This window comes from Gopherus evgoodei, unplaced genomic scaffold, assembly GCF_007399415.2.
Source record: "Gopherus evgoodei ecotype Sinaloan lineage unplaced genomic scaffold, rGopEvg1_v1.p scaffold_39_arrow_ctg1, whole genome shotgun sequence".
Classification (NCBI taxonomy): domain Eukaryota; kingdom Metazoa; phylum Chordata; order Testudines; family Testudinidae; genus Gopherus; species Gopherus evgoodei.
This window is the reverse complement of record NW_022060060.1, coordinates 3,384,838-3,517,482: the sequence shown is the minus strand read 5'-3', so window position 1 is coordinate 3,517,482 and position 132,645 is coordinate 3,384,838. Positions and strand designations below refer to the sequence as shown.

The following is a 132,645-nucleotide window of genomic DNA, read 5'->3' as shown; positions in this document are numbered from 1 at the left end:
CTAACCCTAACCCTAACCCTAACCCTAACCCTAACCCTAACCCTAACCCTAACCCTAACCCTAACCCTAACCCTAACCCTAACCCTAACCCTAACCCTAACCCTAACCCTAACCCTAACCCTAACCCTAACCCTAACCCTAACCCTAACCCTAACCCTAACCCTAACCCTAACCCTAACCCTAACCCTAACCCTAACCCTAACCCTAACCCTAACCCTAACCCTAACCCTAACCCTAACCCTAACCCTAACCCTAACCCTAACCCTAACCCTAACCCTAACCCTAACCCTAACCCTAACCCTAACCCTAACCCTAACCCTAACCCTAACCCTAACCCTAACCCTAACCCTAACCCTAACCCTAACCCTAACCCTAACCCTAACCCTAACCCTAACCCTAACCCTAACCCTAACCCTAACCCTAACCCTAACCCTAACCCTAACCCTAACCCTAACCCTAACCCTAACCCTAACCCTAACCCTAACCCTAACCCTAACCCTAACCCTAACCCTAACCCTAACCCTAACCCTAACCCTAACCCTAACCCTAACCCTAACCCTAACCCTAACCCTAACCCTAACCCTAACCCTAACCCTAACCCTAACCCTAACCCTAACCCTAACCCTAACCCTAACCCTAACCCTAACCCTAACCCTAACCCTAACCCTAACCCTAACCCTAACCCTAACCCTAACCCTAACCCTAACCCTAACCCTAACCCTAACCCTAACCCTAACCCTAACCCTAACCCTAACCCTAACCCTAACCCTAACCCTAACCCTAACCCTAACCCTAACCCTAACCCTAACCCTAACCCTAACCCTAACCCTAACCCTAACCCTAACCCTAACCCTAACCCTAACCCTAACCCTAACCCTAACCCTAACCCTAACCCTAACCCTAACCCTAACCCTAACCCTAACCCTAACCCTAACCCTAACCCTAACCCTAACCCTAACCCTAACCCTAACCCTAACCCTAACCCTAACCCTAACCCTAACCCTAACCCTAACCCTAACCCTAACCCTAACCCTAACCCTAACCCTAACCCTAACCCTAACCCTAACCCTAACCCTAACCCTAACCCTAACCCTAACCCTAACCCTAACCCTAACCCTAACCCTAACCCTAACCCTAACCCTAACCCTAACCCTAACCCTAACCCTAACCCTAACCCTAACCCTAACCCTAACCCTAACCCTAACCCTAACCCTAACCCTAACCCTAACCCTAACCCTAACCCTAACCCTAACCCTAACCCTAACCCTAACCCTAACCCTAACCCTAACCCTAACCCTAACCCTAACCCTAACCCTAACCCTAACCCTAACCCTAACCCTAACCCTAACCCTAACCCTAACCCTAACCCTAACCCTAACCCTAACCCTAACCCTAACCCTAACCCTAACCCTAACCCTAACCCTAACCCTAACCCTAACCCTAACCCTAACCCTAACCCTAACCCTAACCCTAACCCTAACCCTAACCCTAACCCTAACCCTAACCCTAACCCTAACCCTAACCCTAACCCTAACCCTAACCCTAACCCTAACCCTAACCCTAACCCTAACCCTAACCCTAACCCTAACCCTAACCCTAACCCTAACCCTAACCCTAACCCTAACCCTAACCCTAACCCTAACCCTAACCCTAACCCTAACCCTAACCCTAACCCTAACCCTAACCCTAACCCTAACCCTAACCCTAACCCTAACCCTAACCCTAACCCTAACCCTAACCCTAACCCTAACCCTAACCCTAACCCTAACCCTAACCCTAACCCTAACCCTAACCCTAACCCTAACCCTAACCCTAACCCTAACCCTAACCCTAACCCTAACCCTAACCCTAACCCTAACCCTAACCCTAACCCTAACCCTAACCCTAACCCTAACCCTAACCCTAACCCTAACCCTAACCCTAACCCTAACCCTAACCCTAACCCTAACCCTAACCCTAACCCTAACCCTAACCCTAACCCTAACCCTAACCCTAACCCTAACCCTAACCCTAACCCTAACCCTAACCCTAACCCTAACCCTAACCCTAACCCTAACCCTAACCCTAACCCTAACCCTAACCCTAACCCTAACCCTAACCCTAACCCTAACCCTAACCCTAACCCTAACCCTAACCCTAACCCTAACCCTAACCCTAACCCTAACCCTAACCCTAACCCTAACCCTAACCCTAACCCTAACCCTAACCCTAACCCTAACCCTAACCCTAACCCTAACCCTAACCCTAACCCTAACCCTAACCCTAACCCTAACCCTAACCCTAACCCTAACCCTAACCCTAACCCTAACCCTAACCCTAACCCTAACCCTAACCCTAACCCTAACCCTAACCCTAACCCTAACCCTAACCCTAACCCTAACCCTAACCCTAACCCTAACCCTAACCCTAACCCTAACCCTAACCCTAACCCTAACCCTAACCCTAACCCTAACCCTAACCCTAACCCTAACCCTAACCCTAACCCTAACCCTAACCCTAACCCTAACCCTAACCCTAACCCTAACCCTAACCCTAACCCTAACCCTAACCCTAACCCTAACCCTAACCCTAACCCTAACCCTAACCCTAACCCTAACCCTAACCCTAACCCTAACCCTAACCCTAACCCTAACCCTAACCCTAACCCTAACCCTAACCCTAACCCTAACTTCTAACACCTACCCTCACCCTCACACTATCCCCTAACCCTCACCCTAATGCCTAACCCCTATGCTCACCCTAATCCTACCTGACCCCGACCATAACCCCCTAAACCCAAACCGAAGCCTAACCCTTCCCTAACCTTAATCCTAACCTGACCCTGACCCTAGTCCTAAACCCAAACCCTAACCCCGACCCTCCCCATAACCTCTAAACCCTGACCCTCACCTTGACCCCTAACCTTCATCCAGGGCCGGCTCCAGGCACCAGCATTCCAAACTGGTGCTTGGGAAGGCATTCTTTAAAAAGAAGCAGTCCCTGTTGTTTTGTCCCCATCAGCGTGCCGAATTGCCGCCGAGGACGGCGGGGGCAGTCCGTGTGCCCTTACGGCGGCAAGCGCATTTCCCTGGTGGCAGCAATTTGGCAGCAGCTTCTATGTTTAGCTGTCCGCGGGCTTCAGCTAAACATAGAAACTGCTGCCAAATTGCCACCACCGCGCAAACGCGCCTGCCACCCGAAGGGTGCAGGGACTGCCCCCATCACCCGCAGTGGCAATTCGGTGCGCTGTTTGGGGCATCGAAAACTGTAGAGCTGGCCCTGCCCTCACCTGACCCTAAACCCAGACCCTAAACCCAACCCAACCCTACCCTCACCCGGATCCTAATCCTCTAACACTAACCCGACCCTAACCCTTAAACCTGACCCTATCCCGACCCTAACCTGTGAGACACTGGGCCGTGTCAGTCCGGGGACTGCAAGTCCCGTGATGCACCGGGCGTGGCATGGGGGTTGCGAATCTCGCGATGCACGTGTCGCCACATGTTCCTCTGTTCCACTCATACCCCCTCAAGCCGCGCCTAGGCAACGGCCGCTTCCTGCCTTGCAGGGCCCTCGAGAAGGGTAAAGTCCCGAGCCCCGCAATGGGTGAAGGGAGATAGAGGCCGGGTGATACTATATTTTCCCGCAGTGGCCAATGGGAGAGGGCGGCTGCGGGTAAATACTACATTTCCCATGGTGCCGCGCGGTTCACAATGGCTGATGGGAGATACAGGCCCACGGAACACTACCCCTCCCATAATGCATTGCTTCACTCCGCTTCCTCCTAGCTCGGCACCACCTGGCGCGTCTCTGTCTCTGCGATGCGGAGCGTGACCCTCTTCCCAGTGTCTGCAGCGAGGGAGCGCCAGAGACGGGGGCGGAGCGAATGAGGCTGCTCCGTCTACGGGGAAGAAGGGATTTGAGCGGACTCCTTCGTTTGCCACGCCAGAGCCATGGACCCGTTCAGCCCCCTAGTGCTAGCGGCCCCGCTGCACGCACGCACCCCCGGCGGGCATAGCTGTTGCAGGAGCATCTGCCCCGTAGGAGCCGGGCTGCGGTAGAGGCTGGTCCCAGCAGCCAGGCCAGGGTCAGCCTAAGGGTACCTAGGAGGGAGCAGAGCATGCGGCCTGCTCACAGGAGAGAAACGTGCCCAATCCCCTCACTGGCTTGGGGGAGGGGCCACCAGTGAAACTCAGTTCTGGGTTATGGATCCTGCTCACTTCACTTGGTTCTTGATTTTGGAAGTACCAGAAAGGGTGTTGGCTTTTTCAGTCTCTGCTGCTTAGGGGGTTCCCAGGCTGGGGGCCTACTGTGGGTGATTTATTCCCCTCATCTCCCTCTGGCAGTAACATCCCCACTCAGCTGCTCTCTACTGGCATTTTCTATCCAGATATCTTAACCATTCCCATCAGCATAGTGCAGCCCTCCCCTCCCATGGCTTTTCAGCTGTAAAACGTTTTTGGTTCCTCTCCTAGTTGTACAATCCTGGTGCATGTTCATCCCACTAATTCTTTGCTGTCTGGAATCAGAGTGGTTCTGGGAGAAGTGGAACTGACAAGCCCATTCCATGTAGTCCAGTTGGGACAGAAGGAATTTAGCCACACCCTTCCCAGCCCACCAATGAGCTGTTTATCGGGGCAGAGGTCCCTCTATATATTCCTTGCTCTGAGCCTCTCTCTTACTGCAGATTCTGGCTTTCATCTACCAGGTGAAGAGCCACACAGATGGAGTAGACACACCAGAAAGCCCACATCCTGGCTCCCACAGAGTCATGTGTGAGGGCTTGTCTACATCAGAAAGTTGCAGCGCTGGTGAGGGAGTTACAGCGCTGCAACTTTGAAGGTGTACACATCTGCAGGGCATCACCAGCGCTGCAACTCCCTGTTTGCAGCGCTGGCCGTACTCCCGTTTTGTCTCGGGTGTAGAGGATCCAGCGCTGGTGATCCAGCGCTGGTAATCCAATGTAAACACTTACCAGCGCTTTTCTTGACCTCCGTGGAAGGAGGAAGCCTCTGGTAATCAAGCTGATCTCCTTTCCCGGTTTGCTCTCTCGTTCCCGGAACCCCGAGCAAGCAGGTAAGGAGAACCGCTTGCTCGGCGGTTCGGGGAACGAGAGAGCAAACCGGGAAAGGAGACCAGCTTTGCCGCGGTTTGCTCTCGCGTTCCCGGAGGCACCCTGCAAACCGCAGGGAAGGAGACCTGCTTGCTCGGGGTTCCGGGAACGAGAGAGCAAACCGCGGCGAAGCGGGTCTCCTTTCCCGGTTTGCTCTCTAGTTCCCGGAGCCCCGAGCAAGCAGGTCTCCTTCCCTGCGGTTTGCTGGGTGGCTCCGGGAACGCGAGAGCAAACCGGGAAAGGAGACCAGCTTCGCCGCGGTTTGCTCTCCCGTTCCCCGAGCAAGCAGGTCTCCTTCCCTGCGGTTTGCAGGGGGTTCGGGAATGCGAGAGCAAACCGCGGCGAAGCGGGTCTCCTTTCCCGGTTTGCTCTCTCGTTCCCCGAACCCTGAGCAAGCTGGTCTCCTTCCCTGCGGTTTGCAGGGGGGTTCGGGGAACGCGAGAGCAAACCGCGGCGAAGCTGGTCTCCTTTCCCGGTTTGCTCTCCCGTTCCCCGAACCCCCCCTTGAAGCCGCCCAACAGCGCTGCAGTGTGGCCACATCTAACACCACTTGCAGCGCTGGTTGCTGTAAGTGTGGCCACTCTGCAGCGCTGGCCCTATACAGCTGTACTAATACAGCTGTAACTACCAGCGCTGCAAAATTTTAGATGTAGACACGGCCTGAGAGAGAACCTGGGAATCAGAGCAGGTGCTGTGTGGAGGTTGGCAGCTTTCGTTTGTCTGTCCAGCTGCAGGACAAGAGTGAGTTTGGTTGTACAGTACTAGGATGGGCATGAGGCACATGGCATTTACATTGAGTCCATCCTTTCAGAAGCTGCACCTATCTCACTCTTTGTGCTCCTTGCTGGCTGGCCTCATGCTCATTGTACTGTGCCTGTGTGGAGGTGTATGGGTACCTGATTCCAGAGCATTCACTGAAATCTTCTGTCTCTCAGATCTAGATTGATCTTGCTTAGAAGCTGGTGGATAAGCTGGAAGGAACTATGACAGCAGATTTCTCTCAGGTAACAGAGGCATCAGCAATCAGCGTCAAGATCCTCCTGGGGCTGCAGTGCCCAAGCACCAGTTCACCCTTCCTGTTTGTATGTGGGAACTTAAGCACACACTCACCCAAGATCATGCAGCAGGTCTGGGTCAGACCTGGGAGTAGAACCCAGCTGTTCTGACTTCCACACTGGTACCCCCCCCAAGCAGATTATGCTGCCATCATTAGCAGCTTTCTTTGCTGGTTAGCTGTGTAATAGTGAAGGGATTGAAGCAAGGCCAGATAGCAGCTCATGAGCACTGTGTTTCCTGGGAGATCCCTGGCTCTGTAACCACCACTTTCTCATTCTCAATCAGCAGATTCCTCCAGCATCTGTGAAATTCATCTCCTACCATGCCCATTTGCCATGTCCCAGCAGCTGCCTCCACCTGCCCCTTCAAAGGCGTTCCTCAGCATCTTTCTGCAGAGGTCTGGGGGTTGCCTGGTTGGCCCCTGAGGCTGAGTGGCTGCGTATGCTCAGGAGCTCTCTTGTGCTGAAATGGTGGGTGCAAGGAGTTCTGGCCCACCTCTCTTCCTCCATTCTCATGCTGCTGTGTTGCTTGATAAGTGCTAGTTCCCTTAGAACAGGGCTGGCCAACCTATGGCTCCAAAGCCCCAAGCGACTCCTCATAAGTTAATATGCAGCTCCTTGTATAGGCACCAACTCCAGGATGGGAGCTACAGGAACCAACTTTTTAATGTGCTGGAGGGGGAGGGGAGTGCTCACTGCTCTGCCACAGGCCCCTCCCCGTCCCCATAGCCTGCCCTGCCCCTTGCCCCCAGAGCCTCCTGCATGCCACAAAAAGCTGATCAGGAGGGTGGGAGACGCTGGGAGCAGGTGGAGGCGGCTGGCGTGTTACTGTGCCTCTTTAGCAATGTACATTGGTAAATTCTGGCTTAGGTTGGCCACGCCTGCCTTAGCAACAGCAAGACACTGCTCAGATGGCCCTGAGGTGCGCAAGGCAGCAGCAAACAATTCCAGGCCTCCCACTCACAGAGCATTGGTTCCTCCAGATCCAGCAGCTGAAAATACACCCCTTTCCATAGTGTTTCAGTGGCAAGATTGGTTGGAGCATTGTAGCCATTTCCTGCTTAGTCAAGTTCCCCCAAACCAGACCATTTGGGGATTTCTGTGGCACCAGGTTGGGTGGCCAGCCAGTCAATGGAGAATCTACCACAACCTTTGGTAAATTGTTTCCAAGGGTTAATTTAACACTTTAATGCTAGTCTGAATTTGTTTAGCTTCAACTTCCAGCCATTAAATTGTGTTCTACCTTTCTCTGCCAGCTTGGAGAGGCCATTATTAAATACTCTAACTACATGGGAAACAAATAATTGTTACCTCTTAACCTTCTCTTATTAATATATTCTGATTATGTGAACACAACTATATTAGGGTAGGAAATGATGTCACACACCCTTTTGAAGGTAACTTGTCTTGGTGCACTTAAAAGCATCAAATACTAATTGAAAATATTTTACTGTAAAACTGGTTTATGCTGCTTATTTCATATTCAAGTTTCAAAAAACTCTAATTTATGTCATTAACTCCAGAGTTACACAATTCTGGGTTTGGCCCTGGTCCTGCAAACTCATGCACGAGTAAAAATATATGAACATGTGGTCCTTGCAGGTGTTTAGAGGCCCTGCACCTTCCCCAGGATCTGGGCAATGTGCAAAGAATGAGCTTAAAGTCAGAATTGACAAAGGGACCATTACCTGCCAGGGATTGGAAGATGTGGGGGTACGGTGACATACTGGAGAACTGTCTTTGTGCTGCCAGATGCACTCTTTGCAAATTCACGAACAACCTTAAAGTACAAAACAAAACCACCACTATTGGTTGGGCTGCACCCAGGGGGGCTCAGCAGGCTGGAGATATAGGGCAAGAGAACAACTTCCCTGATGCACTGAGGCCTGGCTGGGAATGAATGTGATAAATATTGGACTTCCCATGATGCACTGCAGCAGGAAAGCACTGGCAGCGTTTGTCTGTCCAGCTGCAGGGCAAGAGTGACTACATTTCCCATACATGCCAACCAAGGAAGATCAGAGACAACCGAGTCCATCCAGGAAGTCCCTGGGGCATTTCACTGCTCTCCTCCCTATTTGGTGCACATATTGGATGGCAGAGGGTGGAGATGGAAGCTGACCCATGGCTGCCTCCTGCCCTGCATCCTCCAGCAAGCCTCCCTCTGAAAACCAGAATTGCCCAGTATCCTGCCAATAGTATCCCCTCCCAGGAACCAAAAGTGCCAGTCTGGCCAATACTGTCACATCCCCCTAAAACAGGTCAGTAGTGGTCTCTGCCTCCCACCCGGAACCAGGAAGTGCCTCAGTCCTGGCAGTGTCATTCTCCCCCACATATCCAAGAAGTGCCCATTTCCTGTCATTAGTGTACCCCCAACACATCATCCTGCCCATGCTGTGAATGAAAGGCTCTTGCTCTATGCAATTCCATGGCTGGGTCAGGGGTCATCTCCTCAATGTTCCTCCTTGTAATTTTACCCACAGCTGGAGCCAATGTCTGATTTTCTACTGTGACCATGACTGCAGCAGCTAAGCACTTCCCAGGTATGTCAGGACTGCACAGTAAGGGTGCCAGGGAGACCCATGGAGTCTACTCACCTTGCTCGCACAGGAATCAGCATTTGTCTCTTACCGCATCCATGAAACTTGGTGCAAACTTTTAGATGCCCTCCTCCTATTGAAGCCCCTTTAGTTCTGCTCAAACATCCTCATGAACCCATGAGACGGAGCAGTATTATCCCCACTGGAGCAACGAGGCACAGAGATTCTGCAAGATGCCCTGTGTCATACAGCAAGTCTTAAGACAAGACAGGCTTGGACCTAGATCTCCTTAAGGACACCCTTCCTTACATTTTTCCCAGAGCTTTGCTGTGTACAGGTAAAGAAATGTATTTATATGAAATGGCTGAGAGAGAACTAATGAATGAACACATTCTTCCCAACCACAAGACAGTTTTTCAACTTGACACAGAAAACCTGAAGTGAGAAGAACTGATGAAAAATTCTCATTTTTTCTGCAGCTCAAATGTAACAGAACTGCTGGTGGCAATGTTGTCGCTGTCTTATTCCCAGGCTATTAGACACACAAGGTGGGTGAGATTTTTTTTTTTTTTTAAATTGGACTGACTTCTGTGGTGAAAAACAAGCTTGCAAGCTGCACAGAACTCTTCTTCAGGTGACCAGTCTGTGAAAGCGGCTCTCTAACCAACAAAAGTTGGTCCAAAAGAGATTACTACACCCAACTTGTGTCCCTAAAAAGAGGACTAGGTCAGGCAGTAGGTGACTGTCCTGCAGTGGGCCATATGATTGTATCAAAAGGTCAGGAAATGCAACCTAGGCTAATCCTCTGTGACAGCTTCCCCAGAATTATGCACTTTGGGCTCCCTTAGTTCTACAATGAAATGCTATGCTTTAAGGGGATATTTTCATTGTTTGTGCTGGAAAGATCCTTGGGGCAGAGTGTGTCCAATTATACAGCAGAAGTCAAGAATTAACACCTGCTGATACAGGCCTGGTGCAGTAACCAAACACTTATATGCACTCCAGGGCAGACTGAATGTTTTTCTTAAGATATTGATGCCCAAAGCCATATGCAGAGGTCTGTCCAATAATGGCTACAGAACACATAAACCCTCAGCACTAGCAGACAGAGTTCAGCTGTAAGTCGTTGCCTCAGCTACTCCCAAAGGTCACATCATCCTAGGCTTGTGTGTTAGAAAAGTACACAGCATTGCAGCATTAGTGACTCACACAGAAAGTCTGCTTTGTCCTCAAATAAACCCAATCTTTACTCAAGAGGGACAAGTTAATCAGGGAGCGGCATCCCAGAGTCCAGGGCCCATTCCACAGAAAACAGGACCAGCCCTAAACTGGAGGGAAGCTTTTGTCTGGGGAACTTTCCAGAAGGCAAGTCCTTACGGATGAGTTTGGAACCCACCTGTCATGTCTCAGCCCTCATCCACAGACAAGTTCTCAACATTTTAGTCTTAAAAGGGGGTGAACAGTCAGATTTATGCTCCTTCCACCCCACAGGTACAGAGGCCCGTGTTTAACCTCAGAAAGGGTAAACTTGGTTGGAAGAGTCAAGATGTGTGCATCTCAAATCTGAACTGGAAGCAGCATCCACCTCTCCTTGCTTTTCTGGTGCACATTTATTACCTATCGGGGCTCAAGCATTAGTGCCCCTTAATAAGGTTTTGTCCTTTGAACATTTCATCCAGCCCATGACTGGGACTCAGAGAAGACCTGGGCCTTTCCTCACCCCAGCAAACAAGGCAGCTGCCTGAATCATAGAATATCAAGGTTGGAGGGGACCTCAGGAGGTCACCTACTCCAACCCTCTGTTCAAAGCAGGACCAATCCCCAGATACCACAACCCTGGGTTTAGCAGGCCAATGCTCAAACCACTGAGCTATCCCTCCCGCCCCAGAACTGGAAGGTACCCTGAAAGGTCATTGAGTCCAGCCCCCTGCCTTCACTAGCAGGACCAAGTACTGATTTTGACCCAGATGCCTAAGTAGCTCCCTTGAGGATTGAACTCACAACCTTGGGTTTAGCAGGCTAATGCGCCTCCCACCGAGCTCAGCTGATAATACATTTGGAGAAACAATACTCTCAGTTCCAGGAGTAGGATATCTGCTAGTGCACAAACCCCTGGCCTGCACTATGAGACATGCATCCCGCACCAAAAACTCCTTGTGGTACATCGTGCTCCTACTTGTCCCCTTCACCAACTGTTCTGTCATTATCTCCCTCCATTGTGACAGATGCCACTGCATATGCTGGGCCAGAGGGTACTCCCAGGTGGACAGATGCAAGTAGATGCACCAGGTAAAAACCATACTTTTTTTTTTAATTGTTAAATCATAGAGGTATCAAAATTAAAAGAGGAAAATTACAAGGGATTTAACAGAACTATGGGGCGAGCTAGGGGTGCGGCAGGAGACAACACCATGAACACGTGGGTGGGCAGTGAGAAGGAGGCTGGGGAGGGGCTGGTGACAGGCTCAATCTCAGGTGGGCGCCTTGCTGGGGGGATTGCACCAGTGGTTTAGGAGTCATCTTCACCATTGGCACTGTCTCTGTCGTCCTCTCCTTCCTCTGCCTCCTTCTCGTCACCCTTGATGGATTCCAGCTGGGAGAGAGGGGACAGGAAGGGGTTAGCCACAGTGACACCCACTCTGCCTTGGCTCTCTCTGGTTTCAGGGTTCATACCTGGTCATCCCCTCGATCCTCATTATCATCATCATCCAGCAGGTCCCCCTCCTCGGCAGAGTCATCTGCCCCAGCCTCAGACTCCATCTTCACGTTGCTCTCCTCCTTCTTCATGGAGCTGCTGCTCTGCTCCTCCTCAGATTTCTCGTTCTTCATCTCTGCAGGGGATGAGGATGGGTATCAGGGAAAATGCCGCCCCAGGGCCTCGTGCTCACCCACCATCCAGGGAGCTGAGGCTGCTCCGAGCAAAGCACACCCCTTGGAGGGAGACAGATTATCCCAACCCTGCCACAACTCCACACCAAGGACAAACCAACGTGGGTCCCCCGAGGGAGCCCCACACCCTTCTCCACCCCCCCTCTCACCCGTCTGTTTACTTTGATCCTTCTCGATCTTTTCCAGGCTCTCCAACAGTGAATCCACTTTCTGTTTGATCTGGGTCAGCTCCTTCTTAATGGTCTGGATGTCATCACCTTTCACTGAAACCCAAGAAAAGCAGGGGACTGATTGCCACTAGGACCCATCCCAACAGGGTACAGGCTGCAACCCTAACTCTGGAATGCAGGGCCGTAAGACCCCACACAGGTAAGGGATAGTATCAGTACACACTATTCAGCGTGGGTCTGGCACCTGCAGCCCACCTGACCCTGCCCCAGACCCCCGAAGTCAGCACTGCACGCTCAGACACGTACATTTACCAGACTTGGAGGACGATCCTCGCTGACCACTCTTGGAATTAAAGCCACTCTTGCCTCGGCGGGAGGTGTTGCCAGAGACACGCTGGCGTTTGGAGGGCACCACAGCCCGAGCGATGGGGGGAGGTGGGGGCACGCGTGCTGGGTAGCTGTACATCCTAGGAGGAAAACAGTGACCCCTGAGCAGCAGGACCTCCATGCACCCACCTGCACACTGAGCTGCAGAGTGTTACGCCCCTTGAGAGACTGTGTGTGCAGTGCTAAAGCTTATCATCATCCTCCTAGGACACTCAACGTACCTGTCATAGTAATCCCGCTGGAAATCGTAGTCCAGGTCAAAGGAGGACCTGGAAGAGAAAGCCCATGAGACAGGGTCAGGATGGGCAGACAGCCGGAGGGGTGGGGGGGAGAAGTGTGGAAGAGGAGGAGAAGGAGGAAGTGATGGTGGGGAGGGACCCTGCTGAGCAAGTGTGGAAAGAGGTGGTGCTGCTGCACCAAACCTGCTCCTCATGGAGACAGGACCCAGCAGCCCAGCCTGAGAGACTCACTGGCTTCTCAGTGCAGGTTATACACACACACAGAGCCACACTACAGGAGGAAGGGGTAGCTTTGCAGAGCAAACTCACCAGCACCTGTCTCTCCAGTTGGCCTACTACCCAGCTGCTACAAGCTGGGATGGGCCTGGGCAGAACCTCCCACACCCAGGGAGCCCCAGCAATTCAGACACTTGGGGCAGGGGCCTAGGCAGCCCAAGACACCCAATGGAGGCATCTCATATGCAGCCACTTCCCAACATCCCTCCCCACCTCTGGGAGACAGAGAGAGAGAGAGAGAGAGAGAGAGAGAAAAGCTGCCCACGCAGGGCATTAACGCGATATAAAAAACATAAGGGTCCCGACCTGACTAGAGGGGACGGAGAAGGTGGTGCAGCTACTGACCCGTACATCTCCGCTGCCGACCGCTTCACGCCTGCCTTGCCTCGATTCACCTTCGGCTCAGCCGCAAGGTTGATATCTGGGAGAGAAGCAAACATGCTGAGCAGACAGCCCTACTCCTCATGGATGCGAGGAACTAACACCACTTCGACTTACTGGAGCCAGGCCCATAGGGGACAGCTCCTCGACCAGAGCTACTCTCCCTCACTGGAGTGCTAGCTCTGACCAGTGCAGCTCACCGGCATAAAGTGATAGTATGATCCATGTCCCTCTCCAGCACGACTCGATACCTGGCCCCACCAAATGGGCCATGGGGAATAGCTGGCAGTGGGAAGGCAGACACACAAGCGCTCATCTACCACAGAGGCCAGGCAATGGGAAGGCTCCCCACATAGGCAAGGCTTTCCCAGAGAAAATTCCCAACTGCAGACTGTGACCACAATGTATCCAGCTTGCAACAGGACCTGTGTGTGTCAGTGACCCAGCCACACACTGGCAACAGGGAAAGGGGCAGATTGCACAATGGGTGCCTCAGTCTCCATACAACCCCACAGACATCTTCCGATTCACACCTCTGTGCTCAAGACTTCTTGAGCATCATACTCATCTCCCTTGACAGGTCACCACTAGGTGTCTGTTGGCTGCTGGCCAGCGCCCATAACAGCTTCTGAGATAAACGTGAGCCCTGGGTGAAGAGGCAGTGGCATCTCTTGTATCAGAGATCTGCAGAGGGTCAGAAGCCTGCCACTCTGGAACCCCCCATCCCAGCTCCCCACCCACCCCCATCTATTCCATGTTCACATTTCTCCTGCTCCCTCCTAGGTCCTGTGACCAGGCGCTGCAGGGGGGCACCTCAATAGCCCAATCACTAGCCAGGATGGGCATGTTGGATGAAGCTCATAAAAAACCTGGCTGGTGATGAGCTTACCTTCTGCAGTGTGCATGGATGGGGTGGGAGGCACAGCTAGAGGATGACCACCAAGGGTCTGGCCAGCAATCTCCCTGATATGGTGTCGCAGGGTTAGGGCAGACAGGAGGTGCTCACCTGGGACCAGGCCAATGCTATCCCTGACATCTCCAGAGTATGTGAGAGTGGGGTACTCTCTGGTCTGGCTTAGGGATGCAGTCAGGAGGTGCTCACCTAGGACCTTGCCCATGCTAACGCCACGATACTCCTCAGTGTGCAGGAAGGGGTATCTAATCTGAGTTAGGGATGCAGCCAGGAGGCACTCACCTAGAACCTGGCCTGCGATCATCCGGCCATCCTCCCCAGCCACAGCAGCGCGGGCATTCCGCTCGTTGACGTACTGCACAAAGGCAAAGCCCTTGTGCACAGAGCAGCCCACAATTTTGCCGTACTTGGAGAAGATCGCCTCCACGTCAGACTTCTTCACCACCAGCGTGTTGAGATTCCCAATGAATACACGCGAGTTCATGGAGCGTGGGTCTGTCTTGTTGGTAACGTTGCTGGCCATGACTCACGCGCAGCACGGACCTGCTGGGGTCGGGAGAGCTGGTCAGAGGGACAGTCACAGAAATAAACACATCCCATCTCCCTGCATCTCGGAGCCAGGTCCCATCTCCACTGCCTTCCATCCGGGCATCCAAGTGCTTTAGGACAAGGGACCGCGATCTCAGAACCTCCAGTCACACCACAAGGCAGGACTCTCACAGTTAAGACTTGGGCGAGAAGAGGGAAGGCCTGTCCATGGCTAGACAGTGATCCAGGGTCAGGGACAGCCAGATCCACCCCCTTTTAGAACTACCATTGTACAAGGCACTGGTGAGGGCTCATCTGGAATATGTCATGCAATTCCAGTCTCCCATGTTCTAGAAAGATGCAGTCAAACTGGAACAGGTGCAGAGAAAGCCTGCTAGGATGATCAGATGACTGGAAAACCTACCTTATGAGGGGAGACTTAAGGAGCTTGCCTCATTTAGCCTAACAAAGTGAAGGCTGAGGGGAGATGTGACTGATCTCTGTAAATACATCAGTGGGATAAACACCAGGGAGGAAGGAGTTATTTTAGTTAAGGACCAATGTTGGCACAACAAATGGTTTTAAACTGTCCATCAACAAGTTTAGGCCTGAAATGAGACAAAGGTTTGTAACCATCATAGGTCTGAAGTTCTGGAAGACCATAAGAACGGCCATACCAGGTCAGACCAAAAGGTCCATCTAGCCCAGTATCCTCTCTTCCGACAATGGCCAATGCCAGGTACCCCAGAGGGAATGAACAGAACAGGTAATCAGCAAGTGATCCATCCCGTCACCCATTCCCAGCTTCTCGCAAACAGAGGCTAGGGACGCCATCCCTGCCCATCCTGACTAATAGCCATTGATAGACCTATCCTCCATGCATTTATCTAGTTTTTTTTTTTAACCCTGTTATAGTCTTGGCCTTCACAACATCCTCTGGCAAGGAGTTCCACAGGTTGACTATGCACTTGTGAAAAAATACTTCTTTTGTTTGTTTTAAACCTGCTGCCTATTAATTTCATTTGTTGGCCCCTAGTTCATGTGTTATGAGGATGAGTAAATAACATTTCCTTATTTGCTTTCTCCATACCAGTAAAGATTTTAGAGACCTCTCTCACATCCCCCCCTTAGTCATCTCTTTTCCAAGCTGAAGTCCCAGTCTTATTAATCTCTCCTCATACAGCAGCCATTCCAAACCTCTAATTATTTTCCAAGTCCAATATATCTTTTTTGAGATGGGGCAACCACATCTGCACATAGTATTCAAGATGTGGGCATACCATGGATTTATATAGAGACAATATAATATCTTCTGTCTTACTATCTATCCTTTTCTTAATGATTCTCAACATTCTGTTTGCTTTTTTGACTGCCGCTCCACAGAGTGGATGTTTTCAGGGAACTATCCACAATGACTCCAAGATCCCATGCCAAGGGGAGCAGTGGAGGAAAAAAAACCCTAATTTGTTTCAAGAGATTTATAAGCTTTATAAGTTTATGGAAGGGATGATATAAGGCAGCCTACATTGGCAAAAGGCCCATCTGTGATGTCTATTAGCAAATATCCCCAACAGTCAGAAATGAAACACTAGATGGGGAGGGTTGAGTTACTACAGAGAATTCTTTCCCAGGTGTCTGCCTGGTGGGTCTTTCCCACATGCTCAGAGTCTAAACACCATATTTGGCGTCAGGAAGTAATTTTCCCCCAGAACAGATTGGCAGAGACTGGGGTGGAGGGAGGTGGGGGGTTGCACCTTCCTCTGCAATGTGGAACACGGGCCATTCGATAGTTTGAACTAAAGTAAATGGTGGATTCTTTGTAACTTGAAGTCTAAGTCAAGATTTGAGGACTTCAGCAGATCAGCCAGAGGTTACCGGCCTATTACAGGAGCATATAGATGAGATTCTATAGCCTGATGCGCATGAGGTCAAGCGAAATCATCATGATTGTTTCTTCTGTCCTTCAAGTCTATGAGTAATACTTTGTATTAAAGTTGCTGCAGAAGACACTAATACTTACGGAGAGGAGAGCCACAACGCCTAGCCCTAGGCACTTGCCTAGCTCTCCAACTTTTCCTGACCCTGGAATACAGCCAGTGTCAGATCCAGTCACATAGGGCTCTGTCTGGCCCGGAATCACCTGGCAGCAGCCACTACCTCAGAGGAAGGGCTAAGAAACCCTGCACCAGGCAGTTTCCCCCCCAACTCCCTCAGTTAGGGGTCAATCCAGACTCTGGAGGAAAGCTTAGATCCCTTCCACCTTTGGGTTTTAGGATGGGATTTCCAAAAGGAGCCTAGGAGTTTGGGACATGGGCAATAGTCCCCCTCAGTACTTTTGGCTATCCCAGTCTTAAACCTGGCTAATGGAACTCTAGATGCACATGCCCAATCTGCCTGCACCCTATCAACCTCTTGGCCTCCTCAACAACACCATGTGATGGAGAGTTCCACTGGCTACGTGTTCATGGCATGAAACTATTTCCTTTCTAGCAGCATCACACTAGCTGCTTTTCCATTTCATTAACTCTGCCCTTGGTTCTGTAATGCGACTGCTGATCTACCAGCCATTGTTGTGTAACCCTCCATTCCCTCCTCTCCATGAGGAGCTGTCCCAATGGGAACAAGCCGCCCTATCTTGGCTCATGTGGGCCCCCGGATCCTTTCTCCCAGCAGGCCATTTCCATACTGGAGTGGGGGCTGGACAGTATTCGTGCAGATCCTGCCTTGTGCTCCACACCAGCCAACTCAGACCAAGGAGGCAGAGTGACCTTCCTTGGGTCACTCAGCAACATAGGGGCTCACCTCAGGCCCAAGCACTTCACTAAGTGCTCACCCTCCCCGACATTCTGTGCTTGCCTTCCCAGCTGCCCTACAGACAAGAAGCCTTTCATGAAAAAGCGATGACTCGCCCCTTCTAATGGAGACTGGCACAGGATATGATGGGCATAGGGCAGTATACAGGCACTGTGCCATCAGTGGTATGAGGTAGGAATCAGCATGGGGGCCATGCTGCATGACATGAAGATGGAGCACAGCCTTATTTCCACTTGCCTCTGATTAAGGGGATGTTCTCTCATGGAGCTGCAGGGGGCTAGGAGGGGAAGGGAACAGAGGTCTGGGAGACTTCTTGAGAACTGTCCCCCATCTCTCAGGATGGGATTCACCCTTTACACTCAACTCCACTGAACAGAAGATTGTTGCTCCCACACACACACACAGACAGCCCCTCTCCCCAAAAGGTCAAAGTGTTAGGGGCTAGAGAGATTAACACACCTGCATTTCGACAAGCCAGAGCATCTGCCAGGAGCTCAAGCACCATACAATGAACATGGCGCCAGTGGCAGTTCTTGCTGCAGGAGCCCTTGGACTAAAATAACAGGGGCAGCTGCAAGTCAGGATTGAGGGGCCTCAGCAGAGCTTGGTGAGGACTCCAGAAATTGAGAGCATGTCACTGAGTGGAGAGGTCAGCATGCTCCATCCTCACACGTGGTCAACCTCCTGTTGCTTTTGCACATACCAACCACAGACAAGAAAAGAGAGAACCTACATACAATTCTAGCAAGATGCCATCTGGGACCTGGTGCTCAGGACCAAGACCCTCAAACCCAGAGGCTTCCGGTCCCACAGCAGGGAGCGGAAAGTCCCTCTATAGACAGATTCAGACCATCCCACCTGGGATCCTGTGCTCAGCTTTGGGGTCCTCACTGGGAGGGACATCCGAGGACAGCAGCACAATGGTTCGTGGATGCTGGAAAGTTGCACGTCTTGGGCAGCTGAGCCTGACTAATTGTGTGTTGAGAACAAGATTTCCATGGCTTCCTTTCCTCTGTCTCTCTCCAACCCAGAGCTTCTTGTGACGCAGCTTTTTGAGGTGGAAATGTGACCACACGTATACAGCCCGCTTGGCTATCATGGCTGATCTTTCCCCTCCCACCACCAGAGCCACATGACCATGGCCCTTACCATGAGAGCACTCCCCCACCCCGCAGGTCTGCTAATGCACATCTCTGCAGCAAGCTAACCTTAGTCCATGCCTGAGATACAACACTGGCACCCACAACAATGCCTCCTCCATGCCAGGGCCTTTAGTTCTGGCTGCTGAACCTTGCAGTAAAACATATTGGCCCTCACACCTCTTACCATGGCCCAAGATGGGTTTGTATCTGCGCCGCACGTGAGACCACCAGCTGCCGCTGCTGCTTCAGGCTGAGTGTCCATGTCATGGTGGGTTGTTTGTGAGGGAAGGACGGCGTAGAGGAAGAGCAGGAGGAGGGTTTGGGGGTCAAAGGAGGAGAGGGGCTGTTTGGGGAAGGGCCATCGCTATCAGGAGCGATCAGCACCACAGACATCATATTGCAGCAACAGTTTAAAAATTGTACAAATGAAAGATTAAAAATAAAAAATAAAAATATAAAAAAAATACAGACTTCCAGAGATGTTCTAAAACAATTCAGGAGAAACCAGGTCCCGCTCTCAGCAGCCAAGCAGTCAGGGGGGAAAAAAAAGAGTTAGCGTGATCAATCCACTTTAAAAATTTAAAAACCTTCCACAGTCAGGAACACTCAGAAAAACTCGATTTCATCCGGTTAAAAATCAGCAGTGTCATTATCATCACCATCAGCAATATATCAGCATAGTCAAGTCATCAGCATTATAGTAGTATAATAGTAATAGTAACTAGTAACAACAATAAAAAGGAAATCAGTGGAAAGGCAGGAAAAATGGAAAAAAAAATTGGAATAACTTACTGTAGCTGAAGATCAAAAAAATCTCACTGTAAAAAAACAAAAATAAAAATAGCCCAGATTAGAAAAACGGGAGGTGCCAAAAGGTCAAGTCAGCAACGATCATTTCTGTTCTCTCCCTCTCTCTTTCTGTTCCAGCCACGGTTACCACAGAACCGCCTGGGGAGAGCTCTCTGTAGGAGACAATCACAGCCCTTTGCACATCATCATTTCACTCTAAAAATACCCGAGGAGAGGTCAGCTCATGAGGGGCGAAAAGGCTCCTCATCTACCCCAGCTGCTGCAGAAAAAAATAGAGATAGAGACTTTAAAAATTACATCTTAAATCCAGCTCCAGTTTGGTGCAGGGAGCACTAGGCCAACAGGGACACCGTTAAAATGGCTCTATAAAATTGGGAGGTGTGCGTGTGTGGGGAGGGGGGTTAAAACGAAGCTGAGCTCCAGTGAGAAGGGATGGGGTTTCGCCTTGCTGCCCTGTGAAAGGAGAAGGGACAGATTGAGTCAGGGTTCCTCAGAAACACTGCACGCATCTCCCACTCGCGCGCCAAGAGACCTGCCTACCTCCCAGGGGGCCCTAAGCTCACAGATGCCCTGGCTCAATTAGGGCTCTGGGTGTGATGAAACTGGATCCATCTTAATCTCTCTGCTTCTCCCTGTCGCCAAAGCAGCAGCTCAGATGACTTGTGAGCACAGACACCTGTGAGCTTGTGGCAGGAGGCAGCTTCAAGTGGGGGTGCATCATGTTCACACACCATGAGGCAATGAGGACGAAGGGAAGGAGCACATACATATGCTGAAGCCAATCCTGACAGAGGATTGGGAGAGGAACCTACAAGTCAGTTAACTGGAACTCCAGGACTGTGGGGGGTTTGAGGCACCACAGCCTCCTGGTGTTGGAAGAAAATATCCCCTTCCCCTCCCTGTCAGGCATTACAGAAGCAGCTTGCTATTGGAAAAGGGGATGAGGCTGTCTTCTTTCTCTCTGAAGAGACCAGCATTAGCTGGAGATGGGATACCAGGCTAGGTGGGCCCACTGCCCTGTGGGGCCATGGCTATGATGTAAACTGGTATTTCTTTCACATGGGCCCATCTATCTGATCCAGCATAAAAGAGAATGGGGAGAATCCTAGGGTAGATGGGCCCATTACCACACTGGTTCAGAACACAGACAGAGAAAGTAGATTAGATGTGCAGATGTGTAGTGGGGAAGACATTAGGAAAGGAAGTGCCCTGTACCTTTAGTATACACTGCCACCACATGATCCCCGTCATGGTTCAGGGACAGCCTGAACTGCAGGATCCATGTTACCCCAGCATAAGTCACATTGTAAGTAACTCTCTCCTTCAAATCATCTCTGATCACTAGGAATAAGGCAGAGTCCCAGCCTACACCATAGGGGGACAGGATTCTCTCACTCTCACCTGTTGCTATGTTTATTAAACAACAAGAATGTCTACATGAGGCTATGCCTCTAGAATTTGAGCTCCACAAGGGTTTCCCCAGCCCACTGTCACTTAAGAGAGGAGATGTGATAGTGGGGAAGCTGACACTGTCCAGTTTGGAGTCACAATAGCCACCAAATGCCTGCTGTTTCAAGCAAGGTTTGGGTTAGATGGTACATCCCCATGTAGAGAGAGAGACAGCCCAGATTCGCATCAACTGCCCAAATCCCTACAGTGATGTTTGTGCCCAGGGACCATTTACAGACACTTCTTGAACCAGAGATGATAAGGGGGCTAGCCACCCCTCCTGGCAGGGGTCTGAATGTGTGGCCCCTCCCTGCCATGTGAGTAGAATGGCAAGTGGCCCCAACAAAGTGTGTTTTGTGGGAGGGTATATGTGCCAGCCGATCCTGATCATAGAGACAGTCTGTGCACCCTCATGCAGCCCCCACCACCACAGGCACATCTGGGCTAACTGCAACTGACATCCTGGGGGGAGGAGAAGGCACTCCCGCCCAGACACCTCTCCCGCCAACTTCCAGGTCTTAGCCATCTCAACCACGGGGGTCAGCACAAAGGGGGATGCGTGTGAGGGCAGCCCTCCTCCCCCTGCAAGGAGGCACTGGTTTCTCCTGGGGCTGGAGGGACCACATCGCAAATTCCGGCACTCACCCACAATCCTACTCTCTAGGATGTACCATTCACCACCACCCCGGGGGGGGTGTCAACAGGGTCAGGATATTTACTGTACCAGTTATCCCGAACTCCCCCGCCCCGCCTACCCTGATCTCCGAGTTTCGGGGAAGAAAGCGAGATTTTCTGTTTCGGCAGCGCCATTCCCCCTCCCCAGAAAAGGACACCCCCCTCCCGCCGGAACAGACCATTATCTCACCCCCATTTCCATCACTGGCCTTCCCAAAGAAAAGGGTAGATTTCCCTCCCCTGGACCGCACCATGGGGGGGGGACGCAAGATGTCCCCTCACCCGCTATTACCGGAGAGGAACATGTATCCTCCGCCCGAGGACCAGGACGCCCACCATTATCGGGGGAGGAGATGGTGCGTGTCGTCCTCCCCCGCTCCAGGGCCGCACCGTTCGCGGGACGAGGGCAATACGTGTGTCGAGCCCCTCCCAGGCACTGGGGAGGGTGATGCCTCCCGGGCCAGGACCGCACCGTTAACCCTCAGGAAAGGCTCGCGAACGACTCACTCACCGCTAGACCCCAATAAGGCTCCGCGTCACACTCACTATCTCTCCACTGCCCCCTCACTCCGAGCTCCTCACAAAATGGCGCCTACACCGCCCTCTGCGCCGCGCAGCCCGGACTAATCTGTGCCCGCCCCCTTCACGCCTCCATTGGAGGGCGGGAAAGCCCTTCTCAACAGCAATTGGCTACTGTGGAAGTCGAGCACAATACTGGCCAATGAGAGCAAAGAAAGTGAGGGGGAGGCCAGGAGTGGCTCTGTCCCTCTCTCCCGCATGGGACGGAGAAAAAGATAACGATTGGCTGAGAAACGTGTCACTCTCCGACTTTGCTCCAATTTTCCATTCTGATTGGCCTGTCATTCTCCCCCGTTTCCTTTATATTATAATTCATCAGACCCCGCTCTAGCCTATAGACCTCTGTGATTGGTTAAATGTATTTTTTAGCCCACCACCGCTTTTGTCCTCATTGGTTGGCTACCATGTCTGTCACTCTAAATAGTTCAACTATTATAAGCCACTAACGAGGAAGAGGAGGGATTAACTGTGTGACTGAAAGGGCTTTATGGCGGCGGAATTACGTCCGCGGTCTGCGCACTGACGCCTTCCCATTGGTCACAGAGGGGATGATGACTATTCTGTTTCCTCGCGTTATCTTTGGTGAGCGAAGGTTCCCCTATTTCCGCTGTGGGATCGGCTAGCGGCGAACGCGCGGGAACGGGTAGCTCTTGCTTCCGCCAATCAGTGCCGGGCCGCTCCCTTCCCGCGATTGGCCGCTTTGAAACCGACCCTATCAAATCAACCGCGGACAGAGGCCGTTTCTCGGGTGGGGAGGGGCTACATAGGCCTTGCGCGAAAGTGGAGGAGCAAGAGGCTGCGGGATAGGGGCTGAGACAGAGTGGGGGGGGGCAGTTAACGGAGGCGGGAAGGGGCTGAAGTGGGAAGAGCCGGCCGTGCCCTCCCCAGGGGCCTGACTCTCAGTGGGCTGGTTTCAGGGTGCAGCCCCCCCTCCCCACATCGACTCATAGACCTGGAAGGGACAGTGAGAGGTCGCTGAGTGCAGTCCCCTGTGCTCCTGGCAGGACTCGGTACCTAGCCCATCCCTGGCAGGTGTTTGTCCATCTTTCTCTTAACAGTCTCCAGTGCTGGTTCTTTCACAACCTCCCTGCACAGTTTGTTCCAGTGCTTAACCACCCTGACAGGAAGTTTTTCCTAATGTCCCTCAGCCTCTCTTGCTGCAATTTAAGCCCATTGCTTGTCCCATCCTCAGAGGTTAAGAAGATCAATTCTTCTCTGTCCTCTTTGTAACAACCTTTTTTGTACTTGAAATTGTCCCCTCTCACTCTTCTCTTTTCCAGACTAAACAAACTCAGCCTTCCCTTATAGGGCATATTTTCTCGACCTTTAATGATTTTTGTTGCTCTTCTCTAGACTTTTTCCAATATTTGTCCACATCTGGCACTCAAAACTGGACACAATACTCCAGTTGAGGCCTAATCAGTGCAGAGTAGAACGAAAGAATTACTTCTTGTGTCTTACTTACCACACTCCTGCTAATACATCCTAGAATGAGGTCTGCTTTTTTTGCAACAGTGTTACACTGTTGACTTGTATTTAGCTTGTGATCCACTCTAACCGGCAGATCCCTTTCTGCAGAATTCCTACCTAGGCAGTCATTACCCATTTTGTATGTGTGCAACTGATTGTTCCTTCCTAAGTGGAGTACTTTGCATTTGTCCTTACTGAACTTCATCCTATTTTCTTCAGACCATTTCTCCAGTTTGTCTTGATCGTTTTGAATTTTAATCCTATCCTCCAAAGCACTTACAACCCCTCTCAGCTTGGTATTGTCTGCCAGTCTCTATGCCATTATCTAAATCCTTGATGAAGATATTGAGCAGACCCAGAACTGATCCCGGTGGGACCCCACTTGTTATGCCCTTCCAGTATGACTGTGAATTACTGATTACTCTCTAGGAGCAATTTTCCAACCAGTTATGCACCTACTTTATAGTAGCTCCATCTAGGTTGTATTTCCCTAATTTGTTTATGAGAAGGTTAAGCAAGACAGTATCAAAACTCTAACTAAAGTCAAGATATACCATGGCTACCACATGCCCCCATATACAAGGCTTGTTACCCTGTCAAAGAAAGCTATCAGGTTGGTTTGACATGATTCATTCTTGACAAATCCATGCTGACTGTTATTTATCACCTTATTATCTCTCAGTGTTTGCAAATTGATTGCTTAATTATTTGTGTGATGGGTTCGGCCACAGAGACCCCCTTGGGACTGTCACCTGATAGCGCTGAGACTACCTCTGACCCCATTTTCTCTGCCAGTTTTGGCCTCCAGGACCCTGCCGTGTTGAGCCAGACATGCCAGTCTGTTCCAACACAGACCCAGGGTCTGAACCACATGCCCCAAAGTTGCAGACTTAACTGAAAATGGCTTAAGAAGTGCTCCTGTCGCAAGCACCCAGATACCCAGCTCTCAATGGGATCCAAACCCCAAATGAATCTGTTTACTCTGTATAAAGCTTATGCAGGGTAAACTCAAATTGTCCTCCCTCTATAACACTGATGGAGAGAGATGCACAGGTGTTTGCTCCCCCAGGTATTACTTACTTATTCTGGGGTAATTAAAAAGCAACAGTGATTTTATTAAGTATAAAAAGTAGGATTTAAGTGGTTCCAAGTAATAACAGACAGAACAAAGTAAGTTACCAAGCAAAATCAAACAAAACATGTAAGTCTAAGCCTAATTACAGATAAAATCTCACCCTCACAGATGTTCCAATAAGTTTCTTTCACAGACTGGACTCCTTCCTAATCTGGGCCCAGTCCTTCCCCTGGTACAGTTCTTGTTTGCTCCAGCTCGGGGGATTTCTCATGACTAGAACCTCCTTTGTTCAGTTCCACCCCCTTATATAGCTTTGGCACAAGGCAGGAATCTTTTGTCCCCTGGGTCCCCACTGCTCCTTCTAAATGGAAAAGCACCAGGTTTAAGATGGATTCCAGTGTCAGGTGACATGTCACATGTCCTGTGAGACCCCAAGCCTTCATTCTTCCTGGCCTGACTCACAGGAAGGCTTGCAAGTAAACAACTACAACGAATTGTCCTAGTTGATCAGAGCCATCTAGATTCCAAACCGCCATTAATGGCCCACACTGTGCATAATTACAATAGGACCTCAGAGTTATATTTCATATTTCTAATTTCAGATACAAGAATGATACATTTATACAAATAGGATGATCACACTCCATAGATTATAAACTTTGTAATGATACCTTACAAGAGGCCTTTTGCATGAAGCATATTCCAGTTACATTATATTCACACTTATTAGCATATTTTCATAAACATATGGAGTGCAACATCACAATTTGCTCTATCTTTCTGGGTACAGAAGTTAAGCTGACTGGTCTGTAATTCCTCAGGTTGTCCTTATTTCCCTTTTTTGTAGATATTCCAGAAGACTAGAAAAGGGCAAATATAGTGCACATCTCCCATCTTCCATGACTTTTCAAAGATAATTGCTAATGGCTCATATCTCCTCAGTCAGCTCCTTGGGTATTCTAAGATGCATTTCATCAGACCCTGGTGATTTGATGACATCTAACTTATCTAAGTAATTTGACTTCTTGTTTCCCTATTTTAGACTCTGATCCTACCTCATTTTCACTGTCATTCACTATGTTAGGCATCCAATCGTCACCAACCTCCTTGGTGAAAACCTTGTTTCCCTTTATGTCCCTAGCTAGTTTGATCTCGTTTTGTGCCTTGGCTTTTCTAATTTTGTCCCTACATACTTGTGGTGTTTGTTTATATTCATCCTTTGTAATTTGACTGAGTTTCCACTTTTTGTAGGACCCTTTATTTTTTTCAGTTTTAGATCATTGAAGATCTCCTAGTTAAGCCCGTGTGGTTTCTTGCCATACTTTCTATCTTTTCTACACAGTGGGATAGTTTGCTTTTGTCAGTTTTTCAAAGACACATTATTAAGGGCACAACTGTCTTCAATTATTTTCCCCCTTCGACTTACTTCCCATGGGATTTTACTTACCAAATCCGTGAGTTTGCTAAAGACTGTCTTCTTGAAATCCATTGTCTTTATTTTGCTGTTCTCCCTCTTACCATTCCTTAGAATCATGAACTCTACCATTTCATGATCACTTTCACCCAAGTTGCCTTCCACTTTCAAATTCTCAACCAGTTCTTCCCTATTTGTCAAAATTAAATCTAGAACAGCTTCCCCCCCAGTAGCTTTGTCCAACTTCTGAAATAAAAAATTGTCTCCATTACATTCCAAGAACTTGCTGGAAAATCTGTGCCCTGATATGATGTTTTCCTAACTGATGTCTGGATAGTTGAAGTCTCCTATCACCACCAAGTCCTGTGATTTGGATTTCTTTTTTTGTTGTTTTTTAAAAGCCTCATCCATCTCTTCTTCTTGGTTTGGTGGTCTGTAATAGATTCCTACCATGACATCACCCTGTTTTTTTTACCCCTTTTAGTCTTACCCAGAGACTTTCAACAAGTCTGTCTCTTATTTCTATCTCAACCTCATCCAGGTATATACATTTTTAATATATAAGGCAACACCTCCTCCCTCTTTTCCCTGCCTGTCCTTCTTGAGCAAGCTGTATCCTTTTATACCAGGGATCAGCAATCTTTGGCACACGGCTCGCCAAGGTAAGCATTCTGTCAGGCCAGGCCAGTTTGTTTACTTGCCCCTCGGCAGTTTCGGCCGATCGCGGCTCCCACTGGCTGCTGGTCGCTGCTCCAGGCCAATGGAGGCTGCGGGAAGCCAGGGTGCTTACCCTGGTGAGCCACGTGCCAAAGGTGGCCAATCCCTGTTTTATACCAATATTCCAGTCGTGTATTGTCCCACCAAGTCTCTGTGATGCCAACTATCTCATAGCTGTGTTTATTTACTAGCATTTTGAGTTCTTCATGCTTATTCCCCATACTTCTCATATTAGTATGCAGACAATTAAGATACTGATTTGATTCCCTCCCCCACTCCTCCATTCTGTCTTCTCTCCCTTATTTCTGCTATAACAGCCCATGCTCCCCTAGATTCTAACCCTTCTCCCAGGTCTCTGTTTTTTACTAATCTGTGGGCTTTGGTCACCTGCCCTCGTTGAACCTAATTTAAAGCCCTCCTCACGAGATTAGCCAGTCTGTGGCCAAATATGCTCTTTCTCTTCCTCGACAGGTGGACCCCATCCCTGTTTAGCAGTTCTTCTTCCTGAAACAGCATCCTGTGGTCAAGGAAGCTGAAGCTTTCCTGGTAACATCATCCTCGCAGCCAGGCATTCACTTCCAGGATACATCTATCTCTGCCTGGACCCCACTAGGGTGACCAGACAGCAAGTGTGAAAAATCAGGACGGAGGTGGGGGATAATAGAAGCCTATATAAGAAAAAGACCCAAAAATCGGGACTGTCCCTGTAAAATCAGGACATCTGGTCACCCTAGCCCCTACCCTTGACTGGAAAGACTGAAGAGAACACCACCTGTGCTCCCAGCTCCTTCACCCTTACTCCCAGAGCCCTGTAGTCACTTCTGATCTGCTGAGGGTCATACCTCGCAGTATCATTAGTGCCCACGTGGATGAGCAGCATGGAGTAGTAGTCAGAGGGCCGGATGATCCTCAACACTCCCTCTGTAACATCTCAGAATGGGCCCCTGGCAGACAGCATACCTCCCGGGATGCCATGTCAGGGCAACAGATGGGTGCCTCCATCCCCCTCAGAAGAGTCTCCAACCACCTCTACCCTACGTTTCCTCCTGGGAGTGGTGGCTGTGATCCTCCCCGCCTTGGTGGGGTACATGGCTTCTCTTCTCTTCTCTTCTTCAACGTTTGGGGATGATTCCTCATCATTCATTGTGAGGGCAGCATAACAGTTCTCCACCATAGTGGGTGGGTTGGGAGTAGGGGTGGAGCACTGCCTGCTGCCAGGAGTAACCAGGAGCTAGTGTCCTCCCTGTATCACAGTGTTATCCTCCTCCCCTGGGGGCGTGACAGCAATCCTGTCTAGCTGGATAGCGTCCTCAGCCTAGGAAGTCTTCATATGAATACTCTCAATGGATTCCTCTTGTGCACAGATGCTCCTCAGTCTAGCCACCTCCTCCTGTAGCTCTCCCATCTGCTTCCGGAGAGATTCCACCAGCAGGCACCTTTCACACTGGATGGTCCTCCCCAGCCTGATTTTCTGTGAGTGAGAAATGCAGGCCACAGTTTCTGCAAATCCACACCAGGATCTGGATAGAGGCATTCGTGGTTAGGTTCTGTCTGGATACAGCAGGGCCGGTGCAACCATTTAGGCAAACTAGGCGGCCGCCTAGGGCGCCTAACGGTTGGGGGCGCCTAAAAGCCCCCTCAGGTGAGGAGATGGAGGTGAGCTGGGTGGGGGGGGATGTGCAGAAAGGGTTGCCCGCAATAATGGGGGGGGGGGGCGCACAGGGGAACCGCTCCCTGCCCCAGCTCACCTCTGCTCTGCCTCCTCCACTGAGCACACAGCCCAGCTCTAAGTCTCCTCCAATCAGCACCGCAAGCCTGGGTGGGGAGGAGAATTAGAGCAGCGCCAACGTGCTCAGTGGAGGAGGCAGATTCGAGGTGAGCTGGGGCGGGCTACTCAGGCAGGCTTAGTTTCCACAGGAGGTCTCCCCAGGCAGGGTTGTCATAAACAGATAGCTAAGGGTTAATGTCTCTTTCACCTGAAACACCTGACCAGAGAACCAATCAGGAAACCGGATTTTTTCAACTTTGGGTGGAGGGCATTGTGTGTCTGAGTCTTTTGTCTGTCTGCCTGCTGTCTCTGAGCTTTGGAGAAGTAGTTCTATTTTCTAATCTTCTGTTTCTAAGTGTAAGCACAAAGAGATCAGATAGTACGTTATATGGTTTCTTTTCTTTGGTATTTGCATGAATATAAGTGCTGGAGTGCTTTGATTTGTATTCGTGTTGAATAAGGCTGTTTATTCAATATTCTTTTAAGAAATTGCCCTGTATTGTGTCATCTGTATACAGAGAGACTATTTGTATTTTTTCTTTCTTTTTATATAAAGCTTTCTTTTAAGACCTGTTGGAGTTTTTCTTTACTTCAGGAAAATTGAGTCTGTACTCACCAGGGAATTGGTGGGAGGAAGAAATCAAGGGAGATCTGTGTGTTGGATTGCTAGCCTGACTTGGCATTCCCTCTGGGGAAATAGGAAAGTACTTTTTGTTTCCAGGATTGGAAACGGAGAGGGCAAGTTACTCTGTTTGGATTCACAGAGCTTGTGTCTGTGTATCTCTCCAGGAGCATCTGGAAGGGGGGAAGGGAAAAAGGATTATTTCCCTTTGTTGTGAGACCCAAGGGATTTGGATCTTGGGGTCCCCAGGAAAGGTTTTTCGGGGGGACCAGAGTGCCCCAAAACACTCTAATTTTTTGGGTGGTGGCAGCAAGTACCAGGTCCAAGCTGGTAACTAAGCTTGGAGGTTTTCATGCTAACCCCCATATTTTGGACGCTAAGGTCCAAATCTGGGACTAAGGTTATAACATGAGTGGCAGCTGGTGGGAGATAGACAGAATCCAGAAGCCAGTACGAATATTATATTTTTCTTTTCTCTGCTAAGGGCTTTTTAGCAGAGAGAAACAGTTTGGTTTTAAAAGGGAACCAGAGAGAATTTTTTTTTTTCTGCTCTCTCTAGCAGTTTGTGGTTTGCATGTTAAGCGAGAAGCCATTAAGAGACTGTTGAGGGTCTTTTGTCATGCAATAGCCCTCCCATTAGGAGGCAAGTACCAGCACTTATATGCATGCAAATAAAGTGGTTTTTCTGGTTTCCCTTCATTGAACATTAGCTAGAGAGAGAAAGGGAAAAAAGCACTGTTGCTAGGCAGACTCCAGGAGGGAACAGAGCCTGCAGTTCAGAAGATAAACACCGAAGGGCACCCCAACACAAGAAAACAGGAACCATGTCTACCAGGACAAAAATGGAGGCCGAAGACCAATTCAAAGAAGCTGAACACAGGCGAGAGATGGAAAAATACAAACAGGAACTGGAAATAAAACAAAAAGAGATGGAGATAAAAGAAAAGGAAGAAAACATGAAACTGGCAGCCTTCCAAAGAGAACAGGCAGCCCAAGAGGCAGCACACAAAAGAAAACTAGAAGAAGAAGAGGTGGCCTACCGAAGGAAACAAGCAGAAGATGAGGCGGCCCACCGCCGAGACATGGAAAAACACCAAAAAGAAATGGAAAAACAACAAAAAGAGAATGAAGAAAAGGAAAAACAGAGAAAACATGAACTGGACTTGGCAAAAGCTGGGCTGCATGTGCCAGCCAACCCTAACAACCCGGCGCCAATTATTGCTCCACAGCACAGGAAATTTCCCACCTACAAGGCAGGTGATGACACCGAGGCCTTCTTGGAAAATTTTGAAAGAGCCTGTCTTGGGTACAGCATCCCCGAAGACCAGTACATGGTAGAATTAAGGCCACACCTCTGTGGACCTTTAGCAGAGGTGGCAGCTGAAATGCCTAAGTGGCAAATGAATGACTATAAACTTTTTCAAACCAAGGCCAGATACAGGATGGGGATAACCCCAGATCATGCCCGTCGGCGTTTCAGAACCCAAAAGTGGAAACCAGAGGTGTCATTTCCCAAACACGCCTGCTACATTGCAAAAAACTATGAGGCCTGGATAACAGGAAACAACGTTCAAACCTTGGAAGAACTGCACCTCCTCGTACAAATGGAGCAGTTCTTGGATGGTGTTCCTGAAGACATCACACGGTACATACAAGATAGAAATCCCAAAGATATCGCTGAGGCGGGGGAGATTGGAGCCAAATGGATGGAACTGGCAGAAAGCAAGAAAGCTACTGTCAAGGGGAACGATTACCCCAGGGGGCACACAGACCATAAACCCTACAACCGAGGACAGCCAAAGACCCCAGGGGCACCTAAAAGCCCCCTCAGGTGAGGAGATGGAGGTGAGCTGGGGGGGGGGGGATGTGCAGAAAGGGTTGCCCGCAATAATGGGGGGGGGCGCACAGGGGAACCGCTCCCTGCCCCAGCTCACCTCTGCTCTGCCTCCTCCACTGAGCACACAGCCCAGCTCTAAGTCTCCTCCAATCAGCGCCGCAAGCCTGGGTGGGGAGGAGAATTAGAGCAGCGCCAACGTGCTCAGTGGAGGAGGCAGATTCGAGGTGAGCTGGGGCGGGCTACTCAGGCAGGCTTAGTTTCCATAGGAGGTCTCCCCAGGCAGGGTTAACTGCCGGAGAGAGGAGTTAGCTGTCGCAGTGTGGAGGGGTAGCTGCCGCTGGGGGGGGCAGGTTTAGCTGGGGGATGGGTGCAAGGTGGAAGTTTCACCTAGGGCTCGAAACTTCCTTGCACCGGCCCTGGGATACAGGCATAGGTGGAGGAGATGGGAGTACTATTGGCACTGGCGATGTGGTCCTTCCAAACCATAGCAATATTGTCTTGTCTCCCTCTCTCAAACTCCCCTGTTTGTTCAAGGTCCCCTGTTAACTAGTTCCCCTTGTTCACTTAGCCTCTGGCTTTTAAGGCCTTCCCTCCTAGATCAGCCCTACCCCCTTGTTACTCACACAGGGGTGGGGTGATCACAAGGCTGGTTGAGGCTGATCAAGGATGATCAAGGGAACAAAGGCTCAAACTGTCCCCAAACACACAATCCCAATTAACCCTGTAATTGAAATAACCCAGAGTTTCTCAAACAGGGGTCGCCACTTGTGTAGGGAAAGACCCTGGTGGGGCAGGCCAATGTGTTTACCTGCCCCGTCCACAGGTCTGGCCGATCGCGGCTCCCACTGGCCACGAATCGCTGCTCTGGGCCAATGGGGGCTGCTGGAAGCGACGTGGGCCAAGGGACTTACTAGCTGTTGCCTCCTGCCGCCCCCAATGGCCCGGAGCAGCGATCTGCCGGATCTGCGGATGGGGCAGGTAAACACACCGGCCCGGCCCACCAGGGGCTTTCCCTACACAAGCAGCAACCCCTGTTTGAGAAACCCTGAAATAAACAACAAAGAAAAACACAAATAGCCAAACAAACTCACTCACTCCAAGGTTAGTACTCGCATCTTGTTCCTTCAGCAGGGGGCTGTCCTTTGCCCTCTCTCAAACTCCCCTGTTTGCAGTCCCCTGTTCACTAGGTTGAACACAGAAACTGGGTGGCCAACTCTCTGTTGGGCAGAGGCTGCATGACACCCCATAGCCTGCCACAGAGTTACTGCCAGGTCGGCTTGTGCTGCCCAACAGGGGAGAGACCCTCCAGGGGGAAGGAAAAGAATCCTCCCTGTCGGGGTTATCTTTATCCCAGACTTTTCAGGTTCGTTGTCTGACTGCAAGAGAGACAGGCAACCCAGCAAAGTCCAAAACCAAGTTCTTTATTGATGCATGCACACAAGCAACAAAGAACAAGCCCGTTCTCCACAGAGAACCAGAATCAGTCCCCCCCCCCCAGCCTTTCTTCAATACAGCACAAATTTATATAAGCAAGTTTACATAACAGTTAAAGCATTTAATAGCCTGCGGTTAATTAATGGCACCTGGTGAAGCATTTGATTACAAAATTCATGGCCTTGAGCAGTTCCTGGCACACAAGCATCTTCCTTATCAGTACTGAGCATTTTTTTATCGGCACTTCCCAAGCTTGAGTGCAAGGTGGGGTTTATCCACCCAGCTCCTGCTTGCTGACTTCATTCATCCACCTTCTGAGCCCCCCTTGTTCATGCATCAAGCATGTGACCTGCTCAGCCTATCTTGTGGGCCTTTGGGCCCACTTTAAAGCATCCTATCTATCATCCCTATCCCATCCCAAAATCGTGGGGAGACCAGAGGCCAATAAAACTTCCTCCCTGCCCCTTTCCCTGGGGGGGAAGCCATGGCCCTTTGCAAAGGAGAAGGGGGCTGCATGGAGCTGTATGAGACAGCAGTCTTAAGCAGGAAGCCAGCAGTGCTCCCCACTGCCAGATGGATGAGGAGGTGTCTGCTCACTGGGCAACACTAGTAGTAGCTACATGTAGGGTCTAGTGCAGCTTTGAGCCATTTCAGATACTGTGTCCTCGGCAGCATCATTTGACCTTCACTTCACAACAGTGCTATCTAGGTCCTGACACATGACCACATCCCATACCAACAGCATGCCCTAGATCTCCGCCCCCATCACCACACAGTGCAGCTCATTCCAGGAAGACAGAGAGAAGTATTCTCGCACGTCTTGTCAAACTGTCTGTAATGGGCTATCTTGATTATGACTACAAAAGTTTTTTTTTCTCTTAATTAATTAGCCTCTTAGAGTTGATAGGACAACTCCCACCTTTTCATGTTCTCTGTATGTGTATATCTCCTCACTAGATGTTCCATTTTCTGCATCCAATGAAGTGGACTGTAGCCCACAAAAGCTTATGCTCAAATAACTTTGTTAGTCTCTAAGGTGCCATGTAGAGGGGTGGTCACCTGCTCCTGCCTTGAGGGGCTTAGGAAAGTCCCAGGCTGTGGCCTAGCAGAATGCCAATGAGTACTGGGGGTTGCAGAGGGCAGCCCACGGGTAGGCAGAGGCAGCAGGTCCAAACCCTCCTTGCCAGTGTTGAGTGGCTTATACTGCAGTCTGCCCCAGGGAACGGGGGCTAGTATGTGACTGGCAGTAGCCCATGACTGAGGCAAGGTGGGGATAGAGGGTTGGGGGTTCACTGGGGAGGGGAGACCCTGAGAGTGAGGGGTTACTGCTAGGGGGCAGCACCCCAGATAATGGGGCACCAGGTCTGGGAATGATATGAGGGCCAAGTGGCAGCGGGACACCGGCCTGCAGAGGGTGCTTTGGAGGCTGGACAAGAGACAACCAGAGACAACCAGCAGGAGGCGCTGCAGTGGTGAGTCCTGCACATGTTTACCTCACAAGTACTCCTGTTCTTTTTGTGGATACAGACTAACATGGCTGCTACTCTGAAACCTGTCAGAAGCAAAGGAGAACACGTTTAGTAAGCAGATGAGGGAGGCTGCTCCAGCCAGTGTAGAAGGAAGCCCTCACCCGCCCACTCTCAGTTAGGAGGTGGCCAGTGCCAGTAAGCAGAGGTTAGTGACCTGGATTTTATTCAGACTGGTACATTTAATTGTATTTCCCTGACAGAGGGCTGCTGTAACAGGAGATGACAGTAGATCTGGACCCACCTTAGTTCCATCTTTGCCATCCCCCTTTGTGGGACACATTTTACCCTCCCCCTAGTAGGAAGGGTGAAAGGTCTGGCTTGGAGGATTTCAGCCTGGCTGCTTCAGGCTCTAGCCACACCAGTGGGAAGATTTGTTCCCAGAACTTCCAGCCCCCATTTGCCATGGGGGTGATGGTTGGTTTAAAAATCCAAAATTTGACAAGACAATGTGTGTGGGGGACTGGTGGTGCCACTTTACAGCACTTGGGGTGAGAGAGACAGAGATGGGCAAAGGGGAGGTACTGCCAGAGGATAGACAATTTCTCCTATCACCTGTCTCTGTGGCTACTCAGTGCCTGAGCTGGGGATGTGGCATGGATGTGCACATAAGTGCCAACTTCTCCTAGTGCCAGTGGGTGCTTGACCTCTGCCCTGCCACCATTCCAACCCCTTCCCCAAAGTCTCTGCCCCCTCCCTGCCCCTATTGGACTCCTTCCCCAAATCCCCACCTCTTCCCCGCCTCCACCCCTGAGTGTGCCGAGTTCCTGTTCCTCCCCCCTCCCTCCCACAGCTTGTTATGCTGTGAAACAGCTGTTTTGCAGTGGCAAGCGCTGGGAGGAGAAGTAGGGATGTGGTGCGCTCAGGGGAGGAGGCAGAGGTGAGGTGAACTGGGGTGGGGAGCTTGGCTACTGGTGGGTGCAGAGCACTCACCAATTTTTCCTTGTGGGTGCTCCAGGCCTGGAGCACCCATGGAGTTGGGGCCTATGGACGTGGGTGCCTTTTTCTTTGTCCCATCATGGTTAAATTGACAGCTCCTTGCCTGCTGTGAGTCTCTTTCTCCCCAGTGGGCAGCATTTTGTTGCCTTTCTGCTTTTGCTGAGGGTGGGTCTTTTTTTTTTCATTGGTGGGGATCTGGGTCTCTCTGTCTCACACATTCACTCACATGTAAGTTTGGATTAATATCTTCTCAACTGTAGGTTGCTCCTATCCATCCATATCCACTCCTAGATCCTAATCTAGTCTAGTGGTCTATGTTTTTTGTACCTATCTGTTCGGTATTGCCACCTCTCAGTTTTATCATGAGTCAATATTAAATGTTAAAGCCCCAGCTCTTGAAATTATATGATGCTGTTCATTTAAAAGAGCACGATAGCCTCCCACTTGCAGTGAAAAGCTGGAGATCCAACCTTAAAGGCAAAAAGACCTAAAATTTATTATTCATAAGCCAATCTAATGATTTTTTGTGGTTTGACTCAGCCTGTCTCTTTGGTATCGAATTGCTTCTCCAAGAAGTTCTGAGTCACTGGAAGTCCCTGGGGGATCATATTTCCATGTTTGGCTGCAGGGGGCAGAGTTGCTTCTCAAAGGGAAGCAGAGAGCAAGGCCAAGCCCTGGCATTCAGACCGGGATCAAATGGAGGGACCTTGAAGTCCAAATGGGTTTCTGCCACCTCACTGGGTATCTTATGCAGTGGTCTGGGCCAGTGTCCGCCCAGTGTGTCCATTTCTGTCTAATGTACTTGTGACCCTGACCCAAGACCTTGCATTTTAAGTGATTTCCAAGTTCTGTATGCATGTCTTTGAGGAGCAGGATGTACAGCAAAGGATCCAGGACATTGCCCAGAGTGGTGAGGCACAGTGCTACCTGGCTGTAAATGAAGAGGTTTGTCTCCAAGAGGCAGAGACCTTCATTGTTCTGAACCATCTCCCTTTGGTATTTGTAGAAGGAGGTCACCTGGTAAGGAGCACAAAGCAGGAAGAAGGAAATGATGATGAGGGAGATGAAGCTGTAGATTTGCCTCTTTGTCTCCCGCTCCAGTGATAGCACCTGCCTGAGCTTGTGCAGGACCCGGAGGTAGAAGAAGCCCATGAAGAAGCAGGGTAGGAAGAAGGACAAAGCCATGGTGGCTATCTTAAAACATGCATAGTACGTGCCCAGTGAGCAACCCTCATAGCAATACCCTGCTTCTGGCTCCTTCCGCAGTAGCCCAGTCCCCACGGAGCAGATACTGAGCACCAGCACCCATGCTGTAGCGCTGACCTTGGTGGCACCACGTACTGTCTGTAGCCCACGGAACCACAGGGGATAGACAACACCTATGCAGTGCTCCATGGCAATGAGGCACAGGAAGCTGTTCTTGGCATAGAAGTTAGTGATGAAGCCCAGGCTGACTGCCACGCAGGCCCCAGCCCCCAAATCCCAGTTGTGATCCTAGTAGCTGTAGTAGATCCAGAAGAGCAGCATCAGGGTCTGCCGCAGGTCAGCTACTACCAGGTTCAGCATGTAGACAGAGAGGACGATAGACTTGTTTATCTGGGACACCAGGGTCCAAAGTGCCAGGCAGTTTAGCGGCAAGCCAGCCCCCAATACCACAGAGTAGACGGGGATGAGGAAGTATTTGGTGGTGTTAAAGGCCATTGGACAGGGCAAGGCCATGATATTCACCTTACCCAGCAGAGTCAGTGATTGTTACCAAGGGCTTTGGTTGCCATCCTGCATGGAAAGGGATACAGGCCCCTGTCTTCAGGGTCACTGTTCTACAGTGGAGGCTACATCCAGTTCTCCAGGGTGACTGTCTCACAAGGGGAACACAGTTACTCCACTCAGTGCCAAGCTGCACTCCTCAAAGAGTCTGTAAGAGACAGAAAAACCAAGTGCTATAGGGAAAAAGCAAGGCAGCCCAAGCACCTAACTGTCCTTGATGACTTACTCCCTTTATCAGACAGCTAGGGTTGGGATTTCACTGCCTAGTGACCTTTGTGTTGGGATCTGAGCTGGAGAACAAGCCTGAAACTAAGACTTTTAACTCCTCCTTGTTAGCGCAAACACCACAGCAAAGCTAGGCTGTCTGGTCAGGAAGCAGTCACAACTTCCTGTCCCCCTGGCAGGCCAGTTATGCTCTTAAGCAATGAAAGTCCACCCCAAACTCCCAACAAACTAAACACAAACAAAAGCCCTGAGCATTGGCTCTTCATGCAAGGCTTCTGTTTTGACAAAGCTTTTCCACTATAATCTTATGACCTTTACAACAACTGCTCCCTGCAACCTCAAGGAGAGCTTCCCACAACTGTGGAAATGAGAGAAGCTGAAGACTCAGTGAAATCCCCTAGGCACCTTACTTTGCCAAATAATGAACATGAGAGGCACTTGAACACTGTGGTGAGGTGGTGCCAGCATCAGAAAGAAAAGGGTCATCAGAGTCACAGGCCAGGACTAAAGACAAGGACAGCTAGGCGTTGGCTCTGAAAATTGCACCATGCATGGGTCAAATACATCTCAGAACCTCCCCCCTGGCTTAGTCCCTTTTCCAACCCTCTTCAGCAAAGGGGCTTTGGACTCCATACACCACTGTGTTGCCCCTTGGGTCATTATTTACAGTAGTACAAAATGCCACCTTTTGGATTAATGCCAGCCTGCTCCGCCCTGCCTCTGCCCACCCCGATCCACCCTGCACCCACTCACACCCTCTCCACCCCTTTCCCCCAAACCCCAGCCCCACCTCTTCCCACTGCTGCTCTGCCCATGCCCTTCCCCCAATCCCCTGCCCTGCCTTTTTCCGGCTTCCGCCTCCTTCCCCGAATGATGCCGGGAGCCAGAGGGGTGGATCGGGGCAGATTGGGGTTGGGTTGCTAACTGCTGCTGGTGCTAGCCCCCCATAACACCCCCAGGCCACCCTGGACCCCATGTCCCCTGAAGTGCAGGGCCCCCCCAAAGCATGGGGCCCAGGGTGGTTACCCCAGTCCGTCCTACGGATAGGACAGCTCTGCTTGGACCCGTTCTGGGCACCACCAAAAATTATACAAACTTGCCGCCCATGTAACTCGCCTAGGGCTAGTCTACACACAGAATTGCACTGAAATAACTAAAACAGATTTAATTCACCACTGTTGTTTTTTTAGTGCAAGTCTGTGTATGGATACTCCTTTTGGTTCAAGAGTGCCCTACAGCAATTTAACACAATTTTTTATTCTAAAATAAAAGTCTCTACCCACAGACTTGAACTGAAATAGCAGAAGGGGTGAATTACAATTGATTTAATCATTTTGAAGAAGGTTTGTGTGAAGAACCAGCCGAAGCGTCCTTTGAAAATCCCAGCCTAACGTGACAGGTGCTGTACAGGTACTCTGAGTGTCTGTGATCTGTTTATTTGTACTGTGGCAACACCTAGCATTCCCAGATGAGATCAGGGCCCTACTATGCTAGGCATCATACAAACACATAGTAACAAACTCGAAGAGCATACAGTGTAAATAGATCAAGAGTGGGAGAAAGTGGGTGATGATATCCTTGTAGCAGGGCAGTAACCCCGCTCCTTCCCTGAAGGGCTTAAAACAGCCCTGTGAGAGAGCTGTGGTGGGGAACTAGTAAGCCTGGGCTGATTGGGGAAGCAGCTGCAGTTGGCCCTATAAAGGGGCTTCTAGGCTGGAGCTAAGGAAGTCTCTCTCTAGCTGTGGAGAGGGATGGGGCTGGCTGCTGGGGGCTGAGCAGGATGCTTAAAGTGGAGCAGGGCTGGGGAAAGGCCAAAGGAGCTGGGGAGCTCTGCCCTGGAAAACCCCCAGGCTGCAGGCCTTATTTAAAGGCCAAGAAGGGTACTGGGGTTGCAGAGGGGCAGCCCAAGTGTAGGCAAAGGCAGCAGGTCCAAACCCTCCTTGCCAATGATGAGTGGCAATTATACTGCAGTCCGCACCAGTGAGCGAGGACTAGATAGTGACTGGCAGTAGCCCAAGACTGAGGTGGGGATAAGGGGTTGAGGGTTTCCCAGGGAGTGGAGACCCAGTGAGACTTTGGGGTACTTCAGGGGGCAGAACCCCAAGAGAAGAGGCACCAGGGTCTGGGAGGGGCACCGAGGCTAGCAGCAAGCAAGACACTGGCCTGCAGAGGGTACTCCTGAGTGGACAGAGCTAATTCCCAGGATGAGCAGCAGGGGGCGCCGCCGGGTGAGTCGTCATCCCATCACAATCCCCATGTTTCACGCCGGGAACTGAGGCACTGCCAAATAAATGGTCATATTTTCAAAAGAACTCAGTGCTCAGCTTGTGAAACTCTGGCCACTTCATTTAGGGACTGGAGAGGGAGCTGAGCTACTTTGAAAATGTGAGAGCAGAATCATGTCCTGAGTTTAGATCAACAGGCAGCATTTTTACTGAAAGCCAGCTCAGGTTGTCTTATAGACTCATTGTCCAAGATGAGCTATAAAATGTAAGCACAGCACCAAGATATCATTTAGTACACCATCCTCAGACCCAAATGATTAGGAATACAGCTTGTGGGGAAAATGCCATTTCACTTTAGAGTAGAATTGGAAATACTTACCCTTTAGCTCAGCCCTGCGCTACCTATTATACCTCTTTAAAAAAACAAGAGTACTTGTGGCATCTTAGAGGCTAACAAATTTATTTGAGCATAAGCTTTTGTCTTAGCTCAGTCATGCAGTAGCAGTAACTTGCTCCATTTTTTTTATTTTATTGAATTACACTCTGAGGTCAGGATTATGTTCCTTGATTAGAAGGAGTCAAGGACTTTACAGCACCACAGTGGATAGTGATAGCATCCAGCATATCTTGAATAAGCCTGGCTTGGTAAAGGGGACCCCAATCCTGTGACAGGCACATTTGACTCTGTGTACCTCATGAAGAAAAGTGACAGTAAACTGCAACTTAAAAACATCTCACTGAAAAATTAAATGGGAGGCAGGGGGATTGAGGAATGGGCTATTGGAGCTTTTGGAGCTATGGACATGAACATATATGGCTAAGAGGGAGTTTCAGAAATGATAGTGTTGAGTGTGGGAGGGAGGGAGCCAGAGAAAGCTCACATGCTTGGAAAGCTTTCTCGTTTTGTTAAAACAAATCAGCAACAGTTCAAAACATTTGTACCAAATGGTCATCTCCATAAACTTTGCTTGTGTGTTCTCCTAAGCAAGGATCCTGGCTCTCCAACACCATGGCTCTTCCATGTCTATATGTGCTCTAATCTGCATTTGTTGGTTGTGAAACTACTTCCTCTGGAGAGTTTATTAAGTGTGAATGTCCCAGTGTTTCTTTGCTATACCCAAAACCAGTGTTAGCAGCACACCACACTGCCCTTGGTCAATCTTTTTTTTTTTTTTTTAACCAGAAGGGTCATTATTTATGCCATATTTCCAGTCTGAACTTGGCTAGTTTCAACTTCCAGCAGTTGGGTTTGGTTATACTTTTCTCTGCTAGATGAAGAGCCCATTATGAAATATTTGTTCACCATGTAGGTATTTACAGACTGTAATCAAGTCACCCCTTAACCTTTCCTTTTGTTAATCTCAAAATCAATCTATACAGTTTATTACTATAAATGTATTTTCTAATCCTTCTCATGGCTGCTCTCTGAACCCTCTCCAATTTATCATTGAGAGGTCATCTAGTCTAGTCCCCTGCACTCATGGCAGGACTAAGTATTATCTAGACTATTCCTGACAGGTGTTTGTCTAACCTGCTCTTAAAAAATCTCCAATGATGGAGATTCCACAACCTCCCTAGGCAATTTATTCCAGTGCTTAACCACCCTGACAGTTAGGAAGTTTTCCCTAATGTTCAACCTAAACCACCCTTGCTGCAATTTAAGCCCATTGCTTCTTGTCCCATCCTCAGAGGTTAAGAAGAACAATTCTTCTCCATCCTCCTTGTAACAACCTTTTTTGTACTTGAAACTGTTATGTCCCCTCTCACTCTTCTCTTTTCCAGACTAAACAAACTCAATCTTCCCTCATAGGTCATGTTTTCTAGACCTTTAATAATTTTTGTTGCTCTTCTCTGGACTTTTTCCAATATTTGTCCACATCTTTCCTGAAATGTGGCACTCAGAACTGGACACAAGACTCTAGCTGAGGCCTAATCAGCATGGAGTAAAGCGGAAGAATTACTTCTCGTGTCTTGCTTACAACCCTCCTCCTAATATATCCCAGAATGATGTTTGTGCCTTTTTTTTTTTTTTTTTTTTTTGGAGAGGCAGGGGGCGGTGCAACAGTGTTACACTGACTCATATTTACCTTGTGGTCCACTATGACCCCCAGATCCCTTTCTGTAGTACTCCTTCCTAGGCACTCATTTTCCATTTTGTATGTGTGCAACTGATTGTTCCTTATTAAGTGGAGTACTTTGCATTTGTCCTTATTGAATTTCATCCTATTTACTTCAGACCATTTCTGCAGTTTGTCCAGATCACTTTGAATTTTAATCCTATCCTCCAAAGCACTTGCAACCCTCCCAGTTTGGTATCATCTGTAAGCTGTATAAAAGTGTTCTCTGTATGCTATTATTTAAATCATTGATGAAGATATTGAACAGAACCGGACCCAGAACTGATCCCTGTGGGACCCCACTCATTATGCCCTTCCAGCATGACTGTGAACCACTGATAAACTACTCTCTGAGAATGGTTTTCCAACCAGTTATCCACCCACCTTATAGTTGCTCCGTGTGGGTTGCATTTCCCTAGTTTATGAGAAGTTCATGTGAGACAGTATCTAAAGCTTTACTGAAGTCAAGATATCAACCACTTCCCCCTAACTACAAGACTTGCTACCCTGTGAAAGAAAGCTATCAGGTTGGTTTGACAGGATTTGTTCTTGACAAATCGATCCTGACCATTACTTATCACCTTATTATCTTCTAGATCGGGGTGAGTAAATGACAGGCTGGAGGCCACATCTGGCCCTTCAGACATTTTAATCCATCCCTCGAGCTCCCACTGGAGAGCGGGTTCGTGGCTTGTACTATGGCTCCGCACGGCTCCTGGAAGGAGCAGCATGACCCCCCTCCAGCTCCTACACATAGGGGCAGCCAAGGGGCTCAACATGTTGTGCCTGCCCCAAGTGCCACCCCCACAGCTCCCATTGTCCGGGAACCATGGCCAATAGGAGCTGCAGAGGCAGTGCCTGCGGATGAGGCAGCATGCAGAGCTGCCTGTCTGCGCCTCCGTGTACGAGTCGGAGGGGGGACATGCCGCTGCTTCTGGGAGCTGCTTGAGGTAAGCGCCATCCAGAGCCTGCATCCCTGACCCCCTCTCATGCCCCAACCATCTGCCCCAGCCCATATCTCCCTCCTGCCCTCTGAACCCCTTGATCCCAACCCAGAGCACCCTCCTGCATCCCAAACCCTCATCCCCAGCCTAGAGCCCCCTCCCGCACACTGAACTCCTCATTTCTGGACCCACTACAGAGCCCGACAGAGCCCCTCCCCCCCAGCTGGAGCCTTCACCCCCTCCTGCACACCAGCCCCCAAATTTGTGAGCATTCATGGACCACCATACAATTTCCATAACCAGATGTGGCCCTCGGGCCAAAAAGTTTGTCCACCCGTCTTCTAAATGTTTGCAAATTGATTGCTTAATTTTTTTCCTATATAATCTTTCCAGGTCTACTTGAGAGTCACTTGTTTATGCAGCCAAGGATTGCATTAGCCCTTTTGGCCATAGCATCACTCATATTCAGCTGGTCTACCATGACCCCTAAATCTTTTTCAGTCTCACTGCTTCCCAGGAAAGACTCTCCCGTTCTGTAAGTATTGCCTCCATTCTTTGTTTCTAGATGTATTTATTTACACTGAATCATATTAAAATGTGTAGTGTTTGCTTGTGCCCAGGTTCCAGATACAGATTGCTCTGTATCAGTGACCAGCCTGCACTGGACCATAGCACAGCTGTCTGAAATGGAATGGAGCCTTCACTTAAAGAGCTTCACATCCCAAAAAACAGCACTTTATAAATGAATGAAAGACCATCTTACTGCCACTCTGTCAAAGCTGTGCAGCCAGGCACCTGGGTAGGAGCTGTGTCCATGATACCAGTACCTGTAACCCTGCTCTCCAATTCCACCCCCTTTGTTTGCTGCTCTCACCTGTTGGTCCTTGCCTTGGGTTTAGGCTGGCAGCTCTTTGGAGCAGATAGTGCTTGCTGCCACAGCCCCCACCTCCACCTTGGAGGTGGATAGATAAGTAATAAATGCAGTAATAGATAGCAAGAGGACAGGTGCCTTTAAACCCCAGAGAGTGAATAAGGAAAACAGAGTTTGTCAGTTAAAGGCATCTTAGATAAGTAAAATCAATCAATAAAGCACTCACCAAAGGGTTGTGCTGCCATATTAGGGCTCACTGACACCCTATCTCCTCTGTCTCCAAGGCAGCGTGTCTCAGGGGAGTCAGATACTCGGCAGCTGTGGTTTAGTTACGTGACATTTACTCTCTGCAGATAGAAGTGTCTGAGTGAGGCAGGCAGTAACCACAAAGTCTGCTTGAATACGTGACAGTGAAGGGCACAAGCTATGCATAGGCTGGGAATTTCAGCTGACACTGGATACTGCCATAGCTTACATTAATGGAGGAGCCAAATTCAACCTGGTGAGTGACTGATACAGAGGGAAAAAGGGGGATCTTCAGGGGTCACGCTTCAGCAAAAATCACTTGCAGAAAGGCCAAGCAGAACCATGACCCTCAAATTCTGAGATGAGCAGTGTCTCAGGGGGTCAGGGACTGAGATAGAGGGCGCTGGTTCCAGTCCTGTCCCAGGGACCCGGTTAATGGAATATGGAGACTTTCCCCTCTAGGGATGTCATCTCTGATCCAGCCCAAGTAAGGGGGAGAGGTTGGCTTAGGGGGATGGGAAATGGAATACTTGGCCTTCTCCCTCTAGGGGGTGCCAGTACCAATGAATCCCCAGGTCAGCCAAGTCCTTCTAAGTGGAAACTCTTTAGTTGCCTGTCTGTTAGTAGGTCTCAGCCCAGTTTCCCAGGACTTGGTACCTACATAACAAACAACCGTCATTGGTCACCTTAGGAGAGAGGCTAAGAAATGACTGGGCTATGGGGACTGCTCTGCCTCCCTCTGCACACTTCCCCCCTCCTCCAAGGGCAGTACCTGTTCTATGGGTTGGGAAGGAACCCAAGCTTGGACTCTGAGAGAGAGGGAGCTATGAGGCATGGTGAAAGCAGAGCTGGAATTTCACCATCCACCATAGTCCCTTCCTTTCCTGTGCGCTCCACTTCCCCAGGCTACTTCTCCACAGAGCCTTGGCTGTGGTTCCAGCAGTGACCATGCTGCTACTGAAGAGGAGGAAGCAAAGTTGCAGCCAGAGGAGAACTGCTTCCCCACCCCGTACTTAGAGAAGGGAATAGGCTAGCTGTGAATTCCTTCTCCACCCAGCTGGGGAGCAGACAGGTGCTCTGCAGTCTGGGGATTGATCATCTTGATCACTGAGATGAAGTTGGTGGCTATAGGGAGGCTTGGATCCCTCTGCTTGTGGCAGGCACAAGTGACTAGATTCAATTTCTGAATAGGACTCAGGAACAGCGACCCTGCATGCTCCTGTGTTGCTGCACAAGTGAGATGCTCACCGACCTCAGTGGGACACATTCAGAAATGCTGCATTGGAAACATTGCTGGTTCTTGCATTCTTTGTGTTCCTCAATTTCAGCCCAAAATCACAGCTTCCATTTGACATGTGTGCATACCCGTGCCCCTCACCACTCCCACATATATAAACACAGACCTTTCACAAGCCCACTGCACACACACCCCTAATAACCTCATTCACAAATGGAGGCACCCACCCTTCAGAACCCCTTATACACACACCCATCCATATGCAGACACACCTCCTCACAACCGCCCCCCACTCTCAGAATCCTGCCACACACCCTGCACCGCCTCACAAATGAAGACAGGCATCCCTCATAACCCCACACAGATCCACCTCCCTCAAAACCTCACACACACACATCCCTCACAACCACCCCCTTGACAGACACCTCCAAAAACACATACACTCCCATAGCCTGACTGCATAGACACCCACCCCTGGAGACACTCCTCCATTCCCCCCTCACAGTCCCCTCCCACACATACAAATGCCTCTGTGATGGGTTCCCCAGGGTGCAGCCTGGGACCATGAGACCGCTGTGCCCCTCTGAACTCTCTCCAGCCTGGGCTGTCTCTCAGTGCCTGGCTAGTGACCAGCAGCAAACCCCTCCAGGCGCTGTGATCACTCAGCACAACAGCATGTGGAGCCCCCCTCCCCCCCCAGCTATATTGCATGAGTGCTCCCAGAGCTTCTCATGAATCACACAGAGAAAGGTGCCAGCCCAATCCCCCCAGCTCCCAGCACTGTACCTCAGGAATATACCATCTTGCACTGCTCAAGATGAGCAGTGCAGATTTATTAATTGGTTCACCACTTCATCAGTGGAAAGTGGATATACACCAGCCTTTGCAAACTTAAGCACATTTGCCACACACTTCAGGTATCTCACAGGTAAAGCTAAATGGGGGGGATAGCTCTATGCTTTGAGCATTGGCCTGCTAAACCCAGGGTTTGTGAGTTCATTCCTTGAGGGGGGGCATTTAGGGATGTGGGGCAAAAAAAAATCCATCAGGGACAGTGATCCCACTGTGGAGGCAGGGGACTGGACTCAATGACCTTTCAAGGTCTCTGCCAGTTCTGTGAGATAGGTATATCTCCATATTTAAAAAAAAAAAAAAAGTTACTTATTGACTATAAAAGATAGATTTGTAAGTGATAGGCAAAAAGTCAGAGTTCATTACCAATAGAAATAAAATATAAGCACATAGTCTAAACTCTCAACCCCATTAGACTGGGCACCAACTAGACTATGCAGTTTTCTCACCCTGCTGAGGGGACTGGGAGGCCAGTCCCCTCAGTTGAAGTCTTCAGTCTTTGCAAGTTTCTGCGCAGTAAAGCACCTTTGGAGCACTGTAACCCCCTGAGGTGTACACACTGCCAGGCCACTTAGTGCACAGAAACTGCACAGTAACAGCACTGTTAAAAAAAAACCAAGAGGTATACGGCTTTCTGCACCAGGGCTGGGTGTCTGGCTAGTGAGTCTTACCCACATGCTCAGGGTTTAGCTGATCGCCATATTTGGAGTCGGGAAGGAATTTTCCCCCAGGGAAGATTGGCAGAGGCCCTGGGGGTTTTTCACCTTCCTCTGCAGTGTGGGGCATGGGTCACTTGCTGGAGGATTCTCTGCATCTTGAAGTCGTTATACCTATGATTTGAGGATTTCAATAGCTCAGACATAGGTTAGGGGTTTATTACAGGAGTGCATGGGTAGATTCTGTGGCCTGTGTTGTGCAGGAGGTCAGACTAGACAATCATAATGGTCCCTTCTGACCTTAAAAATCTGAGTCTATGATTTTGGGAATTGCTGAAGCAAGTTGTCAGGGGCAGGAGGGTTGCAGAAAGCAGGCTTGTCTCCCACCGCATGCCTAGTCTGAGTGGCGGAACAGGCTGTTGATTGACTCCTTCACTTCATGGGAATTTCCCTCAGGTCTCCAGGAAACTCTCACAGAGATACTGGGCAATCCATTGCTGCAGGTTTTTCGGCAGAGCTGCTTTTTTTTTTTCTCCTTGCCCCATTAACGGTAACTTTCCTGTGCCACTGAGGTGCGGGAACCATTGCTGCACACAGCCGAGTCATGTAGGGGCTAGGGCAGAAGCCGCAGGCTTGAACGAGACCCTCCCTTGATTCCCTGCTCACCCTCAGCAGTGAGATCTTCCATAATGATCACCTCCTGTGGAAAGTGTGGGGACAGGAATGATTATCAGCCCCCGCCCACCTCTCTTTACAGTGCTGGCTCTCCCCAAGAGCCACATGGCCAGTGTACAACAGGGCTTGGGAAGACTGATTTACCCTGCCCCTACTCACAGTCTGGGGGAGGGTCTTGTGGCTCATGTGTGCTTGCCTGGGGTCAGCCAGTCAGTGACAAGTGTGAGTACTGGCAGTGTTTTAAAGCACTGAGTCACTGTTGCATGTGTTGCAAACGGCCGATGCTACCATTAAGGCGAACTGGGCGGTTGCCTAGGGTGCCAAGATTTGGGGGCACCAAAAAGCGGTGCCCTCAATTTTTTTTTTTTTTTTTTACAGCGGTTCCTCCCCGAGCGCGCAGTTGCTGCTCCACTTCTTCCGCCTCCCAGACTTGCAGCGCCAATCAGCTGTTTGGTGCTGCAAGCCTGGGAGGAGAATTAGAGTGGGGGCGGTATGCTCGGGAAGGACGCGGAGCAGAGGTGAGCTGGGGTGGGGAGGTACTGCACGGCTCCCCGGGAGGGGGAGCTGCCACGGGAGGAGGTGCCTCAGGGTTGGGGTGGGGGGCGCAAGGTGAAAGTTTCGCCTAGGGCGTGAAACTTCCTTGCACCGGCCCTGGTTGCAAACAATACTGCTTCTGTAAAATGTTGCATTTAAACTTCAGAGATGACCTTGGGAGCCCAGCCTTCGTCTTTATCAGCGGCAGAACGGCTGCGGAGAATTAGAAGGCAGCCAAGAAGAATTAAGGAGGGCTTTCTGATTGAGGTTATGATGCACTCCACTGCCGAGAAACAGGAATTGAAGGAGTGACAGGACAGCGAGAAGAGGGACTGAAAGGAGAATGCGGCATGCCAGAAAGAAGCCACAGAGTGGCTCTTAAACTTTATGGAGTGCCAAGTGGACACACTCCAGGCAATACTAACTCTTCAAACCAAGCAGCTCCGCACCCGCCTTCCCCTGCTGCTGCTGTCACAAAACTCTGTCCCATGTGCCCCCCAGACACTGCTAACCCACTCTTACCAACCTCCTGGCTCCAGTCTCTACCTGCAGCATTCCACTCCTCCCTCCTCACAGTCCAGCACTGTGGACTCCCCCTACCTGCTGCACTCAACACCCATCCCTCTACAGTTTGGCCCTACTGAAGTACAGTACCTGCTGCATTGTACTTCAGTGGAGAAGGCTGGATATGATCCCTGGACATACCTAAATCTTTATCCATCCTGGGACCCTTCCTCCTCCTGAGACCTTCCCTTCCCCCATTCCCCTCAGTGCTGATGTATTTTTTCATTTGACTCTGTCCTCTGGTTGTTGTCTTTTAATAAAAGAATTGTTGGTTTGAAAGCAATCTTTTTTTCTATTAATTGAAAGCAAAAAGAGCACTTCAAAGCAACATACAATTATGTTAAACTCCTTTATTGCATCTTGTGCACCAGCCACCTCCTAGCATTACAAGCACTTCAGTCCCGAGCATAGCAATAAATATTAGTGGCTTTCAGCTTCAAATTGCTGCCTCAAGGCATCCCTGATCCTTATGGCCCCACGCTGTGCCCCTTAATAGCCCTGGTCTCTGGCTATTCAAACAGCGTCCAGGCACTGAGCCTCTGCAGTCCAACCCTGAGGGTATGGCTACACTTGAAATTTCAAAGTGCTACCGCAGCAGCGCTTAGAAGTGTGAGTGTGGTCGGAGCGCTGCACGTAAACCACATCCCTTACGGGTGTAGCTCCCAGCGCTGCGGCACATATTACACTGAGGCTTTACAGTAAAGTGCCAGTGTAGCCAAGCCCTCAGTGAAGCTTTCACCCTTCCCTTCACAAATATTATGGCATGTACAGCACACAGCTATAAGCATAGGAATATTGTCATCGGCCAGGTCCAGCTTCCCATACAGGCATCACCAGCGGGCTTTTAAATGGCCAAAAGCGCATGCAGTCATTCTGGACTTGCTCAGCCTGTTGTTTAACCGCTCCTTGCTGCTATCAGGTTGCCCCATGTATGGCTTCATAAGCCACGGCAATAAGGGGTAGGTGGGGTCTCACAGGATCACAGTGAGCATTTCAGCTTCCCCTATGGTGATTTTCTGGCCTGGGAAGAAAGCCCCTGCGTGCAGCTTCTTGAACAGGCTAGTGTTCCAAAAGATGTGGGTGTCATGCATCTTTCCGGACCAGCCTGTGTTAATGTCTGTGAAAAGATCACCGGATCCACAAGTGCCTGAAGATCCATTGAGAAATACCCCTTGTGATTAATGTGCTAGGAGGTCTGGTGCCAGAATTGGAATGTGTATGCCATCTATTGCCCCTCCGCAGTTAGGGAAGTCCATTTGTGCAAAGCCTTCCACAATGTCACGCATGTTACCCAGAGTCACGGTCTTTTGGAGCAGGATGTGATTAATGGCCCTGCGCACTTCCGTCAACATGAGTCCAATGGTTGACTTTCCCACTCTGAACTGGTTAGCGACCAATTGGTAGCAGTCTGGAGTAACCAGGTTCCACAGTGCAATCACTACATGTTTCTCCAAAGACAGGGCAGCTCTCATTCTCATGTCCTTGTGCCACAGGGCTGGGGCAAGCTCATCACACAGTCCCATAAATGTGGCATTCCTCATCCGAAAGTTCTGCAGCCACTGCTTGTCATCCCAGATGTGCATAACAGTGTGATCCCACCATTCAATGCTTGTTTCCCAAGTCCAGCAGCGGCGTTCCACTGTGGTCAGCACCTTCATGAATGCCACAAGCAATCTCATGTCATAGCTAGTACATGTGACGAGATCAATGTCACACTCCTCTTGCCTTTGTAGTTTAGGGAATAAGTCCACTGCCACTTGTGTTGGTCAGAGCAAGCAGCATACTAGTCAGCAGTTCGGGATCCATTCCTGCAGCCCGAAGAAGCAGGGAGCGCAGTACACCAACCATTGAAAGATGGTGCCAAATGTGGACAAAAGCACAGGGATTTCTGGGATGCAAAGCAATGCATCATGGGGCATTGGGACAGGACCCAGGATGCTGTATGACCCCATCCACCTTCCCACGAGTTTTAGCAGCAGAAAGAGGTGCTCTGTGGGATAACTGTCCAGAGTGCACCACTCCGAATACTGCTGCAAGTGCCACAAGTGTAATTTTCACTCCATTTATCTGAAGAAGTGGGTTTTTTACCCACACAAGCTTATGCCCAAATAAATGTTAGTCTTTAAGGTGCCACTGGACTCTGTTAGCATGTTTTAGTGACAACCACACAACACAATCCTCATAACTTCGCATGTATTAAATATATGCATATATGGATAGAGAAATGACCTTCAGCAGATCATAATGTTTCCCCTGATACCTTACAAGGCATGCTTTCTATGTAATATCACAATTATATACAGATGAGGAACCTAGGGTGGGGGGTTACAGGATGCTTTCCCAACATACAGAATGTCACAGTCTCCACATCCCCTCACAACTCCTCCCCCCACATGGACACCCCCCCATCCACACCTACACCCACAAGCCACCCACACAAGCCACACACACACATCCCTCTCACACATACATATACAAACCCACAACTCCCCGCAGACAGACTCCCCCACACGCCTGCCACACCTCCTTCACAATGCCCTCATATACAGACACACAAATACCCCTCACAACCTCTCCCATGTACACAGAAACACTCACCCTTCACAGATCCAGATACCCTTCAGATTCCCTATATGTAGACCCCCCCACCCAATTCCATCCCACACGTGTAGAGGCACACGCAATCCCCACGCCCCATACACACCCTTCAGTTCCCCAGCCATGTGCAGCTGCATGGATAGCCCCCACATCCTGCCACCCACATACACACCTGTCATTCATTCCTCTCATGCAGGTACACACACAGGCCCCTTGCAGTCCCCCTTCCACAGGCTCACACACCTCTTGCATGTCCCTCTGGGTTGTGCACATCCATCACACATTTCCACAACATGCTCATGCTTCCCCAAGACACGTCCCTAGAGAGGCACAAACCATCCTCATATTTCTCCCCATACACACCTTTAACACATTCCCCCCCCATATGCACAGACATGCCCCTCACGCTCCCCCTGCCCCACGAAGATGGGTGCACATACATGCAGATATATGCACATCACTCACCAGCACACCAAACATTCCCACATGCCTCAGCAACTGCTTAGTAACCTCCTGAACTTCATCCCAAACCACAGAGAGCCAGTGTGACATGGGCAGTTGGTGCCAGGGAGCCATCAGAGATACAGTTCCTTCGGGCACTTCAGTTGTCTGCCTCTGACTCACCAGAGGAAGAGGAAGGATGTGGGAGCGGGGCAAGTGAAGGAGGCTGAGTGTATGGGGAGTGAGGGGTTGAGCAAGACTGTCTGCGGGATGGGAGGGTACAGGCAGCCACTGGGGAGTCCTTGGGGGAAAAGAGGCTGTAGAAAGAGGTGGTGGAGAGTAGTGGTGGTGGTGGCGGTGGGGGGGGAGGACACTGTCAGTACCGGGAGCTGAGGTTGTGTGAGGATCCTTGACAGTACTGTGGGCTGAGGCTGGAAGTGTGTCTGCACTATGAGGCTGTGATGAAGTGGGAGGGTTTCTTGGTTTTTCTGTGTTTTCCAGTGGGTTGCATGCAGAGGGAGTGGGACTCAGTGTCCCCATGTGTTAATGGTTTAACGAGCAGAGGGGAGAGGGAGTTTGTTGTTACAGAGGACCGGAGAGGGAACTTGGGATCCCAGCCAATGGCCTGGAGGATGGAGACCCCCGTGGCTGGTGACCTGCCGCCCAGAGGCCCAGCTCAGGAGTCACAGCCGGTTCTGGACAGTGGGAGAACAGTGGGCTGCAAAGAGAGGACAGTGACCTGACCAGCTGGTTCCAGCCAGAGGGGGCCAGAAGAGGGCTGAGAGGAGAGGAGACCCAGGCCTTCCTGTTTACACCCTGTTTACCTGTAGAGAAGACAATGAACAGAGGTGGGGCTTGGGGCCGGGGATATCGGAGGCCCAGCTGGGAAGCAGGGGGAGCTTTGGGCCAGGGCTGCCCAGAGAGGGGGGCAAGAGGGGCAATTTGCCCCAGGCCCCGGGCCCTGCGGGGGCCCCCATGAGAGTTTTTTGGGGCCCCTGGAGTGGGGAGCTTCTTCCACTCCGGGTCGTCATTGGCAATTCGGCGGCGGGGGATCCTTCCACCCCGGGACCCGCCGCCGAAGTACCCCGAAGACCCGCAGCGGGGGGGGTCCTTCTGGCACTTCGGCGGTGGGTCTTCGGCAGCAATTTGGTGGGGGGGCCTTCCACCCCAGGACCCACCCACTGCTGAAGTCCACCAAAGTGCCGGGTCTTTGGCAGCGGGCCCCCCCGCCGAAGACCCCTGGCCCCCTGAATCCTCTAGGTGGCCCTGCTCTGGGCTGGAGAGGGGGAGCAGACAGAGCCCACCTGGATGCAGGGAGACTGGGATATGCTGTGCTAAGGGAGGCCAGGCCTGAGGCCCTGAGAGTTTCCTGTGCTGTGTTCAACTCTCAATAAACCCTCCTGTTTTATGCTGGCTGAGAGTCACTCCGGTCTAGAGAACAGGGTTGCATCAACCCCTTCGTGGGTGGAGGCTCAGGGGGTCCAGATCGAGGGGACTCCCTGAGGGGCCCCATGGCAGAGACAGACGTGCTAAGGCTCAGAGAGGTGCAGCGTCAGGAGGTGGAGGGGCCTGACCCCAAGAGAGAGTGGACCCCTGAGAAAGGGAGACCCCCCATGGACCACGTGGGGCCATGAGTGGGCATGATCTGTGAGTCTGTGACAGAGGCATCAGCACAGTAAGGACTCCGCAGAGCACTGCTGTCTAGTGCATCAGGGAACATCAGCAAAGCCCTTCTTCAAGCACCAAGGCCCCAGCACAGACACATGGGGTCCCTGCAACAGACCTCTAGACCAGACATAGTCTCCCCCTCTTCCCTGCCCAGGGTCATCTACCACCCCCAGTTCCTGGTGTCCCCTGGTGACCTCAGCCCTTGTACTTTCTTCTTCTCTCTAGACTCACAGGCTCCCTCTGGCAATGTCCCAGACACAGATGGGTACTGAGCTGGAGAGCCCATCCCTGGGGCTGTTCTCCGCCCTTACCCCCAGCTAGTGCCTCCTGTGATCCCAGTTGCATGTGTAAGCAGTCAGGATGAGCTCTACCCTGACATCTGGTGGTGAATTATGGGGAGTGTGGAAAGAATTTCAGGGAGTGTGGAAAGGAATTTCAGGTATTTGCACTGGCACACCCACCTCACCTAGCATAGCCCACAGCAGCCTGGGATGGTTATTTTGACAGCTCTGGGATCCCCAATGTCTTTGTTATTGGGGCAGGAAGAATAAAGTGTTGTCACCCTGATTATGTGAATGAGGAACTATGAGACGGCTTTATAACAGAAATGACTCAACCTCAGTAAAGTAGTACTTGCTAGACAAGGGACATGGGTTCCAAACCCAGTGAATTGACAGAAGTTGGGGGCTGGTGTGTGTAGGCTAGCTGGCTGGGGGAGCATCAATTGTATATCCTTCTCTCTCCACTGTTAAAGAGTAGAGCTAATTTTGATTCCATTAGGAGTCCATCTAAAGGCTGCTGAGCTGAATTCATGTTGGGCCAATGGTGTACCAGCACCAGGGCTCCCCTACTACAAGCTGAAATTGCTAAGAACTGAAATTGCTAAATGAGCTGAGGTCACTGAGTGCTGTGTTAACTAGTGGGGGAGCCTGAAGACCTATTATTAAGCAGCTGGCAGAGCGGAGCAGTTTGCAGCATGTTGGAGCAGCCCATGGAATAGTGAGTGGAGTGGTTTGCGGGGACAGCTGGAGTGGCTTGCGGGCTGGCTGGAGGAGTGGCACAGCTGGTGTAGTGGAGCTGGTCGTGGTGAAGGCTGCAGCAGACCTCCACAGAGAGGCGGAGCAGTTGGCCTTGGACCATGTAAGGTGCCTCTTACCACCCTGTGTGGCCCCCCCCCCCATTTCCACCCAGGCTGAGGCGGGTAAAACTCTGCAGATAAACTTTTGTACTCTGGGGTGGCACTGACCAGAGACTTTTGGGTTGTTGGACTTTGGGGTGATTGGACTTAAGACTCTAAGGGGGAAAGGACATTGCCAAACATACTTGGAGGTGGGTTTTTTGCTTATGGTTTGTGTTATAATCCTGTTTGTGGTGTTTCTCCAATGTGATGCCGCATTGTTTCCCTCCTTTATTAAAAGGATTTTGCTACACTCAGACTCCGTGCTTGCGAGAGGGGAAGTATTGCCTCCTAGAGGCACCCGGGGGGGATGTTATGTAAGTGTCCCAGGTCACTGGGTGGGGGCTCGAGCCGGTTATGCATTGTATTATTGAAACGGAACCCCTGGATACTGAACCCAGTCCTTGTTGCTGCCAACTCAGAGGGACAGAAGGGTTACACATGAAAGGAATGCCCCAGGCATGAGGAGAATTTGCCCCTCTGCTTAACCTCATGCTGCACAAGGTGTCAAGACCGCCCCCTCCTCCTGGCCTAATGAGCTTACACAGCAGAGGATTACAAGAGATTTACACTCTCCTTCCAGACTCACACTGGCATTGGGCAGAACACCAGGACAGGAGACAGTGACGGGCAAGGTGAGATGGAGTAGAGTAAAAATGCAGGGCTGAGACAGCAGGGAAGCTGTAGGTTGGGACAGAGAGGCACTGGCAGAGCTATGGGGAAGCCCAGGGCTGGGATAGGAGGACAACTGTGGGTCGGTAGTGAGGGACATTGATAGAGCAGGGGTCAGACTGTGCAGCCTGGGGTGGGGGGAGTATGGGGACTACAAGTCATGAGCAAGGGGCACTGGCAGAACTTGAGGGAACTCTGGTCTGTGTTAGCAGGGGGCTGCAGGTCAGAAGTGGGGTACTGACTGAGCTGTGCTCAGGCTATGGAGCCCTTGGCTGAGAGAGAGCAGCGAATCTCTAGGTGTGGCATGACGGACCTTAGCACAGTTAGAGGAGCCCTGGGCTGGAATAGCACGGGGTCTGTGGGTTGGGAGCGAGGGGCATTGGTAGAGCTGTGGGGCATGGAGAGTCCAGGGCTGGGAGAGCAGGGGCCTTCTGGTCTGGACTGAGAGGTTTCAGCAGAACTGGGGTGGAGGGAGCTCAGTGGTGTCTGGAGGAAGTTTGCACAGAAGCTGGCTGTTCAGTCTGATTCACGTCAGTGCTGTTTCTTGTGCCACATCTCTGCCATTATATCCCCATGCCCTCACATGGGCATGACTGGGCTGTGGATCTTCAGGGGGCTTGCACTACTTTCTGGCAGATGGTAGCAGATTACCTGGGAAGGAAATCCTCCTCCACAGCTGCCAAGACAGCTCTTTCCAGGGACAGAGCAGTCAGCAGGCTGGGAGGGGATTGTGAGTGAGGGGGACAAGCACCCACCAGCTGGGGTGGGGGAGGCCAGACAAATGGAGTAGATAGTGCAGATGTGGGGCCTGGAGTGGAGGTCCAACCTCAGAGCTGAGCTGCTCCCCTATCCCACCCCCAGGAGCACAGCAGAGGGAGCAGGCCACCTTGGTAGCCCATATATCCATGGATATGTGAATGATTTGCCCCAGGGTAATGAGGCAGCTGCAGAGCCAAGCCCTGGTGGTCTTTCCCCACAAGTGTCCAAGCTGCAGCTCTGTCCCCTCCAGGCTGGTCTCACCAGGACCGGCACCAGGGTTTCTCGTGCCCTAGGCGCACGGCCATTTCGCCACCCCCCGCGCTGATCCTGCGGCTCTGGTGGACCTGCCTCAGGCATTCCTGCGGAGGGTCCGTTGGTCTGCGGCTCTGGTGGAGCTGCCTCAGGCACCACTGCGGCAGCTCCACTGGAGCTGCAGACCAACGGACCCTCCACAGGCACCACTGCGGCAGCTCCACGGGAGCTGCAGACCAACGGACCCTCGACAGACACCACTGCGGCAGCTCCACCGGAGCTGCAGACCAACGGACCCTCCACAGGCACCACTGAGGCAGGTCCACCGGAGCTGCCTGCTGCCCCCTTGGCAAAATGCCGCCCCCTCAATAATCCTGGCGGCCTAGGCGATTGCCTAGGCTGCCTAAATGGTAGCGCCGGCCCTGGGTCTCACCCACTGTGGGACATGACTCGGGGCTGGACCCCCGAGGACAACCTGTAACTGCTTCTCTCCCTGCTTTCCAGCCTGTGCTTGGCCTGCTGCTATGTCACTGCTCCTGCTGGATGAGACAGCTGGAGACCTGCCTGTCAGAGACAGCTGCCTGAAGCCCTCAGTGATCACAGCTATTCAAGGTCAGGGCCACATCACAACAACAATGCAGGAATCCCAAGGAAGGGGTGAGGGCACAGGGACCCCCAGATTCCTTCTTTGACCTCCAAGGCCTCCTCCTAGCCTCCCTCACCCATTTAACCCCACCATCCACTCTTCATCTCCTCACCTATTCAACCTTCCCTGATCCCCCTTCCTCTTCTCCTGTCCCCCTCATCTACCCCCCTCCTCCTCACTTTCACTGCTGTCCCTGGGCTCATCCCAGTGCCCCCGCTGCCCGTGACAGCGTGATGCTCTAACTGCTTTCGTGGTGACTTCCTAGATGTGTCAGCCATTGCTCGTCCCACGAAGGCCCAGGGGCTGAAGTCCCGGATGAGAGGTGAGCAAAGGGGCCCACCCCACACAAACAGTGAGGGGATTCAGGGTTGACACAGGCTGAGGTAGATAGCACGGCACACTAGAGAGGATAAGCCTCTACTCACACCAGCACCCTATGTCACCACCCCATTCAGAGGGGGCAGTGGGGCGCAGACAGGGTACTTTCCCCAAGCACAGCTCTCTGCAGGAGACAGGTATCCCCCAGTCCAGAGAGGCAGTCTTTCCCAGGCATACAGTCCATTTCCCTGAAGTCTGAGTTCTTACTGGGGAAGTGCCTTTTAATGTGCCCATCCTCCTACAATGAAAACATATGGACCCACCTCCATGCCAGCTCCTGCCTGCTTCTGCAGCAGGCCAAACACCAGCCAGAACTTCACCAGTTGGGGGTGAGGACTAGCGCGGCCTCCTTGTCTCGAGGAGCACAGCCTGCTCAGACAGACAAATACCGAGCTGGGGATCCACACCACAGAATGGACTCAAACACTCAGTTTCACATCCCCTTTTGTACAACCTCCATCACAGCCATAACAGATCCCACTTCAGTTCATCTTCTACCCCCACTTCTCCCTGAATGACAATCTTTAGTCTAGAGTCAAAGCTGCCCTTCCCTCAGCTGTTAGGCCTAACATTGTGCTGTCTGCTAGCTTCCCAATGCTTCCTCCTGTGACTGCAGCCATGTGGGCCCCACACTTCTGGTGTGTAATGGGCAGACTCTCAGCGCAGGCCCTCTTTCTCCCCAAGGAACCCAGTGCTTAGTTCTTTCTTTAAAACTGCAACTTCAGTCTCCATACCCTCCAGCTTCTCGTCCTTCTCTCTAATGGGCTGGCTCTGCAGGAAGATTTAGCTATAGCTCTTCCTCCTGCAGCAGCCACTGCTGCTTCCCATTCTCTTCCTTTACCCTCGGCAGGCCAGGACTTGCTCTCGCTGACCGGTATCCAAGCCCTGTTCCTTGAGGCGCTCCTGCAAGCACGCCACTATCGGACTCTATAGATATTAAGTTCTATGTGGGTTTCAGCCCTGACCTGTCAGCCATGGGAACCGCCTTCAGATCTTTCCACTCCTAAACTGGGACGGGGGGGCTGATTGCTTTCTTTTCCTCACAGAGGTCCAGCTGGTCCTGTTCTCCTCTGCACTGATCCCAACTTCACAACTGCATGTTTCTGAGCTCACAGACCCACTAGACCCCACTCTCCTCCCAGAACTCTGGAGAGAGCCCACCAGTCCTTGGTCCCAGACACTAGCCCTAGTCCCTGTAGAGTAGAATTGGTGCAAGCCCTTTGCCTCTCATTCCCTGAGGTTGGGCTTTCAGAGTTGGTGGCGTGGACACGGCAGCATGTGAGCCAGATGAACAGGGCAGAGCTGGAGGATGGGTTACTGCATCTACAAGACGAGAACTTGGTGCTCAAGGAGTTTGCCTGCAAGCAGGAGGACAGGATCAAGAGGTACCAGAAGGGCCCCATGAAACCCATCACCCTCACCGCTAGGATCCTAGGCTCCTGGAGACATGGTGGGGCAGAGGAGGGTATGCAGGGCTTGCAGAGGGGAGCATGTGTAGATGTCTGTGGTGATGCAGGAAGGGGGCCTGGGGATTAGAAGATTCACAGGGAGTGAGGGGCTGTGCTCCCCACTCCCCAGGGGGATGTGTGTGTGAGGTTATCCCACAAGCAGGCACAGGCTGAGGGATGTACAGGGGGTGGGTAAGTTAGGGGCTGTGCTAGTATGTGTGCAGGGATGGATTAGATGGAGGTTCATTACCTGTGCTTCCTCCCCAGGCTGGGCACTAAGCTGCTGAAACTTACCCATGAGCGGGCACAGGTTGAGAGACATCTGGGCACCAAGGCCAGGTGGTCAGGCCGGGACCTGGAGGAGTCCTTGGAGGAACTGCAGGAGCGAGTGTGGGACCTGGAGCGGCGCAATGAAGGGCTGCGGAGTCATCTGCTATCCTACAAGCAGCAGCTGCAGCTCTACGGTAGCAGGCACCACTGGCCCTATGGCTACGTCCAACCTCGGGTGGACACTGGACTCCGGCAGGTCCACAGCGCCGGCAGGAGAGTGACTGAGAGACATCCCAGAGGTGAGGGGGATGGATCAGGACAGGGCGTGGGGGAAAGTACCATTCCTAGGGGCTGAAGGGCCTGGATCCTGGGGCAGTGTGTCCCCAAGAAAAGGGGTGGGAGCCCAGGGTCTGTGATAGATGGTCTGCAGCAGCGGAAGCTCTGGTGAAGAGCCCAGGGGATGACCCATCCTAGCCTCTGGGCAGGCCCTTTCCCAGCTCTGCTTCTGTGTATTGGAGTCTGCTCACAAGTGAAGTGAGTCTGCTGGCCTCAGCCCAGTCCCCTCAGAATCCTTTGCCTCTACAAGTTTAGCATCAGAAAGACATAAGGTCTCATCCCACCTATTTCTCCTGTGCAGGGACGCGGGTGCATGGTCCAGAGGCCAGACCTACCCACACAGCTCCCCCAAGATACACAGACCACATCACAGAGGGAGTACGGGCCGATATGGAGAGACTATGTGTTCTTCCCCGAACCAGCACCACGGAAGGGGTAGCAGCCCCTGAATCCCAACTGTGAGTGCCTCCACCACTCCACTATTGTCCACAGCCCCATGTCCTCTCCCTCAGATACCCTTCCCACCCTGCAATAGGACATGGGTGCCACATCCCCACCATTACAGACTGCTCTGAGACTTTCTTACTTGAGCACACCAGCATATATTTGCGATACAGTTCCTCACTCCCTCCACCACTAGATCTGGATCTTCACACTGTTGTCCAGCTTTCTGGTCCCTTGTCCCAGGGGGTGCATTGCAGGTGGGAGGAGAATTGTGGGGTGTTAGAGAGCAATCTCTTGCCAGGCTCTCCCAGGTTAGCAACATCTACTCCAGAATCCAGCAGGTCTTTCCTGTGCTCTTTTCAAACTACTTGCCCATTGGCTAGTGAGCTTATTACTTTCCCAACCCCACTGGCCCAGTGTCATGGAGTGTGGGAGAGTCAGGGCCCCGCACCCCACACTTCCTGCAATGCACTGTGACTCTCAGCCAGCCAGTAAAACAGAAGGTTTATTAGACGACAGGAACACAGTCCCAAGCAGGGCTTGTAGATACAACCAGGACCACCACCACCCCAGCCAGGTCCCTCGGGGGGACAAGGATCTTAGACCCCATACTTGGGGTTCCCTGCCTCTTCCCAGCCAGCCCAAAACTGAAACCAAAATCCTCTCCAGCCAGCTCTCTCCCCTCCTTCTCTTCCCTTCGCCCTTTGTCCAGTCACGGGCAGTTCCAGGCCCCAGCACGCCAAGCGCGTGCTTGGGGCGGCATGCCGCGGGGGGCGCTCTGCCAGTCGCCGGGAGGGCAGCAGGCAGGCTGCCTTTGGCGGCATGCCTGCGGGAGGTCCACCGGAGCCGTGGGACCGGAGAGCGGCCCCTGCGGCGTGATGCCATGCTTGGGGCGGCAAAATGTCTAGAGCCGGCCCTGTGGGGCAAAGGTGTCACCTTGCCCCACCCCCTTCCTGGCTCAGGTTACAGGCTCAGGTAGGTCCCTCACCCAACGTCACCCCCTGCTCTCCCATCCCCCATGCAGACAGCCCCAGTAAAACTAAACGACATTCCCAGGTCAAGGCACCCCGCTCCCTACTGCATCACACCCAGTAATCAGGCACAGCCCTGACCAGTTAGGCCTTGAGGGGGGGACCTAATTGGTGCTAATAGTGACCAGCATGGTGATGCAAGTGCCCTCTCTGTGCTCTGTCAAACTCCCTAATCCTGCTGTCTGCTTGCCTTCCAGCCCCATGCTCCCTTTGGAGTCAATGTGGCATCACCCTAGCACCTGTGTCCTCTGATCCTGCCCCTACACTTCCTTAGAAGTCAGTGCGTCACCCCAGGTCCCTGCTCCCCACAGATCCCACAGCCTGGTGTTGGCAGAGCTGGAGCCTGAGACACAATGCCTGGCATGGGGGAGTGAGATGGACCGTGACGGGGCCTCGACCCAGCAGTACCACCGTCAGGCCCTGGAGCATCGGTATGGCACCCTGCGGGCGCCCCCTGGGCAAGGGGGTGGCTCTGCTGGGCCTGGGCGAGAGTCGAGGGGGGAGTCTATGCCTGTATAGCCCTGGCGGGAAGAGGAAGTGACTCCGATTAGCTTTGGGGCTGGACAGGGGAAAGTAAGGAAGAGGTGGGAGGGGGGCTGTGCCAGGCCCAGACGGTTGGGGGCATAGGATAGATGGAATGTGGATCCCCGGCAGGAATTGCTGCTCTAGCTCAGGCCATCCACTGCTCCCCTTGCAGAGCCGCCATCCGGGGGAACGTGGAGCTGATCCGGCTGCAGCGGCTCCTGAGAGAGCGAAGCTGCCAGCTGGCCGTGACCAGGGGCCGATTCACTGACCTGCAGGAGGTTAATTAGCCCCAGTCCTGTGCCACCCGGGGGGGGGGGAGAGGAGAGAAAGACCTCCCAGCTGTCAGTTCCCCTGCCTGTGCCACCCGGGGGGTGGGGAGAGGAAAGAAAGACCCCCCCAGCTGTCAGTTCCCCTGCCTGTGCCACCCGGGGGGTGGGGAGAGGAGAGAAAGACCCCCCAGCTGTCAGTTCCCCTGCCTGTGCCACCCGGGGGGTGGGGAGAGGAGAGAAAGACCCCCCAGCTGTCAGTTCCCCTGCCTGTGCCACCCGGGGGGTGGGGAGAGGAGAGAAAGACCCCCCAGCTGTCAGTTCCCCTGCCTGTGCCACCCAGGGGGGGAGAGGAGAGAAAGACCCCCCAGCTGTCAGTTCCCCTGCCTGTGCCACCCGGGGGGAAGAGGAGAGAGAGACCCCCCAGCTGTCAGTTCCCCTGCCTGTGCCACCCGGGGGGGGAAGAGGAGAGAGAGACCCCCCAGCTGTCAGTTCCCCTGCCTGTGCCACCTGGGGAGGAGAAGAGAGAAAGACCCCCCAGCTGTCAGTTCCCCTGCCTGTGCCACACGGGGTGGGGAGAGGAGAGAAAGACCCCCCAGCTGTCAGTTCCCCTGCCTGTGCCACCCGGGGGGTGGGGAGAGGAGAGAAAGACCCCCCAGCTGTCAGTTCCCCTGCCTGTGCCACCCGGGGGGTGGGGAGAGGAGAGAAAGACCCCCCAGCTGTCAGTTCCCCTGCCTGTGCCACCCAGGGGGGGAGAGGAGAGAAAGACCCCCCAGCTGTCAGTTCCCCTGCCTGTGCCACACGGGGGGTGGGGAGAGGAGAGAAAGAGCCCCCCAGCTGTCAGTTCCCCTGCCTGTGCCACCCAGGGGCGGGAGGAGAGAAAGACCCCCCAGCTGTCAGTTCCCCTGCCTGTGCCACCTGGGGAGGAGAAGAGAGAAAGACCCCCCAGCTGTCAGTTCCCCTGCCTGTGCCACCCGGGGGGAAGAGGAGAGAGAGACCCCCCAGCTGTCAGTTCCCCTGCCTGTGCCACCCGGGGGGGGAAGAGGAGAGAGAGACCCCCCAGCTGTCAGTTCCCCTGCCTGTGCCACCTGGGGAAGAGAGGAGAGAAAGAGCCCCCAGCTGTCAGTTCCCCTCCCTGTGCCACCCGGGGGGGGGGGAGAGGAGAGAAAGACCCCCCCAACTGTCAGTTCCCCTCCCTGTGCCACCTGGGGAGGAGAAGAGAGAAAGACCCCCCAGCTGTCAGTTCCCCTGCCTGTGCCACCCGGGGGGGGAGAGGAGAGAAAGACCCCCCAGCTGTCAGTTCCCCTCCCTGTGCCACCTGGGGGGGGAGGAGAGAAAGAGCCCCCCAGCTGTCAGTTCCCCTGCCTGTGCCACCTGGGGGGGGAGGAGAGAAAGAGCCCCCCAGCTGTCAGTTCCCCTGCCTGTGCCACACGGGGGGGGGAGGAGAGAAAGACCCCCCAGCTGTCAGTTCCCCTGCCTGTGCCACCTGGGGGGGGGAGAGGAGAGAAAGACCCCCCAGCTGTCAGTTCCCCTGCCTGTGCCACCCGGGGGGGGGGGAGAGGAGAGAAAGACCCCCCAGCTGTCAGTTCCCCTGCCTGTGCCACCGTGGGGGGGGAGAGGAGAGAAAGACCCCCAGCTGTCAGTTCCCCTGCCTGTGCCACCCGGGGGGGGGGAGAGGAGAGAGAGACCCCCCAGCTGTCAGTTCCCCTGCCTGTGCCACCTGGGGGGGGAGGAGAGAAAGACCCCCCAGCTGTCAGTTCCCCTGCCTGTGCCACCCGGGGGGGGGGAGAGGAGAGAAAGACCCCCCAGCTGTCAGTTCCCCTGCCTGTGCCACCCGGGGGGGGGAGAGGAGAGAAAGACCCCCCAGCTGTCAGTTCCCCTGCCTGTGCCACCTGGGGGAGAGGAGAGAGAGACCCCCCAGCTGTCAGTTCCCCTGCCTGTGCCACCCGGGGGGGGGAGGAGAGAGAGACCCCCCAGCTGTCAGTTCCCCTGCCTGTGCCACCTGGGGGGGGAGGAGAGAAAGACCCCCAGCTGTCAGTTCCCCTGCCTGTGCCACCCGGGGGGGGAGGAGAGAGAGACCCCCCAGCTGTCAGTTCCCCGCCTGTGCCACCTGGGGGGGGAGGAGAGAAAGAGCCCCCCAGCTGTCAGTTCCCCTGCCTGTGCCACCTGGGGGGGAGGAGAGAAAGACCCCCCGGCTGTCAGTTCCCCTGCCTGTGCCACCCGGGGGAGAGGAGAGAAAGACCCCCCAGCTGTCAGTTCCCCTGCCTGTGCCACCCGGGGGGGGGAGAGGAGAGAGAGACCCCCCAGCTGTCAGTTCCCCTGCCTGTGCCACCGGGGGGGGAGGAGAGAAAGACCCCCCAGCTGTCAGTTCCCCTCCCTGTGCCACCTGGGGGGGGGAGGAGAGAGAGACCCCCCAGCTGTCAGTTCCCCTGCCTGTGCCACCGGGGGGGGAGGAGAGAAAGACCCCCCAGCTGTCAGTTCCCCTCCCTGTGCCACCCGGGGGGGGAGAGGAGAGAAAGACCCCCCAGCTGTCAGTTCCCCTGCCTGTGCCACGCGGTGGGTGGGGAGAGGAGAGAGAGACCCCCCAGCTGTCAGTTCCCCTGCCTGTGCCACCGGGGGGGGGAGGAGAGAAAGACCCCCCAGCTGTCAGTTCCCCTCCCTGTGCCACCCGGGGGGGGAGAGGAGAGAAAGACCCCCCAGCTGTCAGTTCCCCTGCCTGTGCCACCCGAGGGAGAGGAGAAGAGACACTCCCAACACCTAGGCCTCTGCCTGTACCACCGGGGAGAGATACCTGAGCACCCAGTGTGACCTCCACCGACCCACCCACCTGTGGGGAGGAGTAGGGGCTTAGAGGGGAAGTTCTCCCTTCAGCCAGCGTCATGGGGAGCTCCTGCCTTCACCCCCTCACGTCTGTGTTTGTTCCTCCAAGTGGGATCAGGGTACCTGCTTCCCTGGGTTGGGGGTGCGCACGGGGCAGGCTTGGGGGAAACAGCTCTGAGGGCCATTGGGAGAGGCCCTGCCCAAAGCCCTCCCAAGTCAGCGCTCAGCAAATAATAGGCTCCACATAGCAGCCCTGATGGCAGCTCGGTGATTTCTCTTCCCAGGCATATGAGAGCCAGCTCCAGCAGGTAAGTACTGACGTACAGGAGCTCCACTCCCCCCAGTACCCTACTGGGACCCACTCCCCAGCAGGCAGGAGCTCCCCTGCCCAGACAACTCGGATGGGCCCTGCCCCCCACCTCCCAGGAAGGGAGCACCCCTTTTTACTGATGGGACAAGAGCGCCCCTCCCCCGCTGGGAAATGCACGCCAGATATGGGGGAGGCTGGGGCAAAGAGAGTCTCTCTATATCCAGCCCTAAGGAGCCAGCCTCCACTCCCCGTCCCTGGCTTCTCACACTTGGTTCCAGGTCCCTCCATCCTGGTGGCCTTGCAGCAGGGAGGGGCTGGCGTCCCTCTCTCCTGCCTGTGCAGGTCTTTCTTCCTTCCCCTCCATCACCAGAACCAGGAGACGTTGCGAACCAGCAGTGAGGCCCTCCTGGCCCAGCTGGAGGCACTCACAGTGCAGCTGAAGGCGGAGACGCAGAAGGTGATGACGTTGGAGAGCAAAGTGGAGAGAGTCTCATTTCTGCAGGGGACGCTAGAGGAGGTAGGGAGCCCTGGGGACCCCTTTCTCCCTACTCTGAGGCCAGCTTCCCTGGTGCGCAGGGGCTGGGGGGTCCCTAGAGAAAGAGCCTGACAAGGCCCACCCCCCATTGGCTGGGGGAACCAGGTCTGGGTGCTGAGCTCTGTCTCTCCCAGTTTCAGGAGAGAATCGTGTCCCTGGAGAAGGAGCGAGACCTGTTGAAGGAGGATTATGATAAATTGCTGGAGAGGTGAGAGCCCCCGCCATGCAGTGGGGCTGTCCTATGGTGTCCAAGGTCAAGTGGCAAGTCTTAGCCCCCACTGATCCGCAGAGATGCCACAGCCTGGGGTCCAGTCACACCAGATCTGACCGATGCCTGCTCAGCCCCCACTCTAGGCTCCATTCAGGGATGGGCTGCTGGGGCTGGGAGCTCTGGCCTGCAGGAGATAGGCAAAGGTCTGAAGCAGACCCAGAGTGTGCCAGAGACATGAGTCTGATCCCAAACCTGCAGGAAGGGGGTTTTTGGGGAAAGCCTCAGGAAGCCCTCTCCAAGTCTGTGGCACAGTTTGTGGGGGCCTGGCAGAGCCATAGGGACACTCCCTCACCCTCAATCTGCCATGCCTGGGTGGGGTCTGGGAAAGAATTGCCCCAGCCATGCAGAAGCAGCTTCCAGGGCCCTGAGGGCTCAGGGCAGCATGTGTGCTGGAGCCCCCACATGCGGGGGAGCGGGGGAGTTTGTGGCCCTTGTGGTTACACTGTAGCATTGCCCCTCTTGCTGCAGCAGTCTGGCCTGTGAGCAGCGGCAGGGAGACATCTCACAGCTGGAGGAGCAGCTGAGCTTGGAGCTGGCAGAGAAGAGGGGGCTGATGGAGGAGCTGGCGCAGGAGAGAGGTGAGGGGGCTGGCAGTTCAGTGTGCGAGGGGGGAATCTCAGTACCAGCACAGGGACAAGGGACTGAAATGGCAGCTTCATCCCAATGGGGAGTTCTTGCATCACCATTGACCAGTCCACTCTCACTGGGGTGGGGGCATCGCAAGTGCACTGCAGTCTGGGGGGAGGGGGAGTGCCTCAGCCACATGACAGCAGTGGGGGGAGAGGGGAGGGGTGCATGCGGTCTGGCCACGTGACACCTGAGGGAGGGGGTGGATCCTTGGTGTGCAACACGTGTGGTGGGGGACAGAATGTGGCCCGGTCACACAGGGCCAGGGCCAGCGCTGTATTACAACCAGTTTGGTGTCTAGACCTGACTCCTGTCTTGTCCCCAGCTCGGAATGAGGAGCTGAAGCAGGAAGTGGAGAGGGGGAAGCAAACTCCAGAGCAGAAGCCTGATCCGACCCTGTCCCAGGTGGGTATGAGCCAAGGAGGAGCCAGGGTTGACTGATCTCCCCTGGCCCCTTCATGGGGGGGGGTAGTAGGTGCCCCATCATCTAGCAGCATTTGGCAGGTAAAGGGCATAGAGCTGGGGCCTGTGCAGGGGGTGGGGTGGGGCTGGTCCGTGTGTGGAGGAGTCAGTGGGGGACTGGCTGGTCTCACCTGTCATGGCAAGTGCAGGGAAGTTGGAGGGTGGATGAGCTGGGCTGGCCCCATCTGTCACGGCAAGCACAAGGCCATATGTGGGGGAGTCAGCAGGTCTGGAGTGGTACTTCCACTCATGGCGACTGCTATGTGCTTTTTGATACAGTCTCCCACAGTATTCTTGCCAGCAAGTTAAAGAAGTATGGGCTGGATGAATGGACTATAAGGTGGACAGAAAGCTGGCTAGATCATTGGGCTCAACGGGTAGTGATCAATGGCTCCATGTCTAGTTGGCAGCCGGTTTCAAGTGGAGCGCCCCAAGGGTCGGTCCTGGGGCCGGTTTTGTTCAATATCTTCATTAATTATCTGGAGGATGGCATGACTGCACCCTCAGCAAGTTTGCAGATGACACTAAACTGGGAGGAGTGGTAGAGATGCTGGAGGGTAGGGATAGGATACAGAGGGACCCAGACGAATTAGAGGACTGGGCCAAAAGAAACCTGATGAGGTTCAACAAGGACAAGTGCAGAGTCCTGCACTTAGGATGGAAGAATCCCAGACACGGCTACAGACTAGGGACCACGCAGCAGTTCTGCAGAAAAGGACCTAGGGGTTACAGTGGACGAGAAGATGGATATGAGTCGACAGTGTGCCCTTGTTGCCAAGAAGGTTCATGGCATTTTGGGCTGTATAAGTAGGGGCATTGCCAGCAGATCAAGGGACATTCCCCTCTATTTGAGATTGGTGAGGCTTCATCTGGAGTACTGTGTCCAGTTTTAGGCCCCACACTACAAGAAGGATGTGGAAAAATTGGAAAGAGTCCAGCGGAGGGCAACAAAAATGATTAGGGGGCTGGAGCACATGATTTATGAGGAGAGGCTGAGGGAACTGGGATTGTTTAGTCTGCAGAAGAGAAGAATGAGGGGGGATTTGGTAGCTGCTTTCAGCTACCTGAAAGGGGGTTCCAAAGAGGATGGAGCTTGGCTGTTCTCAGTGGTAGCAGATGACAGAACAAGGAGCAATGGTCTCAAGTTGCAGTGGGGAAGGTTTAGGTTGGATATTAGGAAAACCTTTTTCACTAGGAGGGTGCTGAAGCACTGGAATGGGTTCCCTAGGGAGGTGGTGGAATTGCCTTCCTTGGAGGTTTTTAAGGTCAGGCTTAACAAAGCCCTGGCTGGGATGATTTAGTTGGGGTTGGTCCTGCTTTGAGCAGGGGGTTGGACTAGATACCTCCTGAGGTTCTGTCCAACCCCGATATTCTATGATTCTATGTAGGGAGAGTGAAGCGTTTAGGGAGGCTGGGCCAGCCCCCGCCAAGTGCTGCTGCCTGTGCTGGGAAGACAAGGGGGGGCTGGGCCGGGACCACGTGTGCCAGCAAGTTCTGGTGTTATGCATGGGGGAGTTGCAGCTTTGGGGACTGTGGTGCTCCTCCCTCATTCAGCAGGGTAGGCTTGACTTTTTTCTGCTCACTCCTAGCCCATTTTCCTACAGCCACCCTGCCTTGATAGGCTCCCCACCGAGACTGAGCCGGAGGAGCTGTTCACCCAGCGGAACCTGAGCCGGAAACTCCTTGAGACAGAAGCTGCCCACGCTGACACCATCTTGGAGCTGGAGAAAACCCGGGACATGCTGATTCTGCAGCACCGCATCAACCGGGACTATCAGGTGCGGGAGGTGGTGGTGCAGGGGGTGACTGACTCCATCTGGGTGCTACGTCAAGCTGAGCTGTGGGATGAGCTGCTGTGTAACTGACCTCATGTGCTGTCAGGCCGAGCTGGAAGGTGTGATGGTGCAGGCTGAACAGGAAAAGAGGGGACATGAGGAAAAGCAACAGAAAATGGTGCAGCTCCTGGATCTGCGTAGCACCCGCATCCGCCAGCTGGAGGGTAAGAGCAGAGCCAGCCCCACCTGTCCCCTGGAGCAATTCTTGCCCCTGCCTCACTCATGACCACTGCTGGAGACAGCTGGGCAGGATGGGTCTTTGTCTGGATCTGTGCTTTCGTTCCCTGCCCCAAGAAGTTGTGCCAGGTCCCTGCATACCCATGGTACTGTTCAGAGGGGGACCTGGCCCCTCAAGAGCAGCTGGCTTGCTGTACAGCACTTCGACTGGCAGATGGCTATGCTGGGCTTGTAGCAAGAGGGGGGGAAGATAGCAGACGGGCAGTGGGTCACTCCTGTCAGGAATGGATGGGGAGGGGGACTTGTACAGGCTGTGCCTTGGGGATAGAGCGGGGAGAAGATGGAGACATTCTCACCCCTCACAGGCCCCATCTCCTCCCCCAGAGCAGCTGAAGGATGTGGCCTATGGGACACGGCAGCTCCCACTCCTGCGGACTGAGGGTGATGTGGATGTGGAGGAGGGCAAAGCCCCTGTGCTGCGGCGTGGTGAGAACCTGTTTGAGCTGCACATTGCAGGGGCAGTGCTGTCAGGGGAGGCACTGCAGCTGTTGGGGGAAGTCCAGCCCGTCACCTTCTGCACCTATGCCTTCTACGACTTTGAGACGCACTGCACACCGGTGGTGCGAGGGGCCCGGCCCCGCTACAGCTTTACATCTCAGTACGTGATACAGGCTGAGCCCTTCTTCCTGCAGTACCTGCAGAGGGCTGCCGCCCGCTTAGACCTGCACCTGGCCACGGCTACTGACCACAGAACTCTGGCTTCCTGTTGGCTGCGCTTCCAGGAGGTTCTGGGGAGCGGGGAGCGCATGCATGCCACAGCGATGCTACATGGTAAGAGCTTTCCCTCTCCACAGTGCTGCTCTACGGCAAAGAGCTCCCTATGCCCTCTGCCATGGCAGCTGCTCAGTGAGGGTGCTGGCCTTGTCAGTAAAGGCTCTCCAGCCATGGGAGTGTTTTCGCTCACCTTTCCCTCACAGGAGACTCCCTGGGGCCAAGGCTCACCCTGCCCCAGCCCTTCTGGTGTCAGCTTGGGGAATATGCCAGGTTTCTAACCATTCTTATGTCCCTGTGGCCTTCATGTCCTGTTACCTGCTGCCCTAATCCCTATGCCCCGGCCTTTGTGTCCACACTGCTTCCTGCATGTCCCCCCCAACCCACTCCACACCTTCTAGGTCCAAGCGGTGAGAACTACGGGATGCTGGAGTATTGGATGAGGCTGCGCCTGCCCATGGAGCAGACTATGCGGCTGCACTGCCAGCGCACCAAGGCCTTGGGTTACTTGTCAGCCTGCGTGCCTCAGGCCAGAGATGCCCAGCAGAGTAGGCAGCAGGACAAGGAGGGGGTGAGGAAGCAGGGGCTTGCATGGGGGAGGAGTATGTGAGGGTAAACACACACACACACGGAGGGAAATGCACTCCAGAAAGGGGGGGCCTTTTAGGGCCATGCCCACTGGTACAGGATCCCTGTATGGGCATATGCCCCCACAAAAGGGGCTCCCCATGGTGGCACACGGGGATATGTGCTCCACACTAGGAGCTCTCTGGCACATGTCAAAGCAGGATCCCTGTAAGGGAAGCCTCAGGCACTCTGGACGCTAAAGTGCCTTTGTCACGGAGTGTGGGGGAGTCTGGGCCCTGCACTCACTTCCTGCGATTTACCGTGACTCTCAGCCAGCCAGTAAACCAGAGGGTTTATTAGACGACAGGAACACAGTCCCCAACAGAGCTTGTAGTACAACCAGGACCCCTCACACAGGTCCCTCGGGAGGAACGGGACAAGGATCTTAGACCCTAGCCTTGGGGTTCCCTCCATTTCCCCAGACCGCTCCAAACTGAACCCCCCTCCAGCAGTCTCACCCAGCCTTCCCCTGGCTCCTCCTCCAGCCTTTGTCCAGTTTCCCAGGCAGACGGCGTTACCTGGCCCCATCCCCCTCCTGTCTCAGGTATTGTTACTCAAATAAAGTCACCCCCTGCTATCCCAGGTCAGTTTGCCCCACTCCCTACTGCCTCATGGCCTTCCATGTAGCAAAGCCGTGATACCTATGGGATGCACTCTAGGCCGTCTGCTCACCCAGTTACTAGCCTTTCTCAGTCTCCCCCCTCTAGGTCCTGGATGCTGAATGGCTGTGGAACGAGCTGCAAGTGCAGATTGTAGGCTGCACAGGCCTGCGGGGTTGCTGGCTCAGCACCCAGCCCAGCCCCTATGCCATGTACCGCTTCTTCACCTTTCCTGACCACGACACGCCCATCATCCCCTCCAGCAACAACCCGCACTTTGGAGACCTGCGGACCTTCCCCATGCGCCCCACAGCTGAACTCGACCGCTATCTGCGTCTAGAGAGCCTCTGGGTGTACATCTTCGATGACGAGGATACAGAGCCAGGCAGTTACTTGGGCAAAGCACAGATCCCCCTGCTGCCTCTGGCACACGGGCACAGTATCACAGGTGAAAGCCGCTGGACCCAGATCCTCTATTGCTCAGGAGGCACATAGCTGGGCACAGTTCTCCTGCCCTTGGCCTCAGTGCCTTGTGCCCAGAGCTCCACCCCCTGTGCCCTCTTATGCCTCTATTTCTCTACTCTGCAGGAGATTTTGTCCTCACCAACCCGGCTGGGCACCCCAATGGCTCCATCAGCCTCAGCCTGGAGTGGAAGCATCGGTACCTGCCCCTAGGGGCCACCCTGCACCAAGCGGCCTGGGCAAGGGAACACCAGCGTGAGACCCCCTTGGAGCAGCTGATTGAGGAGGAAAGAGCTGCACTACACAGCCGGGTACAGAATGACTCAGCAGCCCAGAATTAACACCTGCTCCATACAATATCACCCTCCCCGTGACGGGTTCAGTGAGTGAAGGCTGGGAGTCAGAACTCCAGGCTTCTAGCCCCTGCTCACTCTTTGCCTTGCTGGGTGCTGCTGCCACTCCTGCACCCCAATACAAGGAGGAGCAGGGTAGTGGGAATGGGGGGAAGCTGCCAGGCTGTAGCGTGACTGTGCTGTTCTGACACCTGCTCAGGCCCGGCTTGCTCCCAGCATCTTGCCATCACAGCCTGAGGGCCAGAGGAAGAAGCTCCGTATCTCGGCGGGCGAGGCTGATGGATGCAGGGGGAAGTGGGGAAGGCGGAATGCAGGAGCCAGCAGTCAGACTCAGCCTAATCCAGTGCCAGCATCCAGTGGCTACAGCCCAGAGGAGGGAGAAGAGTTGGCTCCGGTGGGAGACACTGCTGAGGTGAGAGCTGGGGAGAAGGGAGCAGGAAGTGAGGGTGCAGCAACCCAAGTGCCCTGCTCACCGCACGCCCTGGGTAGTCAGTTATTTTTTTATCAGGGTCCAAATTTCTTGGTCAAGGTACAGTTAAGATCTGGACTCCAGAGAAACAGTTTTCACATCACAACGATAGTAATAAGTACATAAAAAGATGCAATGGTCTGTTTGCGAGCGTCTGGCAGTCTGGATTTGGCCCGCAGGCTGCCTAGTGCTCCACACTGAACCAGCATCCAACAGGGGGCAGTACTAATGGGGCTGGGCCAGAGCTCCCCTGGCAGCGAGCTGTTCCCTGAGCCTGATGGGGTTTGTCTGTGCAGGGGACACTGGAGGGGAAGGAGGCCCAGGCTGGAAAGGAGGAAGCAGGACACTCAGCTAAGGACGCTGAAACCGCTGCCAGGACCCAGCGCTTGGAGCCCAAATCACTTGCACTGGACGTAGGCTCTGCTTCAGAGGACATGGGTACCAGCTCCTGCCTCTTGTGGGGCACCCAGCTGTCAGTGCCAACTGGCCAGGCTATCCTAGGGCCCAGCCCCTCATGCTGTGCCAGAGCTGACTCTAAAGGTCACACTCGCCCACAATGTAGAGCCATAGACAGGGTCATCCGGCCATCCAGTTGTGGATTGGGGCTTACTGTGATGGGGGAGGGCGACATGGCCATCCCGCTGCAGAGCAGTGTCCCTGTGTGAACAAACTCAGAGGTGGGCATAGGTGCAGCCCTGACAGCTCTCACTGCAAACAGCCCCACAGCAGGCTGCAGCTGCAGCCATACTCTTCACGGCCCATGGTCTGGGTGGGAGGGTAGGTGAGCGGGCAGATCCCATTCTAATCCCCCTCCCAGTCAGGGCCGGCTTTAGGCCTATTCCACCAATTCCCCCGAATCGGGCCCCGCGCCTAAGAGGGCCCCAGGCTCAGTGAGAATCCTTTCCCTGGCTAGAGGCGCCTTTTAAAATTTTTACTCACCTGGCAGCGCTCCGGGTCTCCAGCAGCACTTTGGCAGCGGGTCCTTCGCTTGCTCTGGGTCTTCGGTGGCACTTTGGTGCCGGGTCCTTCAGTGCCGCCAAAGACCTGGAGCGAGTGAAGGACCCGCTGCCGAAGACTCAGAGCACGGCCTGGTGAGTACAAGCCCCACTTGTTTTTTTTAAAGTCATCCCTACTGGGGCCCCACCGAAACTGTTCGAATTGGGCCCCGCATTTCCTAAAGCCGGCCCTGCTCCCAGTAACAAGTACTCTGTCCCTGCCAGCCCCCGAGGAGGCCTGTGAGCCAGCGCTGGAGAGCAACAGCGATGCACAGACCACAGACAGTGACGAGATTGTGGTGGGGACCAGCCTGCGGAGTCCTCCAAAGGTGGTAATGCCCCCACCCCTAGGCAGTGCTGGAAGAGAGGGTGCATAGACCCATGGGGGAGGGGGGAAAGCACGGCCAGGTACAGCGTGTAGTGACAGTGCTGAGCCCTGCTGGGTTCCGAAGTGGGGTGAGTTGGGGGGAGATGGGAGCTTGGCTTGGCCAGACTCTCCCCCTCCTCCCCCCCCCCGAAGGGTTCCTGCCCTCTCAGGCCCTGTATGACCTGCTCTCACCTCATCCTGTCAGGACATGGAACGGATCCGCATTGAGATCGTCTCGCTGAGCCTGCACCCTGAGGCTGAGGCCATGGCAAGCGAGCACATCCAGCAGCTGTACGTGGCGTACCATTTCCCAGGAGTGCCCCTGAGTGAGACGGAGACCCCCCTGTCTCTGCGCAAGCCCCAGGGCGGCGAGGAGATCTACTTCCACTTCAGCAAGGGTGAGCTGTTATGGGCAGAGTCTGGCTCTCGCCCAGGGCTGGTGCAACCATTTAGGCGACCTAGGCGGTCACCTGGGACACTAGGATTTGGGGGGGTGGCATTTTCTTTGGCAGCGACCGCAGCAGCCAGATCTTTGGCTGCCCCAGTCGCCTCCAGCATTTAGGTGGAGGGAGCTGGGGCAGGGGAGGGCTGCCTGCAGCAAGTAAGGGTGGTGGTGGGGGGGTGGTATGCAGGGGAACTCCCCACCCCAGCTCACCCTGCTCCGCCTCCTCCCTGAGCAGGCTGTGGCTGCTTCACTTCTCCCGCCTCCCAAGCTTGCAGCGCCAATCAGGTTAAGCCCTTTATTGCCCCCAGCCCCCTCTGTGAGCATCACCCTGAATCTTCCCCTTGGTGCCCAAGCCCTGTGTTTCTCCCTCCCACCCAGCATCGCCCTGCCTAACAGCCTTGTGCCTCCACCACAGTGATTCAGCTGGACACAGAGGTGGTGAGCAGCCAGCGGGAAATCCTCTTCTCCATGCTGCAGGCAGAGCAGAGCTGGTGAGCAGACTGGCTAGGGCCAGAAATTCCAGTCCCCTGGGCTAAAGGTCCCCATCCCCTCCTCATACAGGCTCTTACAGCCTGCTCATCACCTCTTCTGAGCATGTTCCTGTACACGTCCGAACACTGCGACCAATATCCACCGCATGCTTGTTCTCTGCCATGGGTGGAGCATGTGCAGGGGAGGGCTTGCAGCACAGGGTATGTGTGATATAAGAACACGTGCTATAGGATAGAGAATAAAGGAATGCGCCGGTTGGTCTGTGATGGCGTTTGTTTCACACAGGCCGAGTGTACCCCCTCCCCAGGCAGCGCTGTCTCCTACAGAGGAGCAAAGCTGGCAGGCATAGCCCTCCTCCATGAGCTTTTGGCTCCTTTAGATCCCCTGCGCCCCCGCCACTGAGTGCACTAGAGGTGAGGACTGAGCCCTTTGACTTGGCTTTTCTATGGGGAGCCAGGCTAGGATGGGCTGGCTGCAGGTGCAGGATCCAGACCCATTGTCGCCCATTGCAGGTTGCAGTTCATGGTGGTAAGCGAGCCCCGGCCTGGGACAGGAGGCGAGTGTGAGGACGTGGGCTTTGCCCACATTGACCTGCGTGAGATCTTGCTGACAGGCAATGATGTGCTGGAGTGTGACCTCGACGGTGAGTGACGGAGACGAGTGGTCTCCAGTGCGCCTGCATGAGATGGGGCTAGGGGCCTGGCCACTGAACTGGGATCTATACCTGGAAGCTGCAGCAGTGCAAGTCTTGTCCCTTCCCTGGGCTGGGGGAGGTAAGGCCTATACCAGGCCCAGCCAGAGAACGGCCCTGGAGAAACATTGACCCTTCCCCTCACCTCCGCTCTCTTACCCCCTCCTGGCAGTTGTCAGCCCTCAGGACCACTCTGCCATTGGGAGGCTGAAGGTCTCTGTGGAAGCAGCTGCTGCCCTCTGCGCCATCTACTGGGAGGGGAGACGAAAGGCTGAGGAGGAGGAATGAAGGACCCGTCAGCTCTCACAAGGCGTGCAAGGACTTGGCACAGTAAGGTTCAAATGGGGACCTCAAAGCAGTCAGCCCATGACTCAGATTGCGAGCTCCTTGGGGCAGCGCCTGGCCTGTCCCTGCTCTGTCTATGCAGAGCTTAGCACAAGGGGTCCTGGGCCATGCCTGAGCCTCAAAGTGCTGCCGTAATACAAACAACAAGAGGTGAGCAGTGTCCCGTGCCCCCGACTGAACAGACTCAGCACCTGGAAAAGGTGAACTTACAAAAAAACATTTTATTGTTTCAATTCTCCAAAGTCGAAAATCCAAGAGCTACCAGCTATGAAAAAAATTAGAGCCCTCCCCTGCCCCATCACCTCCCAGAGGCTTTCCTCACCAGCAAGCAGCAGGGAGAGGTGATGGGGGCCCAGGGGAGATGACACAATAAAACCCCCCAAACAAAAGCATCTCTCCCGCCAGAGGCTTGACTTGGCAACTGAGGAAACGAGATAAATACGGGACAGAGCCAGGCGAGTAAAAAAACAAGAAGCTGGATCCTCTGAGGGCTAGACCACTCCCCCCATGCACCCCGCTCCTGGCAGGGCTGGCCCACTCCCAACCCCTCCAGTAGGGATAGGATGGACCTGTAGGCGCCAACCCAGCCTTGGTTACCGGCACCCTGAGCATGAAGTCCGAGACTCTCAGAGATCCTCTGCGCTGGCTGCGTGTCTCCCCAGAGCTGCTGGGAAGGGGGATGATTCCATTGCCAGATACTCCCTGGGGGAAGAAAGCACCAGCCTGCACCATGGCCATGCCTATACCTCACAGGGGAATGTGGGGGTGACTAGGGAGGGAGTGAAGGCGGTGTGGGGAGCACATCACTGACATCAGCGTCCTTACTCCTCTTCATTGGCAGTGCCCATGTCCATGGTTACAGGCAGGCAGGGCCTGGAATTCTCACAGCTGATTGGTCCGTACAAATGGCCAGAAAAAACTCAAGAAACAAAATGGGGAAAACTGAAAACAGGAAAAGAAAAGTCTGTGGGTGGGGCATGGTGCCCCCCCAACCCTGGGACAGGCTGTTGAGCAGGGTCTGGTGCCCCGGGCTTGGCCACTGGGGAGGGTCAGAGTTCACTGCCTACTTCCTCTTCTTCTTGGGGGGTCCCGAGCTGCGGCCTGGGCTGCGGCTGTGGGAACTGCGGCGGCTGGAACTGTGGGCTGGACCCTTCCTCTTCCGGCTCAGGCTGCGGCTCTGCTCCTCCTCTTCCTCATACCGGCTCTCTCGGTCCGCTAGGGGAGTGAGACAGGGGTCAGGGCATGGCTGTGTACTCCACCCAACTCCTGGACAGGTGAGAGGCTGGGTACCTATCCCCACCAGCTCTCCTGTTCTACCACAAAGCAACAGGAGGTGCAGGGCTCTGTCCCCTCCCACCACACCCATTAGGGGTCAGAGTGAACAAGGTGCCCCAAGGAAACCCAGATCCCAGGGCCCTGGTGTGCATTTGGGGAGATGTCTCAAGGGCTAGCACTCACCTTTCCTGGCCTCTTCCTCCAGCTCGTCCCAATCCTTCCCACTCTCCTCCTCGCTGCCCATGGATTCCTTGGAGTAATCTGCAAATGGAGACAGGAGCTCAGCGGATGGCCCAGTGCGCAGCCCCACCCCCCCAGCTCAACCCTTTGTCCAATGGGGGGAACCATCCTCCTTACACTGGAACAACAAGGACCCATCCCCACCTCACCCCACCCCTCAGAATGAGAGAACAGCTGGGACGGAAAATCAGGCAGGACAGAGCAGGCAGTGTGGGGAGGAAAAGGGAGGGCTCCCAGGAGAAGGGGGGTAGTTGAGTACTCTGCCAGGTGACCCCTCAGGGTCAGACCCCCAGCGCAGAGGCTTGGTGTCAAGAATCCCTCCACCCCCGGCCTAAGCTGCAGGGGCCTCACCTGATTCCTCCGCCTCAGAGGAGTAATCTTCATCACTATCCTCTTCCTCCTCCTCATATTCGTCCTCCGAGGGGTTAAATGTCTCATCCTCGATCTCTGACTCTGATTCCCCGACCTCGGCATCACTGCCCTGAGGAGAGATTCCAGCCAGGAATCAGAACTCCTGGGGGTTCTATCTCCAGTTGTCTCTGATTCACTGGATGATCTTCAGTGATTCCCATAGGTCATGGGGGGCAGAGAGAAGTGGGAGTGAGATCAGATTAATTAATGTTCATTGGGCTCAGATACTGGGGTGTCCAGAGAAAAATCAAAATAATCCCCCCCAGCTATCATTGCTTTGCAGGGGCCCCTCCCCACTTGTGAGACAGAGCCCTCCTTCACCACTCTCCAGGGGAGTCAGAGTCCCATCCCCCTACCCCCCATACCTCTCCCTCAGGCTCCAGGAACGACCAACCCCCCTGCTCAAAGAAGCCTTCAGGGTCATCCACAATCGTCTTCATGATTTTGGTCCAGTTGAGGGACTGCACCCCCTCCGTGTACTTCAGGTCACAAGAGCTAGGGAGAAAGGAGAGATCAGTATTGGGTCCCAGTGGATGAGGGGACTGGGACTTGGGGGAATGGTATCAGGAGGCTCCAGAGTGGATAAATTTTATGTAAAACTAAACATGTTTACTTACTTATAAAAAAATAAAGTATTTAAAATTATGACAACCTATGTTCAGGCCTATATTTACTATAATCTATTTACATTAAATTTAATATTTTTATTCAGTAAATGTTTACTACCAACTTTTAAGGAAAGTTAAACCACTGAACTGGTGGAAGTAGCTGGTCAAGCACTTGGAATCACAGTTTGCTGAAGGCCTAACAAGCTTTTAATAGCAGTACCCTCGTCTGCAAATGCAGAGAAAATATTTTCTTCATGTCAGTGCATTCAAAGTTCAGTTCAATGACTAGTTTTCAAAGTTGAAAAACCTGCTGGGAAGTGGAAAAGCTTCCCTTGCTTAATTGGTTTTAAGTGCAAAACATGTTTAGATAAAACTTTGATATACTTTTTTTGCCTGTATCCTGCACATTAAGACAGTTTATTTAACTAATAAAAAAGCATTTTACAATAGATTTGTGCATTTTTAAATTGAATTTGAATTTCTATCCAAATAGAGCTTGACACTAACCAGAAGTAAAAAATCATCTTCAAGATATGGATCACTCACCATTTTTTCACAGAATAAAACATGTAAAATGAAGAATCTGAGTGACACGTAAATTGCTATCATTGCTTAAATAACTGTGTATAGATACAGCTAGTATGTCCTCCTGGGCAGCAAGAAGAACTAAATGTAGTGTAAAGGCTGTATTCAGCTGCAGATCAACTTGGTTTAATGGTTACCAGCCAATGAGAACCAACCTTTTTTTAGGGGGAAAAAACCCTAAAAAGTACAAATGCAAAAACACAATTAAAATTGATTTAAATCATGATTAAAAACTGGCGATTTAAATCATTCCACTCTGGGAAGCTCTGGGGCATCAGAGTCCTGGTGTGTGTGGGGTAGGCACCAGGAGAGACGTGTGGAGGGGGAATTTCCAGTTGATGACATTGGTAGGTAGTGAGGAGGCTGGGAACTGGGATCAGGGGGAGCTGGGGGATCGGTATCCTGGTGCAGTAGATCTCAGTGGAGCGGTCGGGGGGTGGGCACTCCTCAGTGGGGACCCCCCAGTAGATGGAACTGGTGGGGGATCGGGATCCTGATGAGGTAGGTATTGGGGAGGGGGACGGTGGGGTCACTCACTTGAGCCACTCCTTGATGGGGTCGAGGGAGGCCACAGGGATGGCATTGATCATGGTCACTTTCTTGCTGTAGTCCTTGTAGACGATGACCATGTCAAAGTTCTTCAGGTGGAACTGGACTCGCTCAAAGTGAATGAGCTCCACCTCATCCAGCGTCACCACGAACGGAGGCTGGAGGGGAAGGGTGGGGTCAGGCCCAGGATGGAGACAGCCCCTCACCAGCCCTGTGACAGAAACCCCCTGCCAATGGGACCAGTAATCACAGGGGACCGAGCTGCACCCCATCCCTTCCCATCCTATAGTGCCAGCGCTTGCCCTGATCTCTGCCCACCCCCGTAAGCACCCAGGCGGCTCCCTTGGGACACAGGTTTGTGCCAGGCCCTGGGGAGGGCAGGGACTGGGTTGGGGGGCATGAACAGGTCCCCCACGGACACTCACCCACTCAGTGCAATTCACCAGGGCACTGCTGGTTGGCTGGAGCAGGCAGGTGCTTCTGTAGGGGGCACCATTGAACCTGCCAGAGAGCAAAGCGAGCAAGGTCAGTGAGAGCCACGGGGCAGACTTGTGTCACAGACTGTGTCCACAGGGCCCAGGGCCACAAACCCTCAGGTCCCGGAAGGGCACCTCCACATCCCTGATCCCTCCCAAAGGCCCCGCAAGGGCATCCTCCATGCCCTTACTCCCCGACAGGGCAGCCGCCATGCCCCTGCTCCCCTCATCCTTAGGGGTGCTGGAAGGGCACCTTGAAACCCTAGTTCTTCCCCTTACCCCAGGTCCCGAAAGGGCACCTCGAACTCCAGCTCCTCCTTGGTCAGAGCCTCCACCTTCTCGATGAAATTCTTAAAGGCCGTTTTCAGCTTGTGCCTCATCTCGCGCTCCATCTGTGTGGGACACAGGGACATCAGCCAGGCTCCCGGGGAGAGACCCCCCTTCTGAGCCCCCCGCCTCCATCTGCGTGGGGCACAGGAACATGAGCCAGGCTCCCGGGGAGAGACCCCCCTTCTGAGCCCCCCGCCTCCATCTGCGTGGGGCACAGGGACATCAGTCAGGCTCCCGGGGAGAGATCCCCTTTCTGAGCCCCCCGCCTCCATCTGCATGGGGCACAGGGACATGAGCCAGGCTCCTGAGGAGAGACCCCCCTTCTGAGCCCCCCGCCTCCATCTGCATGGGGCACAGGGACATCAGCCAGGCTCCCGGGGACAGATCCCCCTTCTGAGCCTCCCGCCTCCATCTGCATGGGGCACAGGGACATCAGCCAGGCTCCCGGGGACAGATCCCCCTTCTGAGCCCCCCGCCTCCATCTGCATGGGGCAGAGGAGCCCCCTAATGTACCCCCTCGCTCTCCATCTGCAGGGTCAGCACAGCCTCTTAGGGACAGAGATCCCTCCTCTCAGTCCCCTCTCATCTCCCACTCAATCTGCAAGGGCAGCAAGGTCAGCCTGGAGGCTGAATCCTCACCCCGGCACCACATCTCACCTGCTCCGCGTAGAGGTCATCACGGTCATGCATGTGCTGGTGCTTGCCCAGGTCTGTGGTGATCTCGCCCACCTCGGTGTAGAACTGCACATCTGTGTGCCGCTTCTTCCCAAACATGATGGCGTTCTGGGGGAGTGGAGGGGAGGCATGAAGGCTGCACTGTCTCTCACACCCCACACCATCCCCCGGATCAAACCCTGCCAGAGACCCCCCCAGCCCTGCACAGAGCAGGGCAAGACCAGGCCAGGAGGTGGTTCCTGGGGGCACAGGGCCCTACCTTGAGGTGGAAGTGCAGCACAATGATCATCTCCCCGTCGCAGGGCTGAAACAGGGCGTGTTTGATGTTGTTGTACAGAATGTCGACCTTGTCTCCTCGCACGGACGTGAAGCGGAAACCTGCCCAAGAGACAGACAGTGAGAGGGGACCCTTGGGCTGGAGCTGAGCGGGCTGGGGAAAGGGGCCCCTACCATTGACATGGGCCTCCAGCGAGCCTTGCATCCTCTTCTGAGCGATGTTGGGCCGGATGTACAGGTCCTTTAGCTTGGGGTTGCTCCGGTTCAGATTAATGATGAGCGAGTCTTGCTTGACGATGCCCTAGAGAGACACGAGGAGAGCCAGTGAGTGAGATCCCACGGAGCACTGAGCCCCAGGTCTGGTAAGTGTCTCTGCCTGACATCAGGATCTGGGGCCAGCTTTCCCCGGGCTCCCCACTCCTGGCTCACCTCCTTCTCCTTCTCCTCCGCCTCCCGGGTTTTGTAGCGTTTCTGCACCTCCTTGATGATGCGGAAAGCGTTCTGCAGGTTGAGGGCTGGCACCGTCTGCTCACCTGGCGTCTTCATGTTGGAGGCACGATACGTGCTGGGGGAGGTGCGGTGAGCAGTTACTGGGTGTAACAGCACTGCACGCCCAGGGCATCCAGGTGCCCAGCCCCCACAGGACGCTGGTGCCCAGTCTCCCCGCTGCCCCATGCAGCAGGCTGTCAAGCTCCCCCCTGTACAGAGGCCAAGAACCCAGGTCACACAGCCAGAGTATGCCAGAGCCAGGAGTCCCAAGTCCCAGCCCAGCCTGGGGCTTGAGGGGGCTGTAGGGCAGGAGTTGGAGAGGCCCCCGGGGCAGTGCAGGAATTGGGGAAAGTCTTCCAGGCAGTGGGCAGAGGGTGGGGAAGGGGGCACTCACATCTCCTTGACGAAGGTGGCCTCGGGGTTGGGGAAGATGTTGCCCTCGTTGCGACCCAGGGCACTGCCCGGGCAGTAGAAGTTGATGCGCAAGTAGGTGTAGTCACCCTCCACCGACATGCTGATGTTCTGCACCACAGGAAGGTTGGGGGTCAGTCAAGCTGTGCGCCCTGAATGCAGCTGGGGCCTTCTCTGTACCCCGCTCCCACCTGTAAGCAACCCCCCCCCCAGCTCCACTCCCCAGAGCTCCTGCCTGTTAACCCCCCACTCGCCAGGGCTCCTGCCTGTATGGCCCCTAGAGACAAGGTCTCTGGGGGAAAAGGCCCCCACTTTCCTTCGAGCTGAAGAACCAACACCCTCCTCAACCCAGCAGGTTTCCTAACCCTCTCCCTGTCCCGTGTGCTGAGGAGTCACCTCCCTAGGCTGACGGTGGCCACGCAGAAGTATGCAGAGTCCCCATTACCCAGCCCCACACACCTTAATGGTGGCGATGTGGAAGGGCGTGGCGATGCCAAAGACTGGCATGATGACAGTCTCGTATTTCTTGTCAATGTAGATTTTCATCTCCCGGATGTGCGGCTCCTTGGGCATCAGCGATGGGTTCTTGTAGGAGATGTTCGATTTGCGGGCCCTGGGCGGGGCGGGGAAAAGGTGAAACACCGCACAGCCCCCGCCCCAGGGCTCCCAGATATCCAGCAGGCACACACAGCTTCCCTCCGAAACACAGAACAGCTCCCTGGAGTCCCCAGATATCCAGCAGGCACACACAGCCTCCTCCGAAACACAGCACAGCCCCCTCAGATATCCAACAGGGGCGCACAGCCTCTTGGGGTCCCCGATATCCAGCAGGCACACACAATCTCCTCTGAAATGCAGAACAGCCCCCCGGGCTTCCAGATATCCAGCGGTCACACACAGCCTCCTCCAAAACACAGCACAGCCCCCCAGGGTCCCCTCCCACTCACTTCTAGAGTCACTGCCCTCCCTGCCCCCTGAGGTCCCCCCACTCACTCCTAGATTTGCTCTCACCCCAAGTTCCCTCCCACTCACTTCTGGATCTGCTGCTCGCCCTTCTGCTCCGTCAGCCGCCGCTTGGCCTCCTCGTTAAGCTGCATGGCCAGCTCTTTCTGGTGGGCTCGACGCTTCTCCTCTGCCGTGAGCTCGTTCTGGGGGGAGCAGGAATGCGAGTGAGGCATAGACCCCAGCTCAGCAGCCTAGCCACCACCCTGCCCCGAGCCAGCCCTGCAGCCATAAGGACCACTTATCCCCAGTCCCATAGGAGCAGGGCCCCCAGCGCCTCCCTTGTGGGAATTAGCTCCCTTAGCCCCTTCTGAGCCGCAGGACCCCCGACAGGTGTCCCATGTGGGCTCTTTAGCCCAACCAGCCCTGCCCAGCTCCCCATGACAGGAGGGGAACTGCACCCGTGTCCGCTCTGTCAGCAGTGCTGCTGCTCGGGAGCTGCGCCCCAGCAGGTCTTCAGCCTCGTCCTTCTCCTCCTCTTCCTCCTCCTCATCTTCATTCTGTGGGAGACAGGCAGAATAGTCAGAGCTGCTGCCCCCACCCTCTACACCTCTGCCCCAAAGTTGCCCTGTACCCTTCATCCTCCACCCCCCGGGAATTATGCTGGGGATGTTCTGCAGAATACAAGCCAGCGAACGTCAGACCAGAGGGTTGTAACGATCCCTTCTGCCTTAGGACCTACAAATCTATGAAATTTTGCCACTTTGTCCCCCAACATCTCCCCAGTCCCACCCCCACCCAGCACCTTGGGGACCTTCTGTCGTCCCCTGCCCTCCTCCATGCAGAACTCACTGCCCCTGAAGCATGGGAGACCCCCAGGCCCTGCTCTGATATTGAGTCTGTCTTCCCTCCACCTTTCCCACACTCCCAGCCTCACCTTGAGGAAGATGCCAACGTTCTTGACTTTCTTCTTAACAGAGGTCAGGATGGTGGCCGGGCCGTCCTTGGACAGTAAAGGGAAAGTCAGAGGGGGGAGTGGATGGCAGCCCATAAACCCACATGGGGAGAGAGATGCAGAAAATACTCACCTTGTATGCCCCCCATCCACCAGCACGTTGCCCCCCAAATAACCCTGCGCGCCTCCCATCCACCAGCACAGTGCCCCCCAAATAACCCTCCATCCCCACCCCCCACACTCACCAGCATGGTGCCTCCCAAATAACCTTGAGACCCCCCCCCCCACCTCATCCACCAGCATGGTGCCCCACAAATAACGTTGCGACCCCACTCCCACACCCACCTCATCCACCAGCACGGTGTCCCCAATGAACAGTGCATATGTTCGCTCCTCTGGTTTCTTCCCCTCCTTGTTGGTCAGGTCGGAGAAGCCCACGTTGATGCTGAATACCATCCCTGCCAGCCAGATGGGAAAGAGGGTGACATGGCTCAGAGGGGGTCCAGACTGGGATGGCAGGGCCCGGGGGACATGCAGGGACGGCAGCTGTCACCAACCAGTCCACATGCACAGGGAGCAGGGCGCACGGAGCTATCCCCTCCCCTCAAAGGCTTTAGGGGAGCCCCTCGCCTGCAGGAGAAGGGCTGCATGGGGGCGTGCAGGGCCTGGGTATCTGACTGTGAGGACAAGGGGGGTTTCTCCCCATAACTGAGCTGGCTCTGAGGGCATGGGGTTGTGATGACATCAGTGGGAAGGGAGCTGTGTGTGAGTGTGTGTCTGTAGGGGGTTGTCTTACCTTTCTTGAGCCGGTGCTGGTTCTTGCTGTTGATGACGAGGGAGCCCTCTCTGAACTCGATGCCCATGGCAAATCTGGGAGGAATCCAGAGAGCAGATGGGTTACCCATAGCCACCCTCTGGCCCTGACAATGCTCCCTGCCCTACACTAGCTGGACAGGGATTGCAGGCACCACTCCAGCAGGAGCCTGGTGCCTAGCCCCTAAGCCAGGCTGAGCAGTGCAGGCCCTGGGCGCACGGGGGCTGGGCTGGAACCTGGAGCAGGGTTCTCTTCCCCTAGGTCCTGGGTGCTCACCCTCAGCAAGCTCAACGGACGGTGCAGGGTGCGCGGTGCATGTGGGTCTGTGTAATGGGAGTTGGGGGCGGTTTCTTACCCCAGGTTCTTGGTGATCTTGTTTAAGAGCTCTGGCTTCTGCTTCTTCACCACATCCATGACGGCAGCATAGACCTCGCACAGCTTCACGCCTGGGGGAGTCTCAGCATGAGCACCAGGTGGCGCGATGTCCTCCCCTTCCCTCCCACGTGGGCCAGGGCAGCATCATGTCCCCCCTCCCCTGCCGGGGCGGGGCAATGCGACATCCTTCACCCCCCCTCCACCCATGAGACAGCATGACGCCCCCCACACTTCCTCAGCACCCCCACCCCTACTCACCATGCCGCAGCTCCTTGAGCAGCTCCTCCTGCAGCTGCAGCAGAAAGGTGTAATTGTCCTGCACCTCCTGGGGCGGGTCCACCATGAGCGTGCGCACCAGGTTGGAGCAATAGGATTTGTAGCGGATGCCCATGGCACAGGTGATGGCCCCGAAGTGCATGTGGTTCTTGTCACTGGGGGATGGACAGAGAAAGGCGCATTTCGGGGAGGCGCTAGTCATGGGGTGTCTGGGGGCTGAGCCAGGAGTCCCTGGAGCTTGGAAAAGGCAGGGCCAGCCAGACCAACCCAACCCAGCCAGCAGCACCAGCTCCCCGACTCCTCTCTAGAGGCCAACCGTTCCCTTTCAGCCAACAAGTCTCCAGCATTGGGCGGTTCTCGGGGAAGCGAGGTTGGGCCCTGGCCCTGGCCTTACTGCTCAGCAGCGGTAGGGGAGGATATTGGGGTGGAAGAGAGGGTTAGGAGCCCTGTTGGCACCGACCTGACAACGCTGAACTTGAGGTTGTAGTTGCCGCCACTCTGGATGATGGGGGGATAGCACATCTCCACCGTGGAGGGGTCAGCCCCTGACAGGTACTTCTTCTCCTCGATGGCCTTCTCCACGGACTCTGCCAGCTTGCTGTGCCGCACTTTCTGTGGGGCACATGGAGACTTCAAGTAGGAACAGCCAGACGGACTGCATGATTCGCCCCCCCCAGACCCCTCCCATTCGCGGCTCACCCCCCACCAGCCCTCCCCTCTCCCTGCTGCGGCTCGCCCCCCACCAGGCCCCCCCTTCCCAGCTGCGGCTCGCCCCCCCCCCAGCCCCCCCCGCCAGACACAGCTCACCTCACTGCACCCCTGGAACCTCCCTACTCTCTCACCTCGTCAGCATCGACAATCTCCATGACCCGCTCCTTGAAAAATTTGTTAAAGACCTCAGAGGTGATGGCAGCCGCTTTGCGCATCAGATTCAGTTCCCCATCCTCCTTCACTGCAATAGTGTAGGCCACGACTGCGCTGATGTCTACCTGCTCCAGAGACAAGGAGGGAGTGAGGGGGGCAGGTAGAGCTCCCCACATCCCTGCCTCAGTGTAAGGCCACAGCCGCACTGATATCCACCTGCAGAGCCAGAGCCGGGGGAAGGGAGGGAACAGCAGCAGCTCCCACCCACCCACCCTGCCCCCAGCTCACCTTCTGGAAGCCCTCCTTGCTGAGGCAGTCATTCCAGCTCTTCATGAACTCCCCGGGGAACCTGTCCTTGCTGAAGACCCCGATGCGCTTCCCGCTCTTGCTGCCCTTCAGCGCCTCGATCATCTTCTCAAAGTTCCCCTTGTTGCTCTCATTCTACGGGGTGCAGGGGCAGGTTAGTCCCCGAGAGGGGGAGTGGCGTTAGGGAGGCGGCAGCTTGCATCACCAGAGCCCGTTTGCTACCCCTCCCTTCACCCTGCCTCCCCAAGCAAGCCATAAGCGTAAGGCCCTCACCAGCTCTCCCTCCAGCCCGGCCCACCACACCATCAACATCCCCCAACTCCTCCATAAGCAGCGACCTCAACCTCCTCCCAGCCCAGTGTACACAACCGTCAACTTCCCCCAACTCGCATGGGCTCAACCTTCCCGTAACTTTCAATGGGTAAAACACAACACCCTCATAGTCATTCCACAGCTCTCCACCCCTCAGCATGCACCACCCTAGTCCAGTCCAGCCCGGTCTGGTCCCCCTGCCGAGCAGCACCCCCAGCCACGCCCGGCCCTGTCTGGACACCCCGCTGCACAGCGCCCCTAGCCTCATTTGGACATCCGGTCACGCAGTGCGCCCGGCCCCGCCCTGACACCCTGCCGCGCAGTGCCCCCAGCCACGTCCGGACACCCCGCCACCCAGCACCCCCAGCCACGCCCGGCCCCATCCGGACACCCCACCGCGCAGTGCCCCCAGCCCCATCCGGACACCCTGCCATGCAGTGCCCCCAGCCCCGCCTGGCCCCATCCGGACACCCCGCTACACAGCGCCTCCAGCCTCATTTGGACATCCGGTCACGCAGTGCGCCCGGCCCCGCCCTGACACCCTGCCACGCAGCACCCCCAGCCACACCTGGCCCCGTCCAGACACCCCGCCGTCCAGCGCCCCCAGCCGCGCCCGGACACCCCGCCGCCCAGCGCCCCCAGCCGCGCCCGGACACCCCGCCGCCCAGCTCCCCCAGCCGCGCCCGCAGACCCCGCCGCACAGCGACCCACAACAGCCTGGCAGCGTGCAACACACTTGCCTTCTCCCGCACGAGCAGCGTGATGGCCGGCACACCATTGGCGTTCTCACTGCCTTTGCTGTTGGCAATCTGCTTCAGGAATTCCACCTTTTTCTTGCTGGCCATGAACAGAATCTTGTCCTCGCAGAAAACCATGATGGTGTCGGTGAGCTCGTAGCCAAAGAGCCACGTCTGCAGGAAGGGGAGCCGTGAGGGAAAGGAGTCACCCCCCATCAAAGATTCCCCTCCACTCCCCGCGAGTGCTACCCCAACCTCCCCTCTGTTCAGCGCTTTCCTCATTCCCAGCCTCAGCAGCATCCTCCACGGATTTCCCTCCTACTGACCTGCAGGGCAGTGGACTTGGCATAGACAATCTCCTCATCCACCCCCACGGAGACAACGATAGCGTCGACATTGGCATAGTCATCCTCTCCCTTCTGCAAGGGAAGCAGAGGGAAATGAGGGCTGGGGTGTCTCCCCCACTAGCTGCCCCAAACCATGTCATGCTAATTAGAAAGGCTCATTTGACCTCTCTGGGCTTTCAATGATCTGTAGCCTCGGAAGGGCAGCCCAGGACTTCGAGGAGTAGGGAACAACCCTAATGTTGTGATACAAACCTGAAGAGTTCTTAGAAAGGACAGAGCAGAAACCGAAGGGGAAGATCGTGGATGGACAATGAGAAAGGAAGAGCGGTTAGCAGAGATGAATGAGAAAGGAGACAACAGCTGACTACAAAATTGGACAGAGAAGACTGTTTAGCCTAAGGGAGTTAGAGACCCAACCTGCAAATCAATGACTGCTGGGCACCTAACTCCCTTTGAAAGTCCTAGCCTCTTACTTGGGCAGAGATGGCCTAAGCTACCTGAGGGATTTGGATACCCTAATCCCATCAAAGTGAACAGAACTGGCATCCAAATCCCCTAGGCATGTTAGAAAAGCTGAAACTCATGGCACATTTCTAGGCCCTGGGTAGCAGAGAAAAACCTGGCAATGTGACTCATGTGCTACCCAAAGACCTAGAAACCAAACAGCATATTTAAAAAGACAAATCCCCATTTTAGAGCCATCTCGTGATTTTGGAACATTTGGGGCTGGCAAAAGAGCTCAAAGGATCAGCTCACCACTAACAACCCCTAGGCCCCCAAATCAAGGTAGGAGTTCCTAGTAGTCCAAATTATTTATCCAGCCCCCATTCCTGTAGTATCCGAGCGCGTCGGAATCAAACATATTTATGCCCGTGCACCCCTGCGGAGTAGGGCAGCGTCCCCATTGTACTGGGAGGCTAAGGGACTGCTCCAAGCTCTCACAGAGAGTCTGTGGCAGAGCAGGAAGTTGAGCCCCCCCCCGCTCCCCCAGTCCCAGGCTCCTCTTCCCATGCACTCTTTGATCTTAACACAGCTCTGGTTGCTGCTCCATCTTCAGCTCTGTGCTTAGATCACAAAACACTCAGGGAGGCCTCTTCTGTGCAGCATCTAGCGTGATGGTGCCCCAGTTCCCTACTGGAGGCTGCTCCATGTGCAATCAACAGGGGCTGGGGGGAGGAAGCAGAGCTCAGAGCTGGGCACTTCACCACGAGCAGCCAGTGGAACTCCTCACCACTAGAGCCCCTCATGGATAGGAAACTCATTGCAACACGGTACCTCTCAATTGCAGATGAGAGCATTATGCTGGGTGGGAAAAGATAACCCCTAGACTCCAAAATGGCTCCTCACTACTACCAGTGCCCAAATCCCCCTGCCCCAGGGAGCCCTTGGGGCCAATTCTGAGCAGTGACCCCTTCCCCTGGACATGCTGCCTTGCTCCCAGACTGAAAACAGGAAAACAAAGTTAGGGGACAACCTGTGGGTAAGGGAGAAGTTAGAACCCCCCCCCCCCAGATGTTGGGGTAGGTGGGCCAGGGTGTCCCCCCCCTTTCTGAACTGAATGGACTGTGCTGGGGGGGCCCAGGCCTAGCACCAGCCAGCGGGGGAAGGTCACTCCCTGAGAGGATGAACTAGGGAGTTCTCTTGATCCTCAGGGCATCAGCGAGGAAAAGGGGACCCCCTACAGCAGATCTCGGGAAAGGTTCCCCAGCAGGGTCTCCCCTAGAGGTGTTGCAGGACAGAGAAGACCCCTGGCTCAGGGGATGGGGAGCACTCAGACTGGGAAACCCAGGAGTCTCTGCATGGTGGGTGTCCCGGGTGGGGTCCCCACGGTGGGTCCCGGTGTCTCAGGGGCTGGGGTCCTGGTGGAGGGTCCCGGGTGGGGCACCCAGAAATAGGGCTCCAAAAAGTCCCAGGGGCTGCCAGGGGGGCAGGGACAAGCGAGGCCGCGGGGGGAGGGGGGCAGGGATCAGCGAGGCCGGGGGGAGCGGGCAGGGAGATCCCGGGGGGGAAGGGACAAGCGAGGCTGGAGGGGAGGGGAGCAGGGATCAGCGAGGCCGGGGGGGAGGGGAGCGGGCAGGGAGGTCCCTGGGGGGGGGGCAGGGATCAGCGAGGCCGGGGGGAGCGGGCAGGGAGGTCCCGGGGGGGCAGGGATCAGCGAGGCCGGGGGGGATGGGGGGCTCCCAGGGGGCGGGTCCCGGGGGGGGGCAGGAAGGTCCCGGGGGGGCCCCCGGGGGGGCAGGGATAAGCGAGATGAGGAGGGGAGCGGGCAGGGAGGTCCCGGGGGGGGGGCAGGGATCAGCGAGGCCGGGGGGAGCGGGCAGGGAGGTCCCGGGGGGGGCAGGGATCAGCGAGGCCGGGGGGAGCGGGCAGGGAGGTCCCGGGGAGGGCAGGGATCAGCGAGGCCGGGGGGAGCGGGCAGGGAGGTCCCGGGGGGGGCTCCCAGGGGGCGGGTCCAGGGGGGGGGCAGGAAGGTCCCGGGGGTCCCCGGGCCGCACCTGCCAGTTGCCATAGAGACGCTTGACGCGGCGGTAATAGGCCTCGCGGTCCAGGCTCAGCGCCATGGAGACTCCGTCTCGGCTCGTCCCCGCGCTCCAGGCCCTGCCGCGGCCCCTCGCCCCCGGAAGCGCTTCCTGCCGCCCCGCCCCCCACTTCCGCTTCCGGGCCAGCGCCTCGGGGGCTCCCCCCCGCCACTTCCAGAGCGCGGGCCCAAAACGCCCCGCCCCGCGCCAACCCCTGCGGCGTGCGCACAGGGCACGTGATCCTGCCACGCATGCGTAGCCTGGATACGCCCCTTCCCGCGTGAAAAACACGTGGCTACGCCGCTGCGCACCCTCGACCACGTGACACCCTGGCTCCCACGCGGAGCCCTCCCCTGCCCCTCTCACGTGCACGCGCGCCCCGCCGGAAACCTGATGCGCGCTCCAGGGGAGCGGCCGAGCAGGGGACGGTGGGCAGGAGAGGGGAGGGGCAGGGGGTGCCATGACAAGGGAGGGGCACAGAGCCCCCACAGGCCAGGACAGGGAGGGAGGTGCAGGGAGCCCCTAGGGGCCAGTTTAGGGGGAGGGAGAAGGGGCAGGCTACCTGGCTGGTCTCCCACCTGGACACATGGCCCAGGCTGATGCTCCAGCAAGGGGCAGACCTCAGGCCCCAGCAGGGGAGCAGTGCTGGGGGCCTGCTCACCCCCCCAGTGGCCGGCCGGGCCTTCGCAGGGGAAGGTGCACCAGGAGGGAGAGACCTGACACAAAGTCCCATTTTGGAGCCTGGAGAGCCTAGTCACTCACAGGACACAGCTGCTGAGAAACTGGACAAGACTTGCTCCCTCCGCCCAGGCACAGCTAGGAGTCCACACTTCCTCCACGCCCACCACATACGCCAGGGGGAGGGGAGGTGTTTTGTTTTTTTTTTTGCATTTTGTTTCTTTTATTAGAAAAAAAAAATCCAACTACAGGAAGCGCTAACCCAGGCCACCGCACCCTCACCCCCACCCGCTCCAGCCGCCTGGCAGCCCCCACAGGGTCCCGGCCCCACCACAGCATCCCCTCCCCACCCTTGCCCTATTACACAAGACATATTACATATTTATATAAATATAGCCCCCCCACCCTCCTACAATACAGCATTGGGCCCTGCACAGTTGGGGCTAAGAATAGGGGCTGCCACCCCCTGAAGGCCAAGTATGGAGCAGGGATACACGCTGGCCGATAATGCCACAGGTTGGGAGGTAACCCCAGCTGGTGCCTCATGCTGGGATGCAGTTTTACTGGCCAAACCCACATACATCAAGCCCAGGGAGGCTCCCTTGCCCCAGGACAGGCTCTGTGCCCATTCCCATCACCCCAGGTCAGGGCAGAGTCCTCCCAACTCTGTACCCTGACCCCCAGCAAGGGAAGAGGATTGTTTGACTGATGCTGAGGACCCATGATAGGGTCGCTCCAGCCATCCCCCACATAGTCAGTGAGTTCCAGTACCCGCTTCTGTCTGTTCAGCTCAGTCGCCTCCATCATTACCACCATCACTGGAGTCCGAGTTGGCTGGCATCATCGGGTCATCGAGCAGGGAGAAGTCCTGTTCGGAACTGGCATAGCCCTGAGATAAGTCATCTATCTCCTCTTCCTCATCCTCCTCTTCCTCGTCAGGTTGCGGGTGCCCCAGGGAGCCCAGGTGCATGTGCGGGCCTGGGGGATAGCTGCCATGGCCCAACCCTGGGTGCAGCAGGGATCCAGAGGAGGAGGCTGTAGAGAAGGGCATGTATGGCAGGGAAGAGCCAGGGCCTATTCCAGGCTGGAAGGGACCATGTAAAGATAGAGGCCCCATAACCCCCAGCTGGCTCCGCCCAGCCCCACCCATCAGGGATACCATCTTGGACATCTCCACACCAGCCTGGCGACCGCGCAGCTGTTTCAGGCCCCCTTCGGATTCCAATGGCCCTGGCAACAGTCGGCTCATCACAGGGTCAGTCACGAAGCCCTGTGAAGGGAGAAAGAGGGGAGGAATTAGTGGTGCAAGGCTCCCCACCCCAGTCCAGTCCTGCTATGGGGCTAGCCTGCCCCCAGCAAGGACAGTGGACCCCTCCACCTGGCAGCTAGAGATTTCCCTCACTGTCACACCCCTCTCCCAAGGGAGCAGACACCTTAGGGGGATCTGAGGGATGAAACCCAAGGAGAATCAAGGCAGAGACACAGCCTCTGGGCCCTGCCCTTGTAGAGGGTTAGAACAGGCTGTATGAAGGTGAAAGGTAAAGATAGGGGGTAGATCAATGGGAGGGGGCTGGTAAACCCTGGGTAGATGGAAGGGGGTGGACAGGGAGGGGTTAGCACCTGCCTCTCACCTTCTTGCCATTGTGGGAGCCACTGGCCCCCAGGCCCCGTTCCAACCCCGGCAAGCAGCTCAGCTCCACTGGGCCTGTCTTTTTACACCGGTGCCACTTGTGCTGCTTGCGCCGCTCTTCCATGTACTGGGGGGTGGGAACAGGGAATGACACAGGGATCAGGGCAAGAGAAAGTGACAACTGGTTATTCAGCTCTGGCTCTGCTTCCCCCAGCGGAGCAACTGCTCAGGGCCCCACCTCCCTGAAGGGCCTCTACCCAACAGCAGCCTCATTGCACCAGGCTGCAGTAGTTATCAGAGCCTCCCTCTATTTGGGGCCAACCAGAGTCCATTCCCATAGGGCCCTGGGCCTGCTGAACATTCCTGGAGGGTGTTCTGGGCACAGTTGTGTCTCTGGGAGTGAGGGGGCAGTTCAGGTGGATCACATGCAGGGGAGACACAACAGGGAGGAAGAGAGAGGCATGTGTGCATGTCCGTGTCCAAAGCCCATTTCTCTCCCATGTCCAGACCGGCACTGGGGAGCAGGAGCCCAGGCTGAAGAGGCAGGAAGCTGGGGCCTGAGGGCTCCGGACCCTCCAGCATGGCCCTGACAGAAGGGAGAGGCGGGGTGACACTCACAGCCAGGAAGCGGGGGTCAATGGCAAAGTCAGGGTGTGCATGTAGCCAGGCCTCCAGGTCAGCTCGGCGTGGGGCCGCCTCCCCCACTAGCAACGTCCCATTTGCCTTGTGCACCACCGGGATCCGAGCCTCCAGGTCGATGTCGGGGCCCCGCAGCCCTTCCAAGCACTGCAGCTCCAGCTGGGGCAGAGACACCTCCAGTCAGGAGAGTGAGACCCCACTGAGCCCCACCAGCCAGGAGAGAGACCCCCTCGCCTGCCGCCAGCAATGCCACCTCCCCAGGTACTACAGCTCCAGCTGGGGCAGAGACTCCCCAGTCAGGAGAGAGACCCTCCCCTTAGGCACTGCAGCTTCCACGGAGGCCGACACCCCTCTGCATACAACCCCACCTCCCAGGCTCTGCAGCTCTTGCTGGACCCCCACTCCCTCTGACACACTCTCCCACCCCCTCACCTCCACCATCCTCTTGCTGCTCTTCTTGTGGCCCAGTGGGTGCAGGTGCCGCTCATGTAGAGTGCCATTGGGGATCAGCTTATGCTTCTGGAACGTCAGCTTGATTCCCTCCTCCTGGGGGTGGGGAGGGGGAGACAGGGTCAGCATGGGGGCCGGGAAATGGGGGCCAATGCCATCCCAGCATGACCCCCCACCCCTACCCCCAGAACCACAGGGGAGCAGGCACCTCAGGTCTCCATGAGAAGCAAGTTTAACTCATTCTTCCCCAGAGCAGAGCCACATGCACTGCCAGGGAGATGTCGGTATTAGCATGGCAAGTCATCACAGGCACCACCTCTGGAGAGACATCCCCTGTAACCCACCCTTCCCCTCCCATGGGACTGGCACCCCCAAACCTCCACTCACGTCCTTGATCTGCACAGTGAACTCCTTATCCTCCGGGCTGTGCCGGAGACGGGTGTACAGGGTTGGCGCTTCCTCCTGGGGGCAGGCATGGGGAGCAGGCGAACTGGCACAGTCACCTGGCAGCCGGGGGACAACGTCTCCCCCTTGGCCCCCGCAGAGCTCCTGGCTGCGCTGACTTGAGGGCCACTTCCCCGACAGCACAGCCTGACACACCAGGTCGATGCGGTTAATGAGCACCCGGTCCTGGGGGAGACGGGGGGGGGAGGGATGTCAGTGTCACCATGGCAACCACCCCATTATGAGCCACATAACTATGCCAACCACCCCATTTCCCCCCAGAACCATGGCAACCACCTCACCCCCCCACAGAGCCACAGCAACCACCCCATCAAAACCTGCCATGTAACCATAACCCCTGAACACCCCCACAGAACCTACCCCCAACAGCCCCACCCAGCTCCTCAGATGATCGGGGCTGGGTTTGTGTCCCCCTCCCCTGGCCAGGGAGCAGTACCTTGGGCCACTCGTGGGCACGCTGCCGCTCCTGCAGCAGCAGCTCCGGGGCAGTGGGCTGGGGAGAGTCGCCCTCCTGGGAGGTGGGCAGGGAGAGCAGGGACTCCTCCTCCTCCTCCTCCTCGGACAGCTTCCCCCCGCACGGCATGGTGCCTGGGGGTGGGGAAAGTGCAGGGTGGTGAGACGGACACCACACTCCCCACAGTCAGCTCCTCTCCGCAGGGCGTTGTGCCGGGGAGGGAGGGGGGGGCGTGACACAGACACCCTGACCCTCATGGACAGCTTCCCCCCGCAAGGCATCAGGCGAGGGGAAGAGATGGACACCCCACGCCACCCCATGGACAGCTTCCCACACACAAGACGTGCCTGGGGGTGGTGATATAGACACCACACCCCTAATGGACAGCTTCCCCTCGCAAGGCACCAGGCCTGGGGGGTGGGGAGAGACACCCCCCCCCGCCACAAGGCACCATGCCAGAGGGATGGTGAGAGACGCTCCACCCCATAGGCAACTCCTGCCACAGGACATCATGCCTAGGGGGTGAAGGTAGGGGGAGACAGAGGATGGTGAGAGACATCCCCTGCCCCCCACTCCTGCCACAGGGAGACAGATGCCTCCTGCTTCCCACGGCCAGGGCCCATCCTGCAGGCTGCCCTGCCTGCGGAGAGAGACAAGGGAGAGGAGAATGCAGAGACAGACCGCCTCGCCCCCCCCACTTCTCCCCCCACCAGGGGCTTGTACCTCAGGCCAGGGACAAAGTGTGTGTGTGGGGAGATATCAAAGTGTGTGGGGGGAGAATTCCTGGCTCCATGGGCCTTTAAGGGCTTCTGGAGGTGGTCCAGGAGGGCACCCCCACTTCTCATCACAGTCACTGGAACAGGCTGGAGGCAGGTGAGGGGGTTCAGGTCCCTCACCCTTGTTTGCAGTCAGAGCTAGCTGAGGGAGACCCCTAGCTCAGTCTGGGTACAGGGAGGAGGTATGGGGGTCCCACACTCCACGCGGTCCTCAGAGCAGGGCAATTATTTGGACATGGAGGGCGGGGGGGATCCCTGGCTCAGGGAGGGTATGGGAGACCCAGAGGGGATGGGGTGGAAGCCCAGGGAGAGGTGTACGGGGGTCCCAAACTCACCCCTCTCGTCGTCACTGTCCTCTGAGCAGGATGATGATGACCCAGACGTGGAGGGCGAGAGCTTCCCCAGGTCGAGCTCGGAGTCCGAGTCATCAGCCGAGTCAGGCTTGGGGAGAAGCACAGGCAGCAGCGGGGTTGGCAGCTCGGGCGTGGGGGGAAGGGGGGAGGCTGTGGCGGCTCTAGTACCCCCTGCAGGGGGTTGAGGCGTCCCAGCCTGGCCATGCAAGTAGCTGAGGCGGGCGGCCAGAAAGGAGAAGTCAGGGTCCTGCATGACGTTGGTGTCGGTCTGGCTCAGCCCATGGCGTGCTGCCCCCTGCAGCAGCTCCCCGTCGTGCCGCCCACACTCCCACCAGGTGGGCAGCTCAGGGCCTGGTGGCTGGCACAGGGCCAGGCGCTCCGGCAGCAGCGGATGACACAGGACCTGCTCCCGCAGACGGCGCAGCAGGTCCACGCGATACAGCGTCCTGGAGGCCCGCTCCTCCGAGATGGGCTCGATGAACAGCCTGGGGTCTGGGGAATCTGCGGGGAGAGAGGGCGGGGGTCAGAGATTTGGGGAGCCCTGATCCCCAACATTCCCCTATCCTCACCCTATCTTATGCCCACTCAGGGCTGCTGGCAGACAGACAAACAGACACTCACCGTTGCTGGCGGCCGGCACAGACAGACAAACTCACCGTCACGGACGGCCAGCACAGAGACAGACAGACAGAGACACACCGTCGCTGGCGGCGGGGGCAGGCGGCACAGACAGACAGACAAACTCACCGTCACGGACGGCCAGCACAGAGACAGACACACACCGTCGCTGGCGGCCGGGGGCAGCCGGCACAGACAGACAGACAAACTCACCGTCACGGACAGCCAGAGACAGACACACACCGTCGCTGGCGGCGGGGGCAGCCGGCACAGATAGACAGACTCACCGTCATGGACAGCCAGCACAGAGAGACAGACAGACAGACAGACAGACAGACACACACCATTGCTGGCGGCCGGGGGCAGCCGGCACAGACAGACAGACTCACTGTCACGGACAGCCAGCACAGAGACAGACAGACACACACCATCACTGGCGGCCGGGGGCAGCCGGCACAGACAGACAGACAGACTCACCGTCACGGACAGCCAGCACAGAGACAGACAGACACTCACCATCGCTGGCGGCCGGCAAAGACAGACAGACTCACCGTCACGGACAGCCAGCACAGAGACAGACAGACACACACCATCACTGGCGGCCGGGGGCAGCCGGCACAGACAGACAGACTCACCGTCACGGACGGCCAGCACAGAGACAGACAGACAGACAGACGCTCACCATCGCTGGCGGCCGGGGGCAGCCGGCACACCTGCCGGCACATGGCCACAAACCCATGGAAATACTTGGTGAGGCTTTCGTCTGTCTTGCGGTTGAGGCGGGCCAGCGCCCGGAAGCGGCCCCAGTGGAAACGCAGCGTGTCAGGGTCGTACTCCACCCCGAAACTGGACACCACGCGGTAGAAATCCGATTGCTCCCGACGCGTCCATCTGGGGGCAGGGAACAGGAAAGCCTCAGTGGGCCCATGGAGCTGAGCCAGTCCCTGGGATGATGCACCTCTGCCCCAAGCCCCACCACCCTCACCCCAGATCCCAGAACCAGGCACCCCCATCCTAGAGGCCTGTGGTGGCTCCAGGGTGCGTGTCCCATCTCCACAGCACCTCCTCCCCCCTCCGGCTGCATGCTGCCCTGGTCTCACCGCTGCTGCTTCTCCCGGCGCACCATCTCTTTGAGCTTGCAAGCTGCCTCGCAGCGCCGGCGCCGCCGGTCCCCCCGCTCTGCGGCTTCCATCTTCAGCTGCTCCTGCTTGTAGCTCCGCTGGCAGGCGGTGATGAGGCGCCGCAGGCGGGCCGTGAGTACTGAGCCTGGCGGCCAGAACAGGTGCCCAGGCTGGGCTGGCTGGCCTGCAGGGGGACAACAGGGGTTAGAACCCCCACAGTGCACGGACTCTGCACCCCAACACTCCCCCGGCTGGCCTGCAGGGGGACAACGGGTCAGAGCCCCCCCCCAGTGCACACAGACCCTGCACCCCAAACCCCTCCCAGCCACCCCCAGCCTACATGCTACAGGACAGTGCCTGCTTTAACCCTCTCTGTGCTCCAGCCACCCTCTCCCTCACCCCCTTACCTTCATCCCCATCCACCACTGAGATCTCCTCGTCCAGCAGCATCAGGGGATCACCCTGGGGGTGAGGAAGGAGAGACACACTAAGGACTGGGAGTATTGTGCCCCTCAGCCATTTCACCCACCCCCTTCCCGATACACAGCCTAGTGCCTGCCCCAGACAGGGACAGACGCCCCCAGGAGCCAATGAGGGGGCTGGATTATGGCAGGGGGAGCAGGGGTCTCTGGGGACGGGGAACTCGGTGTGGAGAGGGACCTGAGGGCAGAGGGGGACCCTGGGGTGAGGGGGTGGCCAGGAGTAGCTCTCACCTCGTCGTCCTGCTCCTTGGCTGGCCCGGACAGCGGTTTGTATTCAGGGTCCTCGCAGTCTTTGTCAAACTCCGCCCTGAGGCCCATGGGAAAGGAGGGGTTAGTGACTCGCAGGAACTGCCCCCAGCTGGGCCTCCTCCACAGCCCCTGGGGGGCTGGTGCCTCAGAGCTCCATGAGGAGCAAGTTGAACTCATTCCCTGCCAGCGCAGAGCTAAGTGCTGCTGGGGGGGTCGGTATTAGCATGGCAAGTCGTCACAGGCACGCCCCTCTGCACAGGTTACCCAGGCCCCACCCTGATGGCTGCCACTTCCCCTCTCTACCCGCTTGCCCAGGTCCTGCCCCTAGACCCGTCAGTCACCTAGACCAGGAGTTCTCAAACTGGGGGTCGTGCGAGCTGTCAGTCTTCACCCCCAAACCCTGCTTTGCCTCCAGCATTGATAACAGTGTCAAATACAAAACAGGGTTTTTAATTTACAAGGGGGGTCGCACTCAGAGGTTTGCTGGGAGAAAGGGGTCACCAATACAAAAGTTTGAGACACACTGCCCTGGACAGTCAGTCACCCCGCCCCCATGCCCAGGCCCCGTCCCTACCCTACCCATGACAATCCTCACCCCTCCCCCACATCCAGGCGGTGCTCCGCGGCGATGGCCTTGTCATCGGGGCGCCCGGCCTTCTCCAGGAAGCAGAGAGCGGGGTCAGCTCGCATGGTGTTGTACTTCTCGTAGCCTGGGGGGAGGGGGCACAGGTCAGGGGTCAGCACCCCGCTGTCCTCTCTGTGCACACAGACACACTGGGGCCAGAAACAGCCTTCTCTGGCCCAGCCACTCTGGGCCTGTCCGCTCCCTTCTCATCGCATGCACAATTTACCCTGCCCTGTGCCGCTAACCTAGGGGAGCCGAGTCCCTTACACCCACCCCCACACACGCACCATGCTTGAAGACCCCAATGAGCAGGGACTTGTCGGCCTCAGCGTCCCACCAGCCGGTTGGCACCTCCAGCTGCTCCACCAGCGGGAACCAGATGTCGATCTCACTGAGAGGGGAGAGGGCAGAGAAACAAGTGAGATGCAGGCCCAGACGCAGGGAGGAGAGGGGGCAAGCGACTGGGATGGACTAGGGACAGGGCGGGAGACAGAACAGGCAGCAGTGAGGGGCACGGGGGGGAGAGGTAGTGGAGCACAGTGTGGGAGGGGCAGAAGGTGCATTACCTGGCACCAGCACCAGCCAGCACCTTGCTGGCCTGGTCGCCAATCACCTCCTGGCGCAGGTAGTACAGCATTCGCACTCGCAGCAGCACCCTGGCAGAGACACATCACAGGGTCAGAGAGAGCACTGAGCCCATGCTGGGGAGCAAGAGGCCTGGCCTCATCCTCAGCCAAGGGAGAGCAGCCTGGACCTCTAGTGGGGTGGGCATGTGTGAGCCAGATGCCTGGGCCCTCACTTGTACTAGTGGTGAGTGTGTGCGCGTTGTGGGGAGCCCGGATGCCTGGGTCCCCATACCAGTGGTGAGTGTGTGCGTGTTGTGGGGAGCCCGGACACCTGGGTCCCCTGTACCAGTGGTGGGTGGGTGTGTGTGTAGCCCCGACACCTGGGTCCCTTATTTGTACTACTGGTGAGTGTGTGCGTGTTGTGGGGAGCCCGGACACCTGGGTCCCCTGTACCAGTGGTGGGTGGGTGTGTGTGTAGCCCCGACACCTGGGTCCCTTATTTGTACTACTGGTGAGTGTGTGTGTGTTGTGGGGAGCCCGGATGTCGGGGTCCCCTGTACCAGTGGCATGTATGGGAGGGGTGTTGGGGCAGAGAAGGAGAGCTGGATGTCTGGGTCCCCTGCTTGTACCAGTGTTGAGTGTGTGCGTGTTGGGGGGAGGGGAGGAGGAGGAGAGCAGCCCGGACACCTGGGTCCCTTACTTGTTGCACTGGTGCTTGAGGTGCTTCTTGTAGCTCTCGTCCTGGAAGAGCGTGTCGGGGTTGTACTTGCGGATCCACTCGGCTTTGTGGACATCAAAAGTGCTCTGGGACTTCACCTTCTTGCCCTTACGCCCCCGCGGCACGGGGATTGACAAGCCTGGAGGACAGATGGACAGAGAGGTGAGCCCAGGGCTCCATGGCGCCTCTCTCAGGCAGCTAGGCAAGGAGTGAGCTGGGAACCCTCACCCGAGTGGTTCTGCAGCTCCTTGGCCTTGCCGTTCTCAGCCGGGCTGATCAGGTCCCAGATGAAACCCTTGATGTTCTCGTCACCTCGGTAGTGCAGCAGGCAGTAGACCAGGATGGCGCGGCAGATTGTCTCCACGTCCCGCTCCGACAGGCGCCGCTTAAACCGCCCGTGGGACAGGATCTCTCGCCAGCGGCCCCAGCTGCAGGGAGCTGCACGGGTCAGCGCTGGCCCTGAGACCCCTCCCCCCCGTGTCCCCTGCCACACCAAGCCCTCCCACCAGCACCCGCAGCCCTGGGGGACTGGCTGGTTGAGGGCTGGGCCTGAGATCTCCCCCAGATACACCCCCCGTGTCCCCTGCCACAAGGAACCCAGACATACCAAGCCCTCCCACCAGCACCCGCAGCCCTGGGGGACTGGCTGGTTGAGGGCTGGGCCTGAGATCTCCCCCAGATACACCCCCCGTGTCCCCTGCCACAAGGAACCCAGACATACCAAGCCCTCCCACCGGCACCCGCAGCCCTAGGGACTGCCTGGTTGAGGGCTGGCCCTGAGATCTCCCCCAGATACACTCCCCGTGTCCCCTGCCACAAAGAACCCGGCCATACCAAGCCCTCCCACCAGCACCTGCAGCCCTGGGGGACTGGCTGGTTCAGCGCCAGCCCTGGGAACCCCCCGACAAGCCCTCCTCACCCATAGACCAGCAGGTGCTTCTCCACGCGGAAGCAGTCCGTACGCCCGTATGAGTGGTGCAGGGGGTGGTGGCGGTCATGACGTCTGGAGCGCGGCCGCTCTTCGTCCTCGCTCTCCAGGTCCGAGAACTCCACCAAGTCGTCGTCCTTCAGGGTGCTGAAGTGCCGGGTCTGCTTCCGCACCCGCGGCGTGTCGATCACCAGGTTATTCTGGGAGGGGAGGGACGGTTACACCTAGATTGGGGGTGGGGGGGCACACAGGGAGTGCTGCCAGCCCAGCCCCCAGAACCAGCTCTTGCTGTAGGAGGGCAGCTCTGGGATACGCCCCCCACCCTTCCGCCTAGGAGAACCTCCTGCCGCCCAGACCCCCTCTCCAAAGTGGGTTCCCTTTCAGCACAGGCTGGGGCTTTTGGGGGCACCCAAGGAAGCCTGGGAGTGAGAGCTAGAGCCAGGAAGCTGTGGGGGCTCACAGCACAGCGGGAAGCAGCCTCTCCTCCAGGTAGGGCTCCGACCCGATGTCCATCCACATTACTGGAGCAACAGTGTCTCTGTCTGCCCAGCCTGCCATGGGGATGGGAAGCTCTGGGGTCCCTAGCAACCCCCTCCCCCACCCGATGCTCTTCAGCCCCTCCCCCCACAGCTGAAGAGGGCATGTTCCCCACCCCCAACACCCGTGTCCCATGCCCCCTTGTGCCCACTCCTCCCACCCTGACCTTGCTGTTGAGAAGGTCCAGGTCCAGGTCCGCTTTCTTGGCCCATTTCTGCCAGAAGTTGGGGTCATCCAGGGCGATATCTGTGCGGTTCTCCGAGGCCACGAAGCTCGCCTGGTGGAGGCAGCCAGGAGTTTAGTAGTGGGGTGGGGGGAGAGCAGGGGGGAAGAGGGTAGGCGGAGGGGGCGGTGCCCCTGGATCTCCAAGCTACAGTGCGCCATATGTCTAGCCATCCCATTTGTCCCTCCGCACTTCCATTCCCCACCCACAGGCTGACCTCTAAGTGTGTCCATCTGTCCCTCCCACCAGGATACAGGTGAGCCATGGCCCCGCAGGGCAGTGGGGAGGCAGATCTGGACCATGGTGAAGGGGGAGCTCCTGCGCTCTCTCCAGAGTGGGGGTTGGGGGCATCTGCAGGAGGAATCTGTGTGGGGCAACCAGGGGTACCTTGGCGAAGGTGGAGCCCTTTCCCTCACTCTCAATGGTGATAGTGGTCGTACGGCGCAGCAGGATCTGGTCAATATCCTCCTCGCAGAACTTGGAGCCCTCATCGTCCTCCTCCATGATGGCAGCGTAGGCCCCCTTGCGCAGCAGGTCCTCGATCTCCTTCTTTGAGAACTGCTGGATCTGGGGAGGGGGACAACACACCGTTCCCACAGGTACCCCCAATGTCACAGCAACCCCCAGCCCCCCGGATCCTCCTCCTCACCATTCCACCACCCCAGCCCATGGGCACCCCAATGTCACAGCAACCCCCAGCCCCCCGGATCCTCCTCCCCACCATGCCACCACCCCAGCCAACGAGCACCCCAATGTCACAGCAACCCCCAGCCCCCCGGATCCTCCTTCCCATCATGTCACCACCCCAGCCCACGGGTACCCCAATGTCACAGCCCTCCAGCCCCAGGTACCTCCTCCCCACCATGCCACCAACCCAGCCCACAGGTACCCCAATGTCACTGCCCCCCGGAACCTCCTCCCCGCCACGCTACCACCCTAGCCCATGGGCATCCCAATGTCACTGCACCCCCCAGCCCCACCGGAACCGCCTCCTCATCATGCCACCACCCCAGCCCACAGGTACCCCCAACATCACAGCCCCCCCCCCCCAAGGAGCCACCTCCCCACCATGCCACCCCCCCAGCCCACGGGTACCCCAATGTCACAGCCCCCCCAGAACCTCCTCCTCATGCCACCACCCCAGCCCACAGGTACCCCAATGTGACAGCCCCCCCAGAACCTCCTCCTCATGCCACCACTCCAGCCCACGGGTACCCCAATGTCACAGCACCCCCAGGTCCCTGGAACCACGTCACCACCATGGCATCACTGTGCCCCAACGTCCCAGACCCCCCAATCGTCCTCCCCACCATGCCACCACCCTAGCCCACGGGTACCCCCAATGTCACAGCCCCCTGGAACCTCCTCCCCACCATGCCACCAACCCAGCCCACGGGTACCCCAATGTCACAACCCCCCCAAAATCACCTCCCCACCATGCCACCACCCCAGCCCATGGGTACCCGAACGTCACAGACTCCCAGCAGCCCACCACCCCCTCTTCCTGGGGCTGGATTGGAGCCATGCCACGGCTCCCCGCGCGCGCTCACCCTGGCGATGCTGCCCTCGCGCCCATTCATGGACTGCAGCACAGCCTTGTCCAGCCCCAGCTTGAGGCTGGCCTTGTCGAACATCTCGCGCTCGTAGGAGTTGCGGGTGATGAGGCGATAGACCTTCACCGCCTTGCTCTGCCCGATCCGGTGGCAGCGCGCCTGTGCCTGGGGAGACAGGGGCATCAGGGTGCTCGGTGCATTGGGTGGGGGGAGGAGCTGGTGCCTGGGGTGCAGGACCCAGAGTGTGCTGAGGGACAGTGATTGCTGGGCCTGGGAAGTGCATGGGGGTAGGACAGCCCCAGGGGATGCTCAGGGATGGGGCAGGCTTGTGGGGTAAGAGAACACTCAGGGACCCCAGAAAGTGCTCTGCGGACGGGGAGCCCTGGAGAGAGGACGATGACGCTGCAAGGAGTACAGGAAGAGAAGGGCATGACCCCCTCGTCAGCTCTTGGAGGCAGTACACAATGGGGAAAGGGTGTGGGGCAGGGGAGGGTCCCCGGTACCTGCAGGTCATTCTGGGGGTTCCAGGCCGAGACAAAGATGATGCAGGAGTTGGGGGTGGGAAGGGGCTTTGAGGGGAGCTGTAGGGGGTCCCTGGTACCTGCAGGTCGTTCTGGGGATTCCAGTCCGAGTCGAAGATGATGCAGGTGTCGGCTGCGGTGAGGTTGATACCCAGGCCGCCCGCTCGGGTGCAGAGCAGGAAGACGAAGCGGTCCGAGTCAGGCTTGCTGAAGCGGTCGATGGCGGCCTGCCGCAGGTTCCCCCGCACCCGTCCGTCAATCCGCTCGTACAGGTACCTGCGAGGGAGGGGCCAGCACCGTGTTTATGTAGGGCCTAGTGATGGAACTCTATGCCCCGCTGCACTATCACTAGCCCCGTACACCTCTTCCAATCTACCACAGCCTGTGTGGATGTATGCCCTACAGCAGAGCTAAGGTCACCCCCCCACCACAGATCCCAACCCCTGCCGGGGGGAGGGGCGGGGAGCATCTGTTCAGACACAGGCCCTGGAATAGCAGGTGCCCTCACCGCCTCTGGATGAGGTAGTCCTCCAGGATGTCGAGGCAGCGCACCATCTGTGAGAAGATCAGCACCTTGTGGCCGCCCGCCTTGAGCTTGGGCAGCAACTTGTCAATAAGCACCAGCTTGCCGGCCGAGCGCACCATGGCCTGGAGGTGCAGGTCATGGGGCACGTAGTGCGGGCAGGAGTCCCGGAACTCAGCCAGGATCTTCTCCTCTGCGCCTGACGGAGAAAGAACAGATGGCCGCGTTAGCCTGGGGCCCTGCGTTCCCCCCACCTGGCCCCACTGAGATGCCCTCATTGAGGGGACAGGTGCAGGAGGCAAGGGGGCAGCACTGCCTGAGGGGAGAGCCCCTGCCTGGCCCTGCTGAGATGCCCCCGTTGCAGGGACGGGCGCCAGCGGGAAGGCGGCAGCGCTGCCCAAGGGGAGAGTCCCCCACCCGGCCGCAGTGAGATGCCCCCATTGCAGGTGCCGATGGCAAGGGGGCAGCACTGCCCAAGGGGAGAGCCCCGCCTGGCCCAGCTGAGATGCCCCCATTGGAGAGAAAGGCGCCGGTGGCGAGGGGGCAGCGCTGCCCGAGGGGAGAGCCCCCCACCCGGCCGCAGTGAGATGCCCCCATTGCAGGCGCCGGTGGCGAGGGGGCAGCGCTGCCCGAGGGGAGAGCCCCGCCTGGCCCTGCTGAGATGCCCCCATTGCAGGGACAGGTGCCGGCAGTGACGGGCCAGCGCTGTCCAAGGGGAGAGCCCCCTGCCTGGCCCTGCTGAGATGCCCCCATTGCAGGGACGGGTGCCGGCGGCGAGGGGGCAGCGCTGCTCGAGGGGAGCTGCAGGGACAGGCGCCGGTGGCGAGGGGGCAGCCCCCCGCCTGGCCCTGCTGAGATGCCCCCATTGCAGGGACGGGTGCCGGCGGTGAGGGGGCAACGCTGCTCGAGGGGAGCTGCAGGGACAGGCGCCGGTGGCGAGGGGGCAGCCCCCCGCCTGGCCCTGCTGAGATGCCCCCATTACAGGGACGGGCGCCAGCAGCGAGGAGCCAGCGCTGCCCAAGGGGAGAGCCCCCCACCCGGCCCCTCACCGTTGATGAGATAGGGGTGGTTGCAGCACTTGCGCAGCTCCATCATGGTGTTGAGCAGGTTGGGCATGTTGGTGTGCCCCGCTCCCTTGGACAGGAAGGAGAAATTCTTCTCCAGGATGGCCCGGTAGTACTTCTTCTGGATGTTGGTCAGCTCCACTTCGATGATGGTCTCTTGCTTGGGCGCCAGGTTCTTCTCTACATCCTCCTTCAGCCGCCGCAACATCATGGGTTTCAGGATGGCCTGGAGTTTCTGCACCTGGGAGCAGGGCTGGAGCAGTCAGCACTGGGGCGGTGGGGCTGGGAACACGCCCTCAGGGCGGAGGGAGGAGGTCTGCACATGTGGGAGGAGCCAGGGGGCTGCGGTCTGGGATGAGTGTTGTGAACAGGAGACAGAGAACAGGCGTGTGCGGGGTAGACAAGGGGCTTGGGGCGTGTGTGCGGTGCGGTGCGGTGTGGGACAAGGTGCATGGACGGGAGTCGAGGAGCTCATGGTGCGCAGGCAGGAGGGCAGGGGACAAGGGGTTCGGGGAGGGTGGGGCGGTGGGGCGCAGAGGGGCTTGGGGAGAGGAGGGCAGGGCGGTGGGGTGTAGATGGTGGGGACGAGGTGCTTGGGGAGGGCAGGTCACGCAGGATGAGGCATTTGGGGAGGGTGGAGGAAGGGGCGTGGGGAGGGCAGGTGCGGATGGCAGGGGACAAGGGGCTCAGGAAGGGCAGGGTGGTGGGGCAGGGGACGAGGGGCGCGCGGAGGGCAAGGCGGTGGGGCAGGCAGGTGCGGATGGCGGAGGATGAGGGGCTCGGGGAGGGCAGGGTGGTGAGCAGAACGGCTCGGGGTGGGCAGGGGGGTGGGGCGCAGAGGGCAGGGGACAAGAGGCTCAGGGAGAGCAGGGCAATGGGGTGGGGAAGGCGGAGGACGAGCGGCACGGACAAGGGGCATGGGGAGGGCAGTGGGGCAGGCAGGTGCAGATGGCAGGGGACGAGGGGCTCAGAGAGGGAAGGGCGGTGGGGTGCGGACGAGGGGCTCAGGGAGGGCAGGGCGGTGGGGCAGTCAGGTGTGGATGGCGGGGGACAAGGGGCTCGGGGAGGGGAGGGGAGGGGAGGGCAGGGCAGGGGGGTGCAGACGAGGGGCGTGGGGAAGGCAGGGGGTGGGGCGGGCAGGTGTGTATTGTGGGGGACAAGGAGCTCTGGGAGGGCAGGGCAGGGCAGTGGGGCGGGCAGGTGTGGATTGCGGGGGTGAGGGACGGGCAAGGCAGGGGGGCGCAGAGAGGACAGGGCGGTGGGGCGAGCAGGTGTGGATGGTGGGGGACGAGGGGCTCTGGGAGGGCAGGGCAGGGCGGGGGGTGCAGACGAGGGGCGTGGGGAAGGCAGGGGGTGGGGCGGGCAGGTGTGTATTGCGGGGGACAAGGGGCTCGGGCAGGGCAGGGCAGGGCAGGGCAGTGGGGCGGGCAGGTATGGATGGCGGGGGATGAGGGGCTCAGGGAGGGCAGTGGGTCGCGGAGGAGGGTCGCAGGGAGGGCAGAGCGGTAGGGCGGGCAGGTGTGAATTGCGGGGGGTGCGGAGGAGGGGCTCGGGGAGGGCAGGGCAGTGGGGTGCAGACGACGGAGTGGGACAAGGCACGTGGATGGGGGACGCCCGCCCGCCCTTACCTGCTCCTCTGTCTTGAGGTCCCCGAAGTCCTTTAGGAACTCGGCCTCGGAGGGGAACTGCGAGGGCTCCAGGAAGTGCAGCAGGCTGAACAGCTCCTCTACCGTGTTCTGCAGCGGGGTGCCCGTCAGCAGCACCTTGTGCTCCTGGCATAGTATAGGGTGTCAGGGGGCGGCCCCATGCTACCCCTCCTCCAAAGAGCCCCCTGACCCCTTACAGCCAGGGCCCCAATACCTCCACTCAGGGCCCAGCACAGGGTGGGAAGCCCCCAGCTGAGCTCCATCACAACCACCCTTCCCCTCCCACCTCCCAGACACCTGCGGGCCCCCAGGTCTCCCACCAGGTCCATGTGCTTGAGGCTGTCCAGCAGCTTGCAGTTGCGGTTCTTGAGCCGGTGGGCCTCGTCGATGATGACACAGCGCCACTCGATCTCCCGCAGCTCAGGGCAGTCCGACAGGATCATCTCGAAAGTGGTGATCAGCGCGTCAAACTTGTAGGCGCCGGGGATCAGCCGGCCCTGGAGGGGGGCAAGGTCAATCAGACAATGGGGGTGGCGTGGGGTGCCACATTGGGAACCAGCACAGCAAGGAACAGCCTTCCCACAACGTGCCAGGGCAGGATACAAACCTCCTTGGGCTGTGAGACCCTCTCCCCAAACCCTTCCTACCTCTCCCTGCCCCTGTACCCCCGAGATCTGCGCCCTTCCCTGAGCCTGGCCTGCTGGGACCCATGCTCCTCGCCCAGGAGACCTTGCATTCCTGCAGCACATGTGCATGGACGTCCATGCCCCCGCGGGCCTGCCCCTCCCGTTCCTGCAGTACACGCGCCCGTGTCCGTGTCCACGCCCCCGTGGGTCTGCCCCTCCCGTCCCTGCTGTACACGCGCCCGTGTCTGTGTCCACGCCCCGGCGGGCCTGCCCCTCCTGTCCCTGCGTTACATGCGCCCGTGTCCACGCCCCCACGGGCCTGCCCCTCCCGTCCCTGCGTTACACGCGCCCGTGTCCACGTCCCCACGGGCCTGCCCCTCCCATCCCTGCGGTACACGTGCCTGTTTCTGTGTCCACGCCCCCGTGCATCTGCCCCTCCCCCCATACCCAGGAGTCCTTGCAGTACATGTGCCCGTGTCCGGGTCCACGCCCCCGCGGGCCTGCCCCTCCCGTCCCTGCAGTACACGCGCCCGTGTCCGTGTCCACGCCCCCGTGCATCTGCCCCTCCCCCCATACCCAGGAGTCCTTGCAGTACACGTGCCCGTGTCCGGGTCCACGCCCCCGCGGGCCTGCCCCTCCCGTCCCTGCAGTACACGCGCCTGTGTCCGTGTCCACGCCCCCGCGGTACACACGCCTGTGTCCGTGTTCACGCCCCCATAGGCCTTCCTCTCCCGTCCCTGGGGTACATGCGCCTGTGTCCGTGTCCACGCCCCCGCAGGCCTGCCCCTCCCTCCCTGCAGTACACGCGCCTGTGTCCGTGTCCACGCCCCCGTGCGTCTGCCCCTCCTGTCCCTGTGGTACACACACCTGTGTCAGTGTCCATGCCCCCGTGCGTCTGCCCCTCCTGTCCCTGTGGTACACACACCTGTGTCAGTGTCCATGCCCCCGTGCGTCTGCCCCTCCCCCTGTACCCAAGAGTCCCTGCAGTACACACGCATGTATCAGTGTCCACGCCCCTGTGCCCATGTCCACGCCCCCGTGCGTCTGCCCCTCCCCCCATACCCGGGAGTCCTTGCAGTACATCTCGTACTGCTGGATCATCTGGCGGGAGGCCAGGCTGCCATGGTAGACAATGCTGTTCATCTCGGTCCACGTGTTGAACTCGCGCTCCCAGTTGGTGATGGTGGAGAGGGGAGCAATGACCAGGAACGGGCCTCGGATGCCCACATTATAAACCTCTTGCAGGAAGGCAATCGACTGGATGGTCTTCCCTAGCCCCATCTCATCTGCCAGGATGCAGTTCTGCCTGTGGGGGGAGAAATGGGGGTCAGCTTTCCCCCCCAGCCCAGTCCCTCTGCCAGGCTGCAGTTCTGCCAGCTGAGTGGGAGACAGAGCTAACCCCAGCCTCACCTGCCCCCCAGACCCAGCTCACCTGTTGTACCAGTTGAAGAGCAGCCAATTGACCCCCTCCAGCTGATACTCCCGCAGCTGGTTGCGGTTCTTGTACTCGTGGGAGAGCTCCAGTTTCTTCCAGGAGATGGCCTGGGGGCGGGCCTGGGGGGGCAGGGGGGACACCATCAGCATGGCGGAAAGAAGTCCCCCTTACACCAGCAACGGTGGAGAGGGGGCTGCACGGAGGGGAGATAGGCGCTGTCACTCACCATGCCTAGGCATTCCAGGTGCCTGACCTGCTGCTTTTGGGATGGGAGGTAGCTTGGGGGGAGGGGTGATGGCAGAGCCAACTTTGGATGGGGGCTGGGGGGGAGAGGCAGGATGGGGGCTGTCACTCACCATTCATTTAAGCAGGGTGGCTGGTGGGTGGAGCCAGGGTAGGGGGTGGAGCCACAGCTGTTACTCCTCCTGCCTCTGAGCTCAGGGCCTGGATGCACTTGGGCTGAGGGGGCGGAGCCGGTGTCTGATGGGGTGGAGCTGGGGGCTGTCACTCATCACACATTTAGCTCAGGGTTGAGTTGCCAGGCTTCCGCTTTCAGAGTGGAATGCCCGGTTGAAAAGGGACCCTGGTGGCTTCAGTCAGCACCGCTGACCGGCCATTAAAAAAGTCTGGTTGGCTGGCTCCTAGGCGGAGGGACAGCCATGGTGGCTCCATGCACTGCCACCGCCCCAGCTCCAGAGCTCCCATTGGCTGTAACTGCAGCCAACGGGAGCTGCAGGGGCGGTGCCTGCGGGTGTGAGCAGCATGCAGAGCCATCTGGCTGCCCCAGGCCTAGGAGCTGGACAGGCCACTTGTTTCTGGGAGTCACCTGATGTAAGCGCTGCCTGGAGACCATGCCCTGAACCCCTGCCCCAGGTCAGAGCCCCCTTCCGCACCCAGAACCTCTCATTTCTGACCCCACCCCACAGCCCACACCCCCAGCCACAGCCCTCACCCCCCCGCCCTGCATCCCAACCCCCTGTCCCAGCACAGTGAAATGAATGAGGGTAGGGGAGGGAGGGAGGGAGTGAGTGAGTGAGTGGATGGGGCCTTGGAGAAGGGGCAGGGCAAGGGTGTTCAGTTATGTATGATTAGAAAATTGGCAGCCCTAGTGCTGCGACTGTGGGGGCAGAGCCAAAGACTGTCACTCACCACGCGTTTGAGCTCAGGGTGCCGGGCCTGGATGCGTTTGAACTCACGGACCTTCCCCTCGTCCACATCTTCCTTGAGCTCCCAGGTGCTGTCCTCATAAGGCAGGGAGCACCACTTCACTAGGTAATAGATCACGGGCTGCGGGGCCAGGGACAGGCCCATGATCACAAGGAGCTCCCATAGCTCATCCCCTACCCCATGGAGAGTGTCAGCTCTCTCCAACCAGGTCAGGGCCATGTGCTGGGAGGGGAAAACTGTGGGGAGGTCGCCACTGGTGCCTGTTCCCAGTTCCCAACCCCATCCCCAGAGTGAGTTCCCAGGGAGCTTCATGCCAAGCCCCAATAGCCCCCCATAAATCAGGGAGTTTTGCAGCCCCAGAGCCTTGGCCTCTGCCCCAGACCCCACTTCCTCCCCACACCTCACTGTCCCAGTTTCCCCTTCCCCCACTCAGTTAAACTCTCCACCCCACTCTGGTCACCTCTCCGTTGTCCTTATCGACGCTGTGAGACTCATCCAGGATCCGGTCGACCTCCACATAGTCAGGGTTAAAAGGCTCCTCATCCTGGGGAGGAGACGTATATAACTCGCCTTGCCCTGTCCCCAGTCTCCCTGACGGCTGACACTCACCCACAGCCCCCGTCCTGGCTGGGGACCCCCAGCTCCCACCCTCCCAGTCCTCTGCTGCTACAGGGAAGGAGCCAATCCCATGGCCACAGTGCCAAAGGGACCCCTGGGTGCCAATGGGCAGAGGGCATGGCGGGCAGAGGGCTTCACAGGGCCTCCTAGGTCGATAAGGTGTGTCAGAGCTCACCAAAGGGTGTCAAGTGAGGTCTGTACTGTGAGCTGGCAGTCCACTGGCCACCACTCCTCGGGAAACACACGTACAGAGAACATTTATGGAGTTCCAGGTCTGTGCTGGAAATTATGTTCTTAAGGGTTTCGAGTTAGGGTGGCAACACCCTCGGAAACGCTGCTTTCAGGCCAGCGGGACCAGACACTTCTCAAATACTCAAGAGACTTTAAGGCCAGGAGGGACCATCTTGACTGTCTAGTCTGCCCTCCTGCACATCGCAGGCCCCGGACCGTCACCCACTCCTGTAACAGACCCCTCACCTCTGGCAGAATTACTGACGTTCTCAAACTATGGTTTAAAACTTCAAGTTACAGAGAATCCGCCACTGACACTAGTGTAAACCTGCAAGTGCCCCAGGCCGCAGAGGAAGGTGAAAACCCCCCAGGGTGTGTCTGTCTGGCCATGTGGTGCACCTATCTGCATAGCGAGCCACAGGCTATGGAAGAGATTGTTGCATCTACAGGAATGACAGACAGCGGGGGTGTCCTGTAGAGAAAGAACAGCCAAGAATTTCTGCTGTACCTCAGAGTGCAAAGTGATGCACGCTAGCACCTTCACCTGGGAGGCAGCCAGCCTGGCGCAAAGTGCGGCAAAGAATCTGGGTGAGCAGTACTCATCAAGACAGGAGAGTCTCTAGCACAGTCAGTCCAGGCTCTGGAATGGGTGGTGGTGTTTCATTTCCTAGCAACCCTCTCTTTCCAATACTTTACTTACTGCAGCTGGAATCTCTATGCTTCGTTAATGAAACTCTATTCTCGTTTTCACTACTAACCAGAGATTCTCATCCTAGTTACCATTGTGGGCTGCACATGTAGCTCTGTTTGTTACATAGGCTGCTGCCCACCCCCCCCCCCAATAGATACACTACCTGTATGGCCCTGAGGGCGTCACACGGGCCACAGCTGCGTGCTGACTGGGCCGCAGGCTGACTGGGCCGCAGGCTGAGAACCGCAGCTCTAAATGTATCCAAGTGCTATGCTGAGGGAGTGGTGATCTGAGGGTGTCCTGCCTCTTTGGGAATAGCTAGTCTACGGATGCTGCGAGCGGCCAGGAGAGGCATGCAGGGCCCAGGAGCTGGGGCGTGTCAATCGCTAACTGATAGAGTAATAGTGGGGCAGGGGAGACCCAGGGGGACAGTGCTTGTGTTGCCCATGGAGTTGGGGTGCTGGGTTGCCCTCATGCTCAGGACAGGGGGTAGTGAGGGGCCTCACAGCCTTAGGTACCCCCAGGAAGTGTCACTGCTGCCCAGACCCTGTGGTCCCCCCATGGTTTATGCCCACCCCCCGGTACCTCGTGGAAGAAGTGCCTCATCTGGGTCATCTTGGTCTTGAAGCGTTTGAGTTTCTGGTGGATTCGCTTGTCCTTCTCCAGCTGGGAAATGGTGGCCCATTCACAGTGCAAATATGAGCTGGAGGAAGGGCAGAGGGGTTAGACAGACAGACAAATGGACAGACACGGTGTGAGTGATATTATACCTGGCCAGAAACTTGAATTTGAAATCCACGCCTGGAAATTCTGACAGTGGGGAATTTTCTCCATTCAGAATCTGAACAGAAGAAGAAATTTCAGAATCCCTCGAGAAACAACCCCCCCCGCCCCCGAAACAAATGTGACCCATGGGCATGGAAACCCGCCGTTTCCGTAGGGTGAAGGTGGAGCCTTATGAATTTATGGTTTCAAGTAGTCTCATTTTATATGAAAACAGACAACACAATAAGTTGTGCTGGCAGGAGTCCCCAATGGCCATGGCCCATAGAGCTGGTGGTGCATCAGCTATCTTTCAGTCAAGGTAAATGGAAGGAGCAGTTCAATGCCCTTTTAGGTAGTGACCGCTGGGAGCGGTAGGAACCCATCCCCCCAGGCAAACGGTCTGGCTGCAGAGGCAGGGTCTGGGGGTTGACTGGTAGCAGAGCTTTGCGTGTGCAAAAGCCAGCAGGAAGAAGAGATGCACCAAGAAGCATGGACTAAGGAGGGGGCTGAAACATGGAGCTCCTTGGGGCACAAGACTGGCCGTGGAGTCAGGCCTGGAGAGCACGGGCCAGAAACTGCCTTTTTGTGTCCCAGGGCACACACTTGTGTGTTGGTTCTTTAGGATTGCAGCAAAGAGCAGACCTGACTATCACCAATTTCTCTTCATGGTCCCAGATTTTGACAACCTGCCTGGGCCTTCAGGCCCCAGGATAATGTACATAAATGGAACATCCCAATTTGTTAATAGAAAAGTTGAGTCAAAAGAGAGCCAGTCAAAATGAAACACTCTAGTTCCAAGGATGTCCAGAAAGTAAATCTTCTTGTCAAAAGTTTGGTTGAAATTGTCACAGAGCCAACACATTTTGGGGCTTTTTTTTTTTTTTTGGAGGGAAACTGTTCTGCTGAAAATCTTTCAACCAGCTCTAAAAGGCTCCCATGCCGCATCCCTTTGGCACCCTTGACCCTCTCCAACTGGGTGCTGATGCCCACGTGCAGTGGTGAGTGGCCACCCCAGTGCCCCTACCACCCAGGGTCTGTGGCACTAGGTACTCCAGATCCATCTGTCCCCCGCCACCCCCCCGGGCCCTTGCAGGGGAAAACCAGCGCTGGGGAGATGCGGTTGCAACCTCCTCACACCATGCGGGGGCAAATGGGGAGCTAGACTTAGAGCACTCCAGGGGGGAGTGGCACCTAGATGCCTTGGGGAAGGGAATGACACCTACTAGTTCTTGTATTTGACGAAGAATTCCTCTGCTTCCGTGAACTGCCCTGAGGGGAGCTGGAGAGAGGGGGGAGGGTGTTAGTGCTGCTGACACCCTGTACTCAAATCCCTGAACACCCCCCCCTACTCACCACCAAAGCACCCAGCTCCACCCTCCTCCCCTGTGGCCCGACTGCAGCCAGCACCCCCTAGAGGAGAAAGGCACCATATCCCAAGTCCCTGGCCCTCTCTTGCAGGACCTGGTGCCTGGGAGGCGTCAGACATCCTCACAGCGTGTGCTCTCACCTCCTTCTTCACCACCCGCATGGACAGCACCTTGTCCACAATGGCAGCATCCTCCTCACTGGGGTTCTCCTGAGGGCAGGGATGGAAGAAATTGGGGGAGTGGGAATTACACGCAGCAGAAGCCTTTCCCCTTTCACACCCTGCCTCCCAGACTGCAGACTTGGCCCTAGCCGCAGCTGCATCACATTTCACAGCCTGAACACCCTTGTGCCCACCCATCCCCAGGCTTACCAAAAGGAATGGTGTCGGGAGCAGTGGTTCTGCTCCCTGCTTCCCCCTGGGGCCCAGAACTCACCACGAAGAACTGCATGGAGGGCAGGGTCTCTCCCTCCGGCTCAGGGGCAGGGGGCTGTGGCACGGGAGGCTGCTCGAGCCGCACTGGCCCCGTCACATCCAGCTCCTCATCCTCTTCATCGTCAGTGATCTTGATGTCCAGATCCTCGGTGTATTTCTTCCGCTTCACTTGCCGGTTGGAGCGACGCTTCTGGGGGTGCAGGAGTAGGGCGCGTGTTAGAGATACCCCAGGACAGACACTGCACACACAGCCTGGACAGCGCCCCCACATACACACATAAGGGGTTAGAGGGCAGCAGGGCAGACACCACCCCCCACATACACACGGGGTGCAGGGCACAGCCCCCTGCCCCACTCACTTCCCCCCCAGCAGAGATTACACTGCTCCCCTTCCAGGCAGGGAACCCAAGTGTCCGGGCAGCCTGTGTACCCAGGCCCTCCCGTGGGCAGTGCATGAACTCCTCCCCCTAGACACCACACACACACCCCGGTTTCCTCACCTGGACGCTGCTCTCCTCCTCCTCACGGGGGGATGGAGCTGGCATGGCCTCAGTGTCAGAGTTATCAGAGGAGGCGTTCCGCTTTCGTTTCTTCCCCACCACGGGGGTGATGGTGCTGGGGGGGGGGGGATGACAAGGGATAGGCAGAGTGAGGGGGGCTGGGCTCACACCCCATCGCAGGGGAGTGCAGGGGGAAGGGAGGCCAGGGCTCCGCTCTGCTGGGCAGACAGAACCGCTGCCCACCTCTTGCCAGTGCATCCAGCACAGCTCCCACTCCAGCCCAGATCTAGCCCCAACCCTGTCGGAACTGGCTGTAGCTCCCAGTACAACCACCACCAGAAACCAGCCACCTGTCTGCACCCCCTAAGGGCAAAATGGGGCAGACGGGACAAGAGGGGCTGGGGAAAGGTGGGGCGGGGCTGGAACAGGGGAAGATGGGGAAACTTCAGCCTTCAACCCTGAGTTTCCTGCGTCTCTGGGCTGCGGGGATCAAGTCTCCCCTGGGGGGGACTACATGATGAGATGGGGGCTCCGGACTGCGGGGCTGTATGAGGGGTCTCACCTGGGCTTGCTGCGCCCCTTGCTTTTGCCAGAACCGCCCTGGCCCCGGCCCTTGCGAGGTCTCTCCTCCTTGGGCCCCCCACGCTCGCCCTTGCGGCGCCGCTTGCGTTCGCCCTCCTCCTCGGGCCGCACACTGGGCAGCTCGTCCTCATTCAGCACCCGGGGGATGTTCTGCTCGCCCCGGGCCCGCGCCCGGGCGATGGCTTCGGCCACGATGCGGTTCGCCTTCTCCTGCTTCTTCTGGTGCTCCAGCTTGCGGGTCTCCTCCGAGCCACCGCGTGTGCCATGGCTGGACAGTGCCGCCACCTCGCTGCTGCTCAGTACCTTCACCACGGAGAGCCCAGGTGAGCCGCCCTGGGACGAGCCAGCCTGTGGGAGGAGGGACCATCACCCCCTAACCCAAACTCCACTCAGACCCCTCCTTCTGCACAGGGAGCTGCCAGCCAGCCTGTAGGGGGAGGGACCATCACCCCCAAACCTAAGCTCCCCTCAGACCCTGCCTTCCCCCCAGGGAGCCACCCTGGGACGAGTGGCCTAGGGCAAAGTCACTCCCCACTCCAATTTCCCCATGGAGCCTTCACAGACACCTTCATGGCTCCCCCTTTGGGCAGCTCCCCCTAAGCAGGCCCCATTCCCCAGCTCACCTGAGGCTGCAGCACAACCTTGAGTGGCACCGTCAGCCTCTGTCCCGGGCTGCCCACCACCTGGGCCTGCTGAACAGACGAGACCGCCAGGGGAGGCTGCTGCCCTGAGGCACCCGCTGCCGGGGGCTGCTGCAGCAGCTGGATCTTCTGAGGCCCCCCAGGCTGACCCCCGGTAGGCTGCTGCACTTGCAGCTGGATGGTCACCACCTTGGCGGGCTGGCCCGGTGCCCCCTTGGCCTGGCTTAGGGCCGCCAGCTGGTTGCCCTGCAGCACAATCTTCCCTGGCAGGTTGCCCAGCACCACGTGGCGCTGCCCAGGGGGGCCGCCCCCACCCTGCGGCTGCTGGAGCACCAGGGTGATGCGCTTTGACTCACCCTGTGGGGAAAAAAGCAATGGGGGTTAGACACCAGCCCCACCCCCAGTGCCCTTACCCCACACCCTGCTCAACAGCCCCCCAGCCCAGAGTGCCAGTGAGATGCGTGTTGACTCTTCCACACTGGCGTCAGACATGCCCGCCCCCCAGCCCCCTTACCTGAGCAGGGGCGGATGTCAGGGTCACAGCAGGCTTCAGGGGTGTTCCGCCTGCAGTCCCCGTGCCCCCCGCCGGGCTTTTCACGGGCTGCAACACCAGCTGCTTGACCGGCCGACTGGGCTGGACCAGCCGGTGCACAGTGGTGGGGCCGCCCGAGGGGGACATCTTGGTGGCCAGCACGGCATTGCTGGAGACAATGGAGACACCAGGACGTAGCGGGGTGCCTGTCAGAACCTTGGCAAAGGTCACCTTGCCCCCATTGGCCGCCCCCAGCGGCTGGGACTGGGCCTGGATCTGAGCCACATGGGCCCCCGTCACCGAGCTGCCCGCCGGGGCCTTCAGGATGACAATCTTGGGGGCTGACAGGGGGGCTGCAGCCTGCGGCAGCTGCGACCCCCCAACAGAGGACGACGACACCACGGCAGTGCTGGCACTGGACACGCCCATAAAGGGGTTCCCCTGGCTCAGCATCTCCTGCCCCTGGGGGAGCTCTGGCTGTGGAGGGTCTGGCTGGGGGGGGCCAGGCGTGGGATTCAGTTGCCCTGGTAGCGGCTCTTGCTGGACAGGCTCTGCGGCAGGGGGTGGTGTTGGCTGGGAAGGGTCCAGTGCCCCCGGCAGTCCCAGCGCCTCTTCGATGGGGTCAGGTGGTGCCTGGGCAAAGCCTTCGTCCGTCAGGGAGTCCAAACCGAAAAGGTTGGGGTCATCGAACAGGTCCATGATGGGGTCAGCCATGGCAGGGGGTGTGTGAAGAGGGGGCTGGGGCTCCCCTCCCCAATGAGTGTCACGATAAGGGCCTCCGCGGTCACATCAGTCAGCACCAGGCCTCATGGAGAAGAGAGAGCAGGAGTCCAGGTCCGGCTGCATGGGAGACACGGGATAGGGGGTTACTGGATGCACCTTCAGCATCTCAATCCCTGGCTCCCAGTTACAGGCCAGATGCTCCCACACACATGCCCATCCTCACTCCCGTCCCACAGCCCCCTGCTGTCCCAGCTCTCCCCCTTAATCCCATCCCACAGCCCCCTGCCGTCACAGCTCTGCCCCTTAATCCCGACCCACAGCCCCCTGCCGTCACAGCTCTGCCCCTTAATCCTGACCCACAGCCCCCTGCCGTCACAGCTCTGCCCCTTAATCCTGACCCACAGCCCCCTGCCGTCACAGCTCTGCCCCTTAATCCCATCCCACAGCCCCCTGCAGTGCCAGCTCTGCCCCTTAATCCTGACTCACCACCCCCTGCTTTCCCAGCCCTGGCTTCTTCCATGTCCCATACACACACCCCAACTGAGACAGAAAAGGGCACACATATCCAAGAGTCCCGTCCGCAGCTATGGGGCCAGACACCCCTTCTTCATGCCTGAACAGCGGCCAGTCCCACAGAGCAGGAGCAGGGACCCCAAAGTCCTGTCCCAAGCCATCACTCAGTCCCACACCCTGCTTCGCTTTCAAAGCGCACAACAGCAGCAGGGATCCCAACCTGCCCTGTTGTTTCTGTGGGGTAACAAGAGACACCCCCCACCCCTCCATGCCAAAGTCAGGGCAACCCCAGAAAAATGGAAAGGTTCCAGTGCAGGCCCCCCTCACCCCAATGCACCTCGCGAGGTGCTGCAGAGAGACTGGGGCAAGAAAAGGGCTCCCTGACAGCATCCGAAGGACAAGAGGGCATTGAGCAGACAGAACTGGGGAAACCACCACATTGCTCCTTCCTCACATTGCTCCCTCCATCCCCACATGCTGCAGCCCCCCCCCCCAGCGTTACAGATCCTGCCCTGCACTCCACAAAGTGTTTGACCCTGCCCCCCCCAGCACTCCAGATCCTGCCCTCCCACAGAGCACCCCCCACAGCATTTCAGACCCTGCCCCCCACACCGCAGCCTCCTCAGTGTTACAGAACTTACCCCCCACTCCATTAGACCCTGCCCCACACTCCACACAGCGTTACAGGCCTTGCACCCCACACTATTACAGACCCTGCCTCCTACAGTATTATACCAACCCTGCCCCCTCACCCCCCCAGTGTTACAGACTCTGCCCCCCACACCGTACCAGAACCCCCACTTCACTGCTCCCAGTTCCCCAGGCTATCCCATCTCCATCATTCTCCTGCCCCACCAATCCTCTCCCCACTCAGTGCCCTCATACTACTTCATCCACCCTTATCCCCCCCTCCTGCAGCCTGTCTTTTTCCCTTCATCCCTCCCAACTCTCCTGCTCCACAACCCCTGCCCCATGCACCCTCACCCCCACCTCCCTTCCGCCCCAGCTCCCTGCCCCCAACCCCTCTTCCACAGCACTCCACATCCCCTTCAGTGCTCCTTCTCCCCAAAGCATACAGCCCCATCTCACTGCCACATGCCCCCAATGCTCCCCCAGCCCACCCACATGGCTCCTGCCACCTGTGCACCCCTGCCCCAATCTGCCTCGGTACCCCAATGCCTCTCGCAGCTCCCCACATGCCCCTCAGGGCCCAGAGCTCCCCCACCCCACCTCCCCCCCACGTCCCCAGGGCTCCCCCCACATGCTCCCCCACCCCCCCAGAGTTCCCCCTCACCCACACATCCCACCACATGCTTCCCCACCCCACCTCCCCCCCCACGTCCCCAGGGCTCCCCCCACATGCTCCCCCACCGCCCCAGGGCTCCCCCCTCACCCGCACATCCCACCACATGCTCCCCCACCCCACCTCCCCAGGGCTCCCCCCACATGCTCCCCCACCCCCCCAAGGCTCCCCCCTCACCCGCACATCCCACCACATGCTCCCCCACCCCACCTCCCCCCCACCTCCCCAGGGCTCCCCCCACATGCTCCCCCCCTCACCCGCACTTCCCCCCACACGCTCCCCCCTCATGTCCCCAGGGCTCCCCCCTCACCCGCACTCCCCCCCATGTCCCCAGGGCTCCCCCCACATGCTCCCCCCCCACCCGCAACGGGGCCGGGCTCTCCCAGACGCGGCTCCAGCCCCGGCGTCTCGGCGGCGAGTCCCTCCCCCGAGCCGGGCGGGAGGCGGGGCCGGGCCCGGCCGCTTCCAGCAGCGCAGCAGACACAGGGCCCGACCCGGCCCCACAGAGACCCCCCCTCCGCCCCCAGCTAGACCGCCCGCCCCCCCGGAGCCACCCCCGCAGCTCCCGCCCACAGAGACACCCCCTGCCCCCAGCCCGGCCCCAAAGAGACCCCCCGCGCCCACAGCTCCCGCCCGGCCCCACAGAGACCCCCCCTGCCCCCAGCCCGGCCCCACAGAGACCCCCCCCACCCCCAGCTTGGCCCCACAGAGCCGCTCCCCCCCAGCCCGGCCCCCTTGCACATAGCTTCCCCCCCAGTCTGGCCCTACAGAGACCCCCCCCGCCCACAGCTCCCGCCCGGCCCCACAGAGACCCCCCCCCGCCCCCAGCCCGGCCCCACAGAGCCGCTCCCCCCCAGCCCGGCCCCCTTGCACATAGCTTCCCCCCCAGTCTGGCCCTACAGAGACCCCCCCCGCCCACAGCTCCCGCCCGGCCCCACAGAGACCCCCCCCTGCCCCCAGCCCGGCCCCAAAGAGACCCCCCGCCCACAGCTCCCGCCCGGCCCCACAGAGACCCCCCCCGCCCCCAGCTTGGCCTCACAGAGCCGCTCCCCCCCAGCCCGGCCCCCTTGCACATAGCTTCCCCCCCAGTCTGGCCCTACAGAGACCCCCCCCGCCCACAGCTCCCGCCCGGCCCCACAGAGACCCCCCCCTACCCCCAGCCCGGCCCCAAAGAGACCCCCCGCCCACAGCTCCCGCCCGGCCCCACAGAGACCCCCCCCGCCCCCAGCTTGGCCTCACAGAGCCGCTCCCCCCCAGCCCGGCCCCCTTGCACACAGCTTCCCCCCCAGTCTGGCCCTACAGAGACCCCCCCCGCCCACAGCTCCCGCCCGGCCCCACAGAGACCCCCCCCTACCCCCAGCCCGGCCCCAAAGAGACCCGCCCCCGCCCACAGCTCCCGCCCGGCCCCACAGAGACCCCCCCTGCCCCCAGCCCGGCCCCACAGAGCCGCTCCCCCCCAGCCCGGCCCCCTTGCACATAGCTTCCCCCCCAGTCTGGCCCTACAGAGACCCTCCCCGCCCACAGCTCCCGCCCGGCCCCACAGAGACCCCCCCCTGCCCCCAGCCCGGCCCCAAAGAGACCCGCCCCCGCCCACAGCTCCCGCCCGGCCCCACAGAGACCCCCCCCGCCCCCAGCTTGGCCCCACAGAGCCGCTCCCCCCCAGCCCGGCCCCCTTGCACATAGCTTCCCCCCCAGTCTGGCCCTACAGAGACCCTCCCCACACACAGCTCCTGCTCCCACCCCAGTCTGGCCCCACAGACACCCACAGCCCCACACAAGAGACCCCCTCCTAGCCCCCACCCAACACCCCGAGGACCAGACCACCCTCCCCACAGCTAGCCCCCTGGAGCGCCCGAGAACCCCAGTATCCCACCCCACCCAGCAGAACCCACCTCAGCCCCCCCATCCTGCCTTGAGCTACTGCACCCCGAGTCACCCCCAGAGCCAGCCCAGGGATGCAGGTGCTAAGTGCAAAGGCTGCCACAACTCCCCATAGACATGCTGGGGCCGACCTCCTCTGCATCCCACTCCATGGCAGGGCCTGGGGCCATGGGCTTCAGCCACCCACCCCAGCATATACCTACTGGCCTCCTTGCAGGGCTGTGCAAGATACAGCCACTTCTAGGGCTCCCCCACAACTGCTCCAGCTGCCCCCTCCCCAGAGACACCCCAGAGCTGAAAACAACACCCAACATGCCGATAGCTGGGGGTGCAACCCTTAGTCCTGTACATTTCCCAACAGCCCCTCAGTGCCATCTGCAGGCACCCGTCCCCCATACTGACTCTGGACCAGCTGAACCCCCAGGGCACCTCAGCCGTTACACTCCCCAAACCACAACTCCTCACTGGGCTGCACTGTGACCCCCACTGCCCAGCACCCACCTACTACCAACCAAACTCTGTTGAAGGCTCACGCCCACGGCACATACCGCATCCCTGCGCGTGCCCCCCCCCGCCGAGCCCAGCACAAAACTGACATTGGGAGCCCATGCCACGCTCTCTGGGAGTGTCAGCATAAAACAGGGATCCCCATACCGGGGCCCTGCGGAGCTCAGCTGGGCCTGGGCCATGTGACTGAGACCAGGACCCCACTCCCAACCCCAGCTCCCAGTGAAGGTAGGTCCTGGGGGTCTGAAGGATCCTCACAGAGAGGTATCCAAGGCCATCCCACTGCACCAGGGTGAGGGGCTTCCCCAGGGGGTGAGCGTGTGATGGGACAGGACGGGAGAAAACTATGGTTCCATTCTCCCCCCCATATCATCCCTGCCTTGGGGGACAGGCTGGGGTTGTTGCCGGGCAACGACCTTGCATCCAGGTTGCACAACATTACTGATGGGAAAACAGCCCGGAGCAGGGAGCCAGCAATGTGATTGAGCAACACGGGGGGGGGGTTGAGGAGCACCCCCTACTCCAGGGCTCAGGGATTCCAATGCACTCAGCTAAGGGCCTCAGTGGCAAACCGCAGTTAGGAGGGTGCTAGTGATCTGGCTTGGTCAGGCAGTGACTAAAGGGGAAGGCAGCAGGAGCTGCAGAATCTCTCTCTCTCACACACACACACACTCTCTTACTTCTATCCCCTCACAACCATGCAACGTGCTGCAGCTACCACGGCCCCCAGGTGTCAGAGATCAAGAGATCATCCCCCCTCTTTCCCTGGTGTCATTGCTTGGTCTGAGCTGTGCACACACCCTGCTGCTGTACAGAGCCTGCCATCCCCTGCCACACTGCACAGCACGGCCTGCTGCACCCTGCTACTCCCCATCACCCACGCCAACAGCTCTGCAATGCTGTACAGGGGCTCTGTCCTGGCCCACATGGGACCCTCCATGTTTGGGGCAGAGGCCGAGCAGGTGGGGGATGTATGCCAGGCAGCACTGACCACCTGCTGCTGTGGCCCAGCAGTGACCCAGCAAGGGCCTGCCAGTGCCCCTCAGTCCCAACACATGAACACCTGCTCTCCCTGACCTGGGGCTTCCCACACACAGCACTACCAGTGCTCCTCACTCCTGACGCACAGACCCCTGCAATCCCTGGCTGGACTCCCCGCACAACTGTCTCCCTGCCCCTCACTCTGGACCCACAGCCCCCCATTAGCCCAGCCCTGGGATCCCACCCACAGCTCTGCCAGTGCCCCTCAATACTTTTCCCCTCTAGGGGAAAGGGGCCTCACCAGAGCTGCCCCTGCAACACACTGGCACCAAACTGGTCCCTCTCCCCAGCCCCAAAACTCCCACTGAAAATATCTGATGGGATCTTGGGCTGACATCATCCAGATGGTACTTGTAATGGGGCTCCCAAACTTCCAGCCCTTCCCCTCTCTACTGCAGACGCCCCCTGGGTGCACATGGGGCTACCTACCCCTATTCACTATGGGGAGGGGAGGACTGAGCTATTACCAGCACAAGGGGAGAAGAAAGCCAGAGACAAGCCATAGTGAGACAGGGGTTCTGAACCCAGCAGAGATGGGCTGAGGTGATGTTGCAGGCAGTCCACATCATCCGTGCTATCTCCCCACCCAATACAATAACATGGGGACCAACCTGAGTGGCTGCCTCTCTACTTCTAACCAAGCCCACCTCCACCCCCACAGGCAGGGGGCTCCCAGGCCCTAGAGGGGGTATTTCACTCCAGAGAAAAAGCTGGGCAGCACCCTCCCAACAGAAACCTCCAAGGGGCAGCACACTGTATCCTCTCCCTGTGTCCCCCCAGATCAGCACAGCACAATGTGTTCCCTGCCCCCCAGACAAAGGCTACCTGGATGCTTCCTCACCCCACCAATCTCCTTACCCCTCCTCCACACACCAAGGACAAGGTGACATGGACCCTCCAGTACAATGTGGATTCAGGCCTCCATCCTAATGTGAACCCAGCCCCCTGCCTCCTCTCCCCCGATGCAGTGTGGACCCAGCTCTCTCCTGCCACCTTGTGCAATGTGAACCCAACCCCCCAAGGCAGTATGGGCCCAGCTCCCCCCCTCCTCCAGTGCAGTATGGGCCCAGCTCCCCCCCCCCCCCGGGAAGGTGGGCCCAGCTCCCCCCCTCCTCCAGTGCAGTATGGGCCCAGATCCCCCCCTCCTCCAGTGCAGTATGGGCCCAGATCCCCCCCCCAGGGAAGGTGGGCCCAGCTCCCACCCCCCAGGGAAGGTGGGCCCAGCTCCCCCCCCCAGGGAAGGTGGGCCCAGCTCCCCCCCCCCAGGGAAGGTGGGCCCAGCTCCCCCCCCCCCAGGGAAGGTGGGCCCAGCTCCCCCCCCCCAGGGAAGGTGGGCCCAGCTCCCCCCCCCCAGGGAAGGTGGGCCCAGCTCCCCCCCCCAGGGAAGGTGGGCCCAGCTCCCCCCCCTCCTCCAGTGCAGTATGGGCCCAGCTCCCCCCCAAGGGAAGGTGGGCCCAGCTCCCCCCCCTCCTCCAGTGCAGTATGGGCCCAGCTCCCCCCCTCCTCCAGTGCCTTGTGGGCCCAGCCCGCCTCCTCCAGTGCAGTGTGGACGCCCCCTCCCGATTATCCCCTGGGGGGGCGGGCTGGACCATCCCTCCCGGGGGGGAATCTCCCTGCCTGGCCTGCATCCCGCAGACGGGCACGTCGCCATCCCATAATAACCCTGCCGGGCGGGGACCTTACCTGGGGTCTCCCCTGCGGCTGCCTCGGCCTCACCCTTCGCGGCGCTGCCCCCCTCCCCGGGAGAGAGAACAAGGCAGCTGAGCATGGGCGGCGCAACCTAACCCGCAGCCCCTCCAAGCCCCGCCCAGCTCACCCGGCCGCGGCGACGGGCCCGGCGACCTAGGAGGCGGGGCCAGCCAGCAGGTTAGGCTGAGAGCCTACCAGGAAGTCTCCGCAGAGAGGGGGGAGGGAGCGGGGGGCCTCGCCCGGGTCGGGCTGCCCTGAGTGGTGCCTGAATTAAAATAATAAGAATCATTTAATAAACCCAGTTGTTTGTGGAATTTTTCACCCCTCACTCCTTTGGAAACCTGTGGTGGGTAATTTTTTCCCATCCCTTTCCCAGTCAGGCAGTGGGTAGGACAGCTATGTGGTATAGCCATCTTGCTTTAGGCTGGGTTTCAGAGTCAGTCTGGAGCCCCAAAAGAAGAGGGGGCTGGTGCACCTTAGAGGCTAACACAGTGATGTCAGCGTGAGCTCAGGGGCAGGGTTAGCTTAGGCTCATGCTGAAATCAACGTGTTAGTCTCTAAGGTGCCACAAGTACTTTTGGGTTAGGATGGATGCTGAGTGTGTTTTGGGGGGGGTAACCCCCTCTTGAAGACAGTGGTGACCCTCTACCCTCCAAAGCCCGGCTGGGGAACAGACTGCCGTCCCCAGGTGTCCAAAAATCATGAGTCACCCCCCCCCCAATCACGAGAGGCCTAAAATCATGGGATCAGGGTTAGAAAACCTGGGATTGGATTTAAAAATCATGAGATTAGGTATAGAAATGATGGGATGAGTGTTAGAAATCCTGGGATTGGGTTCAATAGTAATAAGATTGTCTTTTAAATTAATGGTATTGTGTTTAAAAATCAGGGTTTTTTTTTGTAAACAAGGATAGGGTGATCAGACAGCAAGTGTGAAAAATCAGAATGGGGGGGGGGTATAATAGGAGCCTATATAAGAAAAAGCCCCAGGACATCTGGTCACCTCAAAGAAAGATAACATTTACAATTCTTTTTATTTATTTATTTATTTTAAGCTTTAGGGGTGGTCACTTTTCCAACTTTTCTCATCCAACAACAGGGCTAGAAACTCCCTTTACAAAGTAAGAAAGCTGGGAGTCTCACATAATCAATTATAATAATCTCTAGCTTTTATCCAGTGCTTTTCATCTCTGTTGATCCCAATGTGCTTTAAAAACAAGGTAAGTATAACTATCCGCATTTTAGCAATGGGGAAACTGAGGCACAGAATGGTGATGTGACCACTCAAGGACTCTCAGCAAGCCAGAAGAAGAGCTAGGAATAATCACCTAATACTAGAAGCTGGGGCTTGACGAGAAACACCCAATGTCCGGGACTTGCAATAAAATTATTAAATCCAGCAACACTGAAATGCTAAAAAACATTAACCACCACCCCGCACACACAAAAAAATATTTTTTATTCTTTTGTGATTGGAGTTTAAAGTGGGGTGGAGGAGTCACCTCAAGGGCAGAACTTTTTGTTTACAAGTAGCTAATTTAAAAGGCTGTAAAATCTGCAGGCATACTTAGACTTTCTTGAAAATTGCTCTGCTTCATTAAGCCTAGGGGAAGAATTAATGGCCCATGTTTAGGGTCATTTGGTCCAACTGTTCCCAAGACTCTGTCCCACACAAAATTAGCTTCTTTTAATCTTCAAAATGCACTGAAATCCACATACACAGTGATATCCTCTTGATTCTTGGTAGACCACCAACAGGAGCTGGAGTAGGAGTTGTGCTGCGAATTTGCAGTAATTTGGTCAAAGAGTTCTACAGACAGAACCCACCCCCCATCCATGCATACTGGTAATCCGCCTTAAAAGTAGTGCACCCCAGGGTATGGAGGAGGAGAACTCCCCACTGAAATGAACGGGGCCGCTCATACTCCCTGGTATGGTGTCAAGATAAATCTGTCAGCCGAAAGCACCACACTGAGATGAATGGGGCCACTCATACCTCTATGACCCTCACCTACCGCAGAGCCCCTTTGCCCTGTGGGAGGGGATGGAGGGGTCGGAAGTGAGACAGAGCTGGTAGCTGAGTGGGAGGTGCAGTTCCCCCCTTTCTGTGTAGTACCACAGGAGAGATTTACTTTAGCCCTCTAATTCCCATTTTTCACAGGAATAAAGTGATGTCAATCCTGATTTTCAGAATCTTAAAGGCTGTTCTACACCAGGAGTTGCTCTTGATTAACTCCTGCAAGCACGCTTAGGCTTGTCTACAACAAGATATTAACCTGGATTAAGGCAGGGTGTGAATTTATAGTAGAACAGCTATTCTGAAAAACTCCATGTGTGGATGCTCTTATTCTGTAATTCACATCTTAATGCAGACTCATTTTTCTGAGTGCCCCCATGTAAACAAAACTTGATTGTAGAATAAGGGCATCCAACGCAGGAAGTTATTCTAAACTAGTCCGCTTTAAATTCATGCCCTGCTATAATCTGGATTAACATCCCCATGTAGAAACCCCTAAAAATGCCCACTTCTCGAGTTATAGTCAGGAAAACTACATGTGTACATAAACCGTCAGGCTCTGCCTATACTGCAGCCTTCTGCTGACAGTTTTATGGGTCAGGGTTGTGAAGCAGTGTGATCCCTGATTCACAAAGGTGTGCTAGCAAAGCTCTTAGTGCTGAGACAGCTATACCAGCAATACTTCTCTTCTACTGGTATAGCTCTTTAATTCGGGGGAGACCTGGTCTACATTTACCATTGATGTTGGCAGAGCTGTTTCACCAGGTGTGGTTTTGTTACCCACATACCGATGCTGTTCTACACTCGAGCAGATGGATTTATACTGGCATGTGAGCACTTTTGTCTCCACTAGGAGGATTTGCCCATGTAGCTAGACTGGTCCAGCTCTGCCAGAAAAGCTTTTCTAGTGTCTTACAAGGCATCAGTTGGAAGTGCCAGCAAAAGCACAATCTTTTCTTGCTGATATAAACTGTGTTCACACTAGGAGGGTTTCCCGGTCTAGCTATTATAGTCACCCTGGCAAAGCATGCATGGTGATAAACAGAAGCCAAGCATTCTTCTTCATGGGGGGTTCATGTGGATAACTCCGTGTATACCCAGGCCTTAAGTCTGGGAGATGTGAAGGAAATTCCAGGGCAGTGAACAGAGAGATGGTGGGCCTTGCTCCCCTCGGGCCCTGGGGATATTACCATTAGGAGCAGGGTGTGGCCAACAGAGCTTCCATCAGCGAGGGGACAAACCCTGCAACAATGTTCACCTCCTGTGGGACTCTTTGGGTCTCTGCCCCACTTTGCCCCCTGCACTGGCACTCTCAGAGGCACCATCACAGGGTGGGAACAAAGCTACTTGCCCCTGACTCTAGAGGCTTAAAAGCCTGCTTTGCCTTGCTCCATTTCCACTCTTCAGCCTGAAGTCAGCGCCACATCCCTGGTCCCGGAGCTGCAGCCTCTGGACTAGGCCCCAGTCTTCACAAAGGAAACTGAGCCCCAGTGGGATTCAAATAGAACAGGCACAATTGAGGCAGGGGCAGGGTTTACTAGACATGCAAGGTCACATAGAAATCAAGAGGAGTCCTGGCAGACAAGCAGGCTGAGAAGGGACAGCAGGACAGAGGCAGAGAAAAAAGCAGGTGTGTATAGATGGGTAGAAAGTATGGAGAAACGGACAAACAGACACCAGGTAGAGATATGTAATGACAGTGAAAGCTCAGGGAGGGTAGATTAGGACAGACAGACACTGTAGGGGGAAGGAGAGACAGCTGGGTGGGTGACCAGTCAAATTCATTCTCCTGAGAGATGCCCAGAGACATTAGCCTGTGACCCACGTAGTAGTCACTGCTGCGCTTCCCGGGGCCACAGCTCACACCCACATGGCCCAATCCAGCTCCAAGGTGTCTGAGCAGTGCAGGGAGAAATGCCCACAAAACCGCTCTGGCCCTTCCATATGTGAGGAGGCCATCAGGGAGCAGTGGCTCATCTAGTCTATCTTTTGTATTAAGCCCAGTGACTGGTGTCTGGCAAAAGCATCCCCCAGCTGGGATTCTCAGCCCTTCCAACTCGATGCTGAGACCTGGAGCAGCTCAACACATTTTCCTCCAAAAAGGCTTTTTAATACCAAAGGGGTGTTTCCACAAAGCCACTTCCCACAGAAAAAGATTTATTGTTTTTTTAAACAAGGTCAAAAATTGTATTCTACAAACAGTGAGAGAATTCCTCCTCTCCTCCACCCCACCCCACCTTCTCTGTCCCAGGAAAAGAGGGAGAGGATGTAAAAGTGAGGGACAGGAGGAATTCCCTTGACTCCAGCTCTTCTGGAATGAAACCATTTTACAGTTTGAAAAATTCAAATAACCCACCACCTGTGAAAAAAGGAGAACAACAAAAACTAGGGTTCCCCCTCAAAAAAGTATGTTTTAATTTAGAAAAAGAAAAGTCCCCCCCCCACCCCGGGAAATAGGAAAAAAACAACCAAACAACAGTTAATCAAAATGTTTGAATGAAATTAAAATTGCTCATTTTCTTTTTAAAATTAAAAAAAAAACCTGCCCCAAAACAAGCCATAAAATGCCCAAATTTTGGACTGAATTCATAACTCCGATAGCTTCCCTGTGGAGCTGGACTCCCTCAGGTCAGTCCTGTTCTAGGAGATGCTAAGACCTTGTCTATCCTTAATGGATGCGTCAGCCGGAGGTGTGAACAAAACACCCAACCTAGCAACACAGCTACGCCAACAAAGCCCCAGCTGTGTGAGCAGACAGGGCTTATCAGCACAACTCATGCTTGGTGAGGTCACATTCCTCGCATGCTGGCATAGCCTGCATAGTGTAGACACAGCTAGAGACAGATCGTGCAAGTCCCTAGGCTTGCAAGCTGGGACCGTCCCTAACAAAGCCAATACGCTGCTCGAAACTGTCTCCTGCACTTGAGAGATGGGTTGAAAGTTGGTTTTGCAAAAAGCTTCAACAGAAAATGAACAATTTATGTTTCTTCAACATTTTAAACTTTTAAAATTGTCTTTGTTACAAAATTCAAAAGAAGTTTTGTTTCAAAGTGTTTGTAAACAAATATTTGCTTAATTAAAAAAAAGGATTTCGGGAAGGAGGAATCTGTGTGGAAATATAGAGTTGGAACCCTATTTTTCAGCAAGACATTTTTGTCCAAAACCCATTGACCCCACCCCTCGTGCTGCTATGCTATTAACACTTATACTGCAGTAGCACAAAGAGACCACAGCAGGTTGGGGCCCACTTGGTCCAAGAGACAGAATACCCAACCGTTCCAACCCTCAAGCAGCTTGTCTGCATGGGACACTAAGAGGTGAATTTAAAATGGAGCCATTAAACCAGATTAAAACCCTGTACGGATGCTCTTATTCAGAATTAAAGTGATGCTAATTCAATTGATTTTAATTGATGGCCAAAGTGAATTAAGATAAACTGTATTCAGTTCACTTTAATTCTAAATAATAGAAGCAACCACACAGGGGTTTAATGCAGTTTAAGGAATCTACTTTAAAAGTAGCAAGGAGTCCTGTGGCACCTTGTAGACTAACAGACGTATTTGAGCATGAGTTTTCGTGTATGTGTCCGACGAAGTGGGTATTCCCCCACGAAAGCTCATGCTCCAGAACGTCTGTTAGTCTATAAGGTGCCACAGGATTCTCTGCTGCTTTTACAGATCCAGACTAACACGGCTCCCCCTCTGATTTTAAAAGTGAATTCAGATTCACTTTCCTGACAAAAGCAGCAAAGAATCGTGTGGCACCTTATAGACTAACAGACGTTCTGGAGCATGAGCTTTCATGGGTGAATACCCACTTCCTCAGATGCAGCCCCTGACAGCCCCTCAGGTATCATCTACATGGGGAAGTTGCATCAGTCTAACACAGCTAACGTGTGAATTCTAACTCAGACATTTGAGCCAGAACAAACCACAGCACTGTCTCCCATTTGGGTTTAGAAGTGGCCTATTTCAGTCTAGTTTACAATTGGGAACAGGTATCGTAGGGTCCAGTGAGGTCCAGCGCCAGGTTCAAACCAATCAGCGTGTAACTAGTGCAATGTTCCCCATGCAGATAAAGGCTAAAAGACCTTCCAGACTCTGCAGGTGGGTGAAGGGAGATGGGGTAACCCATCCCAGCCTCCCTAGCAGGATGTATGCAGTGCTTCGCCACCGGCCAGCCCAGCCCTCAGCTGCCTGCATCAGGGCACAGAGGGTTCGGAGGAGGGGAAGGCGTATCTTTAGGGAGCTCTCCCCAGAGCTGAGGGGCAGTAACGGAGGCTGGGCACACAGGTGTCTGTTCCCTCTGGGAGCCACGCTGACCTGAGCTGAGAGACATGGGGAGTTGGGGGCCTTCGCAAACCCCAGGCCTGACTGTTAAATGCCCCCCAGCAGCACCAGTTACTGTAGGCTGTCTGTCCATCGCCAGTGTCTGTACCTCTGTGGTGTCAGCGTGGGGCCCAGATGTTCAGAGCTGCCTAAGGGAACTGCGTGCCCAGTGAATGGGGAACTCGGTGCCTGAAGCCCCCAGGAAGCTTAGAAAAACTCAGCCCTGCCAAGACAACAAGAGAATAAATCTCCCATCAGTGGTGCAGCCTAGGAGGTTACAGCAGCAGGTGCTGGGAGCCAGGACTCCTGGGTTCTTTCTCCAGCTCTGGGAGGGGAGTGGGGTCTAGTGGTTAGATGGGCTAGGACTCCTGGGTTCTCTCTCCAGCTCTGGGAGGGGAAGGACCACGCCATGGTGCCCCACCCCATAATCAGAGATGCAGCGCGTGCGGGTTACAGACATGCACATGTTTAATAAAAGATGAGGAGCCACAGAGAGGGAGTACACAATAAAAGCCGATACAGGCTGAGGGGTGGCGGCTGGGCACCTGGCCAGGAACACACAAACAGGGTGGGGGGGGGGGCAGTTGGGACCCACAAGCCCTAGGGAAGCAGAGGCCTCACCGGGGCCCAGGCAGCAAGAGATGCAGCTGAAGCGAAAAGGCACTGATGGGGGGAGACTCCAGACCAGGCTCTGCCCTCCCCCACTTCCACAAAAAGGAATGTTTGGGGGTGTGGAACCATGGGCAGGGTCTTTAACCACCCCCCAGGCGTGTGTCAGAGGACACCTGTTCCCCTCCAAGGGGTAGGGATAGGAGTCACGAGCCCCCTCCCACCTCCACGGCTCAGCCAGGGAGCCATCTTCCCCACCAGGGACTGGGGTGGGCTGGTCTCAGCCCCAGGGGAGCAGAGGGTGACCCCCCCACTCCGGGGGCACTGGCATCAAAGCGGGGCTCAACAGCAGCCCGAGCTGTCTCCTGAGCCCTGGGGGCTGTGGCGAGAGCCGGTGCCAGGAGCTGCCCCCGACGGCTGCTGGGGCCCGATCTTGATGCCATTCGCCTAGAAGAGAGAGGGAAGGTTACTCAGGTGTGGACAGGGGAGGGTGCTGCCACCGCAGGCCCTGCAACAAGACACTGGGTCTCGGAGTGGGATCCCATCACCCACAGAAGATCTCACAGAGCTCCTGGCCCCTAGGTGAAGGGACCCAGGCATCTGAGATAGCAGCATGGGGCACTCACTCCCGCAACATATGCCTGGCAGAGGAAGTGGGAACCCAGACATCCAGGATTGCAGTGCCGGGGCACCCCCCAGGCACAAGGCCCTGCAGCGGATGAGCAATGAGGCCCAGGTGGGACAAGAAGTGGGGGGGTCTGGCTCACCTCGTTGTTGATGTCAAAGAGCCCCTGCTGAATCTTCCTGTATATTTCCTTGGCTGTGTCAATGAAGGCCTGAAAACCCAACACATGTGGGGCTGAAAGCGGGCTGGCCTGGGGGCGTCTATCCCCCGCACCCAGAATGTGGCTCCCAGATGCACCCCCTAGCCTGCTGTAAGGAGAGGGGACTCCTGGGTGTAATGGGGTGTGGAATGGGGCACTGTGAGAGGTGACCACAGGGACCTTCTAGTCCCCTCTGCCACTGACAGCTGTCTTGGCAGAGCAGGGAGTGTGAGAAGGAGAATGGGGTGGGCAGAACAAGAAGGAGTAGGGTGGGAGAGTAGGTGGGGGGATGGGGCAGGAGAGCAGGTGGGTGGACTGCAGGAGAGTGGGAGAAGGGACAATCCCAGGCCGTGATCCCAGTCCCCCTTTCCCCTCGCTCACCTCCTCGACGTTGGTGGATGTCTTGGCTGAGGTCTCCATGAAGACCAGCCCGTGTTCCCGCGCGAAGGCCTCTCCCTCTGCTTTTTGCACATCCCGCCGGGACTCCAGGTCACTGCAGGGACACCACAGGTGGGGGGCGAGCATGGCTTGGTAGGGGTCCTGCCCTGGTGAGTCCTAGGGCCCCCAAAGGCCATGCTGGGAGCCCTGCCCTCGGCTGTGGAGCCTGTCCTGGCAAGGATGAGCACGCTTCACCCTGGATCCCTGCACCGCCCAGAGAATCCCCTCACGGAAAGCCAGCTTCCCATCCGACCCTGCAGATATCAGCCCTCCCCCACCCCCGGGGTTCCTACAGCCCCCCAGGGATGAGAAACCCCCTGGCCGCTCCTTCAGCTCCTTGAGAGAAAAACTCTCCATGGACCTGCCCTGCATGGACCTGCATGAACTCTGCGTGGACCCCAACCCCGTCAGTTACCTCTTGTTGCCAATAAGCATGATGACCATGTTGGAGCTGGAATGTTGCCGAGCGTCCTCCAGCCACGAGGTCAGGTGGTTAAAGGTCTCCCTCCTGCGGGCCAGAGAAGGGGTTGAGAGGTGCTGTGGGGACAGACGGCCCCCAGGCTTTAAGAGCATGAGAGAGAGGAGTGTGGGGTGAGGGAGTCAGGCCTTACCTGGTGATGTCATAGACCAGTAGTGCTCCGGCTGCACCACGGTAGTAGGAGCGGGTGATGGAACGGAAAGACTCCTGCCCGGCCTGGATGAGAGAAAAAGGGGGTGAATGCAGCTGCTCACCTGGCTCCACTTCCCTGCTAGGTCCCCTGGTTCCCCCAGCCCACACCTGGTTTCTCCCAGTCACCCTGTTCCTCTACATCACACCCACCTCCTCCCCTGCGCCACAGCTCCAGTACAATCCCCAACACCCTCTGCGTAACCACAGCCCACAGCTCCCAGCCCCATTACTCCCACTTCTAGCTACCTACCCCCACACCTCAGCTGTGTCACCCATCCCCACTGTTCCCCAAAACTGTGAATCCAACCTCCCCCGTCAGTGTCTGCCCCATCTCACTGTGTCCCAGATCTGCAGCTTGATCTGTTTGCTGTCAATGTTGATCATCCGAGCTCCGAACTCCACACCTGGCAGAAAGACACAACAGCAGAAACTATCAAAAGGGGGACCCAATGGGGCAGGCCCAGTACAGTACACAGATCTGTCAGTGCCCCTCACTCTCGACCCGCAGCCCCTGCCAGCCCAGCCCTGCCCCCGAGCTCTGTCAGTGCCCTTCACTCCTGACCCGCAGCCCCTGCCAGCCCAGCCCTGCCCCCGAGCTCTGTCAGTGCCCTTCACTCTCGACCCGCAGCCCCTGCCAGCCCAGCCCCCCTAGCTCTGTCAGTGCCCCTCACTCTCGACCCGCAGCCCCTGCCAGCCCAGCCCTG

General features: G+C 56.3%; 5 protein-coding genes, 1 long non-coding RNA gene, 2 other non-coding genes and 1 pseudogene across 23 annotated transcripts in view; 2 read left to right on the top strand and 7 right to left on the bottom strand.

Moving 5' to 3' along the window:
- Window positions 1-10,977: 10,977 nt before the first annotated feature.
- On the bottom strand, window positions 10,978-21,987 carry HNRNPC (heterogeneous nuclear ribonucleoprotein C). Of its 12 annotated transcripts, none has more exons than XM_030545749.1 (10): window positions 21,872-21,985; window positions 19,534-19,689; window positions 19,219-19,244; window positions 14,225-14,488; window positions 12,955-13,069; window positions 12,355-12,402; window positions 12,053-12,213; window positions 11,726-11,839; window positions 11,361-11,518; window positions 10,978-11,280 (listed from the first exon to the last, which is right to left on the bottom strand). In XM_030545749.1, exons 4-10 carry the CDS (start codon window positions 14,463-14,465, stop codon window positions 11,197-11,199), a joined length of 921 nt encoding a protein of 306 aa, XP_030401609.1. In that variant the 5' UTR covers window positions 14,466-14,488; window positions 19,219-19,244; window positions 19,534-19,689; window positions 21,872-21,985; the 3' UTR covers window positions 10,978-11,196. The 12 variants fall into 12 exon arrangements, with proteins under 12 accessions (XP_030401609.1, XP_030401611.1, XP_030401608.1 ...); XM_030545751.1 differs by having other exon boundaries at window positions 14,225-14,485; XM_030545748.1 differs by lacking the exon at window positions 19,534-19,689.
- Window positions 21,988-27,605: 5,618 nt separating this feature from the next.
- On the top strand, window positions 27,606-47,891 carry LOC115642319. Its single transcript, XR_003998182.1, has 6 exons — window positions 27,606-28,257; window positions 33,804-33,950; window positions 38,019-38,143; window positions 42,413-42,554; window positions 42,640-43,392; window positions 47,257-47,891. It is a non-coding gene; the product is annotated as an uncharacterized LOC115642319 (long non-coding RNA).
- On the bottom strand, window positions 35,201-36,818 carry LOC115642318 (annotated as a pseudogene).
- A 6,237-nt stretch (window positions 47,892-54,128) lies between the features above and the next one.
- On the top strand, window positions 54,129-75,130 carry RPGRIP1 (RPGR interacting protein 1). Its single transcript, XM_030545735.1, has 25 exons — window positions 54,129-54,173; window positions 55,726-55,833; window positions 56,133-56,189; window positions 57,498-57,630; window positions 57,961-58,262; window positions 58,601-58,757; window positions 60,472-60,577; window positions 63,670-63,693; window positions 64,066-64,212; window positions 64,365-64,438; window positions 64,970-65,079; window positions 65,454-65,533; window positions 67,195-67,368; window positions 67,472-67,604; window positions 67,885-68,433; window positions 68,775-68,944; window positions 69,708-70,047; window positions 70,188-70,372; window positions 70,614-70,994; window positions 71,180-71,296; window positions 72,079-72,207; window positions 72,451-72,643; window positions 73,106-73,181; window positions 73,695-73,825; window positions 74,046-75,130. Exons 2-25 carry the CDS (start codon window positions 55,746-55,748, stop codon window positions 74,159-74,161), a joined length of 3,972 nt encoding a protein of 1,323 aa, XP_030401595.1. The 5' UTR covers window positions 54,129-54,173; window positions 55,726-55,745; the 3' UTR covers window positions 74,162-75,130.
- Window positions 74,420-89,103, bottom strand: SUPT16H (SPT16 homolog, facilitates chromatin remodeling subunit). The gene is made up of 26 exons (XM_030545761.1): window positions 88,967-89,103; window positions 86,451-86,543; window positions 86,128-86,298; window positions 85,058-85,210; window positions 84,748-84,894; window positions 84,366-84,517; window positions 83,888-84,060; window positions 83,610-83,700; window positions 83,237-83,310; window positions 82,786-82,898; window positions 82,423-82,488; window positions 81,947-82,045; window positions 81,576-81,691; window positions 81,003-81,156; window positions 80,527-80,654; window positions 80,073-80,208; window positions 79,818-79,944; window positions 79,627-79,745; window positions 79,350-79,475; window positions 78,642-78,754; window positions 78,312-78,387; window positions 77,875-78,044; window positions 76,510-76,639; window positions 76,085-76,214; window positions 75,677-75,754; window positions 74,420-75,433 (listed from the first exon to the last, which is right to left on the bottom strand). The coding sequence occupies exons 1-26, from the start codon at window positions 89,030-89,032 to the stop codon at window positions 75,282-75,284; spliced, it is 3,153 nt and encodes a 1,050-aa protein (XP_030401621.1). The 5' UTR covers window positions 89,033-89,103; the 3' UTR covers window positions 74,420-75,281.
- An 896-nt stretch (window positions 89,104-89,999) lies between these two features.
- Window positions 90,000-123,161, bottom strand: CHD8 (chromodomain helicase DNA binding protein 8). Of its 3 annotated transcripts, XM_030545737.1 has the most exons (38): window positions 123,050-123,161; window positions 115,381-116,238; window positions 114,849-115,223; window positions 114,206-114,573; window positions 113,644-113,758; window positions 113,145-113,333; window positions 112,850-112,918; window positions 112,566-112,621; window positions 111,163-111,280; window positions 109,498-109,581; window positions 109,020-109,157; window positions 107,868-107,989; window positions 107,498-107,741; window positions 106,130-106,306; window positions 105,792-105,935; window positions 104,149-104,404; window positions 103,085-103,298; window positions 102,657-102,852; window positions 102,053-102,220; window positions 100,890-101,069; window positions 100,446-100,556; window positions 99,734-99,942; window positions 99,043-99,242; window positions 98,797-98,953; window positions 98,097-98,186; window positions 97,818-97,921; window positions 97,501-97,615; window positions 96,888-96,963; window positions 96,582-96,636; window positions 96,154-96,358; window positions 95,736-95,944; window positions 94,418-94,936; window positions 93,289-93,440; window positions 92,775-93,017; window positions 92,370-92,483; window positions 91,917-92,096; window positions 91,300-91,425; window positions 90,001-90,938 (listed from the first exon to the last, which is right to left on the bottom strand). In XM_030545737.1, exons 2-38 carry the CDS (start codon window positions 116,110-116,112, stop codon window positions 90,459-90,461), a joined length of 7,290 nt encoding a protein of 2,429 aa, XP_030401597.1. In that variant the 5' UTR covers window positions 116,113-116,238; window positions 123,050-123,161; the 3' UTR covers window positions 90,001-90,458. The 3 variants fall into 3 exon arrangements, with proteins under 3 accessions (XP_030401598.1, XP_030401599.1, XP_030401597.1); XM_030545738.1 differs by lacking the exon at window positions 91,300-91,425 and having other exon boundaries at window positions 90,000-90,938; XM_030545739.1 differs by lacking the exon at window positions 91,917-92,096 and having other exon boundaries at window positions 90,000-90,938.
- On the bottom strand, window positions 92,592-92,699 carry LOC115642385. The gene has a single exon (XR_003998189.1). It is a non-coding gene; the product is annotated as a small nucleolar RNA U6-53/MBII-28 (small nucleolar RNA).
- Window positions 97,046-97,149, bottom strand: LOC115642386. The gene has a single exon (XR_003998190.1). It is a non-coding gene; the product is annotated as a small nucleolar RNA U6-53/MBII-28 (small nucleolar RNA).
- Window positions 123,162-129,844: 6,683 nt separating the features above from the next.
- RAB2B (RAB2B, member RAS oncogene family) overlaps window positions 129,845-132,645 on the bottom strand; it is a 4,931-nt gene continuing 2,130 nt past the window's right edge. For all 3 annotated transcript variants that reach the window (XM_030545747.1, XM_030545744.1, XM_030545746.1), the window contains 6 exons: window positions 132,278-132,345; window positions 131,883-131,965; window positions 131,687-131,779; window positions 131,215-131,326; window positions 130,777-130,845; window positions 129,845-130,456 (listed from right to left, as the gene is read on the bottom strand). In XM_030545747.1, coding sequence (XP_030401607.1) covers window positions 130,352-130,456; window positions 130,777-130,845; window positions 131,215-131,326; window positions 131,687-131,779; window positions 131,883-131,965; window positions 132,278-132,325 — 510 coding nt within the window. In that variant the 5' untranslated portion in view covers window positions 132,326-132,345 and the 3' untranslated portion in view covers window positions 129,845-130,351. The remainder of the gene's footprint in view (window positions 130,457-130,776; window positions 130,846-131,214; window positions 131,327-131,686; window positions 131,780-131,882; window positions 131,966-132,277; window positions 132,346-132,645) is intronic.

What these genes read in the sequence shown, in the direction of transcription:
- CHD8 (XM_030545737.1), bottom strand. Translation starts at nt 116,112, where the DNA reads ATGGCTGACCCCATCATGGACCTGTTCGATGACCCCAACCTTTTCGGT. An exon ending in AGGAGGAGAGCAGCGTCCAG is followed by an intron (nt 113,334 to 113,643) that starts GTGAGGAAACCG and finishes CTGCACCCCCAG; the next exon opens with AAGCGTCGCTCCAACCGGCA. An exon ending in CGCCGGGAGAAGCAGCAGCG is followed by an intron (nt 95,945 to 96,153) that starts GTGAGACCAGGG and finishes CCCTGCCCCCAG; the next exon opens with ATGGACGCGTCGGGAGCAAT.
- SUPT16H (XM_030545761.1), bottom strand. Translation starts at nt 89,032, where the DNA reads ATGGCGCTGAGCCTGGACCGCGAGGCCTATTACCGCCGCGTCAAGCGT. An exon ending in CCAAGTCCACTGCCCTGCAG is followed by an intron (nt 86,299 to 86,450) that starts GTCAGTAGGAGG and finishes CCCTTCCTGCAG; the next exon opens with ACGTGGCTCTTTGGCTACGA. An exon ending in GTGCCCTTTCGGGACCTGGG is followed by an intron (nt 78,388 to 78,641) that starts GTAAGGGGAAGA and finishes GCTCTCTGGCAG; the next exon opens with GTTCAATGGTGCCCCCTACA.
- HNRNPC (XM_030545749.1), bottom strand. Translation starts at nt 14,465, where the DNA reads ATGGCCAGCAACGTTACCAACAAGACAGACCCACGCTCCATGAACTCG. An exon ending in TCTCCGTCCCCTCTAGTCAG is followed by an intron (nt 12,403 to 12,954) that starts GTCGGGACCCTT and finishes TTTCTCTTCCAG; the next exon opens with GTCCTCCTTTGACCTGGACT. An exon ending in GTCCTCCAAGTCTGGTAAAT is followed by an intron (nt 11,840 to 12,052) that starts GTACGTGTCTGA and finishes CTTGGGTTTCAG; the next exon opens with TGAAAGGTGATGACATCCAG.
- RPGRIP1 (XM_030545735.1), top strand. Translation starts at nt 55,746, where the DNA reads ATGTCACTGCTCCTGCTGGATGAGACAGCTGGAGACCTGCCTGTCAGA. An exon ending in CAGGAGGACAGGATCAAGAG is followed by an intron (nt 57,631 to 57,960) that starts GTACCAGAAGGG and finishes CTTCCTCCCCAG; the next exon opens with GCTGGGCACTAAGCTGCTGA. An exon ending in TATGATAAATTGCTGGAGAG is followed by an intron (nt 64,439 to 64,969) that starts GTGAGAGCCCCC and finishes CTCTTGCTGCAG; the next exon opens with CAGTCTGGCCTGTGAGCAGC.